Source organism: Micrasema longulum, unplaced genomic scaffold (assembly GCF_059751315.1).
Source record: "Micrasema longulum isolate JH-2025_06_02 unplaced genomic scaffold, ASM5975131v1 h1tg000853l, whole genome shotgun sequence".
Lineage (NCBI taxonomy): Eukaryota > Metazoa > Arthropoda > Insecta > Trichoptera > Brachycentridae > Micrasema > Micrasema longulum.
The window spans coordinates 144121-288299 of record NW_028278045.1 but is presented as its reverse complement, the minus strand read 5'-3'; the positions used below and the strand labels follow the sequence as shown (position 1 = coordinate 288299).

The window sequence follows — 144179 nt, the reverse complement described above, 5'->3', positions numbered from 1 at the left end:
CTTCCACCTGTTCCGCCAAACTGATACACTTCATCTCCGCCATCACAGCCGTTAAGGTCTTCATCCGTACCCCAGGGCAAGGGATCGCGTTACACCCCGCAATACTGGGTCCTCACCCAAACTAAGCCACCTTAACACTTTGGTCTACTAAAGCGAATGGTGCACCCTCGCGACGTGGACGCGATGCATGAAAAGTACTCCAGTGAGGACTAAGAATGTGACAGTACTTCGGGAGCCGGGTTAATGGTCTCGTTTAGGTATAACAGGTAGATAATATAAGCCCACAAAGCATCATGCAAAACCAAGGGCAAATGTTAATAATATCTCTGACATTGGTGGGTAGATTATTCCACAGTCGAACAGCTACTTCTGTAAAAGAACTCCTTTCTACTACTGTGAACTACTCCTCTCTTCGTAGTATAGTGTTATTTTTTAAAATATATTTTTATTTTTGTTAATCTTTGCTTTTAATATTTGTATAAAATTGTACGATTCAATATGTCCATGTATTTATAATTTTCTCAAACTGAACGGTTTGGGTAGGTAGGAAGAAATTGAGAAATGCCTTAAGACAATATGCCCGCCCTTATATGTATATTTATTTTATATGTTTATAAAATGTCAAATAAATGAATAATAAAGAACAGGCAAAATATTTAGAGCGGTAAATGGGTATTAAAATACGACCTTCACGTTTATTATACAATATCTTACGAAATATAGCCCTTAGCCATCGGATTAATATCTGGTAAGTTTGTGGGCGAATTGATAAGATTCACTTCTTGGTCCACAAATCCACAAAAACATGTATAACTTAGTGAACGTAACAAGCAAAACGACTGACATTGATAATAATTCAATGCAGAATAACAGGTTATTTTTTATATAAATAGCTGCCCAAATTGTCTTCCAGCAAAGTAGTCATTAAAAGAAAAGAATTGCCAAACGTTCACATCAATTCGCCCAATACTGTAGTTATGTGAAACCATAGATATTATTCAACAATATTTTGAGTAGAATAGTAGTCAAATAGGAGTAGACAGGGGTGGATTTCACGTAGTGGTTATTAGGATTTAAATTTACTGCAGTGGAGAGGGAAAACTTTTTATTGAGAAAGTAATATGGAAGTCTACGCATTTACAGGGTTTATTTATTTATTTATACTTTTACGAATTTCTTTTTCTAATTTTTTATACAAAATAACGTGCCCTTACTGGAGTGTCCCGTGCCAAGGGAAATATTTTACAATAATTATAATGAAACATGCCTTAAATTTGTTATTTAACGCAGTTAACATAACAAGAAAATAAAAACGTAATTAATCCAATATACCTAATTATCATCGTGCCAACAAAATAAATTACAACTCAATATAAGCAAATGTCAAGCTATGAGATTCTATAAAATAAAATATCCCATTCTATTTAATTACATGTTAAATCAAATTAAAATTACTGATGTTTCTACCGTGAGCGATCTGGGTGTTTTGTTCGATTCAAAATTATTATTTAAAGAGCACATTATTAAAATATCTAACAAAGCTGTAAAATTATTAGGATTTGTACTTAGAACCGGAAAAGATTTTAATAATATAAACACATTAAAATATCTTAACACATCTCTTGTTAGAAGCCAACTAGATTATAATTCTCCAATATGGTCACCTTATCAAATCACTTTCTCAGATTCTATTGAGAGAATTCAGAATAAATTTCTTAGATATATTAATTTTAAGATGGGTTTTTCTACTAATCAATTAAATTATAACAAAATTTTAGACTCTCTTAAATTAACTAAATTGCAAGAACGAAGAACATCGACCGATCTTATGACTTTATATAAAATAATAACACCAATGTTTGATACCCCTGATCTACTGAAATTGATTTCATTCTATGTACCACCTAGATTAAGCAGAACATCTACAATATTTTATTGACAAAATTCTCGAACGGTAGCTCAATATAACTCACCAATTGTTAGATTACTGAATACCGGGAATGAATATGCATCTCATTTTGATATATTTAGTTTATCTCTGCCTAACTTTAAAAAAAAGTGACCAACATATTTTTATCAAAAAGAGCAAATCAAGATTGGGTTGGAATAGTTATAATTCGATTGATTAATGTATTTTGTTATTGTATAATTTCTTATATAAAAATATGTATGTATTTCAAGTAATTAATATTGTGTACAGTACGAGTATATTAATATTTCATCCTCGATTTTTTTTATTTTTAATATTTTTATTTCTAAGCACTCTTTATACCACATATATGTAAATGGCAGAAATGCCGTATATAAATAAATAAATAAATAAACATTAAAAGAAAAAAGAACTAAAATAATTATAAAAAACACAAAAATTCAAGACCTTTGATTTTAGTTTCGATTTTGATTTCGGGTTCGATTCCCGACATGGTTATTTTATTTATTTTTATTTAAGAAGGTGAAACAATAACATAAAAATATAAAATGAAAAATAATAAAACCCACTAAACCGCGAAACCGTGAAACCGGCTTGTCAGCTTGATATGAAATATTTATTTAAAAGGCTGTTTTTAAACTATAATATTTCATAGTCCCTGAACTGATACCTGAAGCCTAAGATCATCTTAACTTCGTATAATAAAAATGATTTACATACGCTGCAATTGGTGTACCAATGCAATGCCCTATGTACCATTAGGTGTGGAAAATGAATGATGATGATAATGACCTGTCATTGGCTGGCTAAGCGGTCGCTTTACACACTTTGTAAAATTCATATTAAACTGTGTGTAAAGCGTCATATTTATTTTTGTAAAGTAAAAGAGCTTACTTTTGCGAAGAAAATTGCTTTCTTTTTTGAAGAATAAGATCTTACTTCACAAAAACTCAAAACACGAAATTTCTTAGTTTTTGGAGTATGTGCTTGAGGAGAATATTAGTCATTAGGAGGTTTGATTTCATAACTAACATTGAAGTCCGAGAACGGACATAGCAACCTTCTAAAAGAAGAGTTTTGAGGGTGTGGCGACGAACCTGGCTTCTTCTATCACTTTTATTAATTCCGAAAGTACACGCCCGATTATTATTTTTTTTTTTTCAAAAACACTTTTCACAATAGTTTTAAAAAATTTTAAAATCAGTGACAATCCTCTAGTACAGAATATAAAACGCAAACTAAATTTATACCCATACACGCAAAATCTGATCTTACGGTTTGCGTTAGAAATCTAATTTCATTTTATTTATTCAGAATACAATCAGATGTACAGGTTAAACGTTTATACATAGAGACTATAAAAATAATATAAATATTTTATACTATTATTATTAAAATAGGGCCGAGCCTGACATCCAACAACATATATTTTCTTAAAGAGTATAGGTAAATGTAGAGTCGGTTAGTGTCAATTCAAATGTTATTTTATTCATGCGAAAAAATATAGTAAAAAATAACTCAATCAAATGCCGTTCATATAAGTTTTACTGAAATAAAAAAAATATTTACATTCTCACATTACACCGTCCACCAGTTCGTAAAGTCTTCATAACCCAATTACAAGAATTTATTAGATATATTGTTTTTTGGGAATCGTTGATTTTTCATTTGTTATTTTAGGTTTATTTTTTGTTTCTATATTAAAATATTTATACTATGTATTTTTATTGTGTACGTGCTGTAACGTAAAACTGATAAAAAAAACATCTTAACCCACGCACGTGTTACGTTTGTATGCTATGTTATGTTATGTAAGAAAAAAAATACTATTAAAAAATAATAACAATTATAAAAATGAAAAAAAACTAATGAGTCATATGTATTTATTGGTAACGCAATATTTTAATTTTCATCCATAATATGTATTCAGCAATTTATAAATGGAATATGTGTACATTGAGCAGTTCACAACGGAGTCCTGGTCCCGACCCTGATGTATGGGAGCGAAGTATAGACTTGGAAAAACAGGGATGAAAGTAGGTTGAATGCTGTCGAAATGCGATCACTTAGGCGAATGTATGGTAAAAAAAATTACACGTACAAATACTATACATGCACAAATGTATAGATCTGTACATTATGTAAAGCCGAGATGAGCATTATCGACGAAATCGAGAAAAGAGCTCTGCGCTGGTTTGGACATGAATAGCGAATGGACAGCGAAAGAACGGCTAAGAATATTTACAATGCGAATGTTGATGCACGCAAAAATAGAGGAAGACCGAGAAAGACATGGCATGACCAAATCCAACGAATACTTGAAAATGGACATGTCAAAAGTCAGAATAATAGGCGCGCGTACACGAGACGATGTATGAATGTAGAGGAAGTGAGATCTGTATGCAAAGATAGAGTGATGTGGCATTCTATTCTCTCTGCCTACCCTTACAGGGAAACGGCGTGATGGTTTGTTTGTTTTGTTATTATTAGATCACACATCAGAATATTTTTATGTGTCCCTGCTTCAGTATTCAAAATAATAATTTATTGATAAAAAAATAGTCTTTTTCAAGCTTGAAAAACTAATTGGTATGCTTTTTTATTTTTTAAATCTATTTTTAATATTTAGTTTCTCAACAAAATATTTTCATATTTTCATATATGATGCTGAATACAATTTTCCATATTCTTTCACTATACATTTCACGTCAAATATTAATTCTGACAAAGTTTTGCTCCCCAATGTTTTATAATAAGGAAATTTCTGGGGGCGAAGCACCCACCTGAACTTTTCCATCCACCGACCTTACATCCCTTCCATCCCAGGTGACCTATGCACCACACGAATCATCGAATTTAAACACATTTTTCAAATTTAAAATTAGTTTATTTTAATATTTTTAAAATATGGGTCCCGATTAAGGCAAACATAACTTGATGCCATATCAAAATTTGAAAAGCCATAATACATTATCTATTTGAATAATACCCGTAGAAACACCATATAACCATGTCTTTTTCTTAATAAAGCGTCACAATGTAGGTACAGCATATAAAGTTTATTGCTTTATAAATTTCAAAAGTATATAAATATATATTCATTATAAACACCTTGATCTATCATTTTAATATAAATCTCCGGCAGCAAAATCTTCCTTAATTTCAAATCAAACATTTCAATATAATAAACACTTCTAATTCGAATAATATACGTTCAATAGGTATGGTGGTTTAAGCAAAAAATATTACTTAATTCAATTGACAAAACTATTTGAAACATTGCTTGGCATAAATCTCACACAGCGATTTTTCAATCAATTTACAAAACCATTGGAAACAATTATATATTTTAGAATACGAGCGAAAAAATACTACTATACGATTTTTTCAATCAATCTACAAAACCATTTAATTTCGCATTGGCGATGGGCCAATACCTAGTAAGAAAACCTGGATCTTGATTTACAGAGACGAAACTAGATTCCTCCTGACAATCCATGGGCTGAAAATGATTTTACTTGTTGCGAATAATACCTTGTGTTGTTTGTGACATATTTCCATGCCGTTACTCGAAAACGCAAGACCGAAACTTTCTTTAGAAAACAATATAGATATGAACTGTAGTACTCTGGATTATCAGATCTTGTTGATAGCTTCCGAGAAAAAAAGTCAAAAGACTGATAATCCGATAAAAATCATGTCCTTGACTTGATGGAATACGCATGACACATACTGTGGCGGTTCGACGCGCTTAGCGATTAATTTCGCACGCGGTCAATGAACATATTAGATCATATTAAAAATAAATATAAAGGGATAAAAGGAATCCTGTTTTATTCAGAAAATTATTAAGGACGCAAGATTAGTTTTCAACGATTGAGACTACTGATTGTTAAAGCGCTCACCGGTTTTGCCGGAGCCTCCCGGGTTTCGTTAGCACGACCGAAATACGTCCTGTCACGTCCTCGCCATTTTGTTTTTTTTTCCATAGAATCAACGCGCATGGCCTTAGATCCTTATCTCAAAGGTATTGCCCACGCAAGAAACAAACAAAAATGTGACGAAGGACTTATGTAAATCTATTCGTCACAGTTTAATGACAATTTTTTCGCAAAATGTGCAGCTCGCGGGCCGCCAGTAGGACAGCGAAGATCTAGACTATTGCAATACTTATCAAATGTTTCATATATACGAGGGATGGTGGAATACTTCCAAAGATTATTTTTAATGTGGGGAATAAAGAAAAAAATAGACAGTCTAGTTGATTTGGAGCGGACACTATAAGCAAGTAGATTAATTAGTTCTGGGGAATCAAACTTATCAGATTGTGATTTTAAATTCTATTTATTAGTACTTTTTTATTCAGTATACCACTAGAATAAAATATTAATAAAATCTATTTAAATAGGTTTTTGAAATCATAACTTTTAGTGCGTGATTTATCTTCGTTTGTGCCATAGATGAATTGCTAGAGAAAGAATTACTTGTACACGTACGCGCAGATAAGTTATTGTAAGTGTATTTATATTATATAAACTTTTAAATCAAATTACACTTTGTTGGGTGTGTATTTTACGCGTAGAATCGTAATCCATCATAGCTTACACCTTAGATTTTATTATTTCATCATAGGCAGAACCACGATCTACCACAGGCACGTGGTATCTAGCATTTCTAAATAAGGTGTATCATATATTTTTCACAATGATTTACGAAACACTAATGTTACAAGCATGATTAAAAAATTCGTTCTGAAAGATAATATCATTAATACAGTACCCGATCGCAAAATAAAATTATTGTAGGACCTGTGAGGTCCACTTAGTTTGGTTATAAATCCTTGCAACACACAGCGAAAGAGAATCACTTTGAGATGAGTATAAAGAAATCAATATATTAACAGTCACATGTCAATATTGTTACAAAATTATTTGTAACTGTTTTATATTATCTTGAACCTCCCTGTTTTTAAAGTGATGTATTTCTGAACCACCTTAGTATGGCTAAAATCCATTGAAATCAGTGTAAGTTTTTCTTTGATAACTTTCCGTAATACATTAAAATTTTTGGATAAACAAATCTCTCATATTTCAGTCGCCAGTTGGAGGGCCTTGATTACACGTTTTATTGACTTTCATATTTTTCCAGCGTATTTTTCTCGTATCTCTCCCTTCAACTTGCTAAAAACAATGACTTTGTCTTTTTCCCACAAAAACTAATATTTTTTATAGCCTGACTTCATATTATCCTACGGAAGCTAGCAACCATATCTACCGAGCGATTGCACTGAGTAATTTTCATTGTAATTACAATTTATTTCATTTTTTAATTGTTTCGGGGTGGCCAGTTTTTTTCTTAAAAACCTATTTAAAATACGATTGAGCTATAAGTAAATGTTGAAGTCGAATTAAATTCTGACATGACTGTCAATTTTTAATCCAAATGGTTAGATGCAGAGGAAATGTGTTTAGATGCTGCCCTATTAACAAATTTCAAAAAATATAAATATATAAAACATTCAATAAATTTTTTTTTGGGTTTTTATATTTTTTCACCTTTTTTTCTATCTTCCAGAGTGTGCGTATCGAGATGTCAAAAGAACTGGCTTTGTTACACTTCAGATCAATGCAGACGCAATTTGTCTTGGTGATTGTCAAAAACAAAATAAAAATCATGTTTAAGCCAGCATTTTTGGATAATATTGTGTTTTATTAAAGTTTAAAATCGCTTTGAAGTGGCCATTTTTTTTCACAGAGGCCTATTTAAAATACGAAAAAAAAACTATTTTAAAGTTTAATTCAGTGTGGAATACGGAGTAAAATTTCGGGTCACCGATTAAGTCAATTCGATCATATGACGTCAGAGATGAAAAGACAGTATAGCATAACAAGGTAGATACAGATAATTAAGAAATTAAAAATATGGTGTCAGTATGTAAAAATTGTGTTTGCAATTGCCTCCCTTGTCTGATATGTTATCCTAATTTAATGCCTTAAATATTTTGTTTTCTTTGTCATGTTGTTTTGCACCAATACTTTTTTGATTTAGTTTTTTTTTCAAATATATTTACTGAACTCTTACGGATTACATTAGTTTAACAAAATAATTTGTCTTTTTAAATACATACTTTTTGGCTAATGATAATATTTTAAACATCTTTTGTAAAGGTTGTCTGAGTCTTGTTTTCAGTTTTGTCAGGTAGTTTATTGTGTATCTTCAATCCCTGGTTTATTAGTATCGGCTGTTCTTAAACGTTGTTTGTAATATTTTTCTGATATTCTCGTATTGTGTTCATGTTTACTTTATTATTTTACAAGTTTTAGTTCTTCGTCTACAATTACATCAGTGGCTAATTTATGAATAAATTTAAAGGATTCTAGTTGAAAAATTTCAGTTAAATTTGTTCGAAGGGTTTTTTAGTTGCTGTTAGGTCATATACTAACTTTAAAAAAATATTTTGCTGTCTTTGTAGTCTGTTTATGTCATTTTGATTTCCTGTTCCCTATAGTAGTTGCACATAACATACTTTTGATTTGACATAGGCTTCATCATTAGATTTTTTCCGTTTTTCGAACAAAGTTTTTTATTTTGAAAAATAGACTTGATAATGTTGGCAGTTAATCGTTAGTCCCAAGTATTTAAAATGTTTAATTCCAATTATACGTTCATCATTCATGTAAGCATCTATTTATGACATTATTTTCAAAATTCAAAATGGATAATGTGTACTGAATTTGAATTTGATCTCTACATTTGTTCATCTATTCGGCAGCATGTTTTAAACGTCATTCATATTGTAATTTATGGCTAAAAATAATTAACTCCATGACCAAGAAACGTTTTTTTGTCTTGACCTTTTTAAATTCAATAAATTAATGTCTATAGGATATCCGACATACACACTTATACACACTTAAACTGTTCAAATAAACGGTATTGAGTTACTGACCGCTGCAAGATCATAAACCTAACCTTAGGTAGTTTTTTTACCATACAAATAATTGAGAACTTATGTGACCTTAGGCCTTGACAAACATTTTCAATGGAATTTGTTCCAAATATAATATTTTTTATATTATAATATTTGACTTTCAAGTTGAACTGCCTTTTGAAATATAGAGATGAATGGCAGTGAAGGCAAACGACACTTCCGTAGTGATAAATGAACGTTGCTTAGCTAAATTTGCCCAACCCACAATCTCTTAGTAAAAGTAAATAAATTATTCAAAAGGGGGATATTTATTTCCAAGCGTGGTTTCGTTTGTCTGCCTCGCTGTCTAATGGTCAGCGCGTTTGTCTACCATAAAGAAAAAAGTAAGTCATAAGTCTTAGTACAAATTAATTCAATTACCTACGTTGTATCGGGATTCTTCCAACCTTAACTCTAAAAAGACTGGTAAATAATCCCTTTGCGCGCGGCGATGTAACATCGTGTTACCACAGGCAAAAGGTGGAATATTTTAAAGCTCAAACATTTGAAAAAAAAACATAAAGACATACAGATTAATAGTTACTTTTCCTTGATTTATAAAAATGAACATTTAATTTAGCATTGTTATACCAAAAAATATATATATAATTCACGCGTGCGTCCCCCATCACTATCAACAATCCACTGAATTTGTTTCACACAACACCAGCTACCGAACAGCGTATCTGTTTTTTTTTTTTATTATTTACCTTGCTTTTAATATACAAGTTTTATATTTCAAAAAGTGGATTTTTCGGCAATTAAATATTTTAAAATTTATCTAAACTATTTGGATCAGGAGGGATATATTGTGGGCCAATCAGGAACTTCTCAGCATTTGCTCACGTGGAGAGGAACCACTTAAAACTCTTCAAGAGAAGCCGGCCTGTTGGCAGTAGTCAACAGGCCTTCCGTTCCACTGGAAGAGTGTTCGGCATTTTGTTCTCTACTTTGGTTTATTTTACCATTTGCCTGCACTATATTTATCATGTATGATACTACTTCTCGTGTGAGTTCTTTATTACCTATCACGTCAGCGTCTCTGTCTTACTTGTTATGTGTTCTATCTTCGTGCTTTCTCTAATACAGATATATTGCTATATTTGCGGACATCATTCTTCGGGTAGCAAGGTCAAATATTTTTTGCATTAAAATCCAGGATGGTTATATGAATTTCACTTTCGAAATCCGGTGTGAAAATGTCAATTTGAAGATAACAACAAATACAACTTCATAAATTAAAAAAAAAAGAGAGATATATCAAGTATTGTATCGTATGTCGACTAATGTGACATCATAGCCACACAGAGTTAGTGTTCGAACATTTCTCGTGGCAGGCTCTATCGGATGTCCTTTAGTCAACTATGTACTTGTCGTTTTCTTGGTTATTGATGCACGTGATTGCACAACACAGTGGATGAAACAACTTATTCATAATTAAAATGACTTATTAGTATTCGTGCTGAGAATATCAAGAACACATGCACATTCGATGACAGTCCCGTTGTTATTGGAACGGAGAGGAAAATATTGTACCCACAGTAGCATAACCACAACATTCACACTAGGGCTCAGTAGGTAGCAAAAATTTTAACGCGGAAATCTAGTAAATGTGCAGTACACAATACATTGTAGCCCCTTTGGGTAACCGAGATATGCAGCATTCGGTGTCCCAATGGTAGGTACAGTGGATACAGTGGGCTGGGTAAATACGATTATATGTGAGGGTAATAAAATGATTCGATAAAATCTTCTGTGTAGTTTGTCTTTGTATGTCTTTTTTTCTTCTCCTTTCATTTCATCATTCCTCTATTGCGAACTAGTATCAAGGGTTTTTTTATATGCACGTATTGATAGTTTTTTTAGTAAGAATCTTTTTTACTATTTTATTGTTTTTTTTCCAATACGCATTAAAACTGAATAAAATACACCACTTATAACACTATCCACACTGTGCAGTACTCACAATTATACCCATGTTTGAACATCCATATTCATTCAATTCTTTCATGTGTTGTTTTTTGTGAAATCAAAGAGCTGAAACCTTTATTGAATTCTAACAGAATAATTTCTGCATACTAGGCAACGCCTAAAATTACATTTATATATATATATATATATATATATATATATATATATATATATATATATATACAGCATAACACATGCTGACATAATACATGGTGTTGGTTACTAACGTCATGTGACATGTCAGCACGTTGATTTTATCAACTACCACTCTTATGAAGGTATATAGGAGGTATTACCGTATTTTCGGACGATATGACGCATCAGGCCATCAGACACATCTCAAAATGCATGTATCAATTTTTACAAAAAAAAATGATTTTGAAGAACGAGACGCATTGGATCATAAGATGCACCGCAATTTAAAATGGAATTTTCAGAGAAAAAAGTGCGTCCAAAAAATACGTTACATGTAAGTGTAGTTAGTGTCCTGACGAAGAGTCGGGTACGTCTCGAAACTGGTAGACATTGAAAATTCGATAATTGGTAACATATAATTATTTCATCATCATTATCATCATCATTCCCTCTCCGCACCTAATAGTGCATAGGGTACAGCATTGGTACACCTATCGCAGCATATCTTGATCATTTTTGTTACATGAAGGTAAGATGATCAGCCTTATGCTTCAGGACTAGTCCAGAGACTATAAAATATTCTAGAGTGAAAACACCTTTTAAATAAATATTTCATGTCAACCAAGTCAAGAATCGATCCCGAGACCTCTTGCATGGTAGGCAAACACGCTGACCATTTAATAAAATGTTTGCCCACAAAGTTAATGATTTAAATATTAATGATAGAAAATTTTCGTTTGTCAAACGTTAAAAAATGTTTTGTGGGTTAGTTAACTCCTGAACAACTCCGCTAGAAAATATTAATTCCGATTATGGGAGATAGCCGAAGCTATTGTACCTTTCGTCATACATTATTTAAGTGAGCCTATTGAATTACCATAAATAATGCTATGGGCTGCTATTATTACTTAAAAAGAAATTTATTTATTAAAAAGCTTTATGGCTTATGAATTTCCACTTTAGTGAATATACAATCGTAAAGAAATATGATTTGGTAAGTAAAAAGATTTACTTGCAAAATACTTTGAATATTTTTACCATCCCAGTGATTTTGTTAGACAGTGCACAGACATAATTATGACAATTGGAAAAACACGAATATTTTTTCTTTATTTTTTCCGTTCTATCACATTATAAACAATAACTGTTTACGTGTACGTGGCCGACATACCCGCCACAGATCTCCTTTTTGTTCTGCAAGTTCTAGGACCAACTACCACATGCACTCGCCTATCCTTAGGCTCCACAGATCAGTATGAGGACAACGCTGATATATTTGGTTCTGGACTTGATAGTTTTAAAACGGGTCTGATTTATTTTTTTCTCTCGCAATATAATTCTTAAACGTTTTTGTGTATTTTAAAATGTTTTCTTTTTTTGCTTTTTCATATTTATGTATTTATTTCGTTAATATTTTTGATTGCTTATGTGTATTTAGCTACTTGTTACTATTATTATTATTATAGTTATGCAATTTCGACATTTTTTGTTATGTATTTATATACGTATTTTTTTTCTTCATATTTATATTCACTGATAGTTGCAATGATAGTCGCAATTTATGCCGTTGATGTAAAAATAAATAAATAAATAAACATTGTTCCATCAACTAACTGGTAAAAGAAGAAGTTTGCAAATTGGAAAATTCTTTTAGGGCGTTGCCTAGTAGGTGAATTGGTTCAGCCGGATAAATTTTACCCACATGATAAAGGTTTCAGCTCTTTTACTTCACAAAAGTCAACATATGGAAGAGTTGAGGAAACGTGGATGTTCCAACACAGGCAGAATGGTGAATGTTACACAGTGTGTGATGTGGCCACTTAAACCATCCAACGACTTATACAGGGTGTTCTTTAAACCCTGTCACATCCGAAACCACAATAATCAGTATGGGCAAGAAGACATATTAGCGTATAAAAAAAAATATTTGGGAGAAAGAAATTTAAAAAAAATATATATTTAAAAAAACAAGTGGTTGCTTACTTCTGCAGTGGCGAAGTGAGGGGAGCTCTGTTGTCGGTGTATCAGACTCCCCCCATTTTGCAGCAACCATTTGCTTTTTTAAATATTTTATTTTCTTAAATTTTATTCGTTCTAAAAAAATATTTTAATGTGCCAATATGTCTTCTTGCTCACACTGATCATCGTGGTTTTGAATATGACAGGGTTTAATGAACACCCTGTAGATGTGCATAGCAATAATAAAACCGTAAAAAAATATTCATCTTGTTGTATCCAATTGTATTTGACTCCACTTTCTTGGGAACGAACCTCAGAGTATTAAATAACACACGCCCTAATACTTATCGAGCCACCCATACGTACAAATATTGAAGTAGGATTATAAATCATTAAGGGCCTTACTTATAAACCTGGTACAAAGTTACGCCTAGGCATAATGGTATAATAAGGATGTAAATAACATTCTCATTCTACGACTATAATAAGGATGATATTTCTATCCGTATTCTACCACTATGCCTTGGCGTAACTTTATATCAAGCTTATGAGTAAAGCCCGAAGTTAGCTACAGTTTGCGATTTTTATTCATTATATAAGTACCTACTAGGTATTTATTATTTTTCAAATATTAAATTTGATTTATTTATTTAAAACTTCATGTACAAAGAATAAGTACTTTGGCGGACTTATTGCTAAAAGCAATATCTTCCAGCCAACCTAACAGACTGGTCACAAGAAGATATTGGTCAAAAATTTTGTAGCAAAAATACATAAATATATATCATATTACAAGATAAAATGAAAAAAACCTTATTGATTAAAAATAACAGCTGATTTTTAATTGGGAGATAAGGCTGGCACATATCAACATTTATATAAAAAAGTACATTATGTTTTACATATAAATACTGTTAAAAATAAATTCCTAATATAAATTTTCATTATGTTGTACATTTTAAAATTATTATTTGAAATAAAGGATCAGATAATGAGTTTGAAAGAAAGAGAAAGAGGAACCAATGAAAGAAAAAGGGATAAAAATATATGATTATTTAAGAAAAAAAAAAAGAAAAATAAACTCGTGAAGTTCAGGATTCTGGGGATATATGTTTCAGGCATTTTATAATCCTTCATAGGATACAGCATAAATAAATTTTATTTTTAGTAATTTTTATATCTTAATATAATTAGAGTTAGTTCGATTAATATTTTTTTTAATTCTTCTTAATATTTTATTACCTTGTACTCGTACATAAGAATCATTTTTTTAAATCCCCAGTTGTAACAAAATAAATAGTTTTGTTTAATTTTTTATCGAATTTGCCTGTTTTTATTATTTTTAGGTTATTTATGAGCAAAGCCAAGCAAAGCGACAAAAGCGTCCGTTGCACTTCCGTTGTCAAACAAAACAATAATAGCGCCCAGCAGAGTTAACTTGTCGCTAATTGAAAATTTGTAACGCTTTAGTGCTATGCAATAGAGCAAAATGGCATCTCTATAAGCGGTATCGCGCGCGTTATCACTCTGCGTCACGAACATATTATACATAGACTTCACTCTCTAGGCAATAAGTACCAGGACATTGGTGACTCATTTCACATGAAATTTATTACATATAGAACGGCTCTTCTTCTTTATTTTATTAGTAATAGTTCTAGGTAACTATTTGTTACTTTTGTTAAAAAATTGTTTTAAACTTATTTATTAGTGTTTTTTTTTTATTTTTTCGTTTCTTTTCTTGAATTAATTTATAGGTAAAAAATATTTCTCTTTATCATTTTTTTTACATCATTATATATTTTTATACATAAACATATACTATTTACCTAAATATTAGTTTTCAATAATAATACAAGTTCATAATGGAGTTCTGGTACCAACCCTAATGTATGGAAGCGAAGCATGGAGTTGGAAAAAAAGGGACGAAAGTAGACTGAATGCTGTTGAAATGCGATCCCTCAGGCGAATGTGCGGAAAAACAATGTATGATAGGTGCCCTAATGTCGAAATTAGAGCAGAATGCAAGGCTGAGTTAAGCATTATCGACAAAATTAAGAAAGGTCTTTTGCGATGGTTCGGTCATGTGGAGCGAATGAATGATGAAAGAACGGCTAAAAAGATTTATGATGCGAATGTGTCTGGTTGTAGAAGTCGAGGAAGGCCGAGAAAGACATGGCATGATCAAGTACAACAAATTCTTGAAAGTGGTCATGTGAAAAGTCGGAATAATCGACGTGCGTGCATGAGAAGATGTATGAATGTGAAGGAAGCAAAGGAAGTGTGCCAGGACAGAGTGGTGTGGCGTTCTATCCTCTCTGCCTACCCCTCTGGGGAAATGGCGTGATGGTTAGTTAGTTAGTTAGTTATAATAATACATAAATTATATTTGATTTTTTTAAATGTTATTCGAAATTGTCTTCTAAGTTTTTTTTTTAACTGGTTCAAAGTATTTCTAATACCAAATTATCTTTTTTTATCGAAAATTCTATAACTGGTAATATTTTATTATTTTATAAAGTTTATATTTCTTAGACTTTCTCAATTAATCATATTGTTTTTAATGCTCTGTATTACTTATGCTTACATGTATGTATATTTAATTGTATTTGTAACTAATATGTAAAAGGCACTAGGTGCCGTTTATTTTAATAAAATAAAAATAAAATATAATAAATATAGATTTATTTTTTTCTTCTTTATTCTTCGTGACTTAGGTGTAGACATAACCTTTTAAGGTCTGAGACAAACATGGCCACCTCAAAAAACTAATTTTTCTTTTAAATCATTAGGGTGATAATATTAAACCGAAACGATCAACAGTTTTTTTTTTATTATTTACAAAATGGCTTTCTCACTTAAATAATTTATTTAAAAAACATTGTTATAAAACACAAAAAAAAGACGCCATTTTGAGTAATTCACACTTGATTTTTGACCGAAAAAATAATCAATAAAATCTGTCGAAAAAAATATATGTTCTGCTTTTTCATTCAAACAATATGTTTTAATATATGAGAGTTGTTTTGAAATATTTCTAGTGTAAAACAAATCATTTACAGTGTTTAAAAAAAAACCTGAATTCCATATATGTACCCAGGGACGCTAGAGGATAATATATGACAATTTACCTTGATGTATCCAATTGAATTTGACTCGAATACATTTTACAGACCAAAGAATCGAAGAAATGTGTATGTTCAACCACAGGTAGAACGCTAAACGGAACACACTATCTATATCGAGAACAAATATTCGAATAGTTACATTTTAACCGTTTAAAAGTTTCGAACGTCGATATTGTAGATATTTTTCCAATTCAAGGATACGTCTAATGGAAATTTTCAATGGCGTATGATTAAATAAACAAATTGTAAATTCGAAGTAGATGGAATTTCAATTCCAACCGTTTTACATGTGCAAACCAACGCAGAACTCCTTTTTCGATTTTGCCGATAATGCTTATCTCAGCAAAGTACCTAAAACATAGATCTTGACATTTATGCATCTTTAGTACCTATACTGTAGAGTTGATACCATACGCGATCTGGGTGTTATTCTTGATAGCAAACTTAAATTTGAGAATCACTTCGATGACATACTGACCCGTGCACATACAAATCTTGGTTTTGTACTTCGTACATGTCAGGTATTTAAATATATAGCATGTATTGAAATAGTCTATTTTGCTTATGTTCGCAGTTTGCTCGAGTATGCCTCTTCTGTTTGGTCTCCACAATATGTCACACATAAAGAAAGGTTCGAGAAAATTCAGTAGACATTTCTTAAACATCTTAACTGGAGATGCAGGAATACCGATCTCAATTATATGTCTTCCTGCAAATAGCACCACTTGCTTAGTTTAGAAGACTGCCGCCTACTATTAGACATGGGGGTCCTTCGTGACATACTTTGTGGACGCCTTGATAGTCCGGATCTTGTGTCGGAGTTATTATTAAATGTCCCTGGCTACCGCACTCATCACCCGTCGAGCTCTCTATTTCATGTGCCAGCAGTTCGTACATACTACGCCCAGAACTCTCCACTTATACGTTTACCTCGTGAATATAATTTAAACTTTCCCCTCATTGATCCGTTTGATTGTCACAAACTACCATTTAAAATACGCGTTTGAAAACAACCTTATTTTTTTAATACTTAGTTTCAATAATAAAATCTTATTTTGTCTCTAATTCTTAATAGTTTATATATTTTTATATTTTTGACACATGTGCAGTAATATTTAGACACATGTCCATCCTCATTCCATTATAACATCCACTCACCCACCCTCTCACACACTTACACTAACACAAACACACTTGCATGTATTGTACGAGTATTTAATGTATTTCTGTGGATATCTGTCATTGGTTTCATTCTCTGTATATTTTATTTGTCACATTTTTTTAACATGCATTACTGTTGACATCCCTAATAAATAAAATTTAAAAAAAAACAAGTATAGTATAGTACTAAAATAAAGACACTTTAATTATTTTATTATCCTCTTGTATAGTGCACATTAACATATGGAATATTGAGCTGGGGAGGAGTTACCAAAACCAGAATAGAAGCTTTAACGGTGGTGCAAAAATATATTTTGGAAATAACAACCTGACGCCTTCTTCTGTACCCTACTTTTGTACTTTTTGGCGAACAAAACGTATTGTGTGTTAAGCAGTTGTTTGTAAAGTCAGCTATTTTCCTGTTTCACAGAACTAAAACTAGTCAACAAAGGACCCAGCAAAACAGTTGCACGAGATGTGCTCTGGCTGAAAATTATGTAACCCCTGCTGCAAGAACGAGCTTCTCCCAAAAGCAATATAGTGATATTGTACCTAGGGCCTTACTTATAAATCGGGTATAAAGTTAAGCTTGAGAATAATGACCTCGCATAGAGTTAAACTCGGCTTAAATCTGGGATAGCGACCATAGAGACTTATACTTACATATTATGGGATATACCGCTAGATAAGCACGCGATCTGTCAAAAGTCATATTTTTCGGTTATCAAAATGGATAGTTTATCAGTTTTTTTTTTTAAAAAAAACAATTTTGAAGTTCTGTGATGTTTTCAATGCAATTAAAGAGATTTTTAATAATTTATTTTAATAATATCTGAAATGTTGTATGTGTTTGAATTAATTGTGATTAAAAAAGAAACACGAATGAACAAAAGAACTCGTTTATTACGTTCTCTTCTTCTTCCCAATTTTGATTTCTTTTTCTTACGGTTTTCTCCATGTTTTCTATTACACTGACAGTACCCGATTTGACTTTGACGTTTGCTTGTTGTTGTTAAAAAAAATTAAACATGAAATAACCTGTGAATTGTTATTCCAGGTAATAAATATTTCTGAAATCTGAAATTTGTTGATATAAGGAAAATTTTTAAGCAACGTAATACACGTGTCGGGGCAATAAATGCCAAAAATCAATGTAAATCATGGGAAAATATTCGAAATCAATTACCTGTGAAAACTGACTCCTTTAACACCTTTGACGCTCCTACTGCTGCAACCAAACATATTGCAATTCGCCATAGTCGATTTTATTGATTATAACTTAAATATCTAAGTTATTTTCAAACAAAGCCAAGCACAGTGACAAAAGCATCCAAAAGAACCGTTATGTGTTTGTTGTCAAACAAAACAAAATGGCCGCCAATTTGTTGCCAACCAACATCGCTTGCGTTCTATGAAACATAGTGATAGAGCTTCTTTATAGGTTGACGCATCATTACTCCGAGGTTTAACCACGCATTATCCTGCGAGATTTTATTTCGACAGCACTCAGCCTACTTTTATCCTAACTTTTCAAATTCTTGACTTCGCTCCAATACATAAAAGTCAACATCAGGACTTCATTGTAAACTGCTGTCGCCTCCTTCCTGTGACAAACATTTATTTGGCAAAGTTAATCGCTGTGCACCGTATCACCCTTCTTTCACTATCTTATACAGTAAACAATATTGTATGTAAGGAAATGTTTATTTATTGGTAGCTTAAGTGAAAATGAAAAATGTTTAAAATTGAAATGAATACCTACTAATCATAAATAATAACATAACTCTATTTTATGAGTTTTGGTGAGAGTAATTCAGTACACACGTTATGTAAAATTATACTAATTATAATTGAACGTGAAGTGAAAATAAAACCTAAAGTGAGACATTACATTTTTATGGCGGTAATAAATTATTTTCTTTCAAGGTATTAAATTATTTCGTAATAGTCTAAATTATCTACATACCTTTATACAATTTGTCGGCGTTGGATACTTCATGTATTCGTAGTTCTTAGAAGGGCGAGCTTTATTTTCTGTCTGTCGTGCCGGTGTTATTCGCTGTACCAAATTAATGCCTCCTTGATATTTGCGAAATTCTCGTCTTGTAAAGAATTCGTAGATTGATCAATGATTTTACATTGTATTGTCAAAGAAGTCCAACGTTTTTGGAAATTAACTAAACAAATATTTTATGCTTTCCTTTTCCATCGAAGGTAAGTAGAGTTAACAATCCTTTCACTGTGATTTGATTGAATTTAATTTTGTAGTTATTAACATTTTAATAAGCAGAATATTATCACATTCTTTGAATATCGATAAAAATACAAAAAATAGATTTAGAATACTTAATTCACATAAACGTAAAAAAGACATTTTTGAAAATACGTTGCTAGAAAAAGGCGACAAGTTTGGCCTTGGTAATTGTAACGTCAAGATGTGTAATAATGTTCTAAACAAATTTGAATACTCAGGAATAAATAAACATGAATCGAGACGTATTAGGGGCGTGGCCAATGGAATGACTGTTTTTGTGAGAATTCAAAATTCAAAATTTAAAATTATTTTTTTACTGGATAGTATTTCATAGACATTTATTAATTTCAAATGGAATGAAGAGATATTTCTCTTATTCCATTTGAAATTAATAATTAATTAAGAATTTGAAATTAATAATTATTGGGGGACTTGTGTGAAGGGCGTGGGGTTAAGTTTATTTTTTCATTATGATAATAATAATCGGACGTGATTAAATTTCGCATTATGAATTAAGGTTTGAAAATGTATGCAGAGGAGCCTAAATGTATAAAGAATTAAAAGAGTTTGAACGAATTGAATAGTATATCTTATGTTTACTGACAGATTTCGACCAAAAGTAGGCTGAAACTTCGGCTCAACCGAAGCCTGCGGTCGGGATGTGTCGGATTGCATTCGGCGGAAGTACTCGGGTGGAAAATCAGCACGATTAGAGACACCGGATTGTTGTCCATTCAAATTAAACGCTATTGTGTTGCTATTGCCTAACATGAAAATTGAAAACTAGATTGATTTTTTGATTTGTTGACTACAGTTAGTAGCGTATAACAACACACCATAAGGCGCTAAAAATAAACAAATTAACTCATCAAATGTGTGCTTTTTATTTCCTCGTGTATTTTATTTAACACTTATTTTAATGAACTGTTAAATAAAAAACCCCTTATTTTTAAAGTTTTTATTTTATTTTATTTATTAGCGATATCAACAGTAATACATGTAAAAAAATATTACAAATAAAATACACAGAGAATAAAACCAATGACAAATATCCATAGAAATACATTAAATACTCGCACAATACATGCTAGTGTGTTTGTTAGTGTAAGTGTGAGAGAGTGGTTGAGTGGGTGTTATAATGGAATGATAGTGGACTTCATCTCTGTTGTAACATGTTAATATAAACAGCTCCCCAGGGAGTTGAATCCAGTCTTAGTCTACAAAAATTTGGACCAACTCAAAATATTGTTGATAAATTACCTGGTCCATGAAGAAGTATAGAAATTGAAAAAATAACATTTTCAGGCGTTGCCTAGTATGTAGGTGAAATAATTCAATTAGATTAATCTCACCCGCATAAATAAAGGTTTCAGCTCTTTAACTTCACAAACATCAACTGATGGAAGAATTGAAGGAATATAGATGTTCAAATATAGGCAGAATGGTGAATGTTACACAGTGTGTAAAGTGGCCCCTTAAACCAGCCATTGACAGGTCATAAGCCCTGTAGATGCCTAGACTTCTATATTACCTTCTCTTAAATGTTCTTCATCTCTGTTGTAATATGTTGCTATATAGATATTAAAATATCAAAAATGGTGTATTTTTTTTTGTACTGGGTAATTCAGTAAATCTATAAACACTATTTAGTGTTTTTGAATTTAAAAATTTTAAGTTTTACAATCTGACATTAAAACTGTGTCTTATTACAAAATGTAGCAAAATACTAAATAGAACACAAATTTAAATTTTAGTAAAAGTTATTCGACAAATTTTGACAGTTCCATTACTGCGTTCCGTTTGAAGTTATGAGCGAGAAATTTAAACGCTTTTCTCACTCACCCAAAGAGTTTCAGCTCAGAGGTGTCGGTGTTAACGGGCGAGGTAAGGTCAGTTCTATGTTTCGCTAAAAAACCGCCGAACCGCTTTCGTACAAAAAAAACTGTATAAATCACCTCCCGAAAATAGTATCAATCATAAAAACGACATTTCTCAATTAACAGAAAACTCCCACAGCACTAGAAAAATTTTACGGTCTACAGAAATCTAATTCTCTTAAATTAATTTGAATCAATGCAAAAGTGTTTTAATTTTATCAATACATTCTTTTAAAAATACCAGCAATAAAAAAATTAAAAAACAATGTTTTGAGTATGTCCAAATGCTTGCAGACTGGCTGGATTATCTCCCTAAGGAGTTGTTCATATTTATATTTAATAAAATAAACCAGCCAATGATAGGTCATAAAACCTAGACTTCCAAATTCCCTTCTCAAAAATGTTTTCCCTCTCTGTTGCAACAAATTAAAATTTAAAAAAAATATTTTAAAAGAATATCGCCTTATACATTCAAAGTCTGAATGAAGTATCGTTCAATTTAGGTCTGGCTGTTTTCTGCAGAATGCATATTTGTTGAGTAGTCAGCCAGATTTAAAAATCATTATAACTTGTTAAATACTTAATTTAATTATGTTTTGTTTTAAAAGAAAAAAACTAATGTATACATTATTTATCATTTGTCAAAGTAGAAAACATTTATTCCAACTGTTGTATCGATTTAATAACTCATTATTTTCACATAAGTGCTATTACCTCAGTTTTACTTTTCTATGACTAGCTGCTTTCCGCATAACAACGTTTTTTTTATTAAATCGAAAAACATACTATACATAATTTTATATAATATTCCTAAGAAGTTTTTTTTTAAAAACTCATTTAGAGACATGCAGATAACAATATATATTTAAAGACGTTTTTATATTTTAAACTATAACATTATTTACAAAAACAGAATAAAAATTATGACATACTACAAATTTAAAGGGTATGAAAAAATATTTAAAAATAACAAAATAAACATAATACTAGGTATCGAAATAAATTCAAAATGATGTTTACATTTTACAATCTGGGAAAGAAAAATTAAAATATAAAAAAAGTTAAAAAAATTACATGTATGTATATATACAAACTGAACTAGTACGAGAGTGCATATGTTAAAAATTACAAGAATAAAAAAGTTTTTTTTAAATTAACAAAATATACGCACCCAATACAGGTTAAAAAAATATCAAAAACGTATTTAAATACAAGCTAAAAAAGTATTTAAAAAAACCACAAGTAACATTTTAATATTATTAAAAATTGCATGTACAAGCAAAAACGGTAAAATATTAAAAGTTATATATTCAAGATGCGCATTCTCTGGATAAACTAACATTATTTATTCAAAGTGCTTCTGGAAAAAATAATTCTTGAATTCGCACGTCCTGTTTCTTTATTTTGAAATTGGTACTTTAAATTTTTGTGGCAATTTATTAAATTCCTTGAAACCTATGTATTGTAAAGATCTAGTACCAAACTTCGTAGATTTCACAGATCCAATATAAATATTATTTTTTGATCGAGTACTGTACTGATGGATGTCTCTAATGAAAGCGGGCTTTATGTTGCTGTGCATTGAGTCGAGAGTAGTATTAATGATAGTGCCAGTTATCTCGAAATAGGAAAGCATGCTAAAAGGCATGATTTAAAAAAAAAAAAATGTCCTTTGCATGAGTATCATACAAAACAACACGTGAAACACATTTCTGATCGCTCTATTCTGAATAACCTGCACCTCAGAAATTTTGCTCTTAATTGCAAAACCCCAAACACAGCATAGGTATGATAAATGTGAATGGACCATAGGAAAATAGATTGCTCGAATTGCGTTTAATTCTGGGGTAATAATAATATAGATATATACCGTGCCGCAGTTTTCGTTTGTATTGCTTTATTAAAATTTAGGTGATACTGATACATACGGTATAATAAACCATTTTAATAAGCGTATAAGCATACATAAGATTACGCGATATTAACTTATCATTAACGTCAGCGTTCGTCACAATAGATTTATATACCTACAGGTTGCAGTGGCGTCAAGAACCTATATAGAACTGACCCACATCAAAAGGTCGACGTTTCTGGGAACGAAATTCGAGACGTCATGTAGGTAACCAATTGCGCTAACCACTTCACCATGAAGCGAACATTTTTGTAAATATAAAAAATATTTTAACCGGTATTATTTTATTAATACCACATCGGCAAAATTTACACTCTTAAGACAATTTTGCAATAAAATTGTGTCAAATTTTTGTAACGTAAAATACACTTGTTTTGCATTTTTTATGTAATCTGGGAGCCCAAAGCAGTTTGTCTTGACGAAAGTGAAAATATAAATTACTGTTCCGTGTAAACCGGTTCTCTAACGCTTAGTCCGCGAGGGCCACAACATCGTAGATCCAGAATGATTATTTTTATTTTATTTATCTTTGTAGTTTATTTTGTTATTCTCTTCCATCGGCGTTCGTTGTTTTACGGTAAATGCTATTTATTTTTTCAATATAAAAAAAATAATAATCCATAATACTAATCCATAAAATTAGTTCGATTTACACTTTTTTTTTAAATAAAAAGAGTTTACCGATAAAGGAATTGGTTAATCGGCATGATTAACCTTTTTAAATAACTTGGTCAGTGTGTACTTTGCGTATTATATCACTGTTTAGAAAAATAACAAATAAATAAAATATGGGAATCACTTTCACTTAATTGTTTTATTATAAATCTGGCACTTTCGTGGACAAGTCAATATCCATTGTAATTATTAAAAAAGTTTAAAAAATAATACTATTATTCACTAGGTTTACTCTATACATATTTATACAAAAATCGCCTACGCCAAAATCAGTAAAAAAATTATCATTTAAACGCTAGGACAAATACATACGTTTACATATTATTTATTTTTTATTGGATTTATAACGTTCTTCGTATTATTGCTTGAGTATTAAGTATTTGTCGGCCTTATAAAATACTTCATAGTCTGTGGACCTTCACGTAACAAAAAATGATCAAAATACGCTTTAATTTAATATTATTTTAATGTTTCATTTGAATAGGTACCTAGGTACTTGTTCATGGTTGAATTCCAAAACATTAAATAATTCATTTTTCAATTTATATTTCTTTTTGCAAATGTCAAACTTTGCTCTTCTCACCGACGGGGGCGCATTTTATTCATGAATGCGATTTTCAAAAATGTATTGAATGTCAGTTAATATTATTTTAGTATTACCAAAAATCCAGTTAAAAGAAATAAATGGGAAGAAATTATAAGGAATGTAAGGAAAGAATCTGATTGAAATGCATAAAAGGCGAATGTTGTTTGTAAACATTTAAAAATAAACTTTTATTAAAAACAAAAAACAACATCATTCTATTTTTGCAATAGGTCGATGAAAAAAAGATTTATGCTTCTAACTTTTTTTTTACAGATTCGATTGAAAATTTATTAATCTACAAATACGCGCAGCGCAAAGATCTACATTTTTCTGAAAACCGCACGTAAATCGGTTAAGCCGTTCAAGAGTTCAGTGACATCACACGTACAGAAGAATAACATCTAAATATTAAGATATATATTAATTTTTTTATGTTTTACTTCTTTATCAGCAGTTACGCAACAGCACATCTTGTTTTTTATTAGGGAAAAGTATTAGTACCCAATTACTGGCCCAGCGCCAGTTATACACCTTAATCATAAAAATAAGTTACGGTGTTTGCTAGTTATGCCTGACAGAACTTTTTAGTTGCTTGTCATAAATTAAGATTAAATGGGATAAGCTTTAAATAAATGATTGATGATGGTAAAAATAATAGATTTGACTTATAAAATAATTTCGTAACGCATTATTGTTAAAAAGGTTCAATATACAAATTATATAACCTATTACATTACCTGTTACTAAATAACAATAATTTTTCTGTCTTTTTTGTTAACGAAGGTTGTGCATGATATCAATCTTACATGCCCAAAGTAAATAAACTTAATTTTCAGGTTAAAAATCAGTGTTCGCTTCGGCCAATGAATAAAGTTCTTATATGAGTGTTCAATTACTGATTAGGTCATAGGAAATTAAAAAAAATGTCACAATCACACTCGAATACATTTTAAACATATTTTACCAACCCATCTACAGGTTAAACGATAACTGACTTTACTAATTTTACTTATTACACCTAAGACCAATAGATGTGAATAAATATTTCAGTGGTATAAATAAAAAAATATAAATTATCTAATGTTAGTAAATATAAGTATGTATATAACCACTTCCCGCATTTTTATGTCTACCGGTTTCGATACATACCCGTCTCTTCATCAGTACTCACTACACCAACATGCAAATACTAAAATCTCCGCTTCCCAAACCCCCACCCACCACACATTCTCCTACATACTACTAATTATTGTTAATCTAATTTTTAGTGCATGTTCGGACGCATCAAAACTTGATGGCGGGGGAATCGGTAGTGTATCTTCGTTATCGGTGTCGAGAATTTTATCTTTAATTATGGCGTCATACTTAAGCTATGTCATTTGAGTTTTAATACCCTGACATCGCTCTAATTTTCTTGCCTCCTCTTTCACAGTAGTAGCCGCTCGATTGTGGAATAATCCACCCACTTATGTTAGAGACGCCCCTTCTTTATTTACATTTAAGTCATGATTGAAACGTCACTGTCTAAATATTTAAATTGTTCTTTTATCCTTCTTATTTCCTTCCCATCCCCTCTCCACTCTTCATAGTATAGAGTTAATTTTTTTTCATATATATTTATTTTTGTTAATCTTTGCTTCTAATTTTTGTATAAAATTGTAAGATTAAATATTTCCATGTATTTATAATTTTCTCAAACTGAACGGTTTAGGTAGGTAGAAAGAAATTACCTTAAGGCAATATGCCCACCGTTATATGTATATATATATTGTATATGTATTTAAAGTGTCAAATAAAATAAATAAAATAGATATGTGTACCGTGACGTACGCTTCCACTCTTTCATATCGATGTACCTACCCAAAACTTAAAGGTGGGGAGTCGGTAGTGTATCTTAGTAATCGCTAGAGAGAATTTATCTTCAACTGTAACGTATGACGTCTTTATCTTCCTATCATAATCAAGGCCCTGGTGGGTTTTAAGTTTTTTCTCAGACATTACTTCACTCTCACAGTTTCGCACTTCTGCCAGGAGAGCATAATATGCAGTAGGGCCTGCGAACGCAAAAGCGCATTCGTACAGGTAAAACGACTTTAGCTGTCTCCGTAAATGTAGCTGATCTAATCGTTAGACATCTTGTCGACTACTTCTATGTGGATTTTGCCATGGCGTGAAATAGGCCTTTCTAAAACATGTGGTAAATAGAGAAGTTACAAATTGCACACCAAACGTAAATGCTCCAGAAAAAACATAAAATAACACATTCTTAAAATGCAACGAAACATAGTTTCCTAATACCAATCTCAACAGTATTGTCTTAAATTATCGTTGAATGTGCATTTTAATATTTCATTAAAGTCTATACTCTTTGAATTATTAGTGAAGATATTTTTTTACACTTGTGATATTCATTTACCAGATAATTACGAATTTTCAAACCTTTTTACCCGACTAACTCAAAGCTGTCATTTTTTTGTAGTCTCAATAAAATGTTAAGAATAAAACATTTGCGAATGATAATTAACCTAGCCGGACCGAAGGGGGGGATTCGAATCCCCCATTGACCGATTTTAATTCGAAAACTGAAGTATTATAAAAGCTATTTGCCGTATACTTTTTGTGATTGTGAAATTTTTAAAATTTTGTTATATTAAAAAAAAAAGACGTAAATAATACACGGGTTAACTTCACTTGTTGTACTTACGCATTCGGCAAACTAACAAAAATGAATAAAATACACGAATGAGTAAAATATGTGTACGCGAAAACATTAAAAAAATTATTTATTTATTCATTCATTTATTCATTTATTTATTCAGATATTTAGAACATTACAGAAAAAATACCAAATTCATTCTAAATAAAATAATAGATCACAAATTACAGTAGATAGTTATGTTATTAAAATAATATAACAAAATGTAAAAAGAAAAATTAAAAGTTAGAAAGTGCTTTCCTAAGGGAAGGCCCACTGTCGTGAAATATGTCGACATCCGAGGCGATGCGATTAAGTAGCAAGATTGCTCTACCAACCGGCATAACCATTGGCAGGTTGGTTCTGCATCGCGGTAGGTAAAACAACCGATGCTGTCTTTGTCGAAGATAGTTATCAGGTACGAACAGACCTACACCCATCAGAATTTCTGAGTTATGTATGCGACCACCGATCACCTGGAAAAAGTGAACACCCAAATGAACGTCCCTCCTCCTCCATAATGACTGATATCCTAGCATTCCCAGTAAAATGAATGCACGTTCATAAAAACTTCCAACGTTTTATTCTCCTGACGCCATATACAAGTAGGCGCTGGGGTCGTATGGTCCCCCCGTTCGGATCATGTGTAATTTTTGGATGCTTAGTGAGGAAAAGGTTAAAAATTACCCATTGACAACAAATTATTAATAAAATAGTTGCAAGTTATATGAGTACTGACAGCAAATTTATATCAAAGCAGTCATGCATAATTTCTATATTAACGGTCAATCAAAATTCTTGTAGTTAGTAGTTAACTAGCGATATTTTACATTGTAAATTACCAATCATTAGCATATTGACAGAAAATCATTAGAAATGTTTAAAAGCAATCTAAGTGAGTTGTATTTTAGGGCCGGTCTCATAAACAATCTATCAAAATTATTTCCTTCAGCGTTACGTGTTATTAACCGTTCGAAACAATAACAGACGGTTGTGTTTAACAAACCAATTTTGTAAACTGACGGTCACCCGTAAGTACAGTACCTCCAATCGTCCGAATTAACGAGTGCCAGACGTTATCCGGATATGCACAAATCTTAGACGATTACTGATGGTTTAACTTAAACTGGAGCGTTCAGAAAACTCACAATAACGCATTTGAAATCTACAGGAAGTCGATTAAAAAACAAGTTATTTTTAATTTTAACCAAATGTGCTACCTTGTTTTTTTTTTATTCGGTGTTAGATTAGAGGGTTGTGAATTCAAAAAAAATGGGGTTGGAAAATGTAGTATTGATTAACTAAAATACTTTGGCATTTGTTGCAACTGAGAGGGAAAACATTTTTGAGAAGGGAATATGGGAGTCGAGGCATTTACAGGGCTTATGACCTGTCATTGGCTAGTTTAAGTGGCCACTTTACACACTGTGTAACATGCACCATTCTGCCTATTGAACATCCACATTTCCTCAACTCTTCCATCTGTTGACTTTTGTGAAGTAAAAGAGCTGAAACCTTTATCATGCGGGTGAAATTCATCAGGCTGAACCAATTCACCTACTAGGCAACGCCTGAAAACAATTTTCCGATTTTGTATACTTATTCTTTTACAAGGTAGTTAATTCAACAATGTTTTGAGTATGTCCAAATGCTTACAGACTGGCTGGATTTTCTCCCTGAATTGGTCCTTCAGGTACTTCACAAAAGTCAACAGATGGAAGAGTTGAGGAAATGTGGATGTTCAAACATGGGCAGAATGGTGAATGCTACACAGTGTGTAAAGTGGCCAATTAAACCAGCCAATGACAGGTCATAAGCCCGGTAAATGCCTAGACTTCTATATTCCCTTCTTAAAAATGTTTTCCCTCTCTGTTGAAATAATTTTGAAAATTTTCTGTGCTACAAGATGTTGTATTTGTATTTACGTTACATATATTATTTAATATGATTAAAAGTTTTCAAAATGGGGCCGATTTAGAGCCGCATAGATTTTTTCAAATGAATAGAACATGACGACATGGCAAAAAAAATGACGCAAAATTAGTAAAAATTAATCGTAAATTCACCGTACACTGCGCAAACATCGCGAGCAGCTTTAGCAGATTTATTCCTTGATTGAAAACGAAGAAGAGGAATAGATATGTCGAAAATGCTCACATTCGTCTACTTAGCATTCCATTTTGAAGGATTTTAATCAGATAAACCAATATATTACTATGTAACGTAAAATTAATCACACTTTCTTAAGGAGCAGAAAATTTTCTTTGCCGTTTTCTTTTACTTTTGGTGCTCATTTTAAAATTAAGAATAAAACGGACACAACGTATATTAACACCTAATAGTAAAAAGATCACGGCAAAGCAAATTTATTAAGTAGCTGTAATTAATCCTTCGGAAATTAGGCTGACTTCCATTATAATTAATACATAATAACCAACCAATTTGTATTGTGATAGATTTCAGATTTGCGGGAATCGAATTAACCGATCAGCAGTACGCACCGAAGTGACTTCACAAGCGAAGTAATTTCAAAACTTTAAAAAATTATTACGCTGATAATACGATACATATTTTTTTTAAATTTTCGTTTATTTTGTTAGTCTATCAACATATTAAAAAACATATCAAACCACTGAGCTTCCTCAAAACCATTTTAAATAGCACAACATATTTTTATGGCAAATATTTAAATGCGTTATTAGGCATTTAAATCTATTAAAAATACCATTCATATTTTTAGGCGTACGAAAAATTAACATATTTTAATATAACTTATCATAGTTAAAAGTTATTGCACCCCTGTAGCAAATAAACATAAAACCAGTTTGTTTGAAATATCTTCGAAGAAAGTAGCTTCCATTTTTTGCAAACGGCTCAAGGCAGTACTGGGCAAACTGCGGCCTGCGGGCAGCTTGCGGCCCGATTCACGTTGTTGTGCGCCCTACGAGCTTCAATTTACCCTACGGGCTTTTGCATGTATTAGCAATACATTCAAGTGCGACAGTGTAACATAAGTATATAAATTAATTCAAAAGTAAAAATAACACGAGAATGACTAAAAGAAACAATAACAAGTTAAAATAAGAATATGTACCCACATAGGTATAATGTTACAAAGAGAGATATTAAATAAATTTACATACATACATACACACCGTCTTTTGCATACATACACACATATATATATATATATATATATATATATATATATAAATATATGTGTATATATACAATACACTAATATATATACACATATATTTATATACTCGCACACAAACACATATATATACTGGTAAATATATTATTATAGAGATACATAAAAAAATAAAGAAACATTAAGTATAATTTAGTAAATAAATAATTATATTAAGAACTCATAAATATATTAATTTATATCCTTAGAACATTTAACTTACAATATTATGGATCGCGTAGCAAGACTGAAATGGCAATGAGCAGGGCATGTTGCGAGACAAGACCCCACAAGATGGACCCCTGAAATTTTAAGATGGAAACCTTGGGAGAATAAGAGAGGCGTCGGAAAACCTCAAAAAAGATGGTCAGATGGCATCAGGGTCAGGGTAAAAATGGACATTTGTAACTGCACGTTGCATTTGTACAAAAAATTTCTTCATGGAGTTGATTATTTGGGATAGTTGCTGAATGTACATCTTGAGTGGTTTGTGCTATGTATATGTGCCGCCAGTGGCGTGCGTTCCATATAAACACTGCCTACTCTACTAGAATTTTATTAAAACAATAACAAAAAAATATATAAAATATACGATTTACTATTCGTAAAATTTGAAAAATGCGCCAAATGTATTTCGGTTAAGTCGTATTTCGTTCCGATCGGCGCGCCGCTAATGGCAGAGGCACGAACTAAATATGCCTATTTTTTTTCACGTATTAGAGTTGTATACATGATCAATGCGTGTGTGTGTGGGATATTTTTCAGTTGTAATTACGCATGTATGGGTTAGTTTTTAGGCAGTGCTTATTTTAGAAATTGTTTTAGAACAAAAAAACGAACACGTTACTGACATCTAGCGTTTTTTAAATTATTATTTTACAAAAGACAGTCAAATATCAAATGTCAGATAAATAACCTTAAATTTATTTCTTTTTTACATTCGAGAATAGAGTCCAAGTTTATTTTGTTAATGAAAAAGTTTAAATGGAGTTTTGTTAAACTTGTGATAGTAACGGAAATGTGTGTTTAATCAATGCATACATTTTAGATTTAAAGCGTTCTGGCAGTTTCTACGATGATGTTACAAAAGCATTATATTCAACAAAAGAAAGACGCGTAATTTTGACATACAAATAAGTTAAAAAACGGACTTTATTCTTTTAAAATTGTAAACCGAGTTACCGACCACTTCAGGTATTCAATACTTGGCTTGTAATATATAATATAAATTTAGCATTTATTTGGATACTCGATGTGGCTTAGGTAATTTCAACAATAACTACAAGCCAACAACATAGGGATTCAAACTAATGTGACGAGTGAAGGAAACTGTTTGGTAAGATATATTACTTAAATAAAACGTACTTTTCTTTTCTACTACCTACCCTAGTTTAAAACTCTGTGCACGCAACTGTGTGCCGCATATAATGTATATGTTTGTGTATGTTTTATATGTGCGTTCATGTGTGTGTGCGTGGATGACTCGGGGTGTGCATTCGGTATTTTGATTTAATACCAATGATAAACTCCATGGAAAACGGAAATGTTAACAATTATTATTTTCTCACTTGAGTTTCTTATTTATTTATTTTTTTGGCACATTTAGTAATTTAATCTTTTGCATAATTTATGAAAACTTAATTGGTCTTTTTATGTTAGAAAATCATTGTTTTTAATATTTTTTATGCATGTTTTCTGAATAAAATAAAATATAACTCAATTTCACTCGTTACCTAGCCGGAGTAGTCGAGGTATTGGTGAATTGAAAAAATAATTGCGACTGACAGGAGATTTAAAAAATAACGTTAGCTGCCAAGTATTTCGAACAGGTACTTTTATGCCGATAATACTAGCTAATTCCGGAACGTCCAATATGCCATTTGTTATTTTGTATAAAATTAATAAATCATTTATAATTCTTCTTTTGTAAAGAGTTGACATATTTAGTGTAGATAATAAATAATCTTTATCAATATTTTCATGGGGTATATTAAGTTTATAAAGGGTTTTTTAATAAGGACGGATAGATGTTGAAATGAAATTGAAAAACAAGTTATTTGTGAGGTATTAACAAAATTCTTTTTTATTTGAAAGGCCTATATGTGCCATTGAGCGTGAGATATGACATCGTTTAAATACACGCCTCTGCTTCTTACGGTGGCGATGGCATAAACATAGATCTATAAAGCGAACGGTTACAAGATAGGAAGAATGGACACATCACCATTATTGTCATTCCCTTTCCGCACCTAATGATGCATATAAACACTCGTTCAGCAACACAAATTGTCCTTTTTCTATGAACCGCCGTTGGTAAAAATCAATACAATGTTATTACTCCAAAATTATCTAATGATTTATTGCCAAATATAAAAGACTCAAAATGTAAAACAAATTTTATAATAAAAATAACTGCACATATAAATAGTGTAGCGAAAGATTTTTTTGAAAAATGCATGTTAATCAAAAAACGTAGTACTTTATATAATTGATACACATATTATTTATATTTTTATGTATTTGATTGCTTTATATTTGTTGTTTATTATATACTAGCGGACCCGACAGACGTTGTCCTGCCCAAACGTTAGCTTGCCTGCTATCATCTTGGAAAAATACTTTTCATCTAGGTACATGTTTGTGATTCAATTCCAAAACAAAAAAATATTGAATTTAAGTAGGTACTTGTTTATGGTTGAATTCCAAAACATAAAATATTTTTTTTTTCCATTATGGCATTCTTTTAGGTAGGAATACCATTTTTAAAAATCTACTGAATTTAATATTATTTTAGAGTAACCAAAAATCTAATAAAAAGAAATAAATGGGTAGAAATTATAAGGAATTTAAGGAAAGCATCTGATTAAGATCCACCAAAAACAAATGCTGTTTGTAAACATTCAAAAACAGACTTTTTTTACACAAAAAACAACATCTTTCCATTTTTTGGCAAATGCATTCTACTCGAATGCAACCCTGGTAGATCGATGAATAAAACATTTATACTCCTAACTTTTTTTTACATATTCGATTGAAAATTTTAATATCTACGAACACGCACAGCGCAAAGATCTATATTTCTCTGAAAACTGCACGTAAATCGGTTAAGCCGTTTAGGAGGAGTACGGTGACATCACACGTACAGAGAAATTATATATATAAAGATTATACTTGATTATTAATGTTTAAGTAACATGTATTCTTGGCACATATATATACTTTATATTTGTATAATAACGATTTTAATTTCTTACATTTTATTAACTATGCATTTATAATTAAGTAGTTGTAGTTTTTCTTTTTATGTTATTGTTTTATTAGTATAGGACTACTTATTTTATTTTATTTTTATTTTTTTTTATTTTTTTTATTTTTGCACCACAACAGGCCAGGAGACCCAATTACAGCGGTGAATTACATCACAGAACACCCAGGCTTGAGAAAAATCACATTTAATTTTTTGTGTTCTCACCGGGAATCGAACCCGGAACCTTCCGTCTGTGAGTCAAGCGTCTTGACCACTACACCACGGAGGCCGCCTATGCCGCCATATTATGCTCTAAAGGTAAAAAATCTCCATCTAAGAACAGGCTGAGCTATATTAGATGGAGACTATCATAAACAGAGAACACTCCGTTTTTATTTTACATTAATTTGTTTTATATAGATTCCCTGTTATTAAGTCTGTATGTCAATTTTTTTGCAATACATTTATAAAAAAAAAAAATAGGGCACTGCATTGGTACACCAATCGCAGCGTATCTTGATATTTTTTTTGTTGCATTAAGGTAAGATAGTCTTACGCTTCAGGTACCAGTCCAGGGACTATAAAATATTCTTGTGTGAAAACAACTTTTAAATAAATGGAGCCCGAGACCTCTCGCGTGGTAGGCAAACGCGCTGACTATTACACCACGACGCTAACTTGAAATTTGAAGATACACCACAGAAACATTTATTTATTTACGGACTTATTAAGTCAATTTAACAAAAGTAAATATTTGTAGTATATACAGATGCAATAAAGTAAAGAAGAGATTTATTGAATTCTTTTCTTGAGTATTTAGAAAATATAAATTTATTTGTAAATAAGTGAAGTTGCACAAACCTAAAAAATTTTTAACTGTTAAGACAATAATTTAAAGATGTAATAACGTATTTATACATATAAGTTAATAATTAAAAATACTCAGCAAACTTCCACTTATTTTTTCGACCAATTAGCGCTTTCACCCTCTAATGGGCATCTTTAGAGTAGATCACTAACATCAGTCTGAAGATGCAAACAAGGATGACTGAGAAAGACATGGCACGATCAAGTTCATCACTTAAAGATGGACATGTCAAGAGTAGGAATAATCGGCGTGCGTGCATGAGAAGATGTATGAATGTACAGGAAGCGAGGGTCTGTATAAAAATACAGAGTGATATAGCGTTGTATCTTCTCTGCCTACCCCTAAAGGGAAACGGCGTGATGGTTTGTTGTTGTTCGAGTTTACTCTTGTGTCTGTCTACTACATAATTGCTCGTCCCATCTCAACACAGAACTTTTAGACCCACGGTGTTGAGACTTATGTCTCAAATAATGTGTAATAAACTACCTTTAAGAAAATAAAAAAAATGTTTGTTTTTTTACAATCACTTTTTTGTTTAATTTATGACATAAAATAATGTAAATCTTATATATATAATATTTTACTAGCGGTCCATCACTAATGTTTAATTCCTCAAGCGGCCCTTTATTCGAAAAGTTTTCCCAGGCCTGGCTCAAGGTGACTACATAACTGCATTAGAGGTCGTTGAGAAAGTGATCAGCTGGCAAAAAAGGGGCAAAGTAACAAAGCTAGATTAAACAAAGAGGGATGCGACGGTATTTCCCTTTCTACCCAGGCAATGACAATCTAAAGGTCGACGAGAAAGTATGAAAATAAAATTAGCTCTACAGTAATTAAGATTCGTAATACAGTAGAAGTGGCTTAGTTTTGCTAGAAAAAAATGTATATTTTAATTTACAGAAACAATTAACATTCTTTGTATTTATTAGTACCGTGAGAATTGTTAGGTAACACAATTTATTCAAGTTTGCTAATTAACATGTGTAATATTGTAACAATTATTTTTAGGTGGCAAATGCCCTGCCCCGATCATAATGAAAAGTTATCTGCAATAGGGAATTTTCACGGTATTTTTTAAGTAATAAGGGTCAATGAAATAATGTCCATCAAAAAAATTTTTTTTTTTACTTGGCATTTTTTTAAAAAATTTATAGTTTTTGAGCACGCCCCTAATACGTCACGATTCGTGTTTATTTGTTTCTGGCATTGAAATCTGTGTAGAAGAATATCACGAATCTCGACGTCACAACCAACACGTCGCGTTTTTCTACGAACGTATTTAAAAATATACATATTTATTTAAGAAGGTAAACATGAACAAAAAATATAAAAGGAAAAATAATGAAACCCACTAAACCGCGAAACCGACTTGTCAGCAGGTTTTTTTATTTTTCCTTTACAAAGAAAAAAGTTTTCGAAATTTTATAAATTTAAATAGTTTTACAAACATTACTGAGAACTAAGAGCGTACGTATTTTCACACAAAATATATTTACAAAAATTGAAATAGTTGACTGAACATAAAATAATAATCCAATGAATTATTTTTTTCTTAAAAGTTTTGTCAACATTTTCTTATAAGATCTGCTTAGGAATTGTAAAATGAAATGTTTTTTGACCATACTTGTTTAAAACCCTCGGTACTGACAAGCCTTATCGTACAAGCCTCCTATTATGTTAATGTTTATATCTTTTAAATAAATGTTTTTTTTTTTTTATTTATTTATTTTTTACAATTATGTATGAAAACATTTCTCCACAATGTCGATCTTGATTTTGAAAATACAATTAATTACTCTTTATCCATTTCATTAATTTTTATCGGTATTCTTAGTATGTGATATTTCCCCATTGTCTATAAAGTGAAATAAAATTTCTTCAACAATGTTTTGAGTGTGTCCAAATGATTGTTGACTGGCTGGGTTTCCTCCCTAGTTATTTAGAACAAAATTTGTTGCAACAGACAAGAAAAAACATGTTTGAGAAGGGAATATGGAAGTCTAAGCATTCATGACTTGTCATTGGCTGGTTTAAGTGGCCACTTTACACAATGTGTCACATTTACAGTTTTGCCTATGTTTAAACATCCACATTTCCTCAACTCTTCCATCTGTTGACGTTTTTAAAGAAAATAAGTTGAAACTTTTATCTTGTGTGTGAGACTGAATTCAGGCGAATACGTAACTTCAACCGTAGGGGAAATTGCAAACATATTTTGATAAAAACAAACTACTCAACGGACTAATCGGCAGAACTGAGAGATAATAAACAAAAGAAAACCTTGTCGTTGACATCTCATGCGGAGTAATTTCAGAAAAACAAAACTTTAAATAATCGTAGCGCTGATAATACGATACATAAATATTTTTGACTTATTTTAATAATCTATTAATAAATAAAATAAATATAAAATGCCAGAAAAGGACACATTTTGTGCGATACCATGTAATCAAAGTCAAGTACCTAAATCGATATATGAATTGTGATTACGGGGGTAAACCAATTCAGAAGATTGTAAAATATTATTGAGCATGTATAATATTAATAAATATAGGCTATTACAAAAAGCAATGAATGAGTACAACCAGTTTAGACATTTTATATAAGTTTAATCCTCACACGTTAATTCGACCTACTTTACAGTTAAAATTCGCATCTTAAGAGAAAAAGCGGTCGGACTTTTGTTCATACAAATGTATTCGCCTATTTTCTCCCTTGATTATTTTTTTATTTATTGAACTTTTTGTACATTTTGTAAATACCAATAAAAATATATGAAATTGATTTAGAATAATGAATTTAACTTTCGAAATCAATATGAATATTGTGGAGAAATGTTTTCATACGTAAATGTAAAAAAGAAATTAAATGAAAGTACGTTTCTAGAAAAACGCGACATGTTTGACCTTGGTAGTTGTGACGTCAAGATTTGTGAGAATTTTCTAAAAAAATTTGAATGGTCAGGAACAAAAATACATGAATCGTGACGTATTAGATGCGTGGCCAACAACTTCAAATTTAAAAAATATATATTTATTCCACTAATAAGTAACAACAATTATTTTTACACTAGACAGTAAATATTTCATAGACCTTTATTACTTTAAAAATGTAAAAAAATGTGATATTTCCCTTTTGTACATTGGCGGGCTTTTTGCACTTACGATCAGGGATTATGGCACTTAAGCAGTGATTTTTTTACACACTATAGATATTTACCATTGGCGAGTCTATATCGTTTTGATTTTTCGACAAATTGTTTTTTTTGCTAAGACCATCCAAAAACCCAAAAATGTTATTTTGATGCTATCTAAAAAAAAATACAAGATAGGTTCCGTTTCGGGGATCGGAAAATGGGACAGCGAAACTTCGGTTTTGTCGATTTCAGTTAGGTATAATCAGTCCGACGTGCGTTGTCAGTCGCAGTATCGGAAAGGCGTTTGCGAGAGAGCGACAGAAATCAATGTTCAAATACCTATTTATCAAAATTGTCTGCACCGCGTATCCTCTTAAACAAATTCCTCAACAGAAATCGCAAAATCATTTTTTATATAACAGCAACAACAAGAACAACAAACTATCACGCTGTCACCCCGTAAGGGTAGGCAGACAGGATAGTACGCAATATCATATGTATAAGTCACTGCACAACTCTGCTCCGAAATATCTAAGGCAACTATGCATTCTAGATGAATTATCTGACAGGCGTCTCACGCTTAGATCAGCTACGTCTACGGCGAGAGGAAAAGTTATTATACCTCTACGCAAACAGCGCACTAAATTTAGTGAACGCGCATTTGCGGTCGCAGGCCCTATGGCATGGAATGCTCTACCAGCAGAGGTGCGAGGCTGTGAAAGTGAAGTGATGTTTCGGAAAAAACTTAAAACCCACTTGTTCTCTAAATCATTTGAATAAATCCGTAGCATGTGACAGCAAAAAAACTTGTTTTAATTAAATTACAAATTTAAAAGCTTCAATTAAATTAATTTAACAATAGAATCACTATGTAAAGCGCCCTTGAGGTATTTAATTACAAAAATGGCGCCATATAAGTTATCTATAATAATGATAATAATCACTCTATATTTGCATACAGATCTCGCTTCCTCTACATTCATACATCTTCTCATGCACGCGCGTTGATTATTCCGACTTACGACATGTCTATCTTCAAGTATTCAATTTTTTCTTCAAGTAATATTATGGCATAAATCACAGGGAATTTACTAAAGATTGAATAATTTAGATTAAATTAACAAATTTCAGTTTATCGTAAATAATTTTGTAATGATTCTCACATTTTTGCTGTTGCTAACTTTACACTAATGCCTTGTAATCCGTTTGTATTTTTCCTAGAGTCTTTATTAGTATTGAAAGGGATCATTTTTTAATCTGACGAAATATTTTGGACCTACACCACTACTTTTTTTTTCTCTGTGTGTGTGTTTTTTATTTAAAAACAAATATTTTAAATATTTCGCTGGGATTATAATTGTTATTTTACGAATTAGAATATATTTTTGTTGAGTTTTTAAAGCCACTGCTAAATTGCATTTTAAATTATACAGATTAAATAAAAATACTTTTATTTTTACGGTGACTAACCATTATCAATAAATTATAACCATAAATGCAGTAGATTATAAGTCGGTACCTACTTGTAATCTACTGCATTGCGGAGGCAGTATTTTATTTATAAAGGTACTCATTACGTAAATGTGTAAGTGCCTATCATAAATTACTATCGTTGATTACAAATATTTAATTATTTACGTCAAAAATTCTTCAGAGTAATTAAATTTTTATGATGTTGATGAAATAAATTGAACTCAATACATCCATAATATATTGATTTATTTAATTAAATGAATTCGATACAGCAACAGACATGTATTCGCAGTGTGTGTCCGGGAGGATTAAAACAACAGTTCTTTGTTTGAAATAATTAATATGACATAAGTGAACTTCTCTGTTTACTAGAAAATACTAGCAATAATTTTGACCTTGAAATTAACAGGTAATAGAACAAAATGATAATAATTAACTGGAGAAATGAGAACAGACCGGAAATAAATCAAATTGGAAATAGGGGTCGTTAATGAGTATATTGATCTGGGCTAAATAATAGTAAACAGAGGAGGGTGAGATGCTGAAATCGAGAGAAAAAATGCTATGGTTTGCTTTGCGATGGAGAAATTGAAAAAAGTTTGCCAACAACGCAGGATCACAAAGTCTAACAAAATAAATGGTCAAATCCCTCATTTTCCTATATTCTTGTATGCCGCAGAAACGTGGATCCTGAGAAAAAGAGAACGAAGAAAGATATACGCTTTTGAAATGTGGTGCTGGCGTAGAATGTTTCGGATAACATGGACATCCCATAGGACTAATGTCTCATAATCTAAGAACTGAGTATTAAACAGAATCTTTTTTCCATTGTGCAAATCCGTGTTCTCAAGTACTTTGGCCACGTTACGTGACGAAGAGACAATATGGAAAGGTTAGTGGTACAAAAATGAGTAGAGGGAACTCGATCTCGAGGAAGACGTCCTACCAGATGGACAGACTTGGAAACAGAAGCAACTGGAGTTCCTCATAAGGAGGGCTCTAGAAGCGCTGAAGATAGAAGCGGGTGGAAGTGGATCGAAACGACGTGCTTCCCTCCCGCCAATGTGACCACGACTGCTTTGCCAAGAGCAAACGACTAAGAAGAAGAAGAGAATTGAAATTTAAATTTTTTCCAAGCTTACCAAATGCTGGGCTTTATTTTAAGAATGTTTAAACCCTTTAAAAAACTAAATACATTGAAAACTTTATACAACACTTTTTTACGCAGTAACTTGGAGTTTGCATAAGTTGTGTGGAGCCCACAATACCTAACAAACATTGAAAGGATTAAAAATGTTAAACGAAATTTTTTTACATACCTAGATTATAAAAACAATAAAACGCTTTGCACTTACCGCCAATCTGCTAAACAAAATAGATTTTTTACCCTTAAAAATAGGCGCACTATTTCTGAATTATGCTATTTATATAAATTATTAAATAATAAAGGAGACTTTTTTAACCTACTTTCCAAAATCAGTTGTAATGTCCCTTTCCGCGTCACAAGAAATAAGTATTTATTCCATCTGCCAGTCTGTAGCACTTACTATGCACAACACTCTTTCCTCTATCGTTCTCGCTCAAACTTAAATGATTTTTTTTCATCTATTAATATATTAAACATGCCCCTCAATTTATTTAAAAATAAATTAAAACTCATTATTTCTGGCTGCGATACGCTTCCACTTGGTACTTAAAATGATACTCACGCTTACACACACCTGAACACTTTTCCCACACAAATACATACAAACACACCTCTACACCTACTCTCATAAAAATATACACAAAAACACCCTTTTTTGTACCACAATTTAATATGTATGATTTTTATTTAGAAACTTCGATGGGCTGTCTTTAAACCGTATCTTTTTTATGTTATTTTATCATTGTTGACTGTTTGTTGCTGTAAAATAAATGAATAAATTGAACTATTTTGTTTCAGATGCGTCCGATACCGCCACTGCTATGCCTCTTGGCAGTGACTCTCGGGCCAGGATTTCCAGGACGCTGCTCAGCATCAGAGATCTTCATGATCACGATGGGAGGAACAAAATCCCATAAAATACCCTTCTGGGAACTAGCCAGGGGTCTAATCGAAAGGTAGAGGAAAATTTATTATTAGAATTTACTGTGGAACTTGAATCTTTGTCTAACCTTTTTTTACATGAGCGTTGATCTATTTTGTACATAATTTATCTAGTAAAACGATTAAATTATTTGTTGTTATAGAAACTGACATTTAAAATATACTCGAACGTTATTGTTATATATAGCAGATGTCATGACCGTAGAACAACGAAGCATGCAATTTTCTTCAACTTTGCTCGAGTTAATGTCGCATTTTTCGCACATCCGTCGTCGACAATGCGCTTTCAAACGAAGACAATACGATCGGGGTGGTGGGGGAATCATTGTCCCAAGAAGATCGGGACCTGGTACAATATTGTATTGTCCACGTGTAAACGGCCTTCATTTCTCGTACTAAATGTCTCGAAATAAAAAAAATGGATAAATCTTGTTGCGCGTTGAGGGACTGAAAAATTTTAATGCATATTATTTTACTTCTTTACTTTTTTAAGATGCCTGCGCTTTTAATCAGCATTGCGCATTTTTAAATTATTTATTTATTTATATAAACGTCCAATGGGCATTTTTTTATTTATTTATTGTAATTAAGAACCAAGAATATTCGTGTATCTCGTGGCCTATTGATCAGCGCGTTCGCCTACCACGCAAGTTTCAGGTTCAAGTTTCGGTTTCAATGTTCCATTATTGATGATGATGTATTTACTTTAATATTGTGATATTTTATTTTCAATCTGATTCAATAAATGCCCACTCGTTGGTCGACATCTAATCTTGATAAATTACAAATACTTTTATAGCCTCTATTGCGGTCATCGACATCAATAAGTTGCAAAAAGCCAGAAGAATTATTGCGCCACCCAAACGTCGATACGTACCACTGTGCGGGTGAACTAAAACGTGAGATTTCGTCACTATGCATATCAGTACTATTATAATATCTCTTTTAAGATAATTTGTATGACTCATATAGCATAAAGTGGTGAACCGGTATCTTAGAAAGAGCATATGCGCAACACTCACAATACACTTGCCCGCACAGAGGCCAAAACCGTTTTTGTGGGAACATAAATAAACTGGTATTTGGCAATATTTTAGTTAGAACATACCACGTTTTTAGATATTGATACATTCTAAAAGTCGGTTTAAAATTATTTTTAGGTCAGTTCGGTGATATGGATATTATAAACGAAACAGTCTTGTAAAAACACGTGACTGTGAGATTGCATATATTATTTTCTTTTTTTCCTAATTTTTTATTCTTTCCACATCATTTTTGCTAATCTATTTTTTTTTATTTTTTTTATTTGACCTCCCTATATTTTTTTCTATTCCCCTATGCTCCTAGTAAACTGTATTTTATTTTTTACACTGTTTCTTTTTAAAAACCGTAGTTACTGGTTTTGTTATTTGTTGTTGCGCGTGTTTTTCAATTTATTTCTTTTTTCTTTTTTAACTGTTTTTATTGAATTTTTTTGTGGATGTTTAGAAATATAGTAATGTTTTCGTGATTACTTACCCTCTACACCGTGTAATATTCACAATAATTCTGCCATAGCTAGTCTACAAAAATATTTAGATATAATAAAAATATTACTCGATAAAGAACATTCAGTGAGTGACAAAAAAGTCTGCACCCATCAAATCTTATATAATTCGATTTTTACTCTTAATGCAACGTTTTTGTTTTTAAATAAGTATATTTTAATTATACTTAGGTACATGTTTTACCGAAATAATCCTTTTTTATTTATTAAAATGGAACACTATTTGACAATCAAAAATAATTCGACGATTTCACTAATTGTTCGAAGTTCGAATTATACATGAAAAAGGTTATTAAAATAATTTGTTATTTTGAAAATGATTGTATAAAAAAGATTAAAACTAATAATTTGTGAATTTAATACATAAAATAAAATACATCAGTATTTTGGTGTTTCTCCCATGACTTTTATCATTATATTAGCTGAAATTCTTTTGGGCATTGATGAATATAAGTTTTTTAATAAATTTAATGATAATTCACTATCCCATATATCCATAATTAATGTTTTTATATCAGTAGTATTATTTTTTGTTTTAATTTTTATTTTCCTCTTCATAATGGCCCATAGATTCTCGATCAAATTTAAATCGGGACTATTCCCAGGCCATGCGAGCGACGTAATCCCTAAAGATTCTTTATAATCAGTGATCTGAAAAAAACAAATCTCATTAGAATCTAATATTATTAAAATTAGTTAACAAAAAATAGCAATAGAACTAAGCTAAATAAATAATACAACTCACAGCACGCGCTCGATGACAAGGTGCAGAATCGTTTTGAAATATTATTTCTAGAATATGCTTTGTTAGAGCCTAGATCGTTGGCAAAACGCTTTTTTTATAGTTTCCTTGTACTTTTCACAGTTCATCATACCTTGAACAAACTTAAAAAAACCCACTCCATAAGCTGTGATGTAGCCCCATATCATCACATACGGAGAATGTTTAACAGTTGGGAGGATGCATTCATCACTATATCGTTCACCTTTTCTACGACGTACTGTAGCCTTTCCATCCGACACGATCAAATTGAATTTAGATTCATCTGAAAACACAACCCTACACCAATCATTCACTCTCCAGTCGCGTCTCTCAAGGGCCCACTCTAGTCTGTTTTTCTTAACTTTCTTAGTTAAAAGAGGCTTTTTGCCGGTCTTAACGCACCAAATCCCATTTCATTATTTTTTCTTTGAACTGTACAATCACTTACTTGCATAGAATTTATTTCCTGCAGTTTGGCGGATATGTTTGATGCAGATACGAAACGATTTTTTCAAACTAGTTGTTTTATTACGCGCTCATCTCTTTCAGACAACTTGCGCTTCCTTCCACTGCCTGATTTCATCGTAAGGTAACCAGTTTGAAGATATTTAAAAAAAAAAATGCCTAACAGCAGTTTCATTAAACTCTACTCTTCTAGCATTTAACGCACAGAAATGTTTTTTTTTCACCAGCGTCAATATAATGCTTTTAATTTCCACCGACATTGGTTTGCGCTCGGGCATATTTAACGAGAGGTGTTATCTATCAAAGGTTTTTAATTAAACTAAATACGAAATTGAGGGTATAAGGTATGTTACTGCAAGACAAAGGTCTAAAGTACCGTTTTTAAAATAGAAAGTGTCCGAGGGTTCAATGGTCAATTCCAGGAAAAATTATAATCATTGAATTTGACTGAATTTTAGGTGCGGACGTTTCATTGTCGCTCAGTGTACTTTACTTTTCATTATTATTTTGTTTTATGTTGCGTGCTGTCGTTTAAATATATAAAGTAATACGAAAAACATCACAAATATTTATTAATTACTAGCAGACCCGACAGATGTTCTGCCCGAACGTTGACTTGCCTGCTATAGGCTGGTTCAGCAAACATTTTTTCGAGATTTTAAATTTCTATAAACTATATACTAAGTGACATTTGACATTTTAATTCGTTTTGTCTGTGATTTGCTGTTGCCCAAAGCAAAATATAAAAAAAAGTGCAACATCTCGTTATCCTACGCCGTTCAACTCTTGTTTTACATAGGTTGTTGGAGATCGCAGCGCCACCTACCGAAAAAAAAAACCGAAACCCATTCAAACACACACAAAATATTTCATCGAAATCAGTCTAGCCGTTTAGGAGGAGTTCAGTGATAAACACGCGTACAAAATAATTATATACATAACGATTTTGGTTGTCTATTGTTGATTTTATATGTTGGTACTTACATTTGAAAGAAAAACTGAAATTATACTTACACTTGATAATAAAAACTAATATCTTATTGTTAAATTCGTAAATTCTCATACATTTGTAAGTGAAACATAAAAAATTAAATTAGTTTCATTAAAGTTGATTGCTTAATTTGAGATTCTCAACCTGAAGACGGCCTTATTAAAAATATTATACTCTTCATAAACACTAACTAGTAATAACAAAAGCAGGAAAATTTCATTATTCTTTTATTTGGATCATGGGCTTTTTCCTGTTTTCATCGCAAATGTAATTTCATGTATACTGATAACCAGTCTTTTTTATTATGCAACAATGTTTGAGTATGTCCAAATGCTTGCAGACTGGCTGAATTAACTACCTGGTAAAAGAAGCAGTATAAAAATTGGGAAATTGTTTTCAGGCGTTGTCTAGTAGGTGATTTGGTTCAGCCGGATGAATCTCACCCACGTGATAAAGGTTTCAGCTTTTTTACTTCACAAAAGTCAACAGATGGAAGAGTTGAGGAAACGCGGATGTTTAAACGTGTATTTTGTGTGGTTGACTAGATATCAGAAAATCTATTTTTTCAATACAAAGTTAATTGTGGCAGATAAACTGGCAGTTGCGTATAGCTTATCCGTTGTATTGCCTTTACGCAAATCGAGTTCGTCACACCCGCTGTATTGAATTTAGGGGTATACGCGGTATCGTTTTGCTTTTTCAGTAGGGAGGATTCGTTCCCGGTACTGAATTTAATCTAATGCAGGCAGTATTGGTCAATTTCGACGTTCAAATATATCAATTAATGTGGCATGTCCCATTCAATTGAAAACGCCAAAAATATGTATTTGTATATTTTTGCTCAAACGCGGTATTGACATACTCAATATTTATAATTTTGCAATAAATCCCTTTATCTTTGTACAAGTATTACGAGTTTTACTATCAATTATTTTTTTACATGTTTTTTTACCTCGTTACTGCGCTAAAATCACTCGTCTAGGATTCCGGTTCTATTTCCAAGACAGAGCTGTATTGTTTATCGGTTCGGACATAAAAAATATCTTCTACAAAAATCTGTATTGAGTTACAATATTTGAGTTTATCCAAATGTTCGTAGACAAAAGACTGGATTTCATCCCCTCGGGAGTCATTAAGATTAACAAATTACAAGAGGGACGGAGAATACCTTAAATAAGGGAATATTTAAGTCTAGGCATTTACATGGCTTATGACCTGTCATTGGCTGGTTTAAGTGGCCACTTTACATACTGTGTAACATTCACCATTTTGCCTATGTTAGATCATCCATATTTCTTCAATTCTTCCATTTGTTGATTTTAGTGAAGTTAAAGAGCTGAAACCTTTAATGTTGTGAAGAGATTCATCTGACTGAATTATTTCACATACTAGGCAACGCCTGAAAACAATTTTTCAATTTTTAAACTTCTTCTTGGACCAGTTGGTTTCATTACAATATTTATGCAAATGCAAATATACAAAAACATTTTCTTAAAACCATAGTAACATAACAAACATAACTTACACAAAACATAAGTAAAAACGATATAACAATGAAATCCTGCCAAAATGTGTGTTTAATGATTATTCACGGGAAGAGAGAGTTTAAAATATACATATTTATTATTATATTACCCGCCACCTCTTAAAAAGAACTAGGAGTGCGGCTAGAAATAGCAGGCGTGACATTCAACAGTAATAAGGCTATCTTGTGATAGGATATTTACTCCGTGAAATCTAAATGCTGCCTCCACAACGTCTGTATAACATCTATTCTCCTCTACGACGCAGCAAACTCCGTCTACAACTGCCATTAAAAGGAGGCGATATGGTTGGCTGGGCCACATACTGCGGATGCCAGTGGCAAACGGTGACTTTTTTTATGGGTAAGCTAGTTTTTTTTTTAATGTGTACATACATACATATAAGTAATTAAGTACATACAGGCTTCTTTTTCTGTGTTTTTGTGTGAAAACAACTTCATCTCTCCGCTTCATCTGATGACAACAGGGGACGTAATACCTACTTATTTCTAATTAAAATATTATTACCAATAATCCACCAATAAAACTTAATCAACCATTAATAAGTTCGTTAATTATGTAGATATATTCTTCATTATTTAAATACAGTCATGCATGCAAAAGTTGAAACTTTACCAAGCGTCCCGGATGTCCGCTGCTGACGCAAACCTGACTTGGTAGAACGCACTTGAGCTGGCAGCTGACAGTGATGCCTGGAAGCTCTTCGTGGACACTATATGCTCCAACTAGGAAGCGGACATGGAATGATTATGATAATGATGTACCTGTCAAGTTTTCTATTGTATTTTAAGTGCGAATTTCTGTGTTGACAGTGTTGTATTTGTAGTATTTCGTTAAGTTTAATATTGTATTCTGAACAACACCCACAGAAAAAAACGTTTTTAGCATATGACAAAGGTGGTTTAGTCTACACATCCTTACTGAATGCTGATTAAACTGAATAATTTTGCATATATGCTGTGTCTAGTCGGATGAAAAATTCAGTCTTGTGTGTGAAACAGAACCCTGGACTAGTGTTTTCGACCCATTAGCTGCTCTTAGGTAAAAATCCCGAATAAGAAAATCAAGTGGAGATGAGTCCACTTTGTCGCTCATTGCTTGGCTTGCTCGCCTACCATTCTTGAGGTCTAAGGTTTGATTTCTGGCTGGGTGGACGTGAAATACTTATTTTAAAGGTTTTTCGAATTGCAATATGTCATTGTTCCTGGACTGGCACTCGAAACGTAACATTGATCACTTTACCGTCACATAACAGATAATCACGACAAGCTGAATTTGGTTCACCTATAAAGAGCCTATGCCAATGAAGCGTGCGGAAAGAGGAATAATGATGATTTATGTATGCATGAATTTTTAAAATATTGTTGTTTTCAAATTTTTGTAGGAAACGCAGTAAATTGTTGCGCAACATTATCATAAACACGCTTTTATGGGTAATTTTTAATTATGAATAATTAATAACATCGGCATATTCAAACCTTAATCGAAAGTCGAGATTACTTACACCACACGACATACATAATTTGTATTAATTGCTGAACAAAATGAAAGGAAATCAGTATTTAAAGCTGATTCTAAGCAGACTTGTTGCTTGGGGTAACTTACAAGAAAAAATAGTTTTTTTTTATAAATAAATTACAACCAAGATGGACGTTTTAAAGAAAGAAATATGGAAGTCTAGGAATTTACGGAGCTTATGACCTGCCAAGTGACCACTTTACATGCCGTGGAACACTCACCATTTTGCCGGTATTCGGAAAATTGATTATTATTATTTTTATTTTTTTTAATGTCACCGTGGTTATTCAACATATACATGGATAAATGTATGAAAGAATTGAAAAGTATGGATGTGGGAGCGAAAATGAGTAATCTAACTGTCAGTTGCCTTCTGTACGCCGATGACGCAGTCCTCCTAGCTGACAGCGAAGAGGAACTGCAATCCTTGGTTACAAAGGTTTACGAAGTGTGCAAGGAGAGTGATTTGCTAATGAATGTGCAAAAGTCGAACGTCATGGTCTTTGAAAGAAATGTAACTATGACTGAATGTAAGATTGTAGTAAATGGAGATAGTTTGAAACAGGTCGAAGAATTTGTATATCTGGGTAGTATGTTTACTTGAGATGGAAATATGGACAAGGATATTGAAAGGAGGGTTAGTGCCGGTAACAGAGTTAATGGTGCCTTAAAGTCTGTCGTAGCAAATAAGTGTCTATCGCAAGAGGCTAAATTAGCAGTTCATAATGGAGTTCTGGTACCAACCCTAATGTATGGAAGCGAAGCATGGAGTTGGGAAAAAAGGGACGAAAGTAGACTGAATGCTGTTGAAATGCGATCCCTCAGGCGAATGTGCGGAAAAACAATGTATGATAGGTGCCCTAATGTCGAAATTAGAGCAGAATGCAAGGCTGAGTTGAGCATTATCGACAAAATTAAGAAAGGTCTTTTGCGATGGTTCGGTCATGTGGAGCGAATGAATGATGAAAGAACGGCTAAAAAGATTTATGATGCGAATGTGTCTGGTTGTAGAAGTCGAGGAAGGCCGAGAAAGACATGGCATGATCAAGTACAACAAATTCTTGAAAGTGGTCATGTGAAAAGTCGGAATAATCGACGTGCGTGCATGAGAAGATGTATGAATGTGAAGGAAGCAAAGGAAGTGTGCCAGGACAGAGTGGTGTGGCGTTCTATCCTCTCTGCCTACCCCTCCGGGGAAATGGCGTGATGGTTAGTTAGTTAGTTAGTTAGATTAGCTTAGTAAGTGAAATCAATCAATTAGATAAACCTCTTTAGAACAATAAAGATTTCTGCTCCTTCATCATATTATCGTTGTGAAGAACTCCCATATCCAGTATTAGACATTGTAATTTACTCCAGTATTATTAACAGATTACAACGGAGGTAACTTCATAAATTACGCCAGAAACAAGAACTAACTAAAAACAGTATTTTTTAATCTAAATTTGTTGCAATATAGAGGGAAAACATTTTTGAGAAGGTAATTTGGGAGTCTAAGGAATTCACAGGCCTTATGACCTGTAAGTGGCCACTTTACACACCTTTTTACTTCACAAAGTCAGCAGATGGAAGAGTTGAGAAAATGTAGACGTTTAAACATACGCAAAATTGTGCACGTTACACAGTGTGTAAAGTGGTCACTTAAACCAGCCAATGACAGGTCATAAGTCCTGTGAATTCTTCAGACTTCCATATTCCCTTCTCAAAAAAGTTTTTCGTTTATATTGCAACAAATTTCAAAATATATATGTGTTAGTTTTTTCAATTTCTGTACTTCTTCATGGACCAGGTGAATTCATCAACGTATAAAAATATGTAAATAAAACCACCTGATCCATGAAGATGTATAGAAATTGAAAGAAAAATTTTTTTCAGGCGTTGCCTAATAGGTAGATGAAATAATTCAATTACATGAATCTCAACCGCATACATAAAGGTTTAGGGTCTTTAACTTTACAAACATAAACAAATGAAAGAATTGAAGGAATATTTACATGTTCAAATATAGGCAGAATGGTGAATGTTACACAGTTCGTAAAGTGGCCACTTTAACCAGCCAATGGTCATAAGCCCTGTAGACGCTTAGATTTCTATATTACCTTGTTTAAAAAATTCTCCATCTCTGTTGTAATATGTTTAAATTTAGATTTAAACATACTGTTTATTTTTTTAGCTAGTTTTGTATTTCTGGCGTAATTTACGAAGTTACTACGCTTTACAGTGGAGATTTACCAGCATTTCGTAACAATAATTGGAGACGGTATAATGCAACTCTACTACAGAAGTACACATTGTGAATTTGAATCACGCAACTTACGTTTATTGACGCTAAAAAGGTAATTAGGCGTGAAAGACAATAACCCCATAATCCATAACGTAGTCAAGGATTACAATCATCTTATAATACCTTATTAGCTCATGTTAACTTTGAATGTGTTCATTTAATTAACTTGATATTTGACTTCTACAAGAGATTGGTAATTTGCAATTTATATTTATTCATATATGATTTTTTCTGTCTCTTGTAAACGTGATTTTAAACTGTGTAATCCAATTTAATAATTAATAAATAAAAATGAGCAATATAATACAAATCATTAAATTAAACTAAATAAGAAACCCCCAATCCACTGCCAAGCTGTAATGTCCTGCAAATTTAATATACCCTACGACTCTATTATAATACCCTTAAACTCCACAGCCTGTGCTTGACAACATAAATGTCTTTTTTGACAGAGCCTGAATATCAAAAAGTAATTTATTGTAGAATCGTATGCTATTCGAGGCAAACGAATTACTTTTTTTGTATTCATTCGTTATTCGATTTCCTGTATTTCATGGGTAGGAAAAACTAATTACTTATCGTTCTAGATAACAATTTTAAAAAAAATACATTTGGTATTGTTCAAACTGCAACTAATTGAGTTTTTTTTTTTGCTTTTATTTTATTTTTTATTTGTTTTATTTTATTTATTCATACAAATACATGCACATTTCAAAAAAATATAATAATAACGTATTCCAAATTACGTATTCAAAGGGCACCTGGACTACATGCTTAACAGTATACAAATTTATGCAATATCTCATAGCAGTCTCTTGCAATGGTCCAAACAAATAATATAAAAATATTTTTTTGTGGATTCTGTCTTTAAAAAAATGCACACGGAGACACCCCAGATCAGCCTTCTTTCCTTTCTTCATTCAAATAAGAGAAAATAAATATAATATAAAATGAAAGTATACAAAATATAAAGCATGTTAAACCTTTTTAAATTGGCATAGTAAACTGACGTTGAAGATTGCTATCGCCCCATTGTAATCATCTGTGTAGCATTTTATATTTTGTTTATATTGAAACATTTTAAATATATTTGTTATATTTGTAGGATTGAAATATTCCAGATATACTATTTGAACCATTAAATATGGAACAGAAATGAGTTTTATACAAGCAGAACTAACTGATACAAAAAATTCAATGAATGACAGAAATAAGTCCACGTATATTAAACTTTTAGGTTTTAGTCGACCTTGGCAAATAAATGCTTGTCACAAGAGGCAAAATTGGCAGTTCACAACGGAGTCCTGGTCCCGTCCCTGATGTATGGGAGCGAAGTATGGACTTGGAAAAACAGGGATGAAAGTAGGCTGAATGCTGTCGAAATGCGATCTCTCTATGTACGATAGATGCACAAATGTTGAGATCCGTACATTATGTAAGGCTGAGACAAGCATTATCGACAAAATCAAGAAAGGAGCTCTGCGCTGGTTTGGACATGTAGAACGAATGGACAGCGAGAGAACGGCTAAGAATATTTACAATGCGAATGTTGATGGATGCAGAAATAGAGGAAGACCGACAAAGACATGGCATGACCAAATCCAATAAATACTTAAAGATGGACATGTCAAAAGTCGGAATAATCGGCGCGCGTGCATGGGAAGATGTATGATTGTAGAGGAAGTGAGATCTGTATGCAAAGATAGAGTGTTGTGGCGTTCTATCCTCTCTGCCTACCTAACAGGGAAACGGCGTGATGGTTTGTTGTTGTTATTGTTGTTGTAGGTTTTGTTAGCAGAACATCTAGTGACTTTACAAATACGTTCTCTGTTAATGCACTCTATTGCTCACTTGTTCGTCCTCTTTTAGAATATGCCTCCGTGATCTGGTCTCCCGCCCCATACAGGCCGGGTAAATCATACCGAATCGATATAACATCGTCTGCTAAAAGAAGTAGCATGGATGATTGGCATCGAGAGGGGAGACTACACTTACGGAGAAATGGAGTCAATGTTCAAAATCCAAAGTCTACAAAAACGGAGAAATAACATTGACTCCATATTTATGTTTAATTTACTAAATGGCTTAATTTATGCACCCCCGTTACTGGAATAAGTGGCATTCAATTTTCCGATTCGCCAATTGCGAAATAATAATGTGCCGTTTCTTGATCAGCACAGCACAAACTATGGCTTGCATGCACCAATGTCCCGATTGTGTCGCATTGTAAACTCGAGACAAAATCTGGATGTTTTTGGTGTAAGTTTTTCTAGATTTAAACAATCACTAAGATAGACCAGATCTTGTCTTGAGATGGATTTTTTTTTAAAATTTTGGTCCTAGCTTTAATTTTCTTTAGTTGTATTTTATCAAATATTATTTAAATTGTCGCCCATCAAAGATATGTAGATCGTGTATTTTTAATAAACAATGTAAAATATTTTAATAATATTATTTTTGGTACGTGTATTTTGTACATACACAAATCTGGATTTCTCCTTTTTTGTTGATTTTTGTTGTGTAATAAGATCTGGTCAAAATATAAGTAAAAATAAATTGCAGAGTCATCTGCAGGCGATTACTAGTACTTAATTTAACTCGGAAGAGTCTTAAATACATAAAAATAAAGTAATATGCTAATTAAAAATACTGAACTTCAATATCAATACATAGATGGCGCTCCAACACGCTTGTGAATGGTTTCTCATTTAATAACATATTTACAAAAATCAAAAATGTTACCTGTGTGGATATTCGCTAATAAGCGGAATGGGGAATGTTGTAGTACGTAAAGTGGCCACTTAACCCAGCCAATGACAGGTCATAAGCCCTGTAAACGCTCGAATATCCATAATCCTGAATTTGAAAAAATTCTACCTCATCTCTGTAGGGATATTAATAAAAAATAAAAAAAATATTTTAATAATGTTTTGAGTACCTCCAAATGTTTGCAGACTGGCAGAATTTCCTCCCTAGGGAGTTTTCTAGATGTTTATTTCTTGTTACAGAGAGAAAACATTTTGGAGAAGGGAATATGGAAGGAATAATTGACTTGTTTAAGTGGCCACTTTACACACTGCGTAACATTCACCATTCTGCCTATGTTACAACAGTGTGATATAGATGTTAATTCGTTGCAACAGAGAGGGAAACATTTTCGAGAAGGGAATATGGAAGTCTAGGCATTTACAACCAATGACAGGTCACAGGCCTTGTAAATGTTTTCCGTCTCTGTTGGGACAAATTTAAATTTAAAATTGTTTTAATGTCCTTGTTTGCTTTTTTTTACATATTTTATTTACCAACAATATTTTTAGTTTGTCCAAATCTTTATAGACAAGGACTGGATTCAACTCCCTGGAGATCTGTTAATATCAACATATTACAAAAGAGATGAAGAATATTTTAGAGAAAGTAATATAGAAGTCTAGAGATCTACAGTCCTTATGACCTGTCCAGCCGATGACAAGGCATAAGCCCTGTAGATGCCTAGACTTCTATAGTACCTTCTCTAAAATGTTCTTTATCTCTGTTATAATATGTAAATATTATATTTTTATAAATTTAAAGATAATCTAAAGAAATTTTTTGAACTTTTGTAAAAAAGACATTAAATTTTAATTAGTATGAATGTATTATTGTTTTATGTTTTTTCTTTACATAGCCTATGTTTTTATTTTTCTTTTTCATGTACTCATATTTAAAATTATATAAACTCTTATAAATAAACAACTAAAACAGTGTAAGCACAAGAGTTAATCTCTTTTTTTGGAGAGTTACAGTGATAATATTTACTAGATGTGTGTGTAGACAAGTTTAGAATTTTACAAAAACATGTACTTTTTATGAAATTTATGAATAAAAAAAAAATATGCTATGTTTGTTCAGTTTCTTGGATATATGTTTTTAAACGTAAGTGATGTAACTGGCTTAGAATGTAAATATAATCTGGTTATGGTCCCGTGGATAGTGTTGCGGACTCACGGATCAGAGGTCCGAGGTTCGAACCCCACTCTACCCCAACTTGACTTCATTGTCTAATTGTTCTTGTGAGTTATTTACAACTGGAAATATATAATTAATAAAAAAAACTTTGTTTATAGACCTCTTGAATTTGTTCTGCATTGTAACCATAAGTACATTAGCCAAACTGGAAGAAAATTTAAATATAATGAAAGAACATTATCCAGCCCTTACATCTAATACCTTTTCAGAATTTGCCAATCACATAATGGTATCAAACTATTATTTTGATTCATACGAAATCAAACTCCTTTATTACATCTCAAAAAAAGGCCAAATAATAAATAACTTTGAAAATCCAGAAATACAAAAAAAATATATTCGGAAAAACATTAATTAATAATATTACATATTAAAACCCTCACCATTTTTTACAATATTCCCGTTATATGAACCCCTCCCTCCTTTATTAGCTCCTCCCACCCCTGTCAGTACCTAGATTTTTAATTTATGTATATTTATGTTTAGTTAATATTAACACCTGTAAATGAAAGGTGCGTCTTCCGAAACAAGTAGTGCTTCAAAATAAACTCAATTAGTCTATATTAAGTGTATAATACTGATAAATAATGTTAGAATAAGTATCTTCTCCTTCTTCTTCTTCTTATGGTTCCTCTCCCCGATGGAGGTTGGAAATCATCATTGCGATTCTTACTTTATTGGCAGCTGCCCTGAATAAGGACTGAGTGCTGCAATGGAACCAGTCGCGCAAGTTTTTAAGCCAAGAGATGCGCCTTCTACCTGCACCGCGTCTCCCTTCAATCTTTCCCTGTAGAATGACTTGTAAAATTTTATATTTTTCTCCTCTCATCACATGCCCAAAGTACTCAAGTTTTCTTTTCTTTACAGTTTTCAGTACCTCTTTATCTTTTTCCATCCGTCGGAGAACATCATCGTTTCGGACTCTATCCACCCAGGAGATTTTTAATATCCTCCTGTAGCACCACATTTCAAACGCTTCGATCTTTTTTGAAGTGTTTTGGGTGAGCGTCCACGTTTCGAGGCCGTAAAAAAGTACCGAGAAGACGTAACATCGAGTAATGCGCATTCGGAGGTCTAAATTAAAGTCTCTCCTGTAAAGAAGGTCACGCATCCTGAAAAAGCAGTCTCGCGCCACCTCTATTCTAGATGTAAATATATATTAGACTATGTTAATCATAGATTTAAATATAATAAATAATAATAAAAAGCAAAGATTTTTATTAACAATATATTTTAATTATGTCATTCCACGCAATTAATGCCAATTTAATGAATAATAACATATTTAAAAATCGTTGATAATGGCCACCAAAATTGAAATATTTGAGTAAATTGTAAGAACTTAAATTTGTTGCAACAGAAAGGAAAAACATTTTTGAGAAGGGAATATGGGAGTCTAGGCATTTACAGGGCTTATGACCTGTCATTGGCTGGTTTAAGTGCCCACTTTACACACTGTGTAACATTCACCATTCTGCCTATGTTTAAACATCCACATTTCCTCAACTCTTCCATCTGTTGACTTTTGTGAAGTAAACTAGCTGAAACCTTTATCATGCGGGTGAGATTCATCCGGCTGAACCAAATCACCTACTAGGCAACGCCTGAAAACAATTTTCCAAGTTTGTATACTTCTTCTTTTACCAGGTAGTTAATTCAACAATGTTTTGAGTATGTCCAAATGCTTGCAGACCGGCTGGATTTTCTCCCTAGGGAGTTGTTCATATTTAAATTTGATGCAACAGAGAGGGAAAACCTTTTTGAGAAGGGGATATGCGAGTCTAGGCATTTACAGGGCCTATGACTTGTCATTGGTGATGACTCCAATATTCCCTTCTCAAAAATGTTTTCCTTCTCTGTTGCAACAAATGCAAATATGAACAACTCCCTAGGGAGAAAATCCAGCAAGTCTGCAAGCATTTGGACATACTCAAAACATTGTTGAAATTGTATGAGCGCTAATATATATTTTTTTAAAAATAAATTAAGATTAAACAAGAAAAGAATTATAAAAAATTTAATAAAATAAAATAGTAATACCTCCTTTCTGGTATCCAAAAAAAAATTCAGGATCTTAAATTCAGAAAAGCAAAAACCGTACGAATCTAATTGAATCGAAAATATTGATTTTTGAATAAAATTTCTCTTAAGCGTGTATATTTTCTTAACACAAATACGCGCCGCTTTGTAAAATGTTTATTTGAACAAACAACTTTATTGAAATAAGGCGTTTATACCTTAAAATTATTGACTTTCTTTGTGCCGAAAGAAATCTTTTTTACTTTAAGAAATGTAGCATTTCAAAACATGCTGTTGATGCTTTGTAGAATCAGTATTTTTCTCCCAAATAAACAGATAAGTATTGGTAAAAATGTTTATTTTCTTTACGTCAGAGTTTTTATCGTAATTCGGTACAAAAAACCCTTTTATGTAATAATATGTTGGTCATGATTTCGATTTCAACTTTTTATCTGCCGACTTATACAACAAGAGAGATGGAGAGCACATTTTAGAAGAAAATATGGAAGTCTAGGCAGTTACGGAGGTTTTGACCCGTCATTGTTATTTTCTTCCCTTAATATTTCTAGGTCTTGGGTCTAAAAGGGCCAATGTCGGATTTCGTTTTTTTCTTGCCAACATTTTATAGAGGGTTGATGTCAGTAAAAAAATCATATTTTACAATTTATACACACAAAATGGCTGTAAATTTACTCTTCTGTAATGTTGTGATTTACGACATTGTTTTTTTAGACCCAAGCATAACATATGAATTAGTTTTATTATTTTATTAAAAAATTTTAAAAAACATACATAATTTCACATATTATTCCGAAAGAGTTTTTGTAAAAAAATCATTTCGGGATATGCAAATAACAATATTTATTTACTGACTTATTTATATCTCAAACCATTTAAAAAACTCGGCTCTAAAATTAATCGACATATCAGCTAGAGGTACCTGAACTTTTTAAAAAGCAAATGTCCGTGAATGCTATTCAATGTCTAAAATCTGAAATAGTATTTTTTTTTTATTCGTTTCTAGATATCGGTTTGATAGTACCTACCAGTAAAGGTATATACATATTCATAATACAAGGCTAGTACAACGTGAAAGCTTGTCAGTACCGAGATTTTTATATAAGTATGGCCAAAAAACACTTGATTATACAATTCCTAAAATGTTCAATAAGATTCCTAAGCAGAAAATGTTGACAAAACTTTGAAGAAAAATATGATTCAATGGCTTTATATTGATTATTATTTTATGTGAATAATCAACTATTAAAGTTTTCGTAAATTTATTTTGTGTGAAAAATACGCACGCTTTTAGTTCTTAATGTTTATATTACTTTTTAAATTTCTTAACTTTTTTCTTTGTAAAGGACAAATAAAAAACCTGCTGACTTGGTGGATCATTTTTTAATTTTTATTTTCTGTTTATGTTTACCTACTTAAATAAAATAATGTAAAAATAGTAAAATATCATCAACAAAAGCAGAATAAAAATTATGATAAATCAACGACGTATCGCCAAAAATTATTACTATAACAATCTTGTCTTCTATATCTATTCTTAGCTATTATGAGCATGAAAAAGTAAATATCTTTATATATATAATTCCTCTGTACGTGTGATGTCACCGTACTCCTCCTAAACGGCTTAACCAATTTACGTGCGGTTTTCAGAGAAATATAGATCTTTGCACTGTGCGTGTTCGTAGATATTCAAATCTTTAATCGAATATGTAAAAAAGAATTAAGGAGCATAAATGTGTTATTCATCGATCTACCAGGGTTGCATCCGAGGAGAATGCTTTTGCAAAAAAATGGATAGATTTTGTTTTTTTGTGAAAAAAGTTTGTTTTTGAATGTTTACAAACAGCATTTGTTATTTGTAGATCTCAATCAGATTATTTCCTTTACCTTATAATTTCTACCCATTTATTTCTTTTAACTGGATTTTTGGTAATACTTAAATAATATTAAATTCAATACATTAAAAAAAATCGTATTCTTACATAAGTACCTAGACCCCTTTTTTGGCGAGACGACCGGAGTTTGGCCTTTGCAAAAAGAATGCTATATTTGAAAAAATATTTATTTTATGTTTTGGAATTCAACCATAAACAAGTACCTACTGAAATTCAATACTATTTTAATATTGTCAATTTTTAGTTGTGGAATTTAATCACAAACAAGTATTTCAAAAACGAAAGTTGAGTTTTACTATAGCAGCTTACCCACCACATACCGCACACCGCATCTGAGGACATAAGTCTCCTTGGCGGTGCCCACATACACGGAAAATTTGCTCGTTGTCAAACGAGAAAAGCTGCCTGAAAAAGTTCTCTGAAATCTGGTAGCCTTAGCATTTTTGTGCTGAAAGAAAGTAATCCAGAAGTGCATAATATGTACTTCATTGGATTGAGAAGAGAGGGAAGTGAATTCTTCACTGACTGGGAGTAAATTGATTGGACATGATCAATTCGCCGAAATGATTACAAAACTTTTTAAAAGCCTTGAAATTCTTTTTAGAAGCCACCAGATCTGTAAACCCGACAGGACCTATAACAGGGCCACGGATAGTAGCGAGAAGCTCCATTCGGTAATCATAGAGAAGGGGAAAGGGACAAGACCACAGGATGTGTTCAGAAGATTGGTTAGGATATCCGCAGCAGCACGAAGGGGAGTCAACAATATTAAAAACAAATATTTTTTGATTAAATTTACCATGACCTGATAAAAACTGCGTAGTCCAGTGATCGGGGATAACCCAAGAAGTTGAGTTTTACTATAGTTTAATTTATTAACAAATTCGGTTTAACAATCGTTCTACTATCAATGCGTTGTTTTACCCGCGTTTTTACTTGAGTGAAGTATAACCACTGTTTTTTTTATTCCAAATCTCAAAAATGGAATATTATGTTTTATTAATTTTTTACACTTTGTTACACTGTAGAATGTGACTTTGCAAATCTTAAAAAGGCGAACAAATTAAATTACGTGACAAAATGGCATATTAAAACGCAATCAAATAATAACTTCGGTCAACAGAATCTTAAAATAATAAAAAATTTTGACAATTCCATATAATCCAAACCAAAAAACATCAACAATATTTTCATATCTTATTTGAAAACAAAAATGATAAGAAAAATTAAAAGACAACAAAAATACGGTAATCCAACAAGTTCTGAAATATTACAATGTAAGCATGATACAATCAAAGAATTAAGAATAGTCCAGAAGGAGCGTATAATCATTATTATTATAATTATTTTTTATTATTATTATTATTTTATTTTTTTGCACCACAACAGGCCAGGAGGCCCAATAACAGTGGTGAATTACATCACACAACACCCACCCAGGCTTGAGAAAAATTGCATTTAATTTTTGTGTTCTCACCGGGAATCGAACCCGGAACCTTCCGTGTGCGAGTCAAGCGTCTTGACCGCTACACCACGGAGGCCGCCAATCATATTTGAATACATCGGACTGTGTCTAAAAAATCCCCCACTTTGACCCACTTTCATCACACGCGTGCGCGAAGTCGCCGCGTAATGTCAGATCGCGAAAAATATAATCAAAAAACATTTGTGTTAACAAATGTTAGATAATTAATAAATAAAAAAAAAACTATTTTTAATTTCTCTAAAATGTTATTGTACTCGAGGAAACATTGATTGTCACAGCAGAGTAAAGGGTGATTTAACAAGAGTTATTTAATTAATGAACTTTGAACTTTAAAAATAAAACAAATTTAAAAAAAACAAAAATAAATTTGACTGCCACGAAATTGAACGGCCGAGGTTTGGTGGAAAAATACCGTCAAAATGTTTTCGTTTTTTGACGATTAAGTAAAATAAGTCATCGTTGAACGAACTCTCCGATTTAGATTGCTTAAGCATTGATAAGCATAGTCCATTCAGTATTCGGAAATAAAACAATACTGAGAAACGTGAGTAAATAAAGATAACCGGTAAACGTCAAAAAATGACACCATTTTCATTATTCTACTATTAACGTTTTACTCGCCAGCATTGGCGGGTTGAATTTTTAACGAACGTCAAAGAGTTTTACTATCCACCTTTAGTTACTATAGATGAAACAACTCATTTTTCTATTCTACAGATGTTTTACTATTACTAACGATCACATAACCGGGCTTAAGCCAATCGGCGGAGGATAACGAGGTATTGCACATTTTTTTTGGTTTTGCTTTGAGCAACAGCAAATCGCACAATGACGAAACGAAAAGATTGAAATGTCAAATGTCACTTAGTATATAGTTTATAGAAAAATTGAATATGGAAATAACGTTTGCTGAACCAGCTAATGGCAGGCAAGCCAATGTTCGGGCAGGACAACGTCTGTCGGGTCCGCTAGTTCTATTATATAACACAAGGTATTAAGAATTACTAATTTATACGTAATACACGTTAAATGTGATTTACGTATTAAACTTTACATATGTATGTAAAAGTTTTTATAAATTTATTAATTCAACAAACATAACATTTGTAGGTATTCGTTAATATAATTTCACATGCATATATATTCTCCTAGCTTGTAAGGTCAACACGCATTAGGGCGAGACGGCGCAGCACGGCGCGTCGCGGTTACACGAAATACTCTTTGCACTGTTTTGTATACAACTAATTGTACCGTAGCTGCGCTACAGTACACGGTACTTCATACAAAATTTTGTCGGTTCGCGCCGCTGTAGTGCGTTTTTGCTTTTACCTGCTACTTCGCCCACGTGATATTAGGGAGAAATGAGTTAATCAATTATTTTTGTCGTTGAAAAATGAAAAAAATCAATGACGTCTTTTTTTGGGATAAAAAGTAACCTGTATCAATTGCCGGTCCTCCAACTATCGCTATGCAAAAATACGACTATTCTTTGAGTGTGTCTAAATATTTGTAAACGGACTGAATTTCCTCCCTATGGAGTTATTAAGATCTAAATTTGTTGCAACAGAAAGGAAAAACGTTTTAAGAAGGAATATGGAAGTCTAGGCATTTACATGGTTTATGACCTGTCATCGGGCTTAAGTGGCCATTTTCTTATTTTTCTTTTTTTATTCCCTTTCCACGCCTAATGGTGCATAGGGCACTGCATTGATACATCGATCGCGGCGTATCTTGATCATTTTTATTACATGAAGAAAAGACGATCAGTCGTAGTCGTGGCAGTACGCTTCAGGTGCCAGTCCAGGTACTGTGTAATATTCTAGTGTCTCACATCATCTATGAGTCATACCGGAGACCTCTTGCATGGCAGGATAGCGCGCTGACCACCGCACTACGAGGCCAAAGTGGCCACTTTACACGCTGCAATACATTCATCATTCTGTCTATGTTTAAACCTTCCCATTTCCTCAACTCTTCCATCTGTTGACTTTTGTGAAGTAAAGGAGCTAAAACCTTTATCATGTGGGTGAGATTCATCTGACTGAATCATTTCACCTACCAGGCAACACCTGAAAACATTTTTTTAATTTTTCATACTTCTTATACGTGTGTAATGTTAAACAGTGTGTAACGTGGCCACATAAACCATCCAATGACAGGTCATAGAGAAGGTTCTCTAAAATTTTCCTTATCTCTGTTGTATTACCAGCTGTTTAAAAAAGTGTATTTTATTGACATCCATCAACTTTTATTAGTACTTTTTCGCTGCTGGTAAACCACGTGAAAACACGGGACCGGGACACAACTCATGGTTATTATAATCACGTATTTACACGGCTCTGGGATACAAAACACAAAAAAGGAGTGAGGCCCTGTATATGTGCGAACATTGCAATGCGCAATGTGGCTCTCCATAAAGGCCAATGTTGGAAAAACCGTCATACAAAAGTTACTTATTTATTTTAAATAAATCTCAGAAGTTTCAATTAATTTAACTAAGTATTTTTGTAATTATAACACTTTTAAGAACCCCTTCACAAAGCATGAAATTTCACAAAATTGGGCCGGCACAGGGTCAATTCTATGTGTATTTGGCCGGTGCTCAAAGTGCTAATTGATAACATAATTATGGATGTCATCATTATTTTCTTTGACTGCAAATAGAAAATAAGTTGACAGAATATAATACACAGTATATTAGATCTCCGTGGAACATTAGTACTTACGAATACAATAGTTTATTTGTTTAGAACTGAGTGAAATTTGAGCAAATATTAGAAAATATGCACAGCCATTATTGTCGAAAATTCTTTGGTATTAAGTGGAAATCTTGACACCAAATCAAATCTCATTCTAAAAGAACATTTCTAAATTAATTGTAAATAATACAGAAACTATTCATTTCTGCAATTATTTATATTACCGAGAGATACAAACTCACTTTTAAACAGCACATTCATGAGGGCCAGTGTTAAATAAGCTCCTGACGTCACTGCGACCTAGAATGAGGAAGTTCAGTGTTTTTATTTTATTTGTTAAGAGACTATTAAACTAAAAGCCCAGGAATTTTCAGTTTTAAACATCAAATGTTTCATAACCAGTTGATTTTTTGCATGTGTGTTCCAGATGTGGTACTTTTCGGCTAGCGTTTGCAATTATTAACTGAAGTACCTAAGGCTATTTGTATTGCTGTAATTATGTAGCTAGCTTCGTGTTCAATAATCATATAATGTTTTTTCTTTGTATGAGCGAATCCATTAGGTTATAACTCTAAGACCCCAACTTTATTATCATTGCTTGATTCGGAAGAACTAATGACGTCATGCAAAGCGGTTCGGTTTAAAAAAATATTTTTTTATGTCTCGTAGAAAAACATTTTTATATCCAACTTTCCGTAGAGCTAAACTTTATCATTATTGTGACGGGTCCTCGTAAGTGAGAAGGTTCTCGTCCTAAAAGCCAAGGTCTTTAAAGAGCCCGGTTTCTGAGGACAAGTGTTATATGGAATATACATATATATAACTTTTATTTTATTATTTATTTATTTTAATTTTATTGTATAAATAATTATTTTTTAGTAATTATTTATACAACAAATTAATTTAGTAGTAAAAGTAAACATTTATATTTTTTTATTTTTGTTGTTGATTCATCTTAACTGCCTAACTAGGAATAGCTTCCCCGTTCTAAGGCAGTAAATTATGTATTTTATAATAATATTAAAAAGTAATTACAGTTTTATCATTATGTGTGCTTTTTCAGTCTTAAAAGTAAACAATAAATATCCAGAGAAAACATAAATAATACCAAAATCTCTATATCCTAAGTACTAAGTCATTACTAGTAAAACAAGAAACCAGCTTACGTCCTTCTACATCGGACAACAATTTCTCTGACTCCCTCCGACCAATATGGATTAACAATGCAGTCAACACCTTCCTCAGCCTGGCAATCCCACCACATTTCCACGAATCTGGGATAAGGCTATATACCCTCGGGCCTATTTACTATTATTATATTTCGTCCATTAAATTTAATTTTTCCTTATAAAAGGACATTGAAGATTGTTAACGTCCCATTGTAATCAGGGCCTGGCTACTTTTGACTATAATTTTACTTGCTGTGCAGGATTTTATCTTTTGTTTGTAGTTAAATATTTAAAATATGCTTATTATATTTGTAGGATTGAATGCATGTGGATGAACGGGAGCTCCTACGATGTTGAGGGTTGATAATAAATAGTGTACTGGAGAGAGTAATTGCGTAAACGTAATACTTGATATCAATGAGCACTGAACACTGAACCAGACTACATGATGGAAATCACTGTATGAACTGCATATATTGTAACTTTATGTAACTGAGGATGTGATCACTTGGATTTATCATTAATCATATTTTGTCCAGTGTTTATTTTAATTCCTAATGAGATTTTGAAGTCGAATACAAAATCCGTGTTTCTCAGCGATTTTTACATCCGCTTGTATCAGCAGTTTGTGAATAGTTGACTATGAAGTTGACTGAATGATTTAATAATGAATTATAAAATCATTTAATTAATTGAATATATGAGAATAGATAATGAATTTGATACTCTGTAATGTTATCAATGTAACTAATTTAAAATCAATTAAATTTACAAACGTATTTTTTTCTTTCAGGAATCATAATGTGACGTTCGCGAGTCCCTTCCCCGCTGACTTTCACCTTCCAGGACTCGAGGAGATCACTCCAGCTGGTCTGGTCTTCTACGTGAGGAACTACACTAACTGGGATCTGGTGGGAGCGAGACTCAAGGGAGAGGAAGCGGTGTCTGCCCAACAGATACTTAGATACCCTCATGAGGTAAAATACAGATGAAGAGATTTTTCACTGTATTAAGCAAGTAATATAAACGGAGTTGTTGAGCCGCCGAAAAGGAATAATAATATGAACAAATTGCTAGAAGTAGTTCTATCATATTTGTGTTCAGTATTATATACTAACTTTTTTGACTGTTTGAGAGAAATTTTCAAAATTAAAAATACCAATTTTTTAACAGCTTCACCTCTGTTGAAAAAAAACCGTTTTTATTTCAATACCGAAAATCGGCGTTTATTATAGTAAATAATGCTATTTGTGTATTTCTTTATTTACGGACTTATTCAGTGCATTCCACAATGGCAAACACATATTTTTATAATACATACAGGTAAAATTTAAATAAAATATAAAATAAAAATTAAAGCCAGGAAAAAAAAAATAATCTGGTCTATCTGAATAATTGTTGAAATCTAGAAAGACTTACACCAAAAAAGTGCAGATCTTGTCTTGAGTTTACAATGCGACACATTCGGGATATTGGTGCATGCAAGCCATAGTTTGTGCCGTGCTGATCAAGGAACAGCACATTATTATTTCATATCGGCAATCAAACATAAATTTGAAGTCAATGTTAACAAAACTCATATTAAACAACTTTGTTTTTAACCACTTTTCTTTCTACCGGCCGGTTTCAAAGCTACACAAGCTTCTTTATCAAGGTATACTTAACTAATGAATTCCATCCTATTTTATTTTTACACTGATAACTAAATATTACATTGTTAATACATATTAATGAGCTAATAAGTCAAGTGTTGTTGTCATTTTGTTATTTTAATGAAGGGAAGTGTGAAGTGAGATGGATACGATATTTTAAACTAGACAGGAGTGGACTAAAGGAAATATTGTATATATATTTTTTAATATTATGATTTTCTCTTTTGATTTCTAAATTAGTGCTTTAAATATAAAAATCAAAAATACATTTAAACATTACAATATATTCTATTTGAAAAACAGTGAAAAATATGTCAAATACAATTAAGGAAAATGAAATTAAAAGCAAACATTTTGAACACTGTCTATCTTCATTAGGTTTAGTAAATACCTGTTCTGGGGTGCTTTTCTTAACCGCTCTCGCGGCACGAGAAAACTTTTTTTCTCGTGTAATTTGTATGTAAATACACGAGATAGCATTTAGAATACCAGCTTAGAGGTAGGCATCATTTGAATATTTTTATATTGTAGAGCATATTTAATTTTGGTAATGTCTAGATATGATTGAATTATGTAAATCTTATCAAATTTAATTTTAGATTCGTTAATAACCTTATTTATTGTCTTTTTTTTTATCTTTCCAGGCTTGCGACGCCTTTTTAGATGACCACGAGACTCGAGATTTTCTCCAGTCCAGAAAGAAGTTTGATCTGTTCATTCTCGATGGCGCATTTCCTGAATGCGCTCTTGGACTGGTGGACCACTTCAAGGTTCCCTTCATCTACATCAACACCGTCGGTTTCTACACTGGATCCATCTCCAACTCCGGTACTCCTGCGCCATATGCCGTGACTCCGTTCTTCACGAGACCCTTCACTGATGAGATGGGGTTATTCGACAGAGTGATCAATGCCGGATGGCACATAATAGCCACCGTTATGCACAGCGTAATGGTCAATGTGTTCCTCCAAGATGTTTTGAAGAAGCATTTTGGCCCGAAGGTCCCTCATGTTTACGATCTGGGGAAGAATGTTAGTTTCATTCTGCAGAATGGACACTATACAGTCACTTATCCCAGACCTTATTTGCCGAACGTAGCTGAAATTGCTTGCATCCATTGTAAGGCGGCAAAGCCTTTGAATAAGGTAAATAAATACCTTTATGATTTATGATATTATTGTTGGCTTGGGTGGATAACAAAAATTTCACAGTTTATATTTGAACAAACCAAACCGACTTTATTTGTTTACTTTTGAATTTTGATTGTTATTTACATAGGAAAAATAACGATCCTGTTAATTCCTTCGTGAGATTTTTTTTTTTTCATTTTTACGATTGTATTACTTAAAACGCAAATATTAATTGAACTCAATACAAAAAAGTCAGCATTTTAAGTGATCTAAAAACGAATTAATCGTTATAAAGTTACCGCATTTTATCCAACACTTGTAAAACATTAAGCGACGATAAATCCATCACGTTGATAAACTATTAGAGTTGATATTAAAATATAATGCATTAACACTTTGTATCCCGGAGCCGTGTAAACACGTGATTATATAACCATGCGTTGTGTCCCGGTCCCGTGTTTTCACGTGGTTTACCAGCTGTCTAAAAAAGTGCATTTTATTGACATCTAGTGACTTTTATTAGCACTTTTTTGCTGCTGGTAAACCACGTAAAAACACGGGACCGGGACACAACGCGTGGTTATTATAATCACATGTTTACACGGATCCGGGATACAAAGCACAAAAAAAGGAGTGAGGCCCTGTATATGTGCGAACATTGCAATGCGCAATGTGGCTCTCCATAAAGGCCAATGTTGGCAAAACTATCATACAAAAATTACTTATTTAATTATTTCAAATAAATCTGAGGAGTTTCAATTGATTTGACTTAGTATTTACATAATCATGACACTTTTAAGAAACCCTTCACAAAGCATGAAACTTCACAAAAATGGGCCGGGCACAGGGGAAATTCTATGTGTATTGTTGTATGTGTACTTACTGATTTTTCTGTGTCTACCGGTTTCGAGACGTACCCGTACGTATCTTTGTCAAGACACCAATTAAACTAACATCCCAATATTACAATTCCACTTTCGATTTCACCGAAGTATACACAGTATTCACGAAAAATTACATGCAGAGTTAAAGGGGATGCAATCACCACCACGTCAAACATGCACTTAAAATTAGGTAGGTAATATTCAGCGGTAAGTTGGAGAATGGATGGGAGTTAATTCTTGTATGTTACAGTACAGTGCATGTAAGGGTTTCTTTCTAAAGGAACGTGGTTTCAAATCAGCATGTTGGTTTTATATTTTTGGTGAACAGTGGGTTTTGCATATTAGTTTGATTGGTGTCCTAACGAAATGACGGATACGTCTCGAAACCGGTACACATATAAAAGTCAGTAAATGGTTACATACAATTATTTAATAATATTTAGTTTTAGTTGATAGTTCACTGGGACAAATGTTGTTTAATATTTTACGTGTTATTATAAAAAAATAATATTGTATTAACATATTCATATTTTTATTAATAACTCCATATATTTAAAAAAGGGACTGTTCGTGATTGGCACCTATCGCCCGAAATTCTTCAGTAAATTTGAGTCTTTATTTGTTTATCGCCAGACTTATTTTGTTAATTTAAAACTTTTATGATTTTATAGCATTTACAACAAAAAATTTGGTAAGCTGTTATACAAGGCATTTAAAAAAAAATTTTACCCGAATTGACGGTGGTTAGTTTAAAGATCACTGAAAATGTCAGATTTTCTTGATATTAAAATAATTTTCAAAGTTTCGTCTGAACAAAAGTTTATTGAAAAAAGAAAGAACTTAAATATTTTTTTCTGTGATTTTGTTTGGTAGTAGTACAATATTTAAAAATAAATGTTTATCTATATCTAATGAGCCCTACTGTGAATTGCCTTAATGTGCTTCTCGTAATGAGCTTAGGTTATAGGCCAGGAAGCAGAGCGTAATGCCTTGGAAAAAAATACCCGGTCAGTACCATGCGAAGGAACTGAGAAAAAGGTACTCACAAAGATTTGCCTTTGACCTAATAAAACTATGCCGAAATCAAATGAGTGTTATCATTAGAGCCCGTCCAGGGCACTGCAGATCGAACAAACACCTCGCTAGAATAAACCTTTCCCAAACTTCTAGATGTAGGTTCTGCAGTGCAGATAAAGAAACACCTATACACAGTCTACATGAATGTGACGATTTACATCATAAAAGGAGCCTCATCCTCGGGGGACCACTAGTTAAACCTGGGGATATAAGAAGCTCACCCCCAACCTAATAGCCTAATTGTAGCAAAATTTAGCAAAATGAGAACTCTCGCCTTCCTAGACCTTTATAGACTTGGGCTTGGAGGGCGAATTCACGGGGACTCGTCACAATAGATCTTCATAATTTGCTGTGACGTCATGAGTTTGCATAGTACTGACCCCCACCTCTAAGAATAAGAAATATGATAAAGGCTTAAATCATTTTCAGGAGCTGGAAGATTTCATCAATCAAGGCGGAGACAACGGTTTCATCTTCGTCTCGATGGGTTCTTCTGTGAAGGCATCCAACATGCCGGAAGAGCTGAGGAAGTTACTCGTGAGGACGTTCAGCAGGCTTCCGCATCAGGTGCTGTGGAAGTGGGAAGACGATGCCAGGGTCATGGCTGATCTTCCTCACAACGTCAAGCTGAGCCGGTGGCTTCCGCAGCAGGATCTTCTAGGTAATAATACTTCATCAAGCGAGAATTGCAGCTGGTGTGTATGGTCAACATTTTAAAATATCAACTCTTATTAGTGAACATGCTTTTTAGTGAACGTTAAGAGGAATATTATTAATATATTGATTGATTTGGTGTTTATTTTGTAGAACTCCATATTTAAACTTATAATTAGAAATCAAACACTGATTTGAGTCTACTGAATACTTTATTTTATTTTTACAAATATAAACATATAAAAATAAAACTCCGTGACAATTGTTTCGCCTTATTAGGGCATTTTCAAACGAATGTTTGTTGACATTCGTTTGAAAATGCCCTAATAAGGCGAAACAATTGTCACGAAGTTTTATTTTTATATGTTTATATTTGTAAAAATAAAATAAAGTATTCAGTAGACTCAAATCAGTGTTTGATTTCTAATTATAAGTTTAAATATTATTAAGATAAACAGATATGAAGACACAAACATTCTTAGAGAGGAAAATTTCGACTCATCTGTCATTTTTTACATGTATTTGAACATACATGTTTCTTTATTTTTCTTGTGTTGCGGAGGAGTTTAGATCTGGAAGTCTAGTGACGATTTGCAAATTTCCACTTAAAAATAAAGCGCTCATCTGTTATTGGTAGCGTACGTTTACTTCCAACTGAAGGAATGTCTCAATCGGATATTTTAAAAATGTCTTTAAATTCTCTTCTTGATGCTTGGCAATTGCGATGGAATCTTCCCCTTCAGGAAGGTTGCCTTTCTTTTTTTTTCTTCAATCTTTCAGCGCTTTAAATCTTCTTGGGTTATCCCCGATAACTGGACTATGCAGTTTTTATCAGGTCATGGTAAATTAAATGACAAATTATTTGTTTTCAATATTGTTGATTCCACTTCGTGCTGCGGAGGATATCCTAATCAATCTTCTGAACACATCCTGTGGTCTTGTCCCTTTCCCCTTCTCTATGATTACTGAATGGAGCTTCTCGCTACTATCCGTGGCCCTGTTATAGGTCCTGTCGGGTATACAGATCTGGTGGCTTCTAAAAAGAATTTCAAGGCTTTTAAAAAGTTTTGTAATCATTTCGGCGAATTGATCATGTCCAATCAATTTACTCCCAGTCAGTGAAGAATTCACTTCCCTCTCTTCTCAATCCAATGAAGTACATATTATGTACTTCTGGATTACCTTCTTTCTGGGCAAGAGCAGAGAACAGAGAGCTTCTTCAAGCAGTTTTTCCCGATCGGCAACCAGCATTTTTTCGGGTATGTGTGCACCGCCAAGGAGACTTATGTCCTCAGATGCGGTGTGCAGTATTAGGTTGGCAAGCAGTGTCTGGTCTCATGTAATCATGTTGCCATGCCAATGAGATAAATTATAGATTCCAAGATGGAGATTTTATGATTTTATTAGTTTTAACGGTTTAAGAGACGACTTCTTGTTTAAGGTTCACGAATCAACAGAAATCGTTTTAAACATTAAACAAATATTTTATTTCATTTTGTAATAAACGTGTTCTTAGATTAAAAAAAACAAGTAGTACTACTTGCTTTTTAAAATCTAGTTTGTTACAAAATGAAAAAAAAAATTGTTTAATGTTAGGTGTTTAAATTTATTTCTGTTGCTTCGTGAACCTAAAACCAGAATTCATATTATTCATAATAATAATAAAAATACTTTATTGTTTCATTCCACTTTTATTTATATATTTTTTTTATAAATTTATATTTCAATTAAATAAAACATAAATAAAAAATAAAAATATAAAATATAAATATAAAATATAAAAATAAAATTATAAATAAAAGTGGAATAATTTTAATAATAAAATATTTTTATTATTAAAATTAAAATGCAGTTCCACCAAGAAATGTCAGCAGAAAAACTCAATATATCATATTATTCCGTTTATTTTGCAAGAACTTTTTAGTAAATAAATGTTCTATCATTCATTCGGATAAAATTCCCCTCTATAATGTGTATGAGTTTGACAGCTCTTACAATGTTAAGCCATTGTCACAAGTCACAACCCGTATTTGCTAAGATTTGAGTTTTACAATCGTGATGTTCAAACAATACCATCCTTTAACAAAGAAAACATAAATGTTTTTTTCAAAATAAGGTTGTAAGAGCTTTTTTGCTTTGACGGTTATCCGGTAAAAACATTGTAGTTTTTTCCCCTTTTTTAAGTCAGTTAACTGTGTCAAATTAATCAGCAACTGTCTGAATGAAAGCGTATGACGAATATAGTTATTTGGTGAAATACAACCAGCACCCTCGACAAGCATTTTTAAGTTGATGTCTATTTTCGAGCAAAAATCTTTTCGAGCATGAAAAAAGCAATCGAATGGAGTTTAGACCACCCCGTTCTGGATGTCCCTAAATTGAAACCTGAAACGTAAGGCTGGTCGTCTTACTTTACATGTAACAAAAATAATCCTAATGTGGAACTCAAATGTAATGCCTTATGCATCATTGAATGCAGATAAAAAAAAAAATATTTTTATGAAATTAATAATTTAAGAAAATACGCGTTTTATAATACCCAAATATTAAAATTTTTCAAACATTTTTTTGGTCGTCAATAACCTTGCTCGAAAACTAGGAACTAGATGAGAGCGGGGTTTGAACCCTTGGACCCTAATCCGTGAGTAAAACTAGTATACCACAGGACCACAACCCGTCTCTTATTGTTTTTTTTAAAATGTTTTTTCCTTTATTCAGAAGCAAAAAGTATAAAATAACATTTTTAGTAATCGTGTAATACAGTAGATTTTTCATGCACGCGCACCGATTATTCCGACTTTTGACATGTCCATCTTCAAGTGTTTGTTGGATTTGGTCATGCCATGTCTTTCTCGGTCTTCTTCTATTTCTGCATCCATCACTATTCGCATTCTATATATTCTTAGCCGTTCTTTCGCTGTCCATTCACTCTTCAAGTCCAAACCAGCGCAGAGCTCCTTTTTTTATTTTATCGATACTGCTTATCTCAGCCTTACATAATGTACGGATCTCAACATTTGTGCATATATCCTACATATTTTTACCACACATTCGCCTGAGAGATGGCATTTCGACAGCATTCAGCTTACTTCCATCCCTGTTTTTCCAAGTCCATACTTCGCTTATACATCAGGGTCGGGACCAGGACTCTATTGTAAACTGCTAATTTTGCTACTTGCCACAAACATTTATTTGCCAGTAAAAAATACAAGTAAAAAAATTTTAACAAAATATATAAATTTAAAAAGTAATACACCCCTTTCAAGAATTAAAAGCATATGAATTTTTTACACAAAATGTATTTAAAAAAAAATATATACATGACTGTTAACATGAAATAATAATCAATATAAAGCCTTGTTACATATTAGCCATTTAATGGTTTTTTTTTTAAAGTTTGGTCACCATTTTCTTTTAAGATCTGCTTAGGAATCTAATTGAAAAGTTTAGTAATTGTATAATAAAGTGTTTTTTGGCTATACTCGTTTACAAACCTCGGTACTGACAAGCCGTCACGTTGTGCTAGACTTGTATTATGTATATGTTTATACCTTTTCTGGTAGTTACTATCAAATCGATATCTAATAACAAATTTAAGCCTTAGAATAGAATTTACTGACAGGCACCCTTGCTTTTTAAAAGGGTACCTCTCCCTTATCAATTCTAGCTGATAAGAGCCGAGATTTGGAAAGATTGAATTTTTACAAGAAAGGCCATACCATACCTAATCATTTATTCCGCTAATGATTGATAAAAAAGTCTTAATGTTTACATTGGAAAAAAATATTTTATCCTAAACATGCTGCCTATAACTGTCCTTAATATTTTACATAATTTAGTAATGTGTTTATCATATTAAAAAAATATTTCAATAGTTTTGCTTAAATACATATATTCATTCATTAACTACACAATTTTTTACACAGTTACATAATATGACAATACCATTATGAAGACAGTTGGAATTATGAGATACTTTATTAATTTGATTTAGTTCTGGTACACGAGGGGATTTGACTGCATAATTTTAGTATTTTTGCATTTATTACAAGACCTATATCATGCGATCATTTAAGTAAGGAATTGTAGTCTTCTTGTAATTGACTTTCCACAATAGATGAATGCCTGTGAGACATTACAAGTGCCGTGTCATCGGCGTACACATAATGTTTGTATACACACAATATCTCTAAAGTCTGATTCGGCCCCTTTGCTCGTGGAGGTAGTACGTAGGTACTAGGTACAGAGTACAAATACTAAGTACCCCATAACGCCTGTGAACAGTCGTCTGAATGAATCCATTAGTGTTTATCCATTTTGAGAGCCACAATATTGATTGCACAAACACTTCACAAATAATTATTACTATAAGTCGTCGGAATGCTTTCATACTGCACCATTCAATGCTAATAACCACCGGCTTCTATTGTTGAGCGCAATTGTAAACACTTAGCATAGATACAGTCAGTGAAAAGATCTGGAAAAGAGAATGCCCTTCAAAAAAAATCGTAGTTCACGATGACAAAAATAAATAAATTATGTGTCATAATTAAAACATGTTTATTTTAAAACATATCAGATCGTTCAAATTGATATGCTGAAGACAGATCATTTGTTAAGGCGTAAAAATAACTAAATTTTCAAAATATTTAGACATTTTGCCATAAAATACATGGAGAACCTTTTCACGAAACAAAAATTATGGAAATAAACGCGTTTACACATCACACAGGCTGACTTAAATAGCCACTTTTCACACTGAGAAACATAAACTATTCTTCCAATGTTTAAACACCTATATAAGGGGGTTAAATACAAACCCGTCACTGTGCATAATCACTGTTTTTGGGAAGACCAACTAAACTAGTAGCAAATAGACTATTTGCAACTTGTGCGTTGGAGTGAGCCGATGATGTATGAAGTTGTTTTTTTTTTTGACACCAAAGTGAAGGAGGTCTAAAAAGTTGCATTTTAGATCACATTGAACGAAAAAATTTTGTTAATTATCTATATTGATAAAAAAAATATTTTTAGTAAAGATATAACTTAATCACATTACAAATTCGAACACGTTTTAAAACCACCGAAATGGATAAAGTTTACACTCCGCGAAACTGATTCCGTTGAGCGCCCACCAAAACAATACTCCCCATTTAAATATAAACTCTTAAATTCTTATTGAATAAGGTTTAGTGCACATTATAAAATTTCATTGGGCTAATTTTCTCACTTAAATACGAAATGACAACCAGTTTAGCGTAAAAAATCGACTTTTTTGAAAACTTTAAGCTCTGGTTGAGGGCCCAAAGTAGTATTGAATATTTTTTTTGATAGTGTTTGCATTCCGAGTAATTTAAAAGGCAACTTTTTAGGCTCCTCTCATTTCAAAATTCAGAAAAAAAAATATCAACTCACCCTAATTTTGTATTTATTTTTGCACCAGAACAGGCCAGCGTGCCTAATTACAGTGGTGAATTATACGATCACGAATGTTATATATAATGAATGTTAAGGTGTTCAGTCTTACACTCCAGGGTAGTATTGCAGTGTTAAATCGCCTTTTAAAATCGGGTTATGTTCCCGTGGCTAGTGTTGCGGACACACGGATCAGAAGTACGAGGTTCGAACCCTACTCTACGTCAACTTGATTTCCATTTTCTAATAGTGAGTTATTTACAACTGGTTGAAAATGGCCCCAAAATTGAAATATTTGGGTAAATAATAAGATCACAAATACTTCCTTTTAAAAAAAAAAACGAGGAAAGTCGAGAAAGATATGGAACGATCAAGTCCATCAAATATGAGTATGTTGGGATTTATTTGTAGGGTTACTAATAAATTTGAAAGTATCGTACCAATTAAGTCACTTTATTGCTCCCTGGTTAGAAGTCGTTTAGAATATATTTCTCCAGTCTGGTCGCTGGTCGCCCCATTATCGTGTACATTCTGATTCACTCGAGCGCGTCCAGAAGAAATTTCTAAAATATATTAATTTTAAACTACATATTCCAGCTGCTTTACTTAATTATAATCAATTGTTATCTTCAGCAAATCTTTTAAAACTTTCCGATAGACGAATCCTAACTGACCTAATTATACTTTATAAAGTGATCATTTCATTCATTGACTGTCGAGATTTGCTGGAGTTGGTGTGTTTCCGTGTCTGGTCGACATACCCGCCACAGATCTCCTTTTTGTTCTGCAAGTTTTAGGACCAACTATCTCATGCACTCGCCTATCCCTAGGCTCCACAGATATGGCGATCAGTATGAGGACAAGGCTGATATATTTGGTTCTAGGCTTGATGGTTATAAAACGAGTCTGATTTCTTTTTTTCTCTCGCAATATAATTCTTAAACTTTTATTTACATTTAAAAATGTTTTTCCCTTTTTTTGTTTTTTCATGTTTATGTATTTATTTCGTTAATATTTTTGGTTGCTCATGTGTATTTGATATGGCGTTCTATCCTCTCTGCTTTACCCTACGAGGAAACGGCGTGATGTTTTGTTTGTTTTAAAAAAAAAAACAATATTTTATACCAGGTTCGATTCCTGTGAAGGAACATAAAGTATGAAAGTTGACATATGGATTTATATCATTAATTAATGTACCAACAAGAGTGACACATGAGGCAGAAACTTATCGACCATATTTTTGCTATAACAATTAGGCCCACTGTATCTGCCGCGCTTTGCACCTCTATTACTGATCACTTACACCACTGCAGTTGGTATTAAAACTACAGTTCACTACTCAAAAAAGTCCATTCGCTCTACATGTCCAAACCAACGCAGCACCCCTTTCTTGATTCTGTCGATAATGCATGTCTCAGCCTTACACAGTTCACTGATCTCGACATTTGTGCACCTATCACACATTCACCTGAGGAATCGCATTTCAACAGCATTTAACCTACTTTCATAATTATTTTTCCAATTCCATACTTTGCTCCCATACATTAGAGTTGGCACTAGAATTCCATTGTGAACTGCTAGTTTTGCCTCCTGCGACAAACATTTGTTTGCCAAAGTAGATTTCAGTGCACCGTTCACCCTATTACCGGTACTCACCCTCCTTTCAATATCCCTCTCAGTCTTTCCATCCCTAGTAAACATACTTCCCAGATACACATTTTTTTTTACCCGATTCAGAATATCTCCGTTCTCACTGACCTCACATTAAATTATATTTTCATCCCTTTCAAAAACCATCACTTCCGATTTATCAACATTCACAAGCAAATCGCTTTTCTTGCGTATGTATATCGATGCATATCGTAGACTTTTGGTACCAATAATTGCAGGTCTTCTTTGCTGCTAGTAAGAAGCACGACATCATCAGCATACAGAAGACAGTTAACAGTTATACCACTCATTTTTGCTCCCATGCTTAAATTTTTAAGTTCCCTCATACAGTGATCGATATATCGTATATGTTTAACAACCATGGTGACATTACACATCCCTGTCTGACTCCTTAAGTAATGTTAAACCACGATGTGAATGACCCATTCGCCTTCACACATGCTGTGCTGTCCTTGTATAGGACGCAATAGCCCTTGTCAGGTTACCATTCACTCCATACTCATATAAAACCTTCCACAATTTCTCTCTGTCAACTCTATCAAATGCGTTGTACAGATTGACAAATTCGCAGAATATATTAATAAACGCCGCACATACGTTAATTTACATGATTTAGGCGGTCGAAATTATTTTACAGTGCATTTTGACTTTGTTTTGATTTTGACTGAATTTTGTGTAAAGTATTGCCCTTTGTAAAATTAGAATATTTTTCCACAAAAAAGAAAAAAAAACACGTGAACTTAAAAAACACAGAATTGATTTTTAATGACAAATTTCACAAACAAAAAAACATTTTTGGCACAAACTAATAATTGTAATGCAAATACGTATTTTAGATTCGATTATTCATTAATAGATAATTTTTGATCCGTGTCTGAAATATTAAATTCGATATTTGGGTCAGCTGGTAGAAACATATTGATTGTTTCAGGGCAAAATGATCTTGGTTTAATTTTTTTTTATTTGTTTCATGCTTCTTAATAATAATCAGTCTAAACTCAACAGTAGTCGACCGTATATTTCAAGGTTACATTCCTCCCTCGAGAACATTTTTGTGTAGTTTTCACATAGCCGAAAGCGCTTATTACGGGCTTTTTCTGCCTCTGCCGACAACTGTCCTATTGGTAATAAGGCATTTTTAATTATTCCTTGTAACCAGCTTCATTGGTTTTGAGAAATAATGTTTCTTTTCTATGGGGTTCAGACCATTTTTCTTTTATTGGTGTTTTAAAGTACGCAAATCTTTGTTTTTAAGTGCGTAAATTATCTGATGTATCACCGTTACTTGACAATATGTGATTTTTCATATATGTGTTTACTTTTTCCATCAAAATTAGGCAAATTTTGCTGTTGTATTTCGACGTAAAGATATTGACGGCTCACTGTTTTTTTACTCGAGGTACGAGGTACCTAAAATAATAAAAACATCGCAGTTTATTAAATTTTAAACAAATGTTGTTTTTTTTAATGTCATCCTTAAAAAAACCTATTACTTGGCCATCCGCAGCTATCTGCACTCAAATTTTATGTTATTATTCAGCCTAATTTATGAAGTATACAGCACAATAACAAACATTATGCGATGAATGTATTATAAACATGAAAATTAAAATTAAAAATTCATTACAAAACAACCATTTTATGAAGTTCTACAAATTATATAAAATAAAAATAAAAATCGTGTAAAAGTATCAAGACATATTATCTGAATTATTTGAATTCATTACAATAATTTTAAAAAGTTAGGTGAACATCACAAAATGTATCTTTGTTTAAACGTTTACACGGAGCGCTGAGAACAATAACGACCTGCACTTTGCGAGACGACCAAGTTTCAACTAAGTGCACGCGCACGGTGAAAGGTCCTGAGTGGGGATGGTAATTTTTTTTTACTGACATTTTTTCGACTGTAGGATTTTTTTGGTATTTTTAACGTCACTTTTGAAATTTTACTTACGACCGGCTAATTCTTGAAAATCAACGTTTGTGCGCCGATTTTCGGCACTGAACTGATTGGTCTAGAATTCTGGTTCTATTTCACGTACAGAACTGTATTTTTTATCCGCCTGGACTCAGACAATCAAATTTATACATTTAATTACCTACTATTTGTATTTTTTTTACATCCTAAGTTTACATCAAAAGTTTTTTTATAGTGACATATACTTGTATAGACGTAGGCGAAGGTACTTTGCTAGACATAAGTTTTCCCTGTATATACAGGCTGCTGCTTTAATCAATGGGCAAAACAAAGTACTGTGGCCTCATAAAAAGTATTTCATAAACGAACTGTTTTCGAAAGAAAAAACAAATGAAACCACTTACTTTTCCTATATTTTTCCATCTTAAGTTTCCCTAAAGGTCCTCCCTTGGGATATATTTGTATATGATCAAAAAACCTCATCAAATAGTGAATATAATATTCTAATAAAAAATATATTCAATTTTAATCCAGTTTATATAACTTAATTGCAATTTTATACTATTTTTCCATACAATTTTAATCCAGTGAAAAAATATATGGGCCGAAATTATAAAAATTTAAGGAAATAATCTGATTGGGAAAAACGAAAGTTGATTGTTAACGTTAACTCTTAAAATACTGAAGTAAATATTTTTTTTGCGCGCGTTGATGCAACATCGTGTTACCACAAGCAAAAGACAGAATATTCTAAAGTTCAGACATTTGAAAGAAAAAAAAACATCGAGCCATACTGTTTGTTAAATTCTTTTTTATAATTTATGCAAATTAACATATAATTTATCCCTGTTGTAGCAAAATAAATTAAAAATCATAAATACGCCTCTCATATTACGCGCGTGCGTCCCTCATCACTGTCATCAACCGACTCAAGACTGAATCTGTTTTACCCAACACCCGCCACAGAACAGCGTCTCTTTCTTTCTTGTTATGAGTTCTATCTTCACGTTCTCTCTTATACAGATGTGCTGTTGAATTAGCGGGCATTTACTCTTCGCGTAGCAAAGAAATATAGTTTTTGTTTTGATATTCAGCATAGTTACACAAATTTTACTTACCAAATCCGGTGTGAAAATGTCGATTTGAAAATTACAAAAATACAACTTCATTATTTTTGAAAATAAGAGAGATATATCAAGTCTTGTATCCTATGTCGACTAGTGTGACATCACAGCCACACAAGAGTTCATATATAAACTTTTTTATGTGCCAAAAATAAGTCCTTGTTGTTATAATAAGTTGAATGCAGCCCTGGTGTAAATAAACAAACTTAGTAATTATGGGTACGTTTTCGTGTCACTATTTTTAAAAATATTTTACTCTATACGGCATGTCTATATATTAATTAGTCAATGTACACATGTATTTATTATTTGTTATTGTAGTTTCAAAAGTTAATATATTGTCAGAAACAAATATCATATTTTAATTTTGCTTTATGTTATTCATTTTCGCTCAATAAGGGTTCTTACCTGAAGATGAAATCGACACACACCAATAAAAATGATTTTTTTTGTATGGTAAATAAATAAAAAATTATAGTTGTAAATAGATTTTTTCTCCTGTATTTACGTAACATTTATGTGTACACAATATTATCATCTGTACTGTTGTTTAACTGGCTTCCTAACGGTAAACTGTAATTATTTTTTACACCACAACAGACCATTTTGTACAATTACAGTGGTAAATTGCACAGAATACCTGGCCTTGAGAAAAATCGCATTTTAATGTCGGTGTTCTCACCGGGAATCGAAATCGGTACCTCCCCTGCGTGAATCAAGCGTCTTAGCTATTAGGTACACCACGAAGGCCGCCATTTTAGAAGAAATCACGTTTTAATTTCTTGGTAGTATATAAAGTACAAGCGGACGTGACAGACGTTGTCCTGCCCAAACGTTGGCTTGCCTACTATGAGCTGGTTCAAAAGCAAAATAAAAAAAAATAAACTTTCACCAGCCGTATACATAATTTTTCCGTACGTGTGGTGAATTATTAATATTCAAATATTGAATTCAAGTAGGTACCTAGGTACTTGTTTACGGTTGAATTTCAAAACATAAAAAAAAAATTTTTTAAATATGGAATTCTTTTTGCCAATATCAAACTCCGCTCTTCTCACCAACAGGGCTGCTCTTATGTAAGAATACGATTTTTAAAAATGTATTGAATGTCAGTTAATATTATTTTAGTATTACCAAAAATCCAGAAAAAAGAAATAAATGGGTAAAAATTATAAGGAATTTAAGAAAATAATCTGATTGAGATCGACAAAAACAAATCGCTATTTGTAAACATTCAAAAACAAAAAAAATATGCACACAAAACCAACATTCTTCCATTTTTTTGTACAATATGCATTTACTTCGAATGTAACATTGGTAGATCGTCGAATAAAACATTTATGCTCCTAACTTCTGTTTTACATATTCGATTGAAGATTTCAATATTTACGAACACGCGCAGCAAAAAGATCTACGTTTCTCTGAAAATCGCACGTAAATCCATTAAGCCGCTTAGGAGGAGTTCGGTGACATCACACGTACAGAGGAATTATATATATATATATATAAAAAGATGTGTTGATTTTGATTTGATCGATCATTTACGTTCAATTTTTTTGTTTTCAGGGCACAGAAAGATACGAGCGTTTGTCACCCACGGTGGTTTACTCAGCATGTTCGAAACAGTATATCACGGAGTTCCAGTCGTCACCATGCCTGTCTTCTGCGACCACGAATCTAACGCCGCCAAAGCGGAACTAGATGGGTACGCCCTAAAGCTGGACTTGGAAGGACTCACGTCAGACAACCTCTTCAAAGCCATCAACAAAGTCATCCACGACCCGAAGTACAAAGAAGAAGTAAAAAGAAGACAGTTCCTCCTAAAGGACCAGAAGGAAACTCCATTGGAAAGAGCTATCTATTGGACGGAGTACGTAATAAGACACAAAGGAGCGAGCCATCTTTTATCTCCTTCAAAAGACATGAGTTTCATCCGATATTATTCTTTAGACACAATTACAATTTTAGTATTTGCCTTTTTGTTTTTGCTTTCATTGGTCGCGTGGCTTTTGAAAAGTGGGTTCAGATACATTTTGGACCATTACACGATACCAAAAAAGGTCAAAGGCGATTGATTCTCAGAGTCCCAAATAATACCCGTGTTCGCGAGACTTTATGGGTATTAGTTAATCGTGAATAGTCATTAAGCCAAGGTAATTTGTAGATAATGTATGAAGAATTGAAAGTTATAGTGAGTTTACGATAATTGGCTAGAGCTCATTATCGGCTGTATTGTGTAAGAAGTTTAATAGGGTTTAAAGAGAGTTTTATTTCATATTATGCACGTACCTGCAACGAACTGACGAGAACTATTATTAATTTATATAATCATAAATTTAATACGTAAGTGCGCTTTGTAAATCATCGCTTTTCAGTGCAAACTTTTCAAAAGCAAAAATTTTTCTTAAGAAAATATTTTTCAAACATTTTCATGACGCAACGATGATTATTGAGGAAACTCAATTAAGATTCTCTATGCAGATTTTTTACTAAGAAAACTTTTAATTAGCAAACGCGAGCCAATTTTCCATCTTGAAATTATTAATTATGCTGATGATTAATTACTTCAATTGTAAAACGACGATAAATGTGTTTGATTGATATTTAAATTTTTTTTGCAAAAAAACCTAAGTGGTATTAATTCCTTTCCGTATATTTTTTAAAGTCAAATAATATTTTTTTAAATATTTACTCATACAAAATGTACAATAAAAACAACCAATCCACCTTCTGTGATTAAAAAAATGTTTTACTGTAAATAATGGATTCATGTTGATATCATTACATTAATTTAAATTATTTACCATTTTATAGAAAACTAATTTAGAATAAATAAAACTAATTTTTAAATTAAACCGATATTTTGCTAAGTTATAATAAATGAGTTAAAAGTTGTTACGTTTGTTACCAAGAATTATAAAAACCCAGTAACTAGGTACGTTTTCTAATGCATCACTAAAATAATCTATCTAACTTAATGAAATAATAAAATGTACTTTGTAATTGCATAAAAATGAATTAGTTAATTATAATCGGGGGGATTAAGATGATGCAAGATAAACATACTGATTTTTTCGTTGTTTAATAAAGTAATTTATTTCACAATTTTACTAAAACATTTAATCATAATATTACACATTGAAAAATTTTACACCATAAATGGGGATTAATGATTAATTAAAGGTGTGCTCTATAACTGAAAAAGTGTTAAGATACGCCTTTGATACACAGCGACGCATCAAAGGGTAGATTTTTCAAATAACATCACAAAAACGGTTCTATCTACATCAATTAATGTAAGAATATTAATTATAATTAAATCATTTATCACTCGTTGCATTCTGGGGCCGTAATAACAATGGAAAGACCTTAGAATTATAATATACCAGAAAGCGCTTAGAATCAAGTTTGCATACATCGTACTGGACCCAAAATTGTCAAATGCTTCCTCCCTCCCAAAGCGGGGTGGCAGCGTAATGTTGCCAACCCGTGAACAATATAATATCAAAACAAAAAAAACACTTTGTGTTTTGTTGTTATGTTTTACTACTTAACATATTTTTCTGACTGGACTAAAAAAACAGGTTCTTTTACTAGGCAAACGTCAAAAAAATATTAAATAATCATTTGGTAACAAAGCAAAATTAATAAAGTTTAATATTAAACTATGATTTATCATAGAAAGCAGGGTAAAAAATTCGACTAGCCTGGCAATATTAACAAAATGTCCGCCTTGTTTTATCGGGAAAATAATTGAATTCTTAAATTACATTATTTTTGAAACCGCTACTTACACATGAAATGTGATCCCACGCTATTCATTTTTAATTCTAGCAGTTTATTGACACTTAAAAACGACACAATACGGCTTAGTTGAATTTAAATCGGCATTTGCGTACTAAGCTACATTTACAGAGTAACTAAAAGCTAAAACATAAAACTTCTCAGTGTGAGTAGTTTTTCGGCTTCATTCTGATGTGCGTACGCGGTTTCTGGACTATTATAACTCGATGGAAAAGACATTTAAATGTTACCTACGAAAATGAACGAGAATATACTAATTTTGTTATTGAAATTGAAGTATTTTAAACAATTACGTTTAAACTATACACCAAGTTTATAATTGTTTTAATGATAATGGATTGAGTCTTCTTAAGTTTTTACATAAATCTATTTATTTTTTAATAAAAAAGTTCATTTATTTCAGATAATGAAGTACTCAATAAATACAGGTAGAAATATAACAACCCAGAATGCCACTAGTAACATTAATTATACATACTTTTTTTTTTAATCATGTGTACATCATACATTTTCTGATATAAAATTAAAATTTAGGTAATCGTTGTAAACACAAAAGTATTCTTAAACACAATTAAGCTTAAGGCACCTACCAGATTATATTAATAATGTAAATAATAATATTTAGTGATTTGCAACCAAGCATAATCAAATATAATAATTATCAAACCAAAATATCGCCTTTTATTAAAAAATATTATGTTCCATGTATGTATAAATGGTATTCGAAAAATATTTTTGCTCTTTACTTGTCATTGAAAGGTAACTGTCATTTGAGAATAATATATTTTGTATTAATTCAACATCAGAAATTTTTTGTTTTCTTTCTTCTATGCACAAAACTTACGATTCAGTAATACTATCAATTCCATTATTGTTTAGAACCAGAGTAAAGAATATAACAAACTGAATGATTAATTTGATCAAATATGTATGACATGCTTGTTTACCTACGTCAAATGAAAAAACAGGTAGCTGTCAAAAACACTATTAGGTTTTTGACAAAAACACATGACAAATATTTTATAGTTCATTTTTCAAAGTCAATAAAAATAATAAAGCATTATTTTCAAAAAACTAATTTATAATAGTTACAAGCTTGCTCATTTATTTCCAATATTCATATCTAATTAGCGGAATTAAAAGAATAGGCGTGGCTGAAAATTTTCATAAATATGTATTGAAACATTGTTTTTCAGTCACTTTCTCGCAAATGCATTTCCGATACTGTTCGAAGAAGAGAATTGTACGTGGAACTGATTACACATAAGTTAAATCGACAAAATCGACGTTTCGCTGGACTGTTTTCCACACCCCAAAACTAAAATGTTGTTTTTTTTTAAGAAATATTATTAGAATTAAATTTTCTGTGTCGGTGCCTTGGTTTTCAAAAGTAGTTGTTATATTTGTTTTACAAAAATAGTTATAATATTTGTTTTACGTCCGAAGACGGCAGATGAAACTGTGAGCTTTAAAGAAGTTTTGTATGATCCTAGCTCCTATAAAAAAATAATAATTCATCAAAAAAACCATACTAAAGCGAGACGCCAATGGTAAAAATATATAATGTGCAAAAAAAAATTTGCTCCAGCGCCATAATCCAGGGAAAAAATACGGGGATACGTTACATGAAGAAAAGTCAAGAAAAGTCTGGTAAGGCGTCCATACTGTTTAAAAACTAAACAATTTCAAAACGTTTAAAGTTTTTTAAAAAGTCATGTAAAACAGTCGGCCTCGTGGTGCATTGGTCAGTGCGTTTGTCTACAATACAAGAGGTCTTGGGTTTGATTCCTGACGTGGTTGAGTTGAATTTTTAGTTAAAAAGGTGTTTTTACGCTAGAATATTTCATAGTCCCTGAACAGGCACCTGAACCGTAAGACTGATCATCTTACCTTTATGTTACAAAAATGATCAAGATTGCTGCAATTGGTGTACCAAAGCAGTGCCCTATACACCATTAGGTGCAGAAAGGGAATGATGATGATGAATTAAAGTTACTATTTATATTTAAAAATAGCTCTGGATAACCCCAAATCATTGCTCTTTAGCTGGTGCTGTAATCTAAATCCTAAATCGATCATATTCGGAAACGAGGAACTAGAATCCAAAACGTTCACGCGCTCTGTAGCTGCAAGACGGGTTGGGGTATTTACTGTACCCCGCGCCCAAACGGTAATTTTCACAAAAAACGGGGCTATATAAAATATCCAACTACAATATACAAGTATGCTGATTTGGCAATATGAGAATACTCGCCCTCCAGTCAGCAGTCCAAAGTAGGGAACAAAATGCCAAACACTCTTCTAGTGGAACGGAAGGCCGGTCGACAACTGTCATCAGGCCGGCTTCTCCTGAAGAGTTTAAGTGGTTTCCTCTCCACATGAGCAAATGCTGAGAAGTACCTGATTGGCCAACATTAGAATATCTTTCCTGATTCCAACAGTTTAGCTGAAATAATGTAATATAATAGCGGAATATTCCGCTTTTTGAAATATAAACCTTGTATATTAAAAAATAATGAATCTCCCATTTAAAAAAGTCAGACGCTTTAAAGACCTAAGCTTAAAAGACGAGAACTAACTTACGGGGACCCGTCACAATAGATCTACTCAGGTCTCAGTAATGTCTTGAGCTTATTTAAACCTCATTAAAAATGCATCTGAATCCTCTTCAGAGAAGGGTTTTCCTGCACAAAGAGCTCTGATGATTACTGCCATTATTATGTTTATAAATCTTTGTTACAGAAAGCCGCAGAGAAGAATAATACTATGCTAACAATACGTTTCTTTTTTGCGTGATACCGTGTATGTTGGATTTGTTCCAACGTTTCGGCGACCATTGCAGGAGCCATCTTCAGGAAAAACTGAGAGTTTTGTCGAAAAAAATATGTGTTTAAGTACTAGTAATTGGACCGTGTCGCAGTCGGCAGTAGAGACATTTCCATTGGTTCAAGAATGAATAGAAATGGGCCTGCGACACGGAACAAATTACTAGTACTTAAACACATACTTTTTTCTACACAACACTCGTTTACCCTAAAGATGGCTCCTGCAATTGTAGCCGAAATGTCGGAACAAATCCAACACACACGGTATCACCCAAAAAAGAAACATATTAAAAACGGAGACTGTGAAAACCTTCGCACCTAATTGTACTTTTTATTTGTTTTAAAAATATTAATTAGTTATATAATCGATAGCTCAGTTCCATACAGAGAAAACTAGTTTTAAGTAATGCCTGACCAAGTTATGACAGGTCTAAATTAAATGACCCCGTGGTGGTGGTGGTCAGCGCGTTTGCTTGCCATGCAAGAGGTGTCGGGTTCGATTCCCGACACGGTTGATGTGAAATATTTGTTTAAAAGGGTGTTTGACACTAGAATATTGCATAGTCCCTGGACTGGTACCTGAGGCGTAAGGCTGGTCATATTACCTTCATGTAACAAAAATGATCAAGATACGCTACGATTGGTGTACCAATGTAGTGCCCTATGCACTATTAGGTGTGGAAAGGGAATGATGATGATGAAATTGAATTACAACAAGTAATCATTTATATAATCTTAAATGAAGTTTGCACAATGGTTTCTTGTTTATGGATTAAAGTTTTTATGCAAATTATTTTAGTTAGTTATGGGAATGAGAGACTGCTTAGTTTTTTTATTTCCATGCAAAATTATCTGTCTAACAAGAGAAAACAAATAGTTTAAAAGTTCCGACTACCCTTGTAGAATTGAAGAGGGATGTTTTTAATACAATGAATACTGTTACTTAAAACTTTTTTTTTTGTTATCCCTCTATGGAACTGGATTTTCGATATAGCATCATCATCATCTTTATACCTAATGGTGCATAAAGTATGATGATGTACCTGAAAGCACACTTAATGTAGCGTATCTTGATTATCTGTTTAATGAAGGTAAAGTGATTAGTAATACGCTTCAGAATCTAGTCCAGAGAAAAGAAGTATTGCAGTGTTTAACTACTTTTAGAAGAAAAATTTTGTCTTATCAAAATTGCCAGGAAACGATATCGGAACCTCAACCATGGTAGGCGGACGACCCCGCACTATGAGGTGAACTCATCTGCTTTTGATTTCCCGTGTTCAGGATTTTATTCTGACTAGCCATCGGGTCAGAAACAGCAGTCAGTACCTCGGACCTTTGATCCGTGGGTCAGCTATACTAGTAGCTAGCCACAGGACCACAACCAGATTTATATGGTTCTATTTTGCACGCAGAACTGTATTCTTTATCCGTCCTGACATGGAGAAATTTACTGAAAATTAATTTTAAAATATCGAGTTATTTCAGGTAACAAAAAAAACTCAGAAAATAAAATCGATTGATTAAGTTTTCATATCATATTACACAATGGATTTAATGTCTTGGTAAATACATTTCTTAATGACATAGTAAAATGAATTTAATTAAAAAATCAGTTCGTAATCGACGATCGTAGGTAAGTGCATATCGTAATCGAAGAAATAATAAACGTCAAAGAAATTTATAGACACATGAAAAATGAATTAGCCACTAAAAATGTTAAAACTTTTAATGAGACAAATTATGAATTAGTAAAACCTCATTAGGCGTTCATTTTTGTAGCACGCACTTAATGTTATCGTAATTACTAAGTGGGTATATTTTACTTTCAACGAATTCATAAATTAATCAAAAGTCTTTTTTATGGCTATAGATTAATATTTAACTATCAAACAAAGTGAAACGCATTATTAATATTAATATCAACATAGATACATAATTGAAAATAGTAGATTAAATTACAATAATAAAAATGCAGTTCCACCAAGAAATGTAAGTAGGAAAACTCAATCCATCAATTAGTAGATTTAAACTGAACACAATTAATTCCATGTCAAAATAAAAATAATTACATAGGATTGGAAGGCTCCAAATGAACCACTTTTTTGTATTTGTTTTTTTTTTTTTTGTTATAAGTTTTGTTACTTTTCGCAATGCAGGTACAACACAAATAATAATACCATCTGGATTTCCATTTTTCCTGCACAATGAATGTATTTACGATTGAAGAAATATTATTTTAAAGTAAATCACACAAGTACAAAGCTTTTTCGTAAATTGTTATCGATATAAAAGCTTTTAACACACGCCTTGATTAGAATAACACTTACTTTTTAAATTAAATTTCTTAAGTCTATCTGTTTAACTGACATATTTTTACTGTCTCATTTAACGACAATATAACGGATTTGAAATTAAATTATTTTTTTACTTTTTAATGAATACATCGTATTTGAAAAATATATTTTAAACATAAATATTTTAAATTTATGCATTCATGTAAATTCAAATTGGACATCGATAAATTATGATTTTTTCGTCGTTCAAGCAAAAGCCACTTACCCTAAAAAAAGTTAGTTTTGAACTAAATATTCGTATCAAAAAGTAAAATTACGATATTTAAGTGGCAAAAGTCAGCAACGTCACAAAGTTATGAAAAAGTTGCGTAATTCTAAATTATTTGTTGTTGGTGAGAAACAGTGATGTCATTTTCAATAAAACCTTAACAAGCATAAATCACCAAATGCAGATATAATTTGATGAGATGAGAGTTTAGGTGAATTACTATATTTTTTTAAGTATGACAATTTTCCTCCTAAAAACAACATTTAATTTGTGTTTGGGTATTTGTAAAATTAAACATAAAACAAAAAAAACACTTTTTAAGTATTACTTTATACAAAACGTACTTTCAACCACAACAGTTTTATAATTATTTGTAATGTCTTCTTCCATTTACAATTTTTTTTGTTCACGTGGTCTATAGCAGTGGTGTCCAACCAGTAGTTCGCGGGTGCCTGGTAACTCGTGACCTATATTTTAGGCTCCCGCAAACAAAAAGATGGACAGAAGAATACTTAATATAGAATCGCAAAGTTTATGTTGTAATTTTTGACTAATTGCACTAATTGTCTTTTGAGTCAACCTATTTATGTAAACAGGCTTTCTCCTAATAAAAAATAATAAAAAACAAATACAGAAACATGTCAATTAACGAGCATGTAAAAAACAACATGATTTTGGCATGCACATCAGAGCAACCGCATTTGAGGAAGTTTTCCGAAAATTTAAATAGTTGATATTTGAGTATCACATAAAAAAAAAAATTCCATATGTTTTCTGTATATAAAACGAATGTATGTTTGTATGTATATGTAAAAAAAATATCAATTGAATATATTAAAACGACGTGAAAAAAATATGTTGTATTCATTAAATACCTAAAATACAAAAATATTTTTTTCTCGGTCTGCAAACATTCAAATTGCTTTCTGAAAATGGTGTTTTTGGGTTAGTGACTTTTGACTGAACGGCGTCGATTATTATTTGATAAAAATAAAAAAGTTCTGGATAGGCACCTGCTTGAAAATTTAATTATTTTTTTCCCAAATTTCCGGAGGAGATTACAAAAATATTGACAAACATCACGTAATTAAATCTTAAAATTACCGCTTGTACTATACTTTTCATTCGGTCGAAATATCATGCTTTTCGATTCGCCTGTAGAATGTCAAATAAATTGATTTCAATGATTAAAATCTGTCAGATCCAATTACTTGATTACTTTCCAATTTGACAGGTGGCGAAGCGAGCCCGACAAGGGCCTGACCATTTGTAGGCGCGTTGTTCGCCTCTAGTCTCTGATCGGTTGGCTTATTATTATTTATCGGTGTTGGGGTCACTGCGAAGTTAATTATTCTTCTCCTGTTGTGGATGAGTCCGGATATAATAAGACCCATAGTCCCAAAACTAACGGACAGCCATTTTAAAACTCCGACAGCACGCATGGGGATGAAAAGCTGGTTATTCAGCATCTTAATGAAGGTTTTATTCAGCGCCAGACCCTGGAAAGCACGAACATATAAATGAGATAGTGGAAGTGGGTTGCGCAAGGATCGATGAGTAGATCAAGCCAAATAGGCAAAATGTGCAGAATGGCAAATGGCACATAGGGCTGCCAACCAGAAATGGAGCTGGGCTGGTCATATAGCCAGAATCACAGACTCTAGATGGACCAAAAAAGTCCTGGAATGGCGACCCAGAACGGGTAGAAGAAGTGTCAGCAGGCCTCAGACAAGGTGGTCTGATGACATAAGACAAGTTGCAGGAAGTGGTTGGATGCGGTTGGCTCAGGATAGGGAAATATGGAGACTAAAGGGGGAGGCCTATGTTCAACATTGCACAAGAGACGGCTGATGATGATGATGATGAGGCAAAATGTGTGTATTGTTTATGAAATTTGGTCAATATAAATTGGTTATGTTTTTAATGATTATTTAAATTTATATTGTTTATAATGTTAATGATAATTAGGTTAATTAGATTAATTGGGTTTTTTTTAATTGATTTATTTTTGCACCACAACAGGCCAGGAGGCCCAATTACAGTGGCGAATTACATCACAGAACACCCAGGCTTAAGAAAAATCACATTTTAATTCTTGTGTTCTCATCGGGAATCGAACCCAGAACCTTTCGTGTGTGAGTCAAACGTCTTGACCACTACACCAAGGAGGCCGCCGTTGTTATTATTATGTTAAATTTGTTAAACAACTAATTTAAGACATATTTCACATATTGCAAAATGTTTCCCTCGGCACGGAACACTCCAGTGAGGGAACATTATTCTGTATCAAAAAAGAATACAAGCAATGTAAAAGTATAAATAAATAAGTATAAATAAATAAAAGAGCTGAAACCTTTATCATGTGAGTGAGATTCATCCGGCTGAACCAATTTAACTACTATGCAACGCCTGAAAACAATTTCAGCCAGTCTGCAAGCATTTCGACATACTCAAACAAGGTGCGAAGGTTTTCACGGTCATTGTTATCAATTTGTTTATTTTTGGGTGATACCGTGTGTGTTGGATTTGTAACCATCGCAGGAGCCATTTTCAGGGTTTACCAGACACAGTTTTACCCTGAAGACTTTACATGCTTATCCAAGAGTATTTTTTTGTTATTGAATTTTCTGACGCTTTTTGGAGTACAGTAATTAAATTTAAAATGTATATCACCTCTTCAATCCAAAATATTGGAGTAAGTATATTTGTCAAGTTCTTGAAAAGATCCAGCTTGTCTATCTTAGGCAGGTTTATATTGAACTGAAGTCTCTTCTTGGCCATCAAAGGGGTTCCTGATAACTGAAAGGTAAAATGTTTCAATTAATCAACAAAAAACGGAAATACCTCTTGAGCACCAGCAAGCATTACCAAATCCACACCTAATGGTGTGTTGGTACATCAAACACAGCGCATCTATTACATGAAGGTAAGGTAATTAGTCTTACGCTGCAGGTGCCAGTCCAGGGACAATACTGCAACGTGAAATCACCTTTAAGGAGTTTTTTAAAAAAAAACTCATCTAGGGACATACGGATAACAAATTTATTTAAAGACGTTTTAATGTTTTAAACTATAATATTACTTACAAAAGCAGAAAAAATAAAATTATGATATACTACAAATTAAAAAGGGTATGAAAAATACTTAAAAATAACAAAATAAACATAATACTAGGCATGGAAATAAATTCAAAATGATGTTTACATTATGCAATCTGGGAGAGAAAATTTAAAAAATTTAAAAAGTTTTAAAAATTACATGTATGTATATATACAAACTGAACTAGTACAAAATATATTTTTTTAAGTAACAAAATATGCGCACACACAATACAGGTTAATTTTTTTATCAAAAACGTATTAAAATTACGTATACAAGCTAAAAAAAGTATAAAAAAACACAAATAACATTTCAATAGTGTTAAAAATTACATATACAAGCAAAAACGGTAAAATATTAAAAGTTAAATGTTCAAAATGCGCATTCTCGATAAACTAACATTATTTATTCAAAGTACTTCTGGAAAAAATAATTCTTCAATTCGCACGTCCTGTTTCTAAATTTTGAAATTGGTACTTTAAATTTTTGTGGCAATTTATTAAATTCATTGAAACCTATGTATTGTAAAGATCTAGTACCAAACTTCGGAGACTTCACAGATCCAATATAAATATTATTTTTTGATCGAGTACTGTACTGATGGATGTATCTAATGAAAGCTGGCTTTATGTTACTGTGCATTGAGTCGAGAGTAGTATTAATGATAGTGTCGGTTATCTCGAAATAGGAAAGCATGCTAAAAGGCATGATTTTTGTTTCAAAATAAATGTCCCTTACATGAGTATCATTCGGTAGGTGAAACACATTTCTGATCGCTCTATTCTGAATAATCTGCACTTGTGGATTTGTGGACTCGAAAGAGAATTGTCAGTGTTCTACTACTTTTTTTAAATTCAAAATATAATAGTGGCACCTAAACTATTATGCCATTATTTTTTTCTGTAAACATTTAAAACTACATGGCCGAAGTGAAAGAATTTGAAATACCTCATGCTTTTGTTTTGGCGAATAAATGTGAGGTTACCAAAAGCAGCGTGGGTGTGCGTTTAACTGCTCCATTATAATTAGTTGTTTGAGTAGTGGTTATTCCCGGGTAGCGATAGTTACTCTCTTGTTTACATCCGTATATGCAAAATTAATTTCTACAAATAAACAGTAGGTATAAACGCGCAGATTTAAGATTTCCTCTATTCATTCAATTTCCATCATATTTTGAGAATGATTTACTAATAACTTATCTGCGCCAATGTGCAAATAAAGCACTTTTATAAATACTAAGTAATTGTTACGTTAATACCAACGTTATTGACTTTTTTAGTGTCAGACATATTTTCTATGGGGGTGTGAACCGTCGGCCTCGTGATGTAATGATCAGCGCGTTTGCATACCACGCAAGAGGTCTCGGGTTCGATTCCCGGTATGTTTGATATGAGATATATAAAAGGGTGTTTTCACAGCAAAATATGAAGCGTTAGACTGAACATCTTACCTTCATGTAACAAAAATGATCAAGATACGCTACGGTTTATGTACGGAATGCGGAAAGGGAATGATGAGGAAAGGTTGGCCTGCCATTTTTAGATTTAAAAATATTATTTTTAAATACGCGAAACAACACAAATATCTTGGTCATGGCCCAGAAAGGATCAAACAATTCCACAAAACTCAACAGATCTAAGAATTAAAGGCATGTGGATGTTTAAACAATTCTTTGAAATATTTGAGTGACGCGTGAAATATGTGAATTTAATTTTGAGCACTGTACCATGGTATTAAAAGAAGTAGGTGCCATGTCTGTTTTTTTAACACGTTAAGTGAATTTACACGTGGAACTTGTCAACGGATTGAAGTTGAAAATCAGAATTCAAAATGGCGAGGCTACGCAAGCACGCGAGATTTCGTTGACGCTGCGCCGGTAGTATAACAAGGGGAAGGAATCCATGAGATCAACATGGAACTAAAATCGTGAGTGTAATAGTTTTATATATCAGTACAGCAGGGGTGAATCGTCAAAATAAGCGATTATGCACAGCTTACCATTATATTTGACTTTCGATAATAATGTTTTATAGTAAACTAGCGGACCCGACAGACGTTGTCCTGCCCAAACGTTGGCTTGCATTGAGATCCACAAAAAACAAATGCTGTTTGTAAACATTTAAAAACAAACTTTTTTAAACACAAAAAAACAACATCATTCCATTTTGTCTGTAAATGCATTCCAGCCCTGGTATATCGATGAATAAAACATTTATGTTCCTTACTTATTTTTTACATATTGGATTAAAGATTTTAATATCTACGAACACGCACAGCGCGAAGATCTATATTTCTCTGAAAACCGCACGTAAATCGGTTAAGCCGTTTAGGAGGATTTCGGTGACATCACACGTACAGAGGAATTATATATATAAAGATATATAAATAATATAAATCACCACCACCATTTATATCTTCCTACGAAAAAATCTATGAAGCGGGCTTAGCTTTGTTCTCAGTGAACGATGAAACTAGCCGATTACCTCTGGTTATTACTCCATTCAAAAAAGTACACAATATTTTACGTTTTTAACCCAAGTCAGCCTTTTTTAGTGCTAAAAGAAGCTTGCAGATTACAAGTACTATTTGAAGATTCTTTATTTGGAAACTAGTATTTCGTACAATATTTCCGAAGGACTATTTCTCTTTGACAGGATACCGTTGACATATTATGTATCTCATGGGACATGTGGCGTTTGCAGTGGCCGTTTTTGGCATTATTCATTTTTTGTTTTAAAAGAAATCGGCCAGTGATCAGTGTTGACAGCTACTGTAAAAATATATTTAAAAAAAGTATATTGTATTACTGGTTCAAAATCTATGACGATTCCGTGGTCCTCTTTCTTGGGGTGTAGACCCTTCACGCCGCTTTGGATAGCCTCGTCCGCTTCCAGGAAGTGCGGCATGGAGACCATCAGGGGCGCGTGGAGGCACTTGGAGACGTCCATGAGCCCCTTGGGAGGGCAGGTGGAGGGGGAGTCGCAGAAGCAGTGCCACTTGGGCTGATTGGCCAGGTCCCCGAGGTCCGCCACGTAACGGTTGGCGGGGATCCCGGCGTATTCGGATTTGCCCTCGTACCGAGCTCCCAAAGACCTGCAAGGAAAGAAAGAAAACTTACAATCACATTAGTTTTATTCGTATAATTTTATTCATTACCCAAGGGGGTTGGCAGAGAGAACGGAACGCCATGTCACTCTGTATTTATTTATACAGCACTCCTTCCTTGAATTTGTCGATAATGTTTATGAACCTAGCATACATAATTTTACAACGCATTCGCCTGATAGATCATATTTCGACAGCATTCAGCCTACTTTTTGTTTTTCCAATTCCATACTTCACCCCCATACATAAGGGTCGATAAAAAGTAAAATTATCGTGTGATTACCTACATTCTATTAATTTCACATCGCTGTGTGGAAATATATATGGTCACAACGTTTAATTTTATTTATTTATTCATTTTAAATTAAATGAATAAATACATATAATAGCTTTTTAGGCTGTGCCCGTGTTAAGCCATAATAATAAAACAACAACAAAACATTTAGTAAATTAAAATAATTAATAATTTTATAAGACAAAATATTACTTAAAAAAAAATAATCCAAATACAAGAAATAATATTGAAAAAAGTATTTTCGTTATAATAATATCTTATAAAATAATTTAAAAAATTACAATTTAATTTTAAAAAGTAGCAATTAAAATTAAAAAAAAACATGAATAACTTATAAAAGGAATAGAATATAAATCATACCTAAAATAACGAATATAAAAATAATAATATCATTTACGTCAATAGTACAAAAATATAATTATCATAACTTTATTTCATATGGTACTTATATAAAGTATAAATTAAAGTTTAAACAAAATAATTTGTTTTGTAGGGCCTATAGTCCATAATCGATGACACACAGGTGCTAAAACGTTTCACCTGTAATAGTGTGATGGCCGAAGAAAGCAATGTCGTAATTTTATATAATCTAATATAACGGTATTTATTATATCGTGAATATAACATACAATGCAACTCAAGTAGTATTGCACATGAAATCGGGAGCACCATTCTGCAGTAAATTCACATCGTCTACCATGAATCAGGGTGTGGCAACGCCAGTCAGTCAGCCCAACAGTTCAGTCAGTCAGTCAGTCCAGCTCAACGCAGTCACTCAGTTCTAGCATGTAGTTTAAGTGCAGTCTCTTTAACTCCTAATCGCCGTATAAAAGTAAATTTGTATTAAAATAAAAAAAAACATGTATCATTTATGTTAATATATTGATAAATAAATAAAAAACAAAAAGCAAATCAATAAAAGAACAAAATTGGTTTTTTGGACCAAGGGGTCAATCTAATCTATACCTAACTATCCGTCCTTTCCGTTTATTAGCGAACTCCATGTAAAAATAATTCTATGTGTTAGTGCCGGAACAAACATTTTATTATCAATACAAAATCTGATATCAATGAGTGAAGTGTTTTACTAATATTTCCACAAGCGAGCTGTGCCTGCGTCATTTTACTACAGTACACTTACTAAATTTTCCTCGTCCTAGGATGAGGTATTCTTCACACCTCGTCCACTCCTCAACATAGGGGTTTAAACTCATTGAATACATTATATCTTACGGAGTGCGTGTCTGGGGTCTCAGCTTCCAGTCTCATCTGGGTAAAATTTATGATATTCAGGTGAGATTGTTGAGGGGGATTGTACCGGATAGCATAATCCGTGAGGCGAAACATATGGGCGAAGGCGTACATTTTAAATTCTGTAATGTCCTTCCGGTAAAACAACTTTGTGACTACAAATTGATTGTAGATCACTTTGTTGATCCGGAATATAAAAAAAGAGTTTCCCACACTCACAACACTAGATTAAAAACTGAGGGCTCCCTGTTTGTTCCCCGAATTACAAATTACTTCGGAGAGCGAACATTAAATTGCGTTGTTCCAAGATTGTTCAATGATCTCCCACAAACCATCATTAACATGAACGATCTTCAAATGAAAAAAAAAAATTCTTCTAGATACTTTATAGTGCATGTTTATAAATAAATTTGTAAAATATAAATAAAATAAATGTAATATAAACCTGTCATTAAAAAAAATGTGTCCCACCGAAAAGTCTTTAGACTTAGTGGGTAACGATTTTTTTTTTGTATTTTTTAATTATAAAATAAACGCTGCTCTGCAGCACTAAAAACTAAACGATATACAAAATAGAGCGAGGCATCAAAAAATATAATTTGAATATAGTGGTATAAAGAAGAAAAGAAAAAGGGGATACAATAAATTATTTCATTCAATAAATTAATGCGTGCGAGATTTTTTTTTATTTACCTGCAGATATCAGGAGTGAAGGAAAGCAGTTCGTCCTTTTCTGTGAGAAACGGAGGGAACACAGTAGAGTCGGTTCCTCCAAAGTCGTTACATTCCGGACCACCCCATACTGACTGAGAAGTCTCTCCATTGAACTCCAACACCTTCCCAACATCCATTATATTCTTAATTCCACGTAAGACTTTAAACTTGGCGTTCTCGATGGTCCCGTTTTTCTAAAAACAGTCCATTTTTAACCATACTGTTTTATTATAAATAGCATAACCTCGTAATTACGCCTGTTAATTATCTACAAAATCTTTAAAACTAGTTAACCCTACACTGACTGCTCGATGTAAGCAATCTGCTACATGATTAAGATAAAATTATAAATAAACGTTTCAATGAAACTTCTTCCTTTAGTTTTACTTTTTATTATTTTAACCAACGCGCGGTTTCGCCTAAGTAGGCATCTTCAAGACTGGTGAATTGTTTACAGAATTTACAGTTTTTATACTATTCTTAACATATTTTGGAGATAAGATCAAATAAGTATTTTAACAGGGGACAGAAACATAAATAGAATAAACTAGTTTGTTAAACAGTTCATTTTTGGGAGTTTTTGGACCGCAATGTATTTATTTATTTATTCACACTCTTTATCAAAATACAATTCCATGTTCACTTTGCCCAGCTAACAAGGGTACATACCCCGTTCCAAGCTAGGCAATTACATTTTAATATATTATAATAGTAAACAAATTTATATAGAGCATTTTGCAAACATTTTGATTCATATACATACAGACATACACATATATATACACATATATATATATATATATCTATATACACATATATACACATGTACATACACAAACACGTACATACACCCATGCGCATACACTTACATACATTCATAAAAACATAGACAATTTATTTATGCGAAACTTCGTGGTTGTCATCTATAAATATATATTTTTTAATTATTCCTTATTTTTTTTATTTTATTTTTGACATCCAGTAAGATTCTGCAATCCGTGGCATGCATCAACTTTTCTGACTCCCCACGACCAATGTCATGAAAGTGCGAGGTCAACACCTTCCGTAACTTGACAACACTCCCGTCTTTCCACGATTCTGGCAAAAGGTTATGGACCAATTGGGATTAATCTTTTATTATTTAAAAGGTGGCAAATGAACACATGGCGAAATACAACAGAGTGGAAAATACACATTTTAACAGATAAAGTTAGCACAATACTTGATTTTTGACAGGGAAGTTTACATACCCATAGATAAATGACGAAATATTTTAAGATACATACTTAGATAATACATTGTTTATGGAATGAAGATAACTATTAAAATGAATAAAATAAGATGCCTACTTTGGCAAAAGCGCTCGTTGGTCAAAATAATAAAAAGTAAAACTAAATCAAGATGTTTCATTGATAAGTTTATTTATAATTTTATCATAATCATTAACTATGGAGTTTTATCAAGAAATAACAACAAAAAACATCAATCTGCTACATACCGATAATCGGAGTATAAAAGTGAGTTCAAACATTTGTATCACTCTGTGACTAGTGTATTATAGTTTAATGCCTTTATAATTTATTTTAAAAATCGTTTCCAGGGTAAGATTGTTCGATATTTTTTTTAACAAAAAGTCATTTGAACGTGTTCTGTCAAAAGCGGAAAATAATTACCTAATAATCATAGAATTAAGAACAGTCCAGAAAGAGCGTAGAATCATATTTGAATACATCGGACTGTGTCTAATGATTCTCCCACTATGCCTCACTTTTACCGCGCGCATTCGTGATGTCGCCGCGTAATGTTGCACGATGGGGAAAAATATAATTATAACACAAATGTGAGGTAAAAAAAGCAATCTGTAAATTTCTCTAAAATTTTATTGTGCACGCAGAAAGATTGATTGACACAACAGAGTAGATAAGTAAAGGGTCGTTTAATAAGAGTTATTGAATTAATGAACTCAAAATATAAAACAATTTTTTTTTTACACAAAACGGATATTTTTATCTGATGTTAAATAATTAATAATATTTGACGTTTTAAAGATACTGTCGGTCAAATGTCAACAATAGAGTTGTTTAATCCGAGATCCAATTTTCATTAGTTCTCTCATTAGATGAGCAAAGTAGGGTAAAATAAAATTATTACCCTTGCAACACTAACGAAATGTTCATTTTGTATCTTCGAAAATCTGACAGATAGAAAAATAATTAAATTTTTAAGTAATGCATTTTCTACTTACACATTCACTTGCTAATTACACATGAAATGTGATACCATCCTGTTTCTTTTACATCCTAGCAGTATTTCTACACTTTAAAAGAACACAACACGGCGTAGTTGAATTCATATCAGGAGTTGCGTACTGAGTGACGTCTACAAAGAAACTAATGGGTCAAAACGTAAACCTACTCTTAAGTTTATTATTGAAAATTCTTGATGGAAGTTCATTGTAACTTTCAGTAAACCTACTCTTTTATGAGTAGTTTAGTTGCCTTCTGTTTCATGTGCGTATGCGGTTCCTGGACTAGTCTTAATTCTATGCTAATAATGTTAAAATTCAAAAATATTAAATTTAATAAAATTTAAAGTTACATTAAATTACTTTCGTAGCTTTAATTATTAGATAAAGAGGTGTTTTTAAAAAACTTTATTTCTTGTTTTCCTAATATTTTTGCATTTTCGAACCTTTGATGCCAGATTTAACATATTGTCTTTATTCCTAAAATATGAAAATAAAACTGTTTTTTTTAATGGGCAAAGAAATGTTAATGAAATAGAGGTATATTTTTAACAATAAATTAAATAGTTTGATTCGATTCTTGGCGGGGTGGATGGGAAATATTAAAAATAAGGGTTTTTTTAAACTGCAATATTTAATCGCTCCTCTACTGGCACCTTAAGCGTAAGACTATTCATCATACCTTCATGTAACAGATAATCAAACAGTCTGCTTTTAATTTACCGATGCAGTGCCCTATGAAAAACAGGGATGATAATGATAATAATAAAAACAACATAATTAAACCATGTTTCAAAATAATTATAAGTTCTACCACAAGGTAAAGAAAGTTTAAATAAACTTTATTGTAAGATTTATTTATTAACGAACATTGTCCATTTATACAATTCATAGAGTATGAATATTACAATATAACAATAGATAAAAACATTTTAAAAAAGAAGCATTGACAAAAACAAGGTATATAAAGACAAGATCTGTACTTTTTATTTAGTGCTCATTGTAAACTTTAATTAAAAAGTCCAGATCGTATCTTGAGTTAACAACGGAAGAATTGAAGGAATATATGTTCAAATATAGGCAGAATAGTGAATGTTACACAGTGTGTAAAGTAGCGACTTGAACCAGCCAATGACAGGTCCTAAGCCCTGTAGATACCTCAAATTATATATTCCCTTCTGTAAAATGTTCTCCATCTCTGCTGTAATATGTTTAAGACACAAGTCTTTATGAACAAATTCGGGAAAGGGGTGAGTGCTTTCATTGTCCTTCAAATTTCTGTTCCCACGAGGACAATATCAGACTTGTTATCAGAAAACTAGCATTATTTCGTTATTTATTTATTTATTTTAAAGAAACAAACAGTCGACAATGATATAGTAACATTAAAAAAAATATAGTTTAAAGACAGACCAGCAAAGTTTCTAAATAAGAATCTTACATATTAATTAATCCTAGAAATGTAATCGGGTTGTGGTACTGTGGCTAGTGACCACAACCTAGCTCGGACTCACCGACCAAAGGTATGTGGTTCGAATCCCACTCTACCCCAACTTGATTCCATTTTTTAATAGTGAGTTATTTACAACTCGTTGACAATGGCCTTCAAAATTTAATATTTGGGTAAATCATAAGAATGCAAATATTTCTTTTTCTAAACAAAAAAAAAATATATATATAAAATTGTGTTACAACAAAAGGGTGTGTTTATGTGTATTTGTGTGAGAGTAAGTGTAGATGTGTGTTTATGTGTATTAGTGTCGGAGTAAGTGTTCAGGTGTGTGTAATTGTGAGCATCATTAAATAGTAAGTGGGATCGTATCGCAGCCAGAAATAAGGAGTCTTAATTTATTTTTAAATAAATTAAAGGGCATGTAAAATATATCAATAGATGAAAAAAAAACATTCTAGTTAGAGCAAGAACGATAGAAAAAAAAGTGTTGTGCAAAGTTAGTACTGTAGATTGGCAGATGGATGAACACTTATTTCTTGTCACGCGAAAGGGGACATTAAGATTAATTTAGGATAGCAGGTTAAAAGAGTCTACTTAATTATTTAATAATTTATGTAAATAGCATAATTCGGATACAGTGCGTCTATTTTCAAGGGTAAAGAATCCGTTTTGTTTGGCAGATTGGCGGTTAGTACAAAGCGTTTTATTGTTTTATAATCTAGGTATTTTAAAAACTTTCGTTGAACATTTTCAATCCTTTATATGTTTGTTATGTATTGTGGGCTCCACACAACGGATGCAAACTCCAAATTACTGCGTACAAAAGTGTTTTATAAAGTTTTTAATGTATTTGGTTTTATAATGGTAAACATCAATATTTACATTCTTTCGTGCATGGATACATATTTTAATATTAAAATTCTCGACTATTTTCAAATAAAGCTAAAAATAGGATTCAATTCACCTTAAAAAGCGAGAACGAATAGCCTAATATACTTGTATGGCATCTTTGTGAGATGGGTTGCCATAGCAAATAAATAAATATACGATATTATTAAATGATTCTTACCCTTCCGAATATCGAGAAACGTATTTGATTATTTCCAAACACCTCAATGTCCCTCGCTTCTTTTTTAAAGGCGGTACAAACAGCTTTGGAGGCAAATTCTGTCTGGTCACAATTGATAATAGTTCCGTCGAACAGGATATCTTTGGCCTTCGCATAAAGGAAAATGGTCTTCGGATTATCGAATATGCCATTTATAGCTTTTCCGACAAGATTCAACATGGCGGGTTTGTCGCGTGCCACGGTTATAGCCGTTGACTGAAAACATTTATGAATACATAAAAAAGCGTTATATATATTTAATTATTTATTGTACGGCACAAGGCCTTTTACAACATATAATATAACAATATAATGAGTTAGTTAGATACACAAAAAAATCAAATTAAAAAACTAAAAAACAATATTAAAACATAGGTATAAAAAGAAAAAAAAAGAATAACAAGAAATATATACATGAATACATGTATGTATGTCAGCATATAAAAGATAGAAACAATATAAAATGAATAAACACCAGATCATTAGCATAAGTAGCTTTTGCAAATAATTCGTCAATCGATACTATAGAACATCATAAAACATTTGAGAGGTAGGTGACAAAGATAAGTTGGTTTGAGAAGGCTAACAATAATATATTTTTGTCGGCCTCGTGGTGTAATGGTCAGCCCGTTCGTTTGCCTACCATTCAAGAGGTCTCGGGTTCGATTCCCGACATAGTTGATATGAAATATTTATTTTTATTTATTTAAAAGGGTGCTTTCACAATATAATATTTCATACTCCCTGGGCTGGTACCTGAAACGTTAGACTAATCATGTAACAAAAATTATCAAGATACGCTACGATTGATGTACCAATGCAGTACCCTATGCACCATTAGGTGCGGAAAAGGAATGATGATGATGACAATAACATGAACTTTTATGTCTAGTTCTACGTGTTGGTATATTATTATTTATTAAATCCAGGAGGTCGCAACAATCGAATTTAGAATTAATGATATCATATTAAAATATTAGGTCAATTATTTTCCTGCGATGCTCCAGAGAAGGTAAATTAAAAAAAAAATTAAGACATGTAGTTAATTTGTTTTAAATAAATATGCAGTTTGAAGTTAATGATCTTAAAAATTTCGTCGGACTCTTTCAAAATACAAAAATAAGGCTTTCTTTTTTAAAAACCCACACACATACACACCCACCCTATATTATTAATATTTCATAAGATTTATGTTTGAAAATGCCCCTGTCAGAGTAAACTGCAGAAATGACAATTCAAAACGTAAAATATTAAGCTCAACTATTTCTTATTTTTACGTACATTTACATATTTAAAATTTTAAAGTAGAGCACACATAAATTAAAACACAATTTGAAAATAATAAAAGGTAATTCCTTCAAAATGGGAATAAAATAAAATGTTTTCACTGTTTTATTTTTTTAACACGATTATTGAATGCGCATTGCTCGATGTTACGTCTTCTCAGTACTTTTTTCGTCGTCGAAACGTAGACACTCACCCAAAACACTTTTAAAAAGATCGAAGCCTTCGAAATGTGGTGCTACAGGAGGATATTAAAAACCTCCTGGGTGGATAGAGTCCGAAACGATGATGTTCTCCGACGGATGGACAAAGATAAAGAGATTCTGAAGACCATAAAGAAAAGAAAACTTGAATACTTTGGGCATGTGATGAGAGGCGAAAAATATAAAATTTTACAAGTCATTCTATCGGGAAGGATTGAAGGAAGACGCAGTGCAGGTAAAGGGCGCATCTCTTGGTTTAAGAACTTGCACGACTGGTTCCATTGCAGCACTCATTCTTTGTTCAAAGCAGCTGCCAATAAAGTAACAATCGCAACGATGATTTCCAACCTCCATTGGGGAGAGGAACCATAAGAAGAAGATTGAAGACATAATATCGCGTAGAATTTAAGAAGAAAGAAAAATGCTACCAAATTAATGTGACTTAAAATGCTTATGTTTCTTTTTAAAAACACAATTGAGGATTTTACTTCGACAGTTCTTTTGTTCAATCTATTATCTTTAAATTTGAAATCTTTATTTTTAAAACTTTAATACTTAGTTTATGTATGAGAAGCAATGTACTTACATTTGGTCTAAATTTTAAGAGGCGTAATCTGCCGTTCGAAAAGTAATTGTATTTTACTTATATTAAACTTTGAAGTATATTTTTTTACACACATCCCATAAAAAATATTGTTTTCATCTAAGGTTTACTTAATTTATTTTATTGCGTGATTAAACAAAAAAACGTTTTAAAATGGCTAAAACTTATAATTTCCTTACTTTTTATTAGCTTAAGCCTTTAGCCAAAGTTAATAATTTCCGTTATTGAATTAAAATCATACAATTCATAGCAGAGACAATGTTTATTTTTCTAATAAATAAAATAAATATTGGGTACCAGTTACTGAAATTCAGTTTATTCCGTTGGTAAAACGCTGTTTGCACAATTTATATTTGAGTAATTTAAAACATAAGTTATGGACAGTATAAAACGGGTGTTCATTCAAATATGCACCAAATTTATTTACTCGAAAATGGGGAAATGAACAAATTCTGTAAATAAATTAAAACGTGGTGATTTAAAAACAAAAATATTGGTATCCCTGAGCGCGTCCTTATTTTTTGCTTATGTTAGTAGTCGGCATTCTACAGAATATTCTTTTTTACTTTGGCTGGCTTCTGGCTGGTTTGTTTTCGAGCGACTTCCTGTCTTCCTCACAAACGGAATTAAGGACAAGTTTTCAATATATTTCAGTAAAATGCAACAATTTTGAAGGATTAAACATACACTGTATGAAAATATTATGTGTTTTGTGAATTTTGTCTATGAACTGTCAGTTAGAGACCCATTGTACATTAAAAATGAAAGATAAACAACGCTCACCCACAGAAGTACAATTCGCTGACCCAGTTCTTGTATGTTCAAAAGACCATTTTTCAAATTGTTCAAGATACATTTTTTTGTTTTTGAAGATAAACAAACAATCACGTTTCCCCTTAGGGGTAGGCAAAGAGGATAGAACGCCATATCACTCTGTCATACAGACCTTGCTTTGTCTACATTCATACATCTTCACATGCACGTACGTCGATTATTCCTACTTTTTACATGTCTTTCTCGGTCTTCCTCGTTTTCTGCATCCATCAACATTCGCATCGTAAATCCTTTTAGCCGTTCTTTCGCTGTCCATTCGCTCTACATGTCCAAACCAACGCACCACCCCTTTCTCGATTCTGTCGATAATGCATGTCTCAGCCTAACATAGTGCACAGATCTCGACATTTCTGCACCTATGATTTATCGTTTTACCACACATTTGCCTGAGTTAGTCAAATCAGTAAGTGGAGGTTGGCACTAAAAAAATGCTGAAAATACTTTTTAATAAAAAATAATATTTTATTATTTAACTACACGGACGCGCAATAAGATAATTAACATATTGGCATTTATAACTCAATTTTGCTAAAAATAATATATTGAACATACAAAAACTAAGGAGGCGAATTAGTCTAAAAATGTTATGTTTAACATACAAGAACAAGGGCAGCGAATGAGTCTAAATTTGACAGTTTTGAGTTGTGAATGCAGTTTAAGTACATTTTTCCTCACTCAACACTCGCATATTTGTACGATATTTTTCGAGCAAAACAAATTTACCACAACCTTCAGCATTCTTTAAAATCGATTGAGTAAAATATCGAGAAGAAAATTACGCTAATTATGATGCTACCTTATATTTTAACATTCAAATGATTAAATATACTGGGCATTATAATACCAGTATACATAATGTTGCGAGCATTAATACATTTTTAAAAGTTTGTTCTCGCTCTCCTGCAAAATGATCGATTGAGACATTCCACGGTGCATTTCTGAGGATGCAACGTAAAATTATTTTTTTTTAAAGACCAAAAATTTTCAAATAATTATTTTATTAAAGACAGAGTTGAAAATATTTGTCGTTTCAGCAGAAACTAATTAAGGTCTAAAATGGTTAAGATGAGGTTTTACTAAACATAAGATCATTGCGAAATCTCGCATTTCTACTCGAAAAAAATCACAGACATTACAATACATCTTTTTAAATATTTCATTAATTTCTACTAACTATAGGGATCATACTCACCACCAAAAATATATGCGGAATGACTATGATTTCGTCACCGGTAAGTCCAGGACCTGATTTTTCCTTTTTGAACAAAAAAGTGTCTCTTCGATTGTAGTATATTGCATCTTCAGCCTCTATGTCTTCCAGATTTACTTTTTCCTTCCATTCTCTAAAAAAAACAGAAATATACACCGTTTTTAATAATAAAAATCTGCATTTCCGACCATTTTAAATTTATAGCTGTTACAATTAACGTATTGGAAACCATTACAAATAATTTATTATAGAAAAAAAATCTTGTTTAAACTATCTGTTACGTCAAATCTCATGCAATATACTCAATTTATCAGCAACAATATAGATAAAAATTTACAAATGGATGCCGTGTATACAGACTTCTGTAAAGCTTTCGACAAAGTCAATCAAAATCTATTACTTCTTAAATTACAAAGTTTTGGTATACATGGTTCATTTCTTAATTGGTTTAAAACATATCTCACACAGAGATCATAGATCGTAGTAATTAGTGGATTTTCTAGTGATCCCTATTACATAACTTCGGGTATACAACAAGGATCAAACCTTGGACCTCTGTTTTTTCTGATACTTATAAACGACATTGTAACAAATATTAAATTCTTTAAATTTTTCCTGTTTGCTGACTACCTAAAAAATTTTGAAACTAAGGAAAAAATTTAAGACTGTCATGAACGGTGATGACCTTTACTTCAATAAAGAAAAATGCTTATCCTTTTACACAAATAAAAAAATATAAACTAATTTCACATTTGAAATCGACCATAATATATGACAAAATGATTTAATTATAAGAGATCTTGGCATCACACTTGATTCCAGACTTAAATACGATCACCATATCGACGATATCAAAAAAAAATCTTTGGAATCCTACGGATTCATTCTACGAATTTCAATACCACTCAAAAGCCCAGTTGTTGCAATTTTTTATTATATTTACCATATGTAACTTATGTTTTGATCATGTTTTTTATATCTTAATTTAATTTACATCAACTTCAAAGTGCAGATGTTATTGAATTTCTTATTAGTCACACGTAACATGAAGCCTAACATTTTCAGTGATTTACTAGTTATTTTATTTATTTTATTTATTTTTTATTTAATTTTACAATACGCCCAAGGGGCATTTACAAAAAATATACAGTTAAGTACAAACATAGTGCGTAAAAATTTAAAAGATAAACAATGCTTTTTTGTATACATTTAGAAACAATAAGAAGCATACTGCCATGCAAAATAAAAAGTGAAACTTTACATACTAAAAAAGAAAAAAAAATATTTTAGATGGATAAAATAAAAGTAATTGAAATAAAAATCAAATTGTAAATAACTTCTAAAGAATTCAAACAAAAAAATATATACATTTTCATATACTTATAAGTATACAAAAAAAAATAAAAAAATGGTATCAACAAATTTTTGTTTAATTTTTGTTTTTTTAGTTATGTTGCTTATGTGACTAATGACGAATAATTTTTGATCGAAAACGACACCCAAGTAGCACTTTAGAAGTTAAGACTTATTGTATATTACCCATCAGATAAGCAAATAATATGGGATTTTTTATTCTAAAAAAATCTCATTATCTGGCACTTTTTAATATTTAGTTGTAGTATATTAGCGGAGATCCGCTGGAAAATTTTATCTCAATTACGTTGCAGAGTCACAAAATCTTCCATTTTTATGTCATCAGCAAACAGCAATATCTCCACATCATCAGATATATCCATTATATTATCATCAATAGAAGTGATGAATTGTGTTTCTTCTGTTGTTTGAGTGCATGTTACATCGGACAAATTCTTCTAATGTTTCCTATTTGTGTTTTGTTTGTATTACTACGTTCTTCTTCCTTTTCGAAGCCGGATCTGTACAGTACGGTCGCGGTCTCAATTTGGAACCAACACTGTATTCCTTCACTGTCATGCTGGTAAATTAGAAAAATATGATTGCACTGACCAAGTGTATTTGAGTGACCACACATTGACTATACTGCAGTCAGCGGTACCATGAAAGCTTTTAAAGTTTCTATATTTTATTATTTTCGCGGTTCGATTGTAAAGAAATATTTAATTTTTGCTGAATTATTTTTAAATATTTGATAACGAATTTGCTAAACTGAAGAAAGACAAAAGTCTTTATGAACAGTTTCGGGAAAGGGGTGGGTGCTTTCACTATTCATCCGAATGCCCTAGCTGGGTCAATCTGAGGGCCTTACTTATAAGCCTGGTATAAAGTTACGCCTAGGTTTAGCGGTAAAATTAGGATGGGAATACCATCCTTATTCTTCCACTATGATAATTATGTTACTTCCATTCTTATTCTACCACTATGCCTAGGCGTGACTTTATACCAGGTTCATCAGCAAGGACCTAAAAAAATTTAACAGCTTCATAAAACAACGAAAGTGATATATTTTATAAATGCAACAAGGAAAATCCATTTTTGCGTATATCGAATGGTAGCAAACTTTACCAATTAGGTAAAGTGATTTTATAGAAACATATTTCACAAAGGCTATCGGGAGTTTTAAAACCTCTCGTGAATTCAACATTTTACCAATCAAATGGGATTTAATTAAAAAACTTTTATGTTTTTTGTGCCTGACTGTTTTTTTTTTGTATGCAGACCCCGAAATGCATTGTATTCTTAATGCACTACTATTACTACTATTACGATCACGCAATTTCCCCAAAGGGGTAGGCAGAGAGAATGGACCGCCACACACGTCTATCCTGGCATACATTCTTAGCTTCTTCCACATTCATACATTTTGTCATACACTGCTTAACCTAACAACACTTTCTGAAAGAACAACTATTAATGATCTCATTGTACCGTATAAAATTGTAAACTCTCTTTTTGACGCACCAAAAATACTTGAATTGATTAATTTTAGAATACCTGCTGTCAACACTAGGAGTACTTTATTGTTTCATTGCTCCAGTTCTTCCAACCAACAAAACAATTCATTGATACCGAGACTGCATAGGTTAGGTAACACTTATGGAACGGCTGCAGATATTCTGTCCAATTCTTTACCATCTTATAAGTCCACAATATCAAGATTATTTGCAGCTGCTCGTCAAACTATTATTGACAATTCAATTTCATAAATTAAAAAAAAATACTTACTTGTTTATTTTTATTACCATATACTTGTTTTTTTAATTTTTTACTATTATATCAAATTGCATTGTATTATTGGCAAATACGCATTTCATAGATACATATTTTTATTTCTTATTTTTTCGTGATAATATATGCTTGCTTGTTTATTGATTTAACTTAAAAATGTCTTTCTTGCTTACCGTAACACTTTATTTATTGTTTGCTTTACAGAATTTATTTCATAAGCTTATATCTTTGCATTTTTTGTTAATATGCTTACTGTTTTTTCTTGCATACCTTTGTTATTATTGTTTTTTTTTTTTACTTTGTAAAACTTTTTATTATATCCTTTTTAACTAATTTTACAATTTTTTTCTATATATTCTGTTTATTATTTAGTATGTTAGTATGTATTTCATTTTTATTTTTTGTAAATGCCTTTGGGCGTCAATGATCAAAATAAATAAATAAATAAATTCTGTCTGCTTTTGACATGACCAGATTTAAGATTTTGGTTAACCTGATCATGCCACGTCTTTTTTTACCACTATTCTTCGTGCAATAGTTCAAAAATTCTTATCAACATTATTTTATTGGAAAAATAAAATAAAGGACACGTTCTGGTTCCGTAGTAATCCGAATCCAAGGCGCGAGGACAAAAAAAGAAAACTGAAAATAAAAACCTTATTCTAAAACAACTCGGTAAATAAAGAATGAATAGTTTAAAGAAAATGTAGTGTGGGAAGAAGGTGCATCTCCTGCCTAAAAAACTTAGAAAAATGGTGCCACGGTAGCTCAAAACCCTTTTAGAAAGGTTGCGGACAAAATAAAAATTGCGATGACAGCTTCGACAGACAACTTCGACCGCGGAGTGGCATAGTAAGAAAAGGAAGCAAGATTACTTTAAGTTTTAAGTTAAAATGAACACAAAAATATTTATATATTTTAAAGAAACAAACAGTCGATAATGAGATAGTAACATTAAAAAAATACAGTTTAAGGACAGACCAGCAAAGTTTCTAAATAAGAATCATACATATTATTAAATTGTGTTACAACAAAAGGGTGTGTTTATGTGTATTTTTATGAGAGTAAGTGCAGATGTGTGTTTGTGTGTATTAGTGTAGGAGTAAGTTTTCAGGTATGTGTAAGTGTGAGCATCATTAAATAGTAAGTGGGATCGTATTGCAGCCAGAAATAAGGAGTCTTAAAATATGCAAATTGTGTAAATGATTTTGCGAACAGGGATGCATGAGATCCGAAATTTTATTTCCAATGATAAGTTAATATGAATTAAACGTTTTGAATATGATTTATTTATTTATTTAACACTTTATATAAATATACAATTTAAATACGTATATAAAGGCAGCTTCATAGTAGAGTGTTAATATTTTTTTTTCAGTTAACCTTTGTTTTTAATTTTGAATAAAATCATAAGATTCAATATGGCTATGTACTTGTAATTTTCTCAAACTGAACAGTTTGCGTAGGTAGGAAGAAATTGCCTTATGACAATATGCGCGCCATTATATGTATCCAAAGTTTTAAATAAATGATACCACTTTATTTTTTATAATTAAATAATCAACTTTACTTGTTTCGGCAAAACATCGTGCCTTCTTTAGGGTTAATTACAAACAAACATAATATACATACATAAAATTTACACAGTGACGGTAGAGTGGGTGCAACTAAGGAAAAAAAAGGGGTAAAAACTATAGGTTTTTTGTAGATTTAGGGGAGAGAGAACATATTCATAATATAGAAAAACTGTTGCTTAAATTTATTTGATTATTATTAATAAATTTTTTATAGTTTTTTTTTTTTTTTGCCTTTTTAATTTCTAATATTTCTAAGTAATTTAGTCTACTTTCATTTTTGTTAATGAGTAAAATTTCAAAACCATCTAATTAGTTTAAATTACTGTTTTTTAAGACTCATAATTATGTTCTTTAACTTAAGTTTTAAATGTGCCTGATGCTTTTCCAATATAAAATTAATTGCAGTATAGTCAAAATAACTTGTAGGGTTATTTTCCTTATAATGGTTCGTGTAATATGCAAATCTTATGTCGTCCGGTAACTCTCTAAAAAAATATTTGAATAATTGGCAATACACAAGAATCTTCTCCATCGTATATCAATATTGAAATCTCTGTTGTTTTTTAAATAAAAAATATTTGTAATAATTTGTTTTTTATTTAAAATATTACCCAACGCTTGAATGTAACCATTTTTAATATAAATCGTTTTTATCTATTTGTAATACTCTCGAATTGATTGATTGCGTCTATCACTCATACTCGCGCACTTGAATTTGAGCCTTATTATTATAGTATCAATGCTAAATCAGGATAGTTTTTATCTGTTAAAATTTAACATTCGATTGTAATAATATTTGTATGACTTAAATATATTTTTTAAATAAACCATGAGAATATTTTTTTCGACTATTTCGATCACAATAAGATTTATTTACAGCTAAATTGCTTTTTTTCAAAAAAATAAGCCACGTAAACATGTTTTTTCAATATTATCATAAAAGGATTTGCCTCTCAATTATTATTTTTCAAAAGCCATGAAATTATTCTTCAATCACTAAATATATTATGACAAATAATATGAGTGCCCTATTACAAGATTCAAAATAAACAAAAATTAAAAAATTCAATGACTTGAAAAATATCTACATTTAATATTAATTTTATTTTTTTTATACTCGCGCAAGTAAATTTGAGCCTTAATATCGTAGTATCAAAGCTAAATCAGGGTCATTTTCGTTTGTCTAATCTGTAAGTAATAGTTGGCCACGCCCCGAAGCTGACTGTTATCTTTTTAAATTATTAATTATATTTTTACATAGATGTTAATTTTTGTGTGGTTTTTTTGGCATTATTTTAAGTAAGAGATTATCATTTATTACTTTTGATTACTCGGAATAACAAAAAAAAAGTGAGACCCAACGGGATGATACTTTTAAGTGACCGAGATCCTAATCATCCGAGGCACAAAAAGTCGAAAATTGAGGCCTATAGAGCCAATTATTCAAAGCCCGCGGGGCCGATTACGTTAGGACCAAAGGGCCGAATTCTCTAGCATATAACATTTGGCAATACCTTAATGTTGCCTTCTAGTTGTTTTTAATTCTATTTTACACCATCAATTGTAATAGAAAATGAAAAACTTAATGAAGTCACTGAAATTAAATATTTCGGTGTAATGTTGGATTCAAAACTTACATTTCACCAAAACGCTAAGATGGTAATAAATAAGATTGCAAAAAAAATATCAATTTTGGGAAGGATCAGAAGATTTATTGATAAGGACTCCTGCAAAACTATTTACAAAGCAATTATTGAACCACACGTTAACTACTGTAGAAGCATTTTATTTTTATCAAACAAAGAAAACATAGATAAACTAACTGTATTACAAAATACAGCCTTTAGAATCATTTTGAAAAAAAACAGATATACGAGGGTAAAGTCGATGGTAAATGAAATGAAATTATTAACATATAAACAAAGAATATTTTACAATACAATGATATTTGTTCATAAAATTATAAACTCTAATAAAAAAACAGAATTTTGGAAAAAAATTGATCGGAACCAGCATGAACACGATCACAATACTAGAGAAAAGAACAAAATTAGACTTCCATTTAGGAAAAAGGCAAAGTCACAAAATTCAATTTTATTTAAAGCAATTAAAAAGTATTACAAAATGGAAAAAAATATTTATAATGAAAAAAACATATCAAAATTTAAAATAATGGTCAAGACATATGTGATAAACAATTTATAAATTAAATATATTCGCAATGTTATTATTAGAACACACATAACAATATGTATGATATGTGTGCCCTATTTTAAGATTTAAATAAAATAAAAATAAAAAAAAACACTATTTATCGGAGTAATTAATAAACTATGCATCATTTTAATAAATTGAACACAAAGTTAGTGCTTCAAACATTTAAAAAGAGTAATAAATATTTACCTAATGGGATAATGGTCTTTATAAATACTAAGGTCAGATTGTTTGGTCGTTAGTAATAGTTATAAATCAAAAGTAATCATTAAAGTTTTGAAAAAGTATTTTTTCTTTTTTTATACGAAAAAGATTCGTTTTAAAAAAAAATTAGCAATGCTTTCAATTTTTAACTACAATAAAAATCAGTTTATCCAAAATTCAGTCATTTGCATTGCTAAATACCCAGATCGTTATTAGTAAATAAAAATAAAGAAGAAGCTGTGCAATTAACTTTGCTGGACACGTTTTAGTTAGTTTTTAATGTAATTCCAATTCGCTGTATTATTCCCAAAGCAATGAAATCTGTCACTCATTAATCCGGATAATCAGAGTTTTACTGTTACTTATGATCAAACAAGCAGTTGTTACAACAATGTAATGACCTGAATATTAATATAACATATGTTATTAGTTTTCTTACTTCAGAATTTTCAAAGGAAATCTAATATAGGTATGTAAATAGTTATAATATGCAAATGAGTTTCCCTAGAAACTTGTCTAACTTAAAACCATATTACTTAATAATTAAGTTCAAACACTTTATATACTGTTTTAAAACAAAATTATATTAAAACGCAAGAACAAGTTTTTAAGTACGCAAGCATTGTATACTAATTACTTTACTTGCAGCGTCAGGTGTTTAATTTAATATCTTGTATTAATTTATATTACACAGTGCTTAAGTTCCTCACTAAAAAGATTATGTTTTAATGTTTTCATCACATACATATGTTACGAATCATTCATCATTGTTTATTTTTTACGCAATAATAAGTAGAAATACGTTCCCTAGGGAAGAAATCCACCCTGTCTGCAAACATTTGGACTTACTCAAAACATTTTTGATGAAAGTAACTGGTATTTTATTTTATTTGGGAAATCAATAGTTCTACACACATATTTATAGTATTTAAATTTATTTCAACAGAGAGGGAAACATTTTTGAGAAGGGAATATGGAAGTTTAGGCATTTACAGGGCTTATGACCTGTCATTGGCTGGTTTAAATAGCCACTTTACTAACTGTGTAACATTCACCATTCTGACCATGTTTGAACATCACATTTCCTCAACTCTTAAATCTGTTGACTTTTGTGAAGTAAAAGAGCTGAAACCTTTATCATGTGGGTGAGATTCATCAGGCTGAACCAAACCACCTACTAGGCAACGCTTGAAAGCAATTTTCCAATTTTTATACTTCTTCTTTTACCAGGTAGTTAATTCAACGTAAATGTCTAAACTTCCATATTCCCTTCTCAAAAATGTTTTCTTTCTCTGTTGAAATAAATTTAAATATGAATTACTCCCTAGGCAGGAAATCCAGCCAGTCTGCAAGCATTTGGACATACTCAAACACTGTTGGATATTTATAGTAAACAAACAGATATAATTACAGAATTCCACAAAGTTGGTAAAGAAAATATATTACATATTTAATAAATACATATAAGTTTATACATAAAAAATGTTATTTTCATGAACTCGTAAATATTTTTCAATAATTAAAGAATTTTTAAATATTTTTTTAATAACAGGAAGTTATTGTAAATTGGGCGGGATTAGGACAAGGTTGCTTGAAGAGAGGATAAGGAGGGGAAGGGAGATGTACATATTTATTATTATAATGTCTACTAAGTTACATAATGCATTTTTAGTATAAATTTTGTTTGGTATAAGAAGTATAAAAATTGAAATACTGTTTTTCAATTTTCAAAACAGGCGTCACCTTTGAGCAGTTGCTGAAATGGATCAGTCGGATGAATGTGGGATTTTTGGATTTTAAGAATAACAATAAAGTGATATATTACGTAGAAAATGTGACAAATGTTAACAACAAAATTGTAAATAAAATAAAATGTAATAAAATCTCACCCACATAAAAGGATCGTTAAATATACCAATCTTATTTTACTATTTTGACAGTATAAGTGTGTTATATTTCCGACACATGCGAGCTTAAAGTGTATAGTATGTTGCATTGCTTGAAAATAAAGGCACTTTGAATATATCCAGATGTCTGAGTTTGTCTTGCTGGCTTTTGCATTAAATGTACGCGAAACAATACACAATTTTAGTACATGCAAATAAAACAACTATTTAAATGAATACATTCTGGAAGCAAACATTATATATTTCCTTCCTTTGTGGCCTTTGCATTTCTATACTCAGAACTTAAAAAGTTTGTATTGGATGAGAAAAAAATAAGCATCGTGATTATATCTATTTTGGGCAAGTTATTGGATTTTCCTTGTAAAAAAACAATGTCAGTCATAATGCTATAGATGTTTATAAATGAAAACAAAAAAAAGCAAAGGAAAAGACGAAATTTAACTTTAAAAAACAAACAAAAAGCCACAAGCCGCCCGCGTCGGAGTATCTCAGTATAGGATTTGAGTGAACGTAAGATTTATAAGTCACACGTGACGTCATCAACCCTTTTGGCCAGTTACGGGCCGTTTTATTTCTATCAAACTTTAAATAGGAAATTATAAATGATAACATTTGTTTCAGATTTTTATAGTAAAATGCTCGCAATCGTAAAAATATTCTTTAAATACTGAATACATTTAAATTCGTATCCCCAGTTTATGAAAATACCCTATTCCGCCGTCGCCGACTGTTACGAAGATTGTATAATTAAATAAAATGAAATATTTTATGTCAACCTCGTTGGGATCAAACTAGAAACTGCTCGGTAAATAAACGCACTAACTAATTAAATGCAGATTAGTAAAAAAAAAACGTATTTTAATACAAAGCAAACGTTATTTCCCTGTATAAAAACATTTTTTCCCTGTATAAAAACGTTTTTTCCCTGTATAAAAACGTTTTTTCCCTGTATAAAAACGTTATTTCCCTGTATAAAAACATTTTTTCCCTGTATAAAAACGTTATTTCCCTGTATAAAAACGTTATTTTCCTGTATAAAAACGTTATTTCCCTGTAAAAAAACGTTATTTCCCCGTATAAAAACATTCAGACATACTTAAACCATTGTTGATTCAACTAACTCGTATAAGAAGTATAAAAATTGAAAAATTGTTTTCAGCCGTTGCCTAGTAGGTGAAATGGTTTAGCCGGATAAATCTCACCAACATTGGTTACGCCACATTAACTATATGTGTATAGCAGATTTACTATGTTGAGGCATTCAATTTTTTTGCTACCTACTGGACCCTCGTTAAGATGTTGCAATTCCTACCATGGGTACCAATATTGTCTGCGGCCCTATAATAACAACCGAACTGTTATCGTGTGCGCATGTTTCTTTGATATTCTCACTGCGATCTCGAATAAGTTATTTTTGCGATCAATAATTCATCTTATCCACTGTGTCTTGTAATTGCATTTAATAATCAAGAAGCTACGTCAAGTGCCCCTCCTTCCTGATCACGGGATCTGATTCTGCTTGCCACGAGAGAAGTTTCGAACAGTAATGTGCCAGAACCCTTGTACAAGATAGGTTATTGCATTCATTGTATTAGGATTCGGAGGCTAAGTAAATAAAGATAACTCAAATCCGCGAACCAGACAAATTCGAGCGTTCATCTACCAACTGGCAAATGGCGCGATCACATATGATAAAGGTTTCATATTTACTTTACAAAAGTCAATAGTTGGAAGGGTTAAGGAAATGTGGATGTTTGAACATATGCAGAATGGTTAATGTTACACAATGTGTAAGGTGGCCACTTAAAACAGCCAATCATATGTCATTTGCCCTGTAAATGTCTGGAATTTCATATTCTTTTCTCAAAAATAGTTCCCCTCTCTGTTGCAACAAATTTAAATCTTATAGTATTAAAAAATCACAGTCAGGATAGAAAATATACGTACCTACTTACTACACATAAATATTCATTTATCATACATACTTATGCAAAGGATATAAACACCTATACATAGATAATATTAGGTAAATATACTCACATACAAACCCTCATACATACATACATAGAAACACATACATACGTATCATATACAAATTGAAATTAACGGTAAAAGACGCATAAAATTACACTAGAAGAAATAACAAGGCAAACCTATACTTGCTAGATACATTTCATAACGTATTATTGAATTTAAGTTAAATATTAAACTTATGTTGCCACTGAGGAACTTGACTTTAAGGAAAAGTATTTTTTTGCAAGTAAAATAAAAGCTAGCGGTACCATATAATATGTTTAATATTTAAAAAGTATCCGAGCGCGATGTATACATTGTATAATGTAAAAAGTTGAAGTCTCAGATTGAATTCGTTGGAAATCAGATAAAGAATTTCCATGTAGCAAGCAACACCACAAGATGGCGGCGCGCGGGAAAATTGACAGCTGTCAAATAAAAAAGGCGCTTGAGATATCCTATTACCTCGGGACAATAAAAAATGTAATGCCGGTAAATTATCTGACATGACTCAACAGATAACTTCAAGAATACATCTAAAGTGCTGAAAGGACGCATTAGAATAGGACATGGAGTGTGATTTGTGCTGTTGATAAAATAGATTTATCGTATTCTTGGTGGCAAAAAGAACAGAGTTCGATTTAGTTAACAAAATACATTTTTCCGTCGTAGTACCAGCATTTCAGTTGATTAATGATACCTTTAGAAAATATTTATTACCGTATGTACTACAAATTATCGCTTGGCTAACGGCACCGCGTAGGTCATCTTTGTTTTTTTACAGGACGACAAAAAAACTACTCATTTTATTGAATTATTGCAGTTGGTTAGACGGTCAACTGTCAAACTAGCGTCGCGGGTTGGATTCCCTCCAGTTACAAGAAAAAAATCCAGGAAAGTTTTTTTTTCAATTGGTCTGGGTGTTGTGGTGTATTTTAATAGCTTCCTTCTATATTGTCTCTTTCCCACCTGCTGACAAAACTCTAAAATTAAGGCTTAGCAAGTCATTCCTTAAAAAAAGAAAATTGAAGACGAATTAGACAGGAAGTTTTCAATAGACGACAATTTATGAATACATTTTCATTTGAAGGCGTGATTTAGTTGAGGTTTCAATAAAATAAGTAGTTTTTTAGTAATCTGGTAAATAATAAAAATGACTTACGCGTTGTTGTATAAAGGACAAAATATACAAACACCGATACGAAAAAGTCTTTATAGATTTTTTTATTTATTTATTTAATACTTTACCAAAATACATTATAATAACCAGACCAGTCAGTCATGACGAAACCTAACCACTGATAAAATTTTTAAATAAAAGTGGAATAAAACTATATACGTTTTTTACTTATTAAAATTACAATGCAGTTCCGCCAAGAAACGTCAGAAGAAAAACTAAGTTTATTATTTTATATCCTTAGAATATTCAAACATTTTAATTTTTTATTTTTTATTCCAGGATCTTTTTCTTGTCTCCTTCCAAACTCATTACCTGATCCCCCATTTCTCATAATAAAATGTCTTCTTTTACAATACAAGTGTTTTTATTATTTAAGTTTAAATGTGAAAGCTTAATCTTTTTCTGAGCGTGCTTTCGGTAAAACAAAGCGCAATTATACATACTTTAGTGTTAACATTTATATGTAAAAGTTAATTATTGCTCGAATACAAGTCGTGTGATGTTCAGCGTAATAACGAATTTCATCGCTATCCTACGAGAGGAGGTGAAGGTTTCAGATTCCCCAAAACAAGAATCCAGTTAACTCAAAATAAGCTGTATCATAAAGCCTTAAGATGTTTAATGAAATGCCAAAAGAGATTAGGGATGCAGGGTCTATCGCATTGTTTCCTGGGATGGCGATGATTTTTGTTAAAAACAAACATCCATGCAGGTATATAAGGTGTCATCAGAAAGCGTCTAGATTTTATAACAATGTTTTGTTTTTAAAACTATTTATTTAAATTGAATCCGAGTAATGATTTTACAATTTATAATTATAAAACTTATGTCCTTTTGCCTGAATTCAAAGTTTGTAATTAAACAGTCAATGACGTATTATAACTCCTAGCCTAGATTTCCTTATAAATTAGTTAACGAAATTTCATGGCAGATCATTGTAATCAATAAAATAAATATTTCAATAAATGACAGGTTGACACTTTTATTCACTCAGTTTGATGAACCAATAACCGGTTTCATCGCTCTCGCGATATCGTCAACAGTCTGGCAATATCACAAAACCGATGAAACCGGTTGTTGATCCATCAAACTAAGTGGATTATAGTGTCAGCCTCTCATTTATTAATTATTTTTGTACTAACTTCCATATTCTTAAATAATTCAAAGTCTCGGTAAAGATCTCTACCAATATGTAAGGGAGATGGACTGAATATGGAATAGCTAAGGAATTTCCTTTTATTATGACCAATTTGTAATTAGGTATTACACATTAAAATCTTTGGGAAGATAGTTATGTAATATATAATGTTATCGAACATAATTTTAAACAAAAAGTATTAGTTTGCCAATCAAAATAACAACAACTAAAACAGCAGAGAAAATGTATTTTTAAAAAAGTGCTCTTAATATGATATAGTCTTTTAATTCTGCATGCAATAATCACACATGAAATCAATATTTTCGCCCCCCTAACTCTTAATCTAGCGCCAGACAATGACGGCAGGCTTTCACTCTTTTGTGTTCTTTTTTCAAAATATCGCTTTTCTTTTGTTAGCCTTCCAGTTTTGTTTTGTAAGTAGTCTGGAACCAGGATACAACCTAAAAAATACAAGTATATTTACTTATGCTTAAACTCCATACAAGAAACAATATTTCTTATTTCAAACAGTACTCCACACAAATGTCTCCCAGATATTTCATATTAGGAACAAGATTCATTCAAACAAATATTAAAAAAAAAAAAAATCATAACATAATGAAATCATTTTGTATTGAAAAAAAATTGAAAAGTAATAAAATGAAACTTACGTAAATATCATTTAGGAAAAGCACAAAAACGTAATCACTGTTTCTGACTCTTATGGTGCGTCTGACATCCGAGCGGCTACTAACATGTTTTGGTCAGTCGGGTTTGGTCGGTCAGTAGGGAAGTGGAAACGGTGGGTTATGAAAGGGTATTCTTGCTTAATTTTTGAGAAACACCGCCATCTCATATTAGGGACGTATGCCATATTTGGTACATCTCTTCCATGTATAAAATTTACGAGGGAGGTTAAAACGTAAGCTTAAATTTAAGGGGTGTATTATTTTCGTGATTAGTGAAAAAAGCTGTAAAAAGATCTGTTTTGCTTCCTTTAAAGGATTTGGAGAAGGAAAATATATTCATTTAAGTCGCTATTTCTTGGAATTTGTCAAGGGTAAAAACCACTTGAAATAAATTATTTTAAAAGCATTATTTTATTCGTGGTCTTGATTTTTGTAAAACAAAAAAGATTTTTTTGATAAAAATAGTATTATTATTTTTAATGAGACGCTTTATTTTTGCCTGAAAGCATTAGATTCTGAAAATCAGGTATTATCATTTCAACAAGAAATACGTTTTTTAATTTATGTTAAATGTAAGCTTTTTCAAAAATATGGAATACGGGTGGATTTTTTTTATTCTACATCGTTAAATGCCAAGATGCTTTAAAATAGTGACTTTCTGTATAAAACACCTAGGATTGAGAAGTCATATTTTATTCAAACAAACCCTCACGCCCTTTCCCCGTAAGGGAAAGCAAAGGATTGAACGCCATTTCACTCTATCTTTGCATACATATCTCGCTTCTTCTACATTCATACATCGTTCATGCACGCGCGCTGATTATTCCTGCTTTTAACCTGTCCATCTTCAAGTATTTTTGGGATTTGGTCATGCCATGTCTTTCTCGGTCTTCCTCTATTTCTGCATCCATCAACATTCGCATTGTTAATATTCTTAGCCGTTTTTTCACTCTACATTTGCTCCACATGTCCAAACCAGCGCATAGCTCTTTTCTTGATTCTGTCGATAATGCTTATATCTTGGCCTTACATAATGTACGGATCTCAACATTTGCGCATCTATCGTACATAGTTTTACAACACATTCCCCTGAGAGATCGCATTTCAACAGCATTTAGCCGGCTTTTATTCCTGTTTTTCCAAGTCCATACTTCGCTTCATACAACCAGGACTCCATTGTGAACTGCTAATTTAGCCTCTTGCGACAAATATTTACTTGCCATTTTATTAATGTAAATTCAACAATATTTTGAGTTTGTCCAAATTTGTGTAGATAAGGACTGGATTCAACTCCTTGGGGAGCTGTTCATATTAACACATTACAACAGAGATGAAGAACATTTAAGAGAAGGTAATATAGAAGTCTAGGCATCTACAGGGCTTATGACCTGTCAATGGCTGGTTTAAGTGGCCACTTTACACCACTTTTACAATGTTTTTTTTATACTAAATAATGTTTCCCTCCCTGGGGTGTCCCGTGCCGAGGGAAACATTTTACAAAAAGTGAAACAAGCCTTAAATTAGTTTGAAAAAATATGATTAAATTAATTTTAAAACTATGCAAAAATTTGAGACTGAAAATAAAATTATAAGCAATGTCTCAAAGTAAGTTGTTTGAAGAAATGCCAGAAAACAAAAAATTAAAAGTGTAAATATATTTATTGTATACTATTATTGTATTGCCCTTGTTTGTCTTTGCTACATAGTTTTATGTTCTTTTTGTTCGGTTTCTTGCATTTATTTTTCTTCATGTAACTGTTGTAATTGGCTTAGGCCTTATATATAATAAATAAATAAATAAATGTGTGCATATAAAATAACAGTTTGAATGAAATAAATTAATATAGTAAGTGTAGAATAATGATAAATAATCTTAGAATAAGTATAGATGTAAATATTATATTCGATCATGTTTATGATAGTACTAAATAAAATATATATAATTACAATCAATAAAATACTCTGTTCTTAGATCTCTTGAGTTTATTTTAAACGACTACTAGTTTCGGAAAGCACAGATCTTTCCATCTACGTGCGTTATTATAAACTGATTATTATTCTTTGTGAATTAAAAGTATTCAATCAACAGTTTGAAAAATTTATATGAATACCAAAACATATAATTCTTTAATCCAATAAGTATCGAGGAGCAATTATGGTAGGAATTTTTAAATGCCGTAAGAAACAAATTGAAAAAATTAATGGAAGTAAAAAAAAACATTTTTTGTAGACCTAATTGTGCCCACGTAGAAGGGCATATACCATACATCATCATCATCATTTCCTTTCCACACCGATTGGTGCATAGGGCACTGTATTGGTACACCAATTAAAGCGTATCTTGATCATTTTTGTTAAATAGAAGTAAGATGATTAGTCTTTCGCTTCAGGTAGGAGTCTAGGAGACTATGAAATATTCTAGTGTGAAAACACCCTTTTAAATAAATATTTCGTATCAACCACGTCGGAAATCAAACCCGAGACCTCTTGCATGGTACAACATTACACCATGAGGCCGACATATACCATACAAACGATAAAAACAACAAAAAAAATTAACGTAAAATGGTGTTATATATTGCAACGAGGTACCATTGAGAATCATTGAATTTTGTGAAAAAAGCATTGTTTAAAAAAAAATCTTAGTAGATCTTTTCCTGAAAGTTTGTGTAGAATTACAGAAAAAAAATAGTCACGTATACCCTTCTACGTGGGCATAATTAAATCATTGTTATTTACAACATGTTTTAAATGTTTAAACATTTATTCTAATATCTATACCTTAAAGCTGAAAGGCTGGAAGTTAATTTCTTTGCAAAATTGAGTTATGAATGTCATTTTGTTCGTATATTCAGATTCTATTCATGCTAAAAACATTGGCGTCCTCCGGCTTACCACTTCTGAAATAGCTTTTTCTAAAACACCAGTAGTGCAGTAATAACGCTTATGCTTTCAACTAAATTCAACGGCTTGCTGGTATTAAAGCAGTGGATACCGAATAAATTCCACAATTTTTATAACGAACTACCTCTGACGCAGCGAGGAATTTTGCGCAAGATTAAGTCTTATTGTCATAATCAACCATACTTAACCACTATGTGATTTCTTTTGCTGTTAATTTCATTATTTTACTTTGCTTTTTTTCACGTACTGTTTACTTTTAATTACTGTTTTATTGCTTTGAATATCATTAAATTTATATTTACCAGTTATTTTCATAAATAATTAATGTTTTCATTAATGGCTCGCAATTGAATGTTTTTTCCTAAAGAAAACTTAATAAATACATTGTTTTTCATTCAGTATTCTAAATTACTTTTTATACTGAAGTCCGAGTAGAAATTAGGGCGCGGGCCGGACGGTTAGAACTAAAAATATTGAAGTCCCATAGTTATTTGATAGTCCACATTTTAATGGTTTTTTCTCAAACATTCTCATCAAAAGCCTATAAATTCATAAAAACAGCGATAAATTGTGTTTTTACTTCGAGAAATTCATTTGAAACAATTTTATAACTTCATACAGCTCTAAGAATTTGTATATCTGGGTAGTATGTTTACTAGAGATGGAAATATGGACAAGGATATTGAAAGGAGGGTTAGTGCCGGTAACAGAGTTAATGGTGCCTTAAAGTCTGTCGTAGCAAATAAGTGTCTATCGCAAGAGGCTAAATTAGCAGTTCACAATGGAGTTCTGGTACCAACCCTAATGTATGGAAGCGAAGCATGGAGTTGGAAAAAAAGGGACGAAAGTAGACTGAATGCTGTTGAAATGCGATCCCTCAGGCGAATGTGCGGAAAAACAATGTATGATAGGTGCCCTAATGTCGAAATTAGAGCAAAATGCAAGGCTGAGTTAAGCATTATCGACAAAATTAAGAAAGGTCTTTTGCGATGGTTCGGTCATGTGGAGCGAATGAATGATGAAAGAACGGCTAAAAAGATTTATGATGCAAATGTGTCTGGTTGTAGAAGTCGAGGAAGGCCGAGAAAGACATGGCATGATCAAGTATAACAAATTCTTGAAAGTGGTCATGTGAAAAGTCGGAATAATCGACGTGCGTGCATGAGAAGATGTATGAATGTGAAGGAAGCAAAGGAAGTGTGCCAGGACAGAGTGGTGTGGCGTTCTATCCTCTCTGCCTACCCCTCTGGGGAAATGGCGTGATGGTTAGTTAGTTAGTTAGTTACAGCTCTCCTGAACAATTTACCAAATGTGACTTCCAGCATTTTAGCTTTAAGATACAGATATAATATTAACCACAAAGAGACATTAAATATGTTTTCTGTTTAATATTCGGTTTCCTCCCCAAAACAATTCATTTCAAATTTCTGCCGACGATGTCACTGCATTTTAAGCATAATATACACTCGTGTTGCAAAATAGAAAAGACTCACTCGTAATAATAAGGTCCAATTTCCTTGAGTTCCGGTTTCGCCCCATTCATGACCTCGTGAGGGTTGGTACAATTAAACAGATAGATTTTAAATTCCAATGCAAATGGTATTGTCGTCCACATGTCTCGAATGTCGGTACCCTTGGCGAGAGTCATTTGCTGAAATTAATAATATAAAATTACTATTGTTGATTTTGTAACACTTCATTATAAACTATTATGAAAATAAAACTTTTTTATTAGTTTTACACGGTTTTTATTATTTTACAAGTGACAGGGTTTAGAGAACACCCTGTATATGGATTTAAAAGGTATCTAAAGTACAGATATGAAAAAATAATAAATGAGGGAAAGAACGTTTAGTATAATTTATTTCTTAAAATTTAGTACATACGTGGAAGGTACAATAATAAAGCCTAAGAATTAATATGTAGAGAGTAGAGTGTTCATCCAAAATTGTAGTAGTGTTGAAGTAGTGTACAAGAATAAAAATTGTGTAACTCTAATAACACAGTTTTATTTTCATAATAATTTATACAAAATTACTTTTAATAATAACACAATGTTTTGTAACCTAACTCTCGCGTGATCAACTCTAAAAAGTTTTTTTTTACAGTTTATTTTTTAAATTTTTACCACTTTGGCGTTCACTGGTTGGAAACGCAATCAACCTTTCCGGGCCTAAGCTGGAAAAAAAAACATGAGATCCCGAGGAAGAGATCACGAGATACCAAGAATACCCCACCTAAAATGCTATAAATACTGCTTAAAAATACCTTATTTCATCATTATGATTGTCATGGAAGTGTTTATAAATACGACAATAATATTTTTTGAGTTTTTTGCGAAACTCATACTTTTTAAAATAAAATATGACATAGTGATCCTCTTGGTGCTACGCGTTGAATAACACTGATCTTTAGTCACTTAATCAGTGGGGAGTCGGGATAGGGAATGCATGTACAACCTGACGCACGAAATCTGGATTTTTGTGGTTATTTCAGGAAATAAGCGACCAAATAGCAAGAAACACATGTGCGAACTAATAAAATAATAAAGATGATCAAACTGAAGGGTGATGAATTGTAATGTTTGCTGTTTGCGCCGGGGAAAATCAAAAATAGATGTGATTTTTTATTGAAAAAATTATGCAGAAAAACATTTTAATTATTTTCATATATTATGGGGAAGGATTATGCAAAAAATTAAAAAAACGTGATGATTAATAAAAGTTCTGTTAAAAATAATATGCTCGTGGGGATCTTAGATGCCCTCCTTAGGCGCGGACGAGTTAATACATTAAAAAATAAAGCCCCTTTCTAGGGAATATTTACTGGCCTTTTTGGAACCCCAATGTTTTCCAATTTAAAAACTAACATTTTCCAATTTTATTGAAGCCATCAATATTGTTTGTAATTAAGCACCGAACATATTATTTTTAATAAAAAAAAATTTGGTTTTTAGTTTATATAGTTTAAATAAACTTTTAAAAAAATTATAACCAACGAAAATTAATTAAGAAAAAAATTAATAATTGGAACCTTTTTTTACAATGTTTTGAGTATACCTAAATGTTTGTAGATAGGCTGGATTTTCTCACTCGGGAGTTAATTAGATCAAAATTTGTTGCAACGGAGAGGGAAAACATAAAAGTTTCAGATATTTAACTACACAAAAGTCAACAGATGGAAGAGCTAGGGAAATGTGGATCTCTAAACATAGGCAGAATGGTGAATGTTTCACAGTGTGTAAAGTGGTCATTTAAACCAGCCAATGACAGATCACAAGCCCTGTAAATACCTAAATATCCATATTCATTTCTCAAAAACGAAATGTTTGTATTTAAATGATTCCGGTTATGACTAAGTTTTGCTATGGTAAATTTATGCGATCTTACGATTGTACGAAATATTACGATTTTAAACTAGTCGACATCTTGAAAACGGGAATCAAGTTGTGAAAAAAAAGCAGGGAACAAATTTTTGATGCGGATTCTGCTTCATACACAACCATGGGTCTACAACTTGATCAATATTTAAAAAAAACCTATTTTTAAGTCTTTTTTCGTTTACTAGATCTTATTTTAAATTACTAAAATTTCTGATGAAAAGCAGAAAATTATAATTATTGATTGAAGAGTAACCTGAGTCTTAATTAAAGAAATATGGGAAAAGATTTATCGTTGTTTTTGGACATAGTCATAACTCAAATTAATACTCTGAAATATTTCTATAAATTTTAAGTAACTTTTGTTCGTTATATAATACCAATCAACGATTTTACTAATGACATTTAAAACAACATAATGTTCTTACTTTGTTAAGGAAATATTATTTTTGTGGTTTATTATTATCAACAAATATTGTTTATTACAGTCTTGCGTAAATAAAGACCAGTTGATTAGCAAATAGTTTTGTTTTAACATGTATTAAGTTAAAAAAGGTTGCGTGTATAATTTTAAACTTAACTTTTTTAGAGCAACTGCCCGGCCCCTTACACGTGATTTTATATATTGATTGTTCTTTAATATGCTCATCCCAAATCTAAAATCCATTTTGTTTACATCTTGGTTACAAGTATTTTAGAAATGATGGAATTTTACAAAACAAAATTGAGCATAAAAGCTGCCAAATATTAAAGCAAGTAACTACTTAAAATGTAACCTCAAAACTGCAATTATTTCAAAATATTACTAGTATTAAATGATTTTAATTAAAAATTTGCAAATGAAAATACTACTACTGCCTTTATTATAAAAAGTCATTACAATAATCTAAAGGATTATAATAAGCAATAATTAGGAAATATCACGTTTTTAAAACAATTCTAGATTGACAAGTGTATATGAAATGCTGTCGAGTTAACAAAAAAAAAATGTATTTATTAGAAGCATGAAAATATTTTTAAATTTGTAATTTTGAATTCCCGCGAAAACAGTTCAACGTATTGGGTTCGCCCCTAATACGTCACGTTTCGGTTAAACTTTGAACATTGTTTGTGATCGTCAAAATTTGAATTGAAAATCGCCACGAATCTTAACGTCCCAATCGCCAAGGCCAAACTTTTTGTAAAGACACATTTTTTAACAATTTTATATAAAAAATCATGTAAATATTTCTCCACAATATCCATATTGGTTTTAAAAATACAACTAATTTTTCTCAATGCATTTAACATGTTTTTATCGGTATTCTAAATATGTGATATTTTCCAATAACAGATAAAAGTCGATATGAAGAGAAAGAAAATATGGTAAAACGTGGTTTTATTTGAAAACCGTCAATAATGGACGACGATTTATTTTATTTCCAAAGTATAAAAAGAATTAAGTGAAAAATCTAATTTTAACCTACATAATATAAAGTTACTTTGATTGTCAAACTAGAGTATGTAACACTGTTCTAAAACCGTAAAAAATGTTATTTATAAAAAAAAAAATTCAAGAATTTTTGGATAAATTTTATCATAAACCATGAGCTCGAATAATTTTGAAAAAACTGAAAGAATTGAAATGGGACGGTAATTTTGAATATTATTTTTAGATCCAGATTTAAAAATAGGTACTATTATTGCTTCTTTAAATTTTGTAGGGAAAGTTTTATCGTTAATTGATCTATTTAAAATAATAGTCAAGGGTAGTGACAGTGAATGCGCGCATTGAAAAACAAAAAAAGGAGCAATCTCATCATTTCCACTTCCCTTGTTTGGGTTAATGTTGAGCAGATATTTCGTTACCTCTTTTATCTCAAAAGTTGCATTACCAATTGAGTCGTAATCATTAAGTAAATTTGGCGTAGATGAAATATTAAAAGGTTGATCATTAGTATTACTGCTAGGTGATTCATAAGATGTTTTAAAATATTTTAAGAATAGATCGCAGATGTCCTTTCCCCTTGTACCAGATGTCTCCCCATAATGCATAGTTTGAGGTATATTACCTCTTGTGTTAACATTTTTTGCAAATGACCAGAGTTTCTTAGTATTACTTGGAATTTCTCCATCTACTTTGGCAATGTATATCGCGTAACATTCTTTTTGCTGAGTTTTTTGACGTGACCGGAGCATTGAAAATTCTAAGTAATCGAGTGGGTTTTGATATTTAATCCATCTTCTATGAACGTTGTGTTTATTTTTTATTATCTTGATTAAGGCAGATGAGTACCAAACGGGATGTTGGTTTTGTTTAATTGACTGCTTAGGAATAAACCGTAAAATAGTATCTTTGAGTATTACATAAAAAGCGTTCACGGAATTATCAATAGACTCAGCATCGATTAAAACCGACCAATCAACCTCGCGTAGATAAGAATTTATGATTGAGTAATCCGCCCTACGAAAAAGAGTGATTTCTTTATGCGGTATAATTAGAGAGGGAGATACCTTTATTCCGATGTCTTTATGTAATGCTGGATGGTGAGTATCTTCAGTGACAAGAAGTGCGTCAGAATGCGTTACGCGGCAATCAATATCAGAAATAATTAAGTCGAGTAGCCTTCCGTTTGCATTACGGATATTGTTAAATTGATTAAGTTTCGCGTATGATAACGTGTCTACTAAATGCCTGCTAGCTTTATTACATGATGTATCAGAAATTAAAAGCCGAATCAGGTTGCGGAATCCAATCCAATGTTGGCATATTGAAATCTCCCATAACAAATATCAGGTCTTCGGGATTTTGATCTTGTAATTTATCTAAAACAGAAAGAAAAGAATTTACAGCAGTTTCGTAATTGCGTCCTTGAAGAAGATATACGCATGCAATATGAATGTTCTTCTTAGAGGTAAGTTTGCAGGCAGGAATGGTAACCCAAATGCTCTCTGCTGAACATGCTAATTCATCCCTAGCCTGAGGGTGAAGATCTTTTTGGCAAATGATCATCACCCCTCCTCCCCTTGTTTGGTTAAAATCGTCATATTTTCTATCAGCTTTTAGTATACAATACTGAGTGGAAGGAGCGATATCTTCATCTAAAATACTGCTATAGAGTCAGGACTCTGTAATACCGTATAAACAATAAGTATCATTTGACAACAGATTCTGGTAGAATATTTCTAATCTACCACGAATGCTTCTACAATTTTCATAATATGCCGTGAAGTTTATTGCGAGTGTTGAAATATTATAATATTAAAGATAGTAAATTCAAGTATTTTTATACAGCCCCAAAAGGTAAGTAACTGTAACAGTGAGTTAAGCAAAAAAGAAATAAATATTCTCGTACCGGTAAATAGAGTTATATGAATAAAATATTTTTCTGCGTACGTACAACTAATGTAATCGCGTAAGGTTTTAAATATATATTATAATAAAACTGTACAGGACATGTGTTTTTTTTGTGAATATTTATATAAAATTTTAAAGTTAAAAATAATATGATACATAATTTGCTAAATAAGCATAATATCTGATTTATAACCCGGCGTACATGTATTGACTCAAATAAAATTAAATATGTATTTGTAAGCAGTAAAAGTGTGCGTAAACAATCCACCAAATCAAAACAGACGTAAGTAGTACTTTTACTGTCATTGAATATAAAAAATGCGAAACACTTTAAGTTTATCGAGTAAAGTACAAAAAACATACTTGCGTTTACAATTATTAGTCTATTGATATTGATTTTTTAAGCGCTAGATAATTGACTGTTAACATTTTAATAATCAAATGTTATAAAAACTATGCGATAGTAATATTGACGGAGATGTAGCGTGTTCGAATTGCACGAGTTATTGAGTGAGTTAGAATAGTATATATAAATTACGATGCCAGAGAAAGAGTAAGAGATACACTGATATTCCATGCGTTTAAAAGAGAAATAATAAGCTTGTAATGCAGCGCGGTAATCAAATGCAACAGATTGAGGAATATGCGCAGGGATAAACAAACGTTGAAAAAGGAAAAAAATTGTAAGTAAATTACAACTATCGAAGACAAATAATCTAAAGATAATATAGATAAGTATTAAAATAAAAGAATCAAAATAATAAAAATTAAATGACACATTGTGTGTTTCAAAAATAATACAGGTACCTATATTTACCAAACTCAAAATACCTAACGCAAAGTAAACATCTGTATTGATGACAGGGTGGGGGAAAGGAAGGATGACAGGGGTTTTGTAGAGGTAGAATAGGGGAGCGAGAGGAATATAAAATATAGAGATAATACAAAAAAAAATGAAATTGAAATGTGAATTAATAAGGTTATTCGGTGCGAAACTTGTCGAGGTCACTAGTGTTAAATATTTTGATCACCGGGGATGTAGTGTTGCGTCTTATGAAGATGTTTCCATTCCGGGTCCAGCAGAAATCGTGCCCTTTCTGTCGCGCTGTGTTTTTGCTTTCAAAAAGGAGTTTCTTCTTTAAAGATGTAAGGTGTTCATTACAATACATTGGTTCCGCAGTCCCTTGTAAGCCAATATCTGAAGTAGTCAAACCCCGGCGTTTCTTGACGACGGCCAAAAATCCATCTCTGGTCATCTGCCTTAAGAATCTGACTACTATAAGTTTCGGCTTATTAGGTTGAGACGGCAGTCTGGAGAAGTAGTCTATGTCGCATTTTTCAAGGGGAAAATGAACAGTTTTGGTAATTTTATTAACAATTTCCAATATGTCTTCTCCGGTTTTATGAGTGATTCCTTGAATTTTGATATTGTTCCGTCGTGGCCATTGAGCTGTTTTTGTTTTTGTAATTCCTCAAGATTCCCTTGCATGCCATCTAACTTATTAGTTTTTCCTCTTGCAATAGAACTGTACGAGACGCGTTTCCGCCTCGTATAAAGAATTGTGAGACTGTAAAAATCTCGGCAAGGCGCTGGTATTCTACTGCGAGCTGCGATAGGTATCAGTAGCCCGTAGGTATGAATATTTATTCCAAATACTGTCGGCTGACAGTGGCGGCTAGCAGGTTGTAAATCCGCTTCTGGATTCGGCTGAGTCCAGGAAAGATGCAGTGAAGATCTGAAGACGAAGTGGCGAAGTAATCGGGCAGAGTAGAGTTAAAAGAGAGTGTTTACTGTTTTCGATCGATGTCTTTATTTCTCACATGTGCACATATTTATACAAGATTACAAAATCTGACCCTACGGTTAACTTAGGTATGGGAATGGTGCCGGCCCCCCACTCCTGTCAAGTATTCTCCCGAGCGGCCAACGTAAATAGGCGCCCCCTAGCCAACGTATAAGCCCCGACCCCCGCCTCCGTCCCTTCATTGCACAATCGAGCGCCGACTAGAGCGGACGTGAAAGGGCCGCTAGCTTGACACGCTCCCGCTCAATTCGTCCTTTATACGGCAGCGGCCGGTTAGGCACGGAATTAGCCTCGCAGACTCATACATACTAGGTTATATATTAAATACAAGTAAAATAATAATTGAAACATTTATACGAACATACAATAATAAAATAAAGGACTATGACGTCGGCTACAAGAACGTTAGCCTCCATGGCATCAAATTTGTCATTTATAAATGACACGCTCTCTTTCATGCCGTAGTTCGGTCAATTCCATACGAATATTTATAATTTCAGCGAGTATAGTCTTCGCCTCCGAATTGTTGATAACCCCTGATAATTGCTCGTTATCAGTTCCGAGCGATGTGTCCCGAGCGATACCAGAAATACAGTCAGTGCACTTTACCTTACCACGACGTTCGATAGATAATCTTTTGTAAGCAGCCTCTGGCAAAACTCCGCACACGGAATGATTTGCACCTTTGCACACTGAACACGTATAATACGCTCCGGCCGTGACCGGCTTTTTACACACTTGACAGAGGTTAGACATATTGCAAAAATAAATTTTGATTTTGATTTCACCTTTAATGTAATTTTTAAAATAAGCTTATTAACTGCAGAAAAGAATAGTTTAAATCACTCCAAGATGTATTAATTCGCAAAGCCTTTCGTTCAAACACTGCTAGAATAACACAACCACTTAAAAAATATGTTAAATAATACTTTTTATACAGAAACAAAATTAAAGCCGCCACTTCGTATCAGTTTGATTCTCGAGTTTTGATGGTTTTTTATGGAGCCTTCAAATATTTTCCAACCAACCATTGTGACTGAATTTTGATTTGAAAAGTTAAGCAAACTACCTTGAAACTATTAAATCTAGAATAATACTAATTAGATTCTCCTTAGTAATAATCTCAATATTATTTACCTTTGATATTTGACTGTGAAGAATTTTAGGAAAGGCCATCCAACCAAATATTATTCCAATAACCAAGGCAGCTCCTGATCCAATTCCTAAACGTTTGGGAGAGGGCAACTGCATGATGAAGTCTTCAGAATACCTCTCGAAAAATTCACACCAACTGTGTTTTACACTATGGTTTCACTGCACTTAATCAAAATACAAAGTATTATACACCTTTTGATTAAAACTATAGAACAAATCGGATTATAGTGTGCGGCATTGCTACCTCCTTAGTTTTGCAGGTGGATAAATAAAAAGCTTTTCGGGATACGATAAATTTCTTTTGATTTCTGAAATCTTAAATTTTGAACTTTTATCTTAACTCTGGTGTGTCTGGGATACAAGAATTTTTTTTTGATTTCTGAAATCAAAAGAAATTTTTCGTATCCCGAAAAGGTTTTTATTTATCCACCTAACGTTTATTTATCGTCTACATTTTTATGTAGACTTGTATTTTTACAAGACTTGATATATCAAGTATCAAGTATAAATATATTTATCTTATTAATTCAAATGATAAAATTGTATTTTTTGTAATCAGCAAATGGACATTTTCACATCGGATTTTGAAAGTAAAATTTAGATAAATATGCTGGATTTTAACACAAAAAAGAAAGTGATGACAATACCACAATAAATCAATTTTCTCTATAAGGAAGAGCATAAGAATAGAGCTTATAACAAGAAAGACAGAGACGCTGTTCCGTGGCCGGTGTTTGTGTGAAAAAGACAAAAACACAAGAAGAAATTATTTCAATCAGTTGGTTTTTGACAGTAAGAGGGAGTGCACGCAAGTTATATGACTGGAATATTTATATTTTTTTATTGATTTGGCTATAACAGGATTAAATCATACTATAGTTTTTTATAAGTCATGGAAAAGGAATAATTTAATCGTATGAATCTAGATTGTTTTTTTCAAATGTCTGAACTTTGGAATGTTCTGATGATTCAAGAGTTAAATAACGCTAGGCACGTGGTGCTTGTCACTGTCTAAACATCCCTGCAAGAGATCTCTGCAGCGTCACACAACTCTCTTGAGAATTTCTTGGGGTATACGAGAATTTCCGTGCGGATTACCTCCTTCGGGTTTCGTAAGTTCCTTGAATGAAGTTTATAAACTTCGGCTTTGAGATAACTTTAAAAAAAAGAATCTCAGGAGGCCATATCGTTCAGAATCGACTGTTACAGCCCGATTTCCTACTTCAAAAAAGTAAAGTCGGGTGATCCTGTTTTCTGACGCGCTGTTTATACGTCCGCACAGCGTTGTCAACATCTATCATGCGAAAATCGGTAGATATTCGTACAGAAAAAAAAATCGGTAGCTTTTGGTAGATTCATTGTCTCATGGGCGGGGGTGGTGCGGAAAACGAGGGATGTATTGAAATTTCCCTTCCTTTTTCATTACGAAATTTCGCTTAACACGCAAGCGGATTTTTTAAAAACAAACCAAATAGCAGCCCCTTGGACTAGTGGCTGACGTTCGCCTGACACACGGAGACTTCGAGATTCGATTTCGTAAACTTGAACGTTTATTTTTATTTTAAACTTACTGATAAAATAATAACTACTAATCTCCGAAACATGTTACTTAATTAGAGCAGAAAATAGTTACAGGTGACAAAACCTGCCTAGTACTTTGTACAATCTAAAAGATACTTTCGACATCAACATTTAACTAGACTCTGCAACATCATTCAAAAATAATATTCCGAAGAAAATTTAAATTTTAAACCAATTATTCTCACTTATATCTTTTTTCATGACTCTCACTCGCGCACACACATATACACCCTCCCACCCACCTTCTCTCACTCACACACACACACCCTGTTTTGAAACAACTAGTAAAAAATTTAGGCTCGAATTGGAATAAAACTTAAATGACATTTTATACCTAAGCAATATTATCTCTGTTGTTTTAATATATTTGCTTTCTTGTATTCTGTTGCTCTTTGCCTTCATAGAATATATTGAAATGACAAAAATGAAACTTTTCATTAATATTAAATGATCTACTGACATTCCATTAAATAAAGTAGAAATCATGAAATAATGAAGAGAAATGACATGATTTTAATTCATCAACTTAAAAAATCACCGGGAATCATTATTTACGTACTAACCAATCAACGTATGTATTATGTACGACCGAAGGATAAGTAGTATTTATAATAATTTACAGATGGCCATGTCTATAACACAAAAAAATAGCTAGAAATTAAAATGCTCGCAACGATCCATGGAAAGACAGATGCTCGGTGTATGTCTAAGAGACAGAATAAGAAATGAAGAAATAAGGCGCCAAAGCGCCGAGTCGTGGATATCATGGATCGTGCAGCGAAATTGAAATGGCAGTGGGCAGGGCACTTGGCGAGACAAAATGATGGCAGGTGGACACCCAGAATAATAAAGTGGAGACCATGGGCAAACAAAAGAAGTGTTGGAAGGCCACAGAAAAGATGGGTCGATGACATTGTCTCTATTGCCGGTAAAACGTGGATGATGAAAGCGGGTGATGGGAAGGAATGGAGACGTTTGGAAGAGGCCGCCATCCAGCAGTGGAGAGAATAAGGCTGCAGAAGAAAAAGAAGAAGAACAGATGGCCAAAAAAGTAGCTTTCTGTTCAAACAGAAAAAGTCAGTATTTGGTTTATTCGTTTGTAAGTGGTTCGCCTATGTTGGGGACGAATAAATAGTTTTAAAAAATCTTTGGAAGAAACGGAAATTATAAAAATTGGTTGAGTCTCGATCAAATTCGTAGATCGGTAGATTTCACCCAAAATCGGTAGATCTACCGTTAGGGTTGGCAACGCTGCATCGACGCTATGTTTGCAACTGGGAGTACTTGACACACAAACTTCCTAACTGCCTGCACATATCGACGCCACCCCGTCCTTCTGCGACTAATTCTCTCGTCACACAAGCCTATTCAAACTAGGGAGATAGCAAAGCACCCTGCATAACGAAGACAAAAATAATCATCGTCATCATCATTCCCTTTAGGCAGCTAATGGTGCATAGTGCACTGCATTGATACACTAATCGTAATGTATCTTAATCATTTTTGTTATTATGCATGAAGGAAAGATGATCAGTCTTGCACATCAGGTGCTAGTCCGAAAACTACGAAATATTCTAGTGTAAAAACACAGTTTTTAAAATAAATATTTCATTTCAACCATGTCGGTAAATGAAATATTTATCAAGCCCGAGGCCTCTTGCATGGTAGGCAAACATGTCAACCACTACACCACTCGGCGAACTTTTAAATTTCATGTTTTTAGATTCAATATTCGATCAGGTTTAATCACAAATTCACGAAAAAAATCCATTTTTAGCAGCTGTTAAAAAGTTTGAAATTGTACTAATATTAACTCATTCGGGTTTTTAGATAGTAAATGTGCTAGCCCGTTGATTTCGTACCTGTCCGGGAGAATAAAAAATACAGTTATGTTTGTGAAATACAGCCAGAACCTGGATGAGTGTTTTCGACTCGATAGCTACTCTGCGCTAATTGAGTGCGCGCGCCTACCACCACACCCCAAAGTGATAGACGCGTTCTTCCAACACGTTAGAGATCCAAGGTTCGATTTCTGGCTTGGTAAACATAAACTTCGATTTGAAGACAGTTCTAAACTGCAATAGTTCATTGATCCTCAACCAGAACCTGAAGCATAAGACCGATCACTGATCATCTGGAAGGTATTTATGTAACAAAAACCATCCAGATAACTGATGATGATGATCCAGGTTGATGCATGCCATGGATTAAAAATTCTTACTGCATGTCAAAAATAAAATATAAATGTAAAGAACAATAAAAAAAAAACAAATGGTAATCCTGAAGTTTCGCATTTTTTTAAATTAATTGTTTATCTTTTATGTGTGTGTATATTTATTTATATATACACCCAATAGGCATTGTTAAGGACATATTAGGACATAAAGTAGAAAGACACAATGGTATATAGTAGACTTGATGGGAGTGGAAGCGGGAGAGAGGTGTTTATAATTGAATTTGATTCAGTGATCGTTTGAAAGAAGACAACTTGTTATCAAAGAAATCAAGACTGGTATGTTTGTTGGCAGACCTAAGAATTCTGGGCATAGGGGAATGAAAACCAAAGTTAGTTCTATGGTTATCGGTATGAAAGAGTAAGTTTTGTCTGAAGTTTCTAGTTGGAGTATTTAATTTTATCGAGCTCAATAGTTCAGACGCATCAAAGAGAGAGTTGAGAATTTTAAATAGGACTAGAAGGTTGGATTTATTTCAACGGTCTTGAAGAGAAGATATATGTTTGTGTAAATATTTAATATTCAAAACAAATTTATGAAGTACTTTAAAGACAAAACCGGTATTTCTTATGTATCTACTCTCACTGCCTCCACCTTCCATGGAATCATTTCTCTACAATACCGCAGAGTGTGTGCGGACCAACTACTGCTTTACAAAATTATGACAGGAATGGTTGACTGTACAGAGCTCCTTGGTTTAATAACAATACATGTGCCAGCCAGGATTTGTAGACAGTACCACTTGTTTCATGTACCAATAAGTAAAACATCGTATGTTAAAAATGCTTTTTTTCGTAGGACTTTTTCAATGTTCAATACAAAATTTAAAGACATAGATTACGCAAACATCACTCTGTCAGATTTAAAATTTACACTAAAAATGCATTATGTAACTTAGTAGACATTATAATAATAAATATGTACATCTCCCTTCCCCTCCTTATGCTCTCTTCAAGCATTCTTGTCCTAATCCCGCCCAATTTATAGTAACTTAATGTTCTTCAAATAAATATTTAAAAAATCTTTGATTATTGAGTACATGAAAATAACATTTTTATATGCATAAATTGTATGTATTTATTTGATATGTAATATATTTTCTTTACTAACTTTGTATACTATGTGGAAATCTGTTATTAGTTCTGAGTTTATACACTATATCTGTTTGTTTACTAAAAATATGTATCTAGAACTGTTGATTTCCGAAATAAAATAAAATAAAATAAGTATATATGCATATATATGTATCAATATGGGTATATGAATAAGTTTACTTGTAAATTATCATTATGTACTAAAATGTAATTGCCTAGCTTGGAACGGGGTGGGGTATGCACCTTTTTTTTATCTGGGCGAAGTGTACAAAAAATTGTGGATATGATAAAATGTATAAATAAATAAACTACTGGGTTTAAATAGGGAAATTATGTGGCCAGATAATAAATACATAATATATCAAATTTGGATGCGATGCGCGCCGTTATAATTTGTTATTCAATTAGCAAGTCTCTCATGTTTTCAAATAAGCAGGCGCTGCAACCTCCAGTAACAGCTGTTATCAAGCGGTACGGTTGTGGTTGGCTAGGACACATGCCTACTACGGTTGCCTCCCGAGAACATTAGCCACGCTTGCCTACTTTGCAAGGCATCAGATTCTCTAATTGATATCGTATGTCCACTGTGTAATCACATATATTCTGGTTTAAACTATGACACGCACATGAGTTAAAGGTGGAAGAGAATTAACCCCGTATCCCCTACCAGCTAAGGGCGGACATGGAATAAATATTTGATTTATTTATTTATTCTTAAAAATTTTAAACAATTTTATCGATAGTCCATATCTCTTGTAGATTATTTCAATCAATTGTCCCGTAAAGTCAACACGACAAGTTCATTTTTTTATAATTTATTGCTCAAAAAAAATATGTTCAAAACTCGTGTATTTATCGTAGCTGCACCAAATTTAATTTACTTTGTCCCCATTTAGATATTTTTAATACAAAATGTTGTGACTTAAAAAAAACTTTTTGAAACACTGTAAAATAAAACATTTGTCAGTGTGTAATAAGTTTATGTTCCTTTAATTATGTTTATTTTATTATAATATCAAAATTTTGAATTGGTTAACTGTATTATGAAAATCCTTCTCCTCCACTCCTCCACTCTATTTCCTCATCCCTTAACCTTCTTACGAGCTATTTTTTTTCTCGTGTCTCATGTAATATATTATTTTTCTCTTTACTGGGTAACATGTTCTTTCATTATATTTGTGAAAAACTTTAACTGGATGTTTGTACTATTTTTTATATTTTGTATTCTTATATAACAACGGTTGTTTTTCCTTAATAAATAAAAATCAAATAAAAATATAACTATTCAATCAGAATATTGATGTTCTTTTTGGAAAACAGGCCATTTTTTCTTTCATACAAAAAACTTTAACACGATGAAAATGCTAATGCCGGTTTTGCTACTTAAGAAATCGTTTTTACTGTTAGAGAAAGCTAATTAAAGATGTGTTAATTTGTTATAAAATTCGTAGTCTTCTGGAAAAGTTCGAATTACTTTATAATTGTTTAACTTTGAGAGTTGTGTGAATTAACATAGTGAACAAACTGGGGGAATAAGAGTGTTAATTTTAAATGTAACAATAAAATCCCAAAACACGGGAAACGCCTAGCTAAAACAACAATATTTTGAGAACAAATTTTTGTGGATACTGGATTTCACCCCCGAGAGAGATATCAACTCTCAAAAGACTGTGGTAAATGATTCCTTTGCGCGCGGTGATGTAACATCGTGTTACCACTAGTAAAAGACAGAATATTCTAAAGTTCAGACATTTGAAAAAAAAAGCATGGAAACATACTGTTTAATAATTCATTTTCCATAATTTATGTTAATGAACATATGATTAAGCCCTGTTGTAGCAAAATAAATTAAAAATCACAAATACGCCGCTCATATTACGCGCGTGCGTCCCCTATCACTTTCATCAACCGACTGAATACTGAATCTGTTTTAGACACACCCGCCGCAGAACAGCGTCTCTGTCTTCCTTGTAATGACTTCTATCTTCGTGCTCTCTCTTGTATAAGGTACTCGTATCTGTATAGATGTGTTTCTGAATTAGCGGAAATTTATTCTTCGCGTTGTATGGATAAATATTTTTTGTATTAACATTTAGGAAAGTTTTACAAATTTTGCGTTCCAAATCGAGTGTGAAAACGTACATTTAAATATTACAAAAAATACGTCTCATCATTTAAAAAAATAAGAGATGTATCAAGTCTTGTGTCCTATGTCGACTAGTGTGACATCACAGCCACACAAGAACTAATATTAGACAAGGTTGTGGTTCCGTGGCTAGACTTGTGAACTCATGGATCAGTGGTTCGAGGTTCAAAACCCACCCTTCCCCAATTTGATTCCCATTTCCTAATAGTGAGCTGTTTACAAAAATTGAAATATTCGTGTTAATCATAAAAACGCAAATATTTCTTTTAATAAAAAAAACGCCATTATGATAAACATCTATAATACAATACAAATACTTATTTACGTTTTTAAAGTTTGCCATCTTAATTTGTGAATTAGATATCGCCTATTTAAACCTCTAATAGCCTCTGTTTATTGATCGTAACAGAAAGATTAAATGATTTAATCAAATATGCATAATACCACAATTAAAAAATATATATTCACTTGGTTCGCCGACAAAAAGTCACATATTGCAATATTCGATTGCACTAAGCGTCAGATTTTTGAGAAGGAAATATGGAAGTTTAGATATTTACAGGATTTCTGACCTGTCATGGGCTCGTTTACGTAGCTACTTCACACACTGTGTAACACTCACTTTTCAGCCTATGTTTAAACTTCCACGTTTCTCAACTTTTCCATCTGTTGACTTTTGTTATATAATGTTTTTCCTGTCTGTTACAATACATTTCAACCCTAGGGAGTTCATTTTAGCCATGTCATTAAATATTCTTAACTATACATACTATTCATATAATATTTGTTGTTTTTTTTTTCTTAAACTCTTAACTATTTCGCGTAGCACAAAACTTCTCGATTATTCCTGTCTTGGTTTTTTTTTTTTTACAAATAAACAACCCTTCCTTTCCGTAGCCCAAATAATTTTTTTAAACTTAAACTCAAATTGAAAAATAAATATCGAAATGAAATGTAATTAATGAAAAAAAAAAATATTATCTGAATAAACTTCAACATATCAACCGCATGGTATTATTTAACTACCCTACGTTCATAAATGAAACGTTATTTTTATGAATATTTACTTTATATATTACGTAGATAATTTAAGTGCTTTAGTTTTATATTTATAAATTCTAAAATACGTATAATTATTCACTTTATTATATTTTGTCCGCAATATTTCGAATGTTCTTTCAGATAACACAAAGACCAGGTAACCTGGTTGTCTGCCGACGACTAGTGACGTTTCTTCGTTTTCCATATAATAGACCCCTACAGTGTCCGGCATAATGAAGAAGTACTTGCAGCCATAAAAATGGCCTCCAGAATAATAATACATAAGATAACTTAAGCAAAAAGTATGCTCTACTGAATGAAAATATATGATTTCAATTTATTTTCAAATTAGCAAGCATACAAATATAAATTCGCAATACTTAAGGCTATTGGGATTCATTTATTTATTTAACATTTTATATACATATGCAATATATATACATATAAGGGCGTGCAAATTGCCTTAAGGCAATTTCTTCATATCTACACAATTCTTTCAGTTTAAAAAAATTACAAGTACATAGACATATTGAATCTTACAATTTTATACAAAAATTTCAAAACAAATATTAACAAAATAAAAATATACAAAAAATTAACACTATACTGCGAATATAAAAAAATAACACTTTACTATGAAGAGAGGAGAGGGGATGGGAAGGAAAAAAGAAGAATAAAGAACAATTTCAATATTTAGATGGTGACATTTAAATCTTGACTTAAATGTAGAACATGTCTCTAATATTAGTGGGTAGATTATTCCACAATCGAGCGGCTACTACTGTGAAAGAGGAGGCTAGAAAGTTAGAGCGATGACAGGGTATTAAAAGGGTTCTCTCGTTACTAGAACGAAGGGATAGTCCGTGTTGTGAAAGAGGTTGGAAGAGCTCTCTCAGATAAACAGGCGAAGTGGGATTATTTAAATTATTGTGAAAAAGTGGTAGAATGTGAATGTTTCTTCTATGCCTGATGCTGAGCCAGTGTAGTTGCGTGCGATATTCGGTTATGTGGTCGAATTTGCGAAGATCGAAGATATATCGTATACAAACATCCTGCAATCGTTCTAACTTATCAAGTAATTCAGAGTTAGCATCTGGATAACATACATCCGCATAGTCAAGGAGTGGAAGAAGTAAGCTCTGGACTAATGTTTGCTTAACATTAATTGAATTAAACTGCTATAAAGTTTACGACTAACTTCGTTAACCTGATCGTGCTACCCTAAATGCTTATGAATGATAATACCTAAGTTTTTGACTGAAGTCTTCATAGCCATTATAAAGTATCGTTACTTTATTTAAACTTAAATAAATTAAAATAATTGATTTAAGTATACATAAATTAAGATAAATAAACTATAATTTTTTATTTATCATTAAAAAAAACAGTCGAAATTTAGCAAAAAAATATTTTTTCAAATTGCTTTAAAATTGTTTCTTTAATTATTTCAGGTAACTCATTGTATAATTTCAAGCCCTCGTTGTATTAGTTGTTAACATGAATTTCGACAGTTTTTTTTCCAAATTTTAAAATGAGAACGAAAACTTAAAAAAAAAAAAAAGTTTATGCGTCGTTCAAAATAAAATTTTCTGCTCTTCAAGATATCGTATTTGCTTTTACGTTACAGTTTATTTTATTCGATAACAAGACTTCAAAATGGAATATCAAGTAGACGAAAGTGAGCATTTTCGACGCCTCTTTCTGTTCGTGTTTAATAAAGAAAATAAAGCTGCTCGCAATATTTACACAGTGTACAGTGAGATGCTATATTCATTTACAACAAATTAGTCAACAATTCAGTTGACTAATTTGTTGTAAAATAATTAAGGAGAATACAATATTGACAATTTTTTTCATCAAATAATAAATAAATAGTATTGATCAATGTATTTCTGTTGTTTCCTCTTGTTTTATTCATTTATAAAAAAGCAAACTCAGCTAACACCAATACGATGATTTTTGAGATAATTTTTATGTTCATTTTGATTAATATAATTTTTATCTCATTTGTAAGTATTGCATTGTTAGTAAAAATAAATTATATTTTTTATTTGATTCAACCCCTTTATTATTTTACCAATGAAAAGTACATTATTATGTTTTATTTATTGCTTCAATGTGAGAAAGTCAAATTCTTAATTAGTTTTTTTTTACATTTTATATATGTTCGGACCAGTTCTCAACCTAATCTATACCTACATACCCGTCCTTTCCATTTCCTAACGCACGTCATGTAACAATAATTCTACGTGTGAGTGCCGGAAAAAACATATTATCAGTACCAATCTAACATCAAACAAGTGAAGTGCTCAACTAATCTTTCCTCAAGCGAGCTGTGCCAGCGTCCTTTTAGACCACCAGCTCCATACAAGCTGTGCCAGCGTCTCACGACCGCCAGCTTCACCAGCCAGGTTCCAGCACTCAACACGCCTCATCATCAGCAGGTTAGTGAAGTTGCGCAACCTTCTTTTCTAACAATACAGTCCACATACAAATTTTCTTCCTCCTAGGAAGAGGTGTTCTTCACACCTCGTCCACTCCTCAACACATATAGTATATATAAATACAAGTGTTTAATACCCTAGTAAAACGAAACAATTACTCTCTTTTTCCTCATTCGTCTCTATGTAGATATTAGGGGCTATGTATAGCGTGTGAGCTCGCCAATACATGACAGTAAAAAAATTATTGTCTTTGAATTTCCTAGAGTTTTAACCATCGAAAAAAAAGAAGATTGGAAATCAAAGCAACAGACAATTGAAATTTGATGAGTATTATTTTAATAGATTGTCTATTACGGATAAAATACATCGAGAAATATGCATTTTTATTTATTGTAATAAAAACAGTACAGTAAATTAGAATAAATCATAATATGCTTTATAATAACAATATTAATTAAAAAATAACACAAATGTAAAAAACGGGTAGCGATTAAAAATAAAAAATACCGATAATTTTATTTTCATTTTAAAATAGAGAAATTACATATATACAAAAAAATATTGTAACTAGGCAGCTACCAACACTGTTAAATTTCGAAACACCGCGCAAATTTGTATCTCGGCTAGGCCATGAATTTCTTATTAAATAATTTCCACGTCACAAACTCGCCCCTGGGTAGCGCCTGCTAACGTCACTTAACAAAAACATCCTCGTTTTTATTACAATATTTCGGCTACGCCATGAATTTCTTTTAAAATAATTTCATACGTCACAAAGTCGCCCCTGGGTAGCTAATAGTTCTTCTTAGTACTTTTTTTGGCTTTTCCACCTCCCAGCCGATAAAATGCTAGTAGTAATTTAACTAATGTGTGCTGTAAAGTTCCGTATGACCAAATAATATTATTTATTAATAGAATATTATTGACATGTATTTCAAGCATTGCTGCATTCACGTTGTATTTCTATGTTGAACTGTTGTGTTTTTCTATGGTTATGTTTACTGTCATCTGTCATGTATTGGCGAGCTCACTGGCTATACTTACGCCTTTAAAGAAGGTCCACTAAGAAATGTCAGTAGAGAAACAACCACCTCATGGTAGGTACATAAGGTACAACAGTGGTACATTAATATCAGCATATTAGAAATTATTTATAAGATCTTCGAAAAAGGGTGGACCAGTTTAACACTTCTAAATAACAAATTGAA

General features: G+C 32.0%; 2 protein-coding genes across 2 annotated transcripts; one reads left to right on the top strand and one right to left on the bottom strand.

Moving 5' to 3' along the window:
• Positions 1-41163: 41163 nt before the first annotated feature.
• Positions 41164-81398, top strand: Ugt50B3 (UDP-glycosyltransferase family 50 member B3). Its single transcript, XM_088231136.1, has 5 exons — positions 41164-41273; positions 64455-64638; positions 65958-66458; positions 68834-69065; positions 80756-81398. The coding sequence occupies exons 1-5, from the start codon at positions 41203-41205 to the stop codon at positions 81262-81264; spliced, it is 1497 nt and encodes a 498-aa protein (XP_088087262.1). The 5' UTR covers positions 41164-41202; the 3' UTR covers positions 81265-81398.
• Positions 81399-89567: 8169 nt separating this feature from the next.
• On the bottom strand, positions 89568-132527 carry LOC148278620 (sensory neuron membrane protein 1-like). The gene is made up of 8 exons (XM_088231137.1): positions 132414-132527; positions 124249-124406; positions 105768-105918; positions 101612-101866; positions 96824-97038; positions 94287-94572; positions 91054-91179; positions 89568-89879 (listed from the first exon to the last, which is right to left on the bottom strand). Exons 1-8 carry the CDS (start codon positions 132525-132527, stop codon positions 89568-89570), a joined length of 1617 nt encoding a protein of 538 aa, XP_088087263.1.
• Positions 132528-144179: the final 11652 nt, after the last annotated feature.

Excerpts from the sequence above, each read along its gene's own strand:
- Ugt50B3 (XM_088231136.1), top strand. The coding sequence starts at position 41,203 with ATGATCACGATGGGAGGAACAAAATCCCATAAAATACCCTTCTGGGAA. Across the intron at positions 41,274-64,454 it reads GCCAGGGGTCTAATCGAAAG|GAATCATAATGTGACGTTCG; the intron begins GTAGAGGAAAAT and ends TTTTTCTTTCAG. Across the intron at positions 66,459-68,833 it reads CGGCAAAGCCTTTGAATAAG|GAGCTGGAAGATTTCATCAA; the intron begins GTAAATAAATAC and ends AATCATTTTCAG.
- LOC148278620 (XM_088231137.1), bottom strand. The coding sequence starts at position 132,527 with ATGCAGTTGCCCTCTCCCAAACGTTTAGGAATTGGATCAGGAGCTGCC. Across the intron at positions 97,039-101,611 it reads GTTTCTCGATATTCGGAAGG|AAAAACGGGACCATCGAGAA; the intron begins GTAAGAATCATT and ends GACTGTTTTTAG. Across the intron at positions 89,880-91,053 it reads CAATATTTTGGATTGAAGAG|GGTCTGGCGCTGAATAAAAC; the intron begins GTGATATACATT and ends CGTGCTTTCCAG.